At 41.6% G+C, this 111,343-nt stretch overlaps 5 protein-coding genes across 8 annotated transcripts in view; 4 read left to right on the plus strand and 1 right to left on the minus strand.

The window, feature by feature from the left end:
* Positions 1 to 19,587, plus strand: part of myot (myotilin) — a 35,215-nt gene extending 15,628 nt beyond the window's left edge. For 2 of the 3 annotated variants that reach the window (XM_084940073.1, XM_084940058.1), the window contains 13 exons: positions 1,895 to 1,918; positions 2,740 to 2,859; positions 2,944 to 3,145; positions 8,719 to 8,932; positions 9,055 to 10,016; positions 11,262 to 11,412; positions 11,596 to 11,697; positions 12,345 to 12,382; positions 13,524 to 13,662; positions 13,777 to 13,984; positions 14,091 to 14,256; positions 14,377 to 14,510; positions 17,211 to 19,587. In XM_084940073.1, the coding sequence (XP_084796199.1) occupies positions 1,895 to 1,918; positions 2,740 to 2,859; positions 2,944 to 3,145; positions 8,719 to 8,932; positions 9,055 to 10,016; positions 11,262 to 11,412; positions 11,596 to 11,697; positions 12,345 to 12,382; positions 13,524 to 13,662; positions 13,777 to 13,984; positions 14,091 to 14,256; positions 14,377 to 14,510; positions 17,211 to 17,353 (2,603 nt within the window). In that variant the 3' untranslated portion in view covers positions 17,354 to 19,587. Of the gene's footprint in view, positions 1 to 1,894; positions 1,919 to 2,739; positions 3,146 to 8,718; positions 8,933 to 9,054; positions 10,017 to 11,261; positions 11,413 to 11,595; positions 11,698 to 12,344; positions 12,383 to 13,523; positions 13,663 to 13,776; positions 13,985 to 14,090; positions 14,257 to 14,376; positions 14,511 to 17,210 lie in introns of all 3 variants that reach the window. The other variant, XM_084940066.1, reaches the window with a different exon arrangement.
* A 99-nt stretch (positions 19,588 to 19,686) lies between these two features.
* hdac3 (histone deacetylase 3) lies at positions 19,687 to 25,011 on the minus strand. Its single transcript, XM_084940085.1, has 15 exons — positions 24,809 to 25,011; positions 24,000 to 24,082; positions 23,727 to 23,869; positions 23,382 to 23,463; positions 22,696 to 22,752; positions 22,551 to 22,606; positions 22,332 to 22,465; positions 21,859 to 21,939; positions 21,693 to 21,766; positions 21,540 to 21,604; positions 21,355 to 21,444; positions 21,212 to 21,270; positions 20,896 to 20,975; positions 20,641 to 20,798; positions 19,687 to 20,558 (listed from the first exon to the last, which is right to left on the minus strand). The coding sequence occupies exons 1-15, from the start codon at positions 24,861 to 24,863 to the stop codon at positions 20,489 to 20,491; spliced, it is 1,287 nt and encodes a 428-aa protein (XP_084796211.1). The 5' UTR covers positions 24,864 to 25,011; the 3' UTR covers positions 19,687 to 20,488.
* Positions 25,012 to 41,522: 16,511 nt separating this feature from the next.
* Positions 41,523 to 66,518, plus strand: LOC146392000 (matrix-remodeling-associated protein 5). Its single transcript, XM_084940097.1, has 17 exons — positions 41,523 to 42,067; positions 48,655 to 48,780; positions 48,887 to 49,023; positions 52,579 to 52,708; positions 53,368 to 53,606; positions 55,023 to 55,174; positions 55,388 to 58,447; positions 58,571 to 58,809; positions 59,556 to 59,844; positions 59,956 to 60,156; positions 60,275 to 60,793; positions 60,941 to 61,112; positions 61,435 to 61,701; positions 61,829 to 61,955; positions 62,270 to 62,350; positions 63,304 to 64,450; positions 65,193 to 66,518. The coding sequence occupies exons 2-17, from the start codon at positions 48,694 to 48,696 to the stop codon at positions 65,744 to 65,746; spliced, it is 7,401 nt and encodes a 2,466-aa protein (XP_084796223.1). The 5' UTR covers positions 41,523 to 42,067; positions 48,655 to 48,693; the 3' UTR covers positions 65,747 to 66,518.
* Positions 66,519 to 69,081: 2,563 nt separating this feature from the next.
* rab33a (RAB33A, member RAS oncogene family) lies at positions 69,082 to 81,814 on the plus strand. Its single transcript, XM_084940107.1, has 5 exons — positions 69,082 to 69,345; positions 71,770 to 72,309; positions 76,167 to 76,307; positions 78,198 to 78,278; positions 78,364 to 81,814. The coding sequence occupies exons 2-5, from the start codon at positions 71,917 to 71,919 to the stop codon at positions 78,586 to 78,588; spliced, it is 840 nt and encodes a 279-aa protein (XP_084796233.1). The 5' UTR covers positions 69,082 to 69,345; positions 71,770 to 71,916; the 3' UTR covers positions 78,589 to 81,814.
* A 3,754-nt stretch (positions 81,815 to 85,568) lies between these two features.
* Positions 85,569 to 106,987, plus strand: fmr1 (fragile X messenger ribonucleoprotein 1). 2 transcript variants are annotated; one of them, XM_084940119.1, is made up of 15 exons: positions 85,569 to 85,990; positions 88,880 to 88,932; positions 89,022 to 89,115; positions 89,455 to 89,526; positions 90,079 to 90,227; positions 91,632 to 91,725; positions 91,897 to 92,013; positions 92,181 to 92,351; positions 92,504 to 92,582; positions 92,698 to 92,825; positions 92,946 to 93,032; positions 93,374 to 93,602; positions 95,839 to 96,075; positions 96,635 to 96,714; positions 99,386 to 106,987. In XM_084940119.1, the coding sequence occupies exons 1-15, from the start codon at positions 85,940 to 85,942 to the stop codon at positions 99,578 to 99,580; spliced, it is 1,836 nt and encodes a 611-aa protein (XP_084796245.1). In that variant the 5' UTR covers positions 85,569 to 85,939; the 3' UTR covers positions 99,581 to 106,987. The 2 variants fall into 2 exon arrangements, with proteins under 2 accessions (XP_084796245.1, XP_084796254.1); XM_084940128.1 differs by having other exon boundaries at positions 85,570 to 85,990; positions 95,875 to 96,075.
* The last annotated feature ends 4,356 nt before the right edge of the window (positions 106,988 to 111,343 follow it).

Raw genomic sequence — 111,343 nt, forward strand, 5'->3', positions numbered from 1 at the left:
TATGTGTGTCTATATATACATATATTAGACATGTAGGGCAAAAGGTTTGAGTAGCAAAGATAATTTTTTTTTATTATTCTCCACACTCTGCTTTTAGAGCAGGTCACATGACATTTCTCCCACTGAAAACACTACGTCCAGATGAACAGATTTAACCTTTTGGAATATAGAATGCAAATGATGGTTGATAAATAGCTGGGTATGGAATATGACCACTGGCTAATTAAGGCCAATTCATAGCCAGTCGCCTCAAGGAACTTTATATTGCATGGTAAAGACCCTACACTATAAAAGAAAACCCCAACAATCTAACGATCCCCTGTGAGCAAGCACTTGGCGACAGTGGGAAGGAAAAACTCCCTTTTAACAGGAAGAAACCTTCAGAAGAACCAGGCTCAGAAAGGGGCAGTCATCTTCCGCGACTGGTTGGGGCATAGACAGCATAAAACATGGACATAGCTTGTTTGTTGAAAACATGAAGCCAATACAGAAGAACCCTAAATGTACATTTGGTCTGAAGTCTACCAGATGGCAACAGCTAGCCTGATGGAAACCTATAGAAATCTATAGGAAAACAGCTTTCTTTCTTGACCCACCCCACCTTAGCACATCTGGTTTTTGCAATCAAGATGGCAACGGTGATAATGCTCATCTTGATGCTGCAAAATGGGACTTCAGAGACCAATGGATGATGTTACTGTAGCTATATCAATATTTTATACAGTCTATATTCTATACTGTCTATAGGGGTTGAGGGGACAGAGTTGTAGTGGTGTATACAAATGGGAAGTCGAAAGATGTGAGTGGAGAAGAAATGCTCAGTTCCCAAGCAGCCTGAGCCTTACTGTGAACTGCCTTTCAGTAATAGGCATAGTTGTAGTGAGAAAGAGCAAAATGCAAGGCAGCACCTCGGAGCCATGTTATCCATCGCCCCTGATCCTCTTCCTCCACGGCCCTGTCTGTCTGTGAGATGAACTTTTGTGGGGATGTCCGTGACTGTTCATGAAATGCTGAGCTTATCCATCTTCTGGGGCGGGCCTGCGGTGGAGCTCTGAAGATGAGGGAGCTGCTGCTGAAGATCATGAGTCCTCCTTGATCCTTGTAATGAATTTCAGTCCAAAGTCTTGTGACTCATATAAAGTTTAAATGAAGTACGGCCGAGCGATAGGGTCCCACAGTGACCTGGGTTGCTGCCTTTTTTTTTCGGGTGCTTTCCCATTCAAATGAATGGGGAAAAATTCTGAAGTTTTTTGGGAATTTCGCAGAAACCGTGCAACAAATCGGTACCCAAAGTCATAGCTCACCATTCCCAATCGAGCCGCACGAAATGATATAACATGTGGGGGTTGTCTCAAAGCTGCGGGGTGAATTTTGCAGCAAGATTTCACATGATCAGATGTTTCGCAGCAGAAGAAATTTCAGACTGGGGCTGGGAAGAATAAATCCGACGAATAATAAGAAGTGTGCTACTGCATAGGCGACCTTAATAATCATTAAAAAAAAAGAAGACTGAAACTAGTAGAAACTAAATTAAACACAAACAATAAAAACTAAACTGACGTAGGAAAAGCTACTCTGGAAACTAACTGCAACTAAACTGGATACAAAAAAATCAAAATCAAAGCTAATTAGAAAATACTAAACTATAATAGCTGGTTTGGATGAAGGATTAAGCAGAAATACACTCCTCGATCTCACCTCTGAAGAGTGTGTAAAGATCCACACCCTGCACTCAAACACCTTTTTATCCCACGGTTAACAGCTCACACGGGTCAGATTAGAGGCGCTTAGATGTTTTCTATCCAGAAACAGAATTCAATATATACAACTCTGAAAATATTATTACCGTGTAAATTCTCCAGAAATGATCTAATCTCTTTGCTTATTCTTCCAGAGGCCAGTTCTGCATCAGTGCCAGGTGAGTACCTGATGTTAATTACATTCATTAATTACAGTCAAACTCAAAGAGAAGCCGTTTCCCCAAAGTGTCAAACCTACTCGACATTGTAAGATACAAAAAACCAAAAAACAAAGTCTCTGAAATTACTAAAAGTGATGTTTCTGTGTTGTTATTTTAATTTTCTTTGTTTTGTTTTTTTATTCGTGACTGGGAAATGTGGATGAGTAGAAGTTGTTGGCTTGAGTAAGAGTGAGAGCACTCAGCACTTCAGCACACTGGCGGCTCCAAGTGGATAAAAGATGTAAACGCTGGAGAAATGTTCATTTTCACAATCAGCACTCATTACCCAGCTGTGTAGTTACTTATGTGTCGAGAGAATCCAAGTTCCCCTCTGCAGGTGAATAACTTTCCAAAGCCTGTAAGATCAGAGAAGAAACATGTGCCCTGGATGGTTTATGGTATCGAGCTTATAGAGGGATAAAACTGCAAAGAAGAAGGCAAATTGTATTAAGCCTGGTTCTTCCTGGTGCTTGTGTTACAAGTTGCTAAGCATGGATCACATGACCAGAGTCACTGAACTATTAATTTGAGCCTCATGTCTGAATCATCAGTTTTTAAGTCTTCTTAATGGTAAAGTCATTACCCAGGGCCTCCTGTACTGATCGAAGTGAGGTAGTTAAACCAAAGAGGCCTCTTACGATCGCAGTAGCTCTCTGTGATGAGAGGGGAAAGTTCTTTCCACTAAAAGAAAGTGAAACACCAGGAGCAGTGCGTCTTTGATCATGTGTGAAACTGCAGCCCTGGCGTCTTGATTACCGATGCTGTGTTAACCCCTGCAGAGGAGCTGTGTACGCTGGTGATCACTGAGGCCTTTCCCGAAGACTCGGGCCTGTTTAAGTGTGTGGTCCACAACGCCTTCGGCACTGTCTCCTGCTCAGCCATGCTGGAAGTTTATGACGGTGGGAAGTCCAGTTGTACGTACCACAATGTTTTCCAGTTAAAAGTTCACATAGTGACTCTGTTACTTTACACCCCACACGCAGACCTGGACGAGCAGTTGGAGGCCGAGGCCATTCATCAGGAAGCTGTTTCAATCAGGCAAGATAAAGAGGCCATGTCCCAACAAGAGACTTTGTCCTGCAGAGCAAGCAGCGGAGACTTTCCTCCAGGGCTGTCAGACAGTATCAACCTCCCTCCTCCTGAGTGGCCTGACAGCGCTGTAGAAGATGACATCCCTGTTGCAGAGTGAGTGCATGATGGTCTCATGAACATCCAACAGTATCTACAGTGCAGTGCAGGGCTTTTGCATGTTTATCACACTTACATGTTTCAGATCATCAAAGAATTTTAAATATTAGGCAAGGATAACCTGAGTAAATACAAAATGCACTTTTTCTGTGTGAACAAATAATTGCCTCCTGAAGCTAATAACAGCTTGAGCCACCACTGACAGTAAAAACTGCAATCAAGCTTTTGTGATAACTCACAATGAGTCTCACTGAGGATACATTTTGGCCCACTCTTCTATGCAGAGTTGTTTTAATTTGGCTTCATGGGAGGGTGTTTGATGATGAATGGACTATTTAAGCTCTTCTTGAAGTTCAACGTACAAACTGACATCCGGGCATTCTCCTTCAGGATTTTCTGGTAGAGAGCAGAACTCGTGGTTACATCAATTACAGCAAGTCTCAAAAGCAGCACGGCAGCCCCAGACCATCTCACCATGTTTGACTGTTGGATCATCATTTTATGAAATGCTGTGTTAGATTTATTCCAGATGTAACAGAACTCACACTGTTGCAAAAAATGTCATTCTACTGAATCTTAGAAATTGCCTTTTAACCATTTCCAGGCAAATATTCAAAAACCTAAGAAATCAGGAAGTGGGCAAACACTTTCACAGCACAGTACAAATATTACATAACTCTGATGTCACTGTTTATGCACACTGATATGTATTTGTGTTTTTATGGCACTATTCAACGTGTATGACTCTACATCCCTGTTTTGTACAAAAAAAATACCCTTTTTTTATTTACGAAATTTAGTTTGTTTTATACTGTATGGTATTGGATATTTCCTTTACGCATTTGTAGTTCTACTTTTATCCAGATGAGGTCGCTGTTGTATTATTGCATTATCTCTCTCACCTGACACCGTACAGTCGATACTCCATACTTCTAAGAACAAGCCAGAAGTATGTTTGATAATTGATCAGAAAACAATTTCTACTTTCGGGGGGAAAATATTTAAATTCACGCAGTAAAAAGAAATAACGTGTGTGTGTACTACATGTAACGATGCTGAGCTTTCGGAAAAACTAAACCAATCTGCCAGACGTGCGCGGACACGTCACTTCGCGTGCTGCTCGTGAGCGCGCGGTGTCACCTGTTGCAGTCTTGCCTCGCGCTTCTCCTCCTCAGTGGAGTTTCGGGGGTCGCGCTCTTCCCGCTTCAGTGAGTCCTCTCTCAGGTTTAAGGACAGTGGTGTGGAAACGTTTACCGAGGTAAGAAAGCCCCCGCATGTGTCTGCACCGGTTTACTACCTGCAGTTAACTTTGGCTGTTTGGACTCCAGCTCGTTTAACTCCGTACTATCGCCGCTTTTTAATCTTCCAACAGGATAATTTTCCTTCCTTGTTTATATCGTGGAAACCTGATATGCTATGTCCTCCTTAAAAGGTCAAACTATGTTTAGAGCGCTTGGAAAGTGAACTTTGGTCTATTTAGGGGGTCGGTGTCATTTGGTTGGAGCCGTTTGACCCAGGCTGTGGGGTAGACGTCATAACTGAAATTAAGCCAATTAATACATTTACGACACCGTCAGGTGCGAAACGGTCATTCATCGCTTTTCTGGAGTTCCTTTCAGGCTCTCCTTTCTGTGTATACCGTAAATATGTGGCTTTATTTTGCTGTTTAGCTGTGTTTGGTGAGCACAGTCCCCGCTCGGGCCAACTGGCACCTCAGAATGGGCTATGAGCTCATCAGTACAGTGGCAACTCTGCCCTTCAAGCCACCGGCGGTCAAACAAAATGCAGCTGCTGATCATCTGGTTTTGCACTACACCGATATTTGTGGGCATGTACATTTTCTTTGGCATATATATATTTATCTGTGTGTGTGTGTGAATTCCATCCAAAAGAAGACTTCTCCATTCTGATGTGTTACTATGATGGGTTTAAGCAGAACCACAATGGATCATGAACCACAAATAAATTCTCAGTAAAATAAATATAATATATAAGTTTAGTAATAGGCTGCAGATTAAAATAACATCACTTCACTGATGCTGTTCAGTAAGTTGTTTTTTAGTGTGTTGCTTTGATTGTCCTCATTCTCGTTCACATTCAGCTAGAGCGAGTGTTTGACGGTGTGAAGTATGTTTGGCTGTCCAGCCTATATGAGCGTTCAGAGCTATGATCTCATCTGTAATGTGAAGAGCAGACATGGCGTTGGTGTCCTTCAGAAACCCCCCCTCTCCCCGGTCTTCCTCTGTGTTACACACAACAACAGTTGTTCAGAAACTGTTGGCAGCAGTCTGGCAATTAAGGTCAAGTTGAGGTTCTTTGGCCGCCATCAAGTTTATCTGATTATCGATTAAATTATTTGATCAGGAAGAGGAAATTATCTGAGGCTGGCAAGGCATCTGTTGGTTTTTCCTACAGTAAAAATAACAGCCCAGATAAATGATGGTGCAGTGTGCTTATTATGGCCGGTGTTCTGAGAAACCATCCTACTCTGACAAAACGTCGTATTATATAGTGACTTGCGATTAAACCTAACCATAACCCTAACCCTAAACATGACCTTAAGAAGTATTCCAGATGGGTGAGAGAAAAAGAAGTTAATTCGGCGTTGGTATTGTGCGCATGCGCCGCGTCTGCGCAGAAACATTGGGTAGGATTTTTTTTTTTAGGTAGGATTGATTCACCTGTTAAAGAGCACTTTAAAATCTGAAAATGAATGGGTTTGTTTTCTTTGAGACACTTTGTGTGACCCAGCTGGCACATATAGGAGGGACTTTGTTTTCCATTTTCTTCCTTTTTTCTTTTATTAAGTACCCACAACCACTCACCCCCACCCCAAGTTCCATGGCTGTTACCAAGATATAAAGGGAAATGATAGAATCAAAGAATAGATTCATATTATATCGTTACTGTGCTGCAGTCAGTGATGTTCCATGCAAGTCTTTTTGTGTGCGTGTGTGTGTGCGTGTTAAACGGGTTGGGTCACCAGTAAAGTGTCTGCACCTGCCAGCCGATGTCCGAATACCAAGATTAATATAGCTTTGCCCACTTAATCACACAAACACACACTTTCACAGGATTAGATCACAGACACACACGGGCACATATATCATGTATTCAGACAGTAGCATTTAAAACTCACACAAAAAAAATCCCACGCATGGATCAACACATTGAATGCACTGTCATTAATTAACTGAGCCTCTGGCAGGTTAATATCCACTTACACAAAGCAGGAGCGTTTAACCAGTAGGCCTGAGCAGGGTCTGTTTTTTCAGGCCTTCCTCATATTTCACCAGGCTTGTAGGTATATGACACTATTTGTGTGGATATGAGGAATTAACCAATCAGATCTGAGAAAAAATAATCAGAATCAGCTGATTTCTTTGTACAGTGACTTTAGGATATTTAACAAAACCATGCAATGCAGTACATGGGCGTTTGCTGAAAAGCATTAGCTTTTTTAAAAAATTGTGTTGTTTTTTTTTTTCCCCAGAAAATTTCAGCTGTGTACAAAAGTGTACAGGGGGACAGTCGGTGCTGAAAAACACATATAGTCTCTGTTAAAAGCTGCAAAGAAGTCATCTTTATGCCAAAGTCATAATTTAAAGACTGGATCATGACTTTGTTCAACACTTTCTTTTTATGACAGAGTTATGACTATTTCAGTTCTTCTGAGCTCGATGGAATACTCATGAATGTAGTTCACAATGTTCATTATGAAGTTTATTATAGAAGTTGTTTGTTTTTTGCAGCAGTAAGCAAGTGTTGCACATTTAAGGCCTGACAGCTCCTGACACTGCTTTTTTTTTACATGACCGGATTTCATATGCATGTTACATGGACGATAGACACACTAAAGCTTTTATAGCAGTCTATACTTAAAATTCTGTTCAACTGTATGTGTATTAAACTGAGAAAGATTAAACAGAGCGAGGGAAACAAACCGATAAGTGTGCTGAGCAGAGATGTTGGCAAACTGGCAATTTAAAGTGTTACACTCTTCAGACAGAAGTTTTCAGGCAGCCAGTGTGCGCTATTTACTGATCTGCTGGTGTTTGCATTTATAACTACCAATAAATGGAAATGGGAGAAGCGACCTTCAACTGTGTTATGAGTTTGTTCATCAGAAGGCACTTCGTAAGAGTTGGTGATGAGACAAACAACCAGCTGATCTGAGCAGAGTAACTACACATAACAAATGTCTGATTGGTCTGTATCAGATTTTTAAATCCCCAAATATCAGTACTTGTCTTAAAAATCCTGGATCAGTCAGACTCTACTTTCAAGAAGCAGAAAGTCCACACGGATGCATCCATGTCTGTTAAAACATGCCAAATATTCCCAAACTGTAGTTAATTTGGTTCTTACTTATAGATTGAAACTCATGCTGTCAGAATTTTGAAACCCCCTCAGATAACACAGTACTGTCCAAAGCTATAAACCAACCGCTTGGGTAGAAGGAACATCACTGATCTTTAAATCCTCAATCCAATCATGCTAACCTGAAACCGTTAAATGACTGAAATGTGCGTATTCAGAGTTCTCTGCTAATATGTACACATCACAGATATAGTACCAAGAACATTTCTCCTGCTTAGCATGTCTAGCAAAGATCATCGACACATTAAGTTTTCACCTGTAAAAAGTCCTGATCACATATATCTAGGGGCCCATTTCTTTAAAAAAATAAATAAAATGAAAACCACGCATTTTGTTTGTTTGTTTTCATCAGACTCCAAGCGTTACCATTCTCCAAAGACAGTTTATATCCTCATTACAAACTCTTTGTAATGAGGATATAAAAGGAGATATAAAATAGGCCAGAGATTACACACACCTCCACTTACAGAACACTTTACACTTGTCTTTTGTGCTCACACCACTAAGTCTAACATGCTTCAGAATCTCCCAATAAGCATCTATCAGACGGCGTTGATTCAGATCCAAGGTTTTAGACTCTGGGTCAGCTGATGCTGGCTGGTCATCTTGTGCCCCCAGGAGAAGTGCAGAACAAGTGTGTGGATGCAAGGAAGTGTGTGAGAGCGCGTAAAGAGAGGGAGACTGCTATTGTCATTACTGCTCCTGCGTAGCCCAGACTTCGTGGTAGCCATGGGAACAACATTCTTTCCTAGTAGGAAAATAGAGGTCGAGCCAGGCTCGGTATTACAGGAGGAAAACCAGCGAGTGGGCTGAAATGGGAGTAGATATCTGTTACTTTCATTAAACAGCCTCACTGGTACAGTTCCAGTTATTTTGAAACATACTAATCTTTTATTTATTTATTTTTTTTAAAGAATACAAATACACTTTTTATCATATGGATCGCACACATAAGTATTTCAGTCACTACTTCAAAGACATCCCTCCCACCTCAAATGACTGTATAGCTGTGGGAAACTTGTGTATCCCGTAAAATGTGTACAACACCAGACTCCACATTTTGGAGCCAGAAGTTGGTAAACGAAGAACGTGGACACATCGGGGGTTATTGAGAGAAAAATCCTTTAACTTTGAGGGACTTGCAGTAATATATTTTAAATCTACAGCTAACACACTTGTCTTTATGGCAGTTTCCCTGAGCCCCAGCTGGCCAACCAGTACTCTGAAGAAATCTTTGGGCGGAGTGAGGACGAGATCGCCCTGAGCTCAGAGGGCCAGAGATCCCCAGAGGTTCCCGCCCGAACTTGTACGTCTAGCCCAACCCCACCACCCTCACCACCGGCAGAAGTCAAGGAGAAAGCCCAGGCGCCCAAGCTGTTCACCCCAAGCAAGCTCAGTTTCACAGTAAGAGTATTTCTGTTGTCAAATGTAAAAAGCTCAGAATTTTTTATTTAATCATTGCACTGAGATGTTGCATGATCCAGTCTTATTCCGTGGTGCAAACTTGGTTTTCCTCTTCCTTCCAGTCCTCCCAGTCAGGAGGCAACAACATGAACCTGTCCGACCTGCCTACGTTCACTCCCAGCACGTTCCCTCCCAGCGCCTTCAACTATGAGCGACCGAGGCATTTTATTCAGTCTCAGCCGGCCTTCCAGGCACCCAGCTACGACAGCGTGCTGAAGGAAGCCCAGGAAAACCAAAACAACTCCCAGCAGAACCTCAACAGTGCCCAGAAAAGTCCAAATGTCCTGGAGACGCAGATTCAAACTAAAGCCATGTCCACACAAAGTCAGTCATTTTCTCAGTCCGTGTCAAAGTCCTTGTCAGAGACCCAGTCACAGTTTCAGTCACTGAGCCTCAGTCAGAACCAATACCAGTCCGCCGCACCGCCACAGATCCACATCCAGGCCAACGGAACAGCCAAGAGTTCTCCGTCTTCATCCAGCCTCAGCTCCCCTGTCTCCACCCCGGCTTCCTCTGCTGTACCTGCTCTTTCCTCCGCCGGCCCTATGCTCAGTCACTCTCCCACCTCCTTCTCATCTCTCCCATCCTCATCTCTCCCCCGCACCACCATGCGCTCCACCATCACCCTCACCCCTAGCGTCCCCAGTGCTACTGGCCTTGGCAGCGCCACCTTACCTGCTAACCAGGACAGCATGTCGGCCTCTGCTGCTTACCTCTGCTCAGTGTTACCCTCCCAGTCCTCCTCCAAACTGTCTCCTAACACCAACCGTCCCCTCTCCTCCACCTCCCCCTCCCGCTCCCCACTCGCACCCTCGAGCCCTCTCCTCCCTCTGAGAACCTCCTCTTCTTCATCTGCTCTCCCTCAACAACCTCTGCCAGTGTCTCCTTCCCTCCCACGCTCCCCTCTCTCTTCTTCCTCCTCACCCTCCTGTGTCCCACAGCAGCCTTTCACTCCCAGCACCCAGAACAGTGTACAGCCTGCTGTGGTCTCCTTACCTGCCAGCTATAAGGGGACGCCAAGCACGTGAGTTGCTCGATACCTCAGTTTACAATTTGGCAAGCACATTATTACAGTCGGTACAAATTCAGTTTCTGATATTTTGACATTGAAAATAAACCAAAACACAGCAAAACTCCACACAGCCTCCAAACTGATGATAAAATTTAAACATTTCTGTCAGAAAGTTTAAACAAAAACTTCATGAAGGAAGAATTTATCCCAGGCTGTACCGGTCGATCTACGTTCCTGTGGGTAGTGAGAACGAGATCGCGCATACAAGCTATGGGCTTCCTCTGAAGGGTGGCTGGCCTCTCCCTTAGAGATAGTGTGAGAAATTCAGCCATCCAGGAGGGGCTCAGAGTAGAGCCGCTGCCCCTCCACATCGAAAGGCGCCAGTTGAGGTGGTTTGGGCATCTGACATGGATGCCTCCTGGGTGAGGTGCCCGACCGGGAGGAGGCCCCGGGGCAGACCCAGGACACACTGGAGAGATAATATCTTTCAGCTGGCCTGGGAACGCCTGGCTGTTTCCCCGGACAAGCTGGAGGAGGTGGCCGCGGAGAGGGAGGTCTGGGCTTCTCTGCTTAGGCTGCTGCCCCCGCAACCCGGCCCTGGACAAGCGGGAAAAGATGGATGGATAGCTGTACCTAATAGATGGCTGCCTGAGTGTATACACTTTGAAAAACCTGACATCTGTTCAGAGTTTAGAATAACTTTTAACCAGCCATGGAGCTTTGACAGGACTCTGTACAGTCCTGTGAAATCAGTTAAAGGAGATTCTACTTATTTCTCCGTGTTTTTAAGTGTTGAACTCAAAGTAATCTTTATTTTATAATAGGCACTCAGTCCAACCATTGTCTCAAAGCTATTTAGCTCTCTTTCTCCCTGAACTATAATCCAGCTTTCCTGTTATTGGCTGCCTGTACAAAGAAAAGATTTTACTAACAGGAGGCTGGAGCTGCTCACGGCCCGAGCTGTGTGCATAAGACGACCATAAGAAGAATATCCGCCCTTACGCGACGTTGAGATTCAAGAAAAAACAACCCAGCAGTCTGAAGCCTAGGCTTTTAGCTTTAGTCATGTTTAGTATGAGCATCCAGCAGTACTTTATTATTGTAATATTTGTTGTAGTAAGTATGCATATAATCCTTTCAGTGCACACATTTGTGCTTTCTTTTATATATAAGAAAAAAGAAACGTCTAAATAAAGTAGGACACAGGAAGTAAGGAGAAGGGTTCAGTTCTCTCCCTCCTTCCTTTCTACTTCACAGCCTTCCCAAACCCATACTGAAGAAGGCTATAGCTCCTCGACCGTCCTCCGCCCGCTCCACAGATGAAGACATTCAAGGTTCCAAAGACGCTTTGATTCAGGATCTGGAAAAGAAGCTTCGCTCAAAGGAAGCCAGGAGGAGAAACAGCCAGGTGTGCCCCCCTCCTCCACCACACACACACACACACACACACACACACACACACACCCCATGTCTGTTTGAAGAGAATGCAGTGCAGTAGTTTACCAGAAATATCAGTGACCCATTCTCTGTGTGTTGGTTAAAAATGATGTAATCAATTAAAACTTACCAACATGAAGCTTCATTTTTACAGAAGCTGTCTTACGAGGAGCGCATGGCTCGTAGGCTGTTGGGTCCAGACAACACTACCTACATGTTTGACCAAGACAATCTTTCAGACTCACAACTCGACCAGGTACAGCTTTGACTTTCTCCGTTATTATGAAAAAATTTCCAATCTCGAGAGAGCGTTTCAGAGTGCGCTGCAGGGCTGACGTTCATGCTGGCCCTGTTCCAAACCCCATTAGCTTTCATTTAGCCGTTAAGTGAAGACCTCGCATTAATACAGTCATTTGGGTTTGAATAGCAGAGCAGGGAGCCAGTTTCCCTCTCAGGGCCTCCTGATGGGCTCCCAAGCTCGAAGATGAGAAAGCGCAGCAGTATAATCAGCAGCCACAGCGAGCGGCTTCACACTGACATTTTGACCACGTCACTGTGTGTGTGCGCGCGCACGTGGGATTGTTCTGTCAAAAAGCCTGTTGCTCACAGGGCTTTGCACCATCTAATTTCTCTCTCACACACACATCATCATCTCAAGCCAACGAGGTTGTCAGCAGCTTTTTCTAGCTTGTTTCTGGGAATGAACCTCTCAGTCGTGACAACAGCACCATTGTGTCAGCACACACACACACACACACACACACACACACACACACACACACACACACACACACACACACACACACACACTTGCTGTCATTCCTGTTGACCTGTATGAGCTAGTTTTCAAAGCTGAAACCTACAGTGTGATTGTGTCAGTTTATCTCAGTCTTTCTGTTACAGCCAGATTCACCAGAAGGAAGACACACGGGTGGACTATGGTAAATACAACTTCTACATTTGCACAGAATGATTAATCCAGGTTTCATTTCATGTTTATCCAGCATCTGTGCACTTGTGCACTTCATCTGCAGGCTAAAAAATGAAATGGCAATTATTTATAAGTAGATTTGATATTTTTTAATCTGTCTGCTTGCTGCAGGTAGCACTGCTAGAACAGAGAAGGCTGGCAGGTTGTAGTAATTTAATCTAAGCTAGCAGTTTGAGTACAAGGAGCTTGTGTTTGAGCTTGTTTTAAAATGACTGAAGCTGTAACTTTGTAAACATGCCTCTGGTGCTGGGAGCAGCTGAAAATACAGCTTTATTTAGGCTTAATCTTGTTCAACAGCAGGTTTGGTGCAAGATTTTTGCCCCCCTAGGTTTGAAGGCAATGTAGCTAATGCTTGTTGGCAGTTATCTTTCACTTTACCTGAGCTCACTGTCTGCATTTCCACCTCTCTGCAGCTGCTGTAGGTGTGTAACATCCGTGTGTCATTATCACTGTTGTTATTAACCTGCTGGAAAGAAACCCTGGTTGCCCAAGCTAAATTCCTATTACTTCTGTTTAAATCTTATAGTTTTCCACAAAGACGTGCTCCTTTAATAATATCATATGCTTCATTAGAGGTGATGCATTTAGGCTGCACAGTGAAGGATGCTGGGGCATCAAGGGTTCAGTTTAGACAGTTTAGAGTACGTCCTGACTTCCTGGCTCAAACAGTGGCTGACCATTCAACCTGTTCAGCATCCTTTTTTTTGTCTTAGTTTATTTTTTTGAATTGGCTAAAACTGACTTTATATCTGCAGAGTCTGTGCTGCATCAAATGCAAATGTATCCCATTCTAATAGCAGATCACTGAAGCAAGAGAAAAATGAAAACAAAGCTGTGAGATTATACACTTTACCTCAATTAAAGCCTCAATTTAAAACAAAAGCCAAGCAATTAATCGTTGTGTAACCCAAACCCAGCCTGCTGGTAAGGAGGCTCAAGTTCTTCATAGCATATTTGTGATGTCAGTGGACAGAAAAGGAAAAGCAGTCGGTGTTAGTGCATTTGCTTGCGTGCGTCTGTGTGTGGTCACTAGTGGCCTGTAAAGTTCAGTCATTGAAAGTGAGGTTATAAATGAGTAATGTCCTCTGCAGGGGGAGGCAGCACTCGCGCACAGATGAGAGGGGTAACGAAGGATTGGCTATCCAGGAGAAATGTTACGCGCCTCGCTTCCTGCAGGTCCCCCCAGACCTCACGGTGGAGGAGGGGCGCTTCTGTAGGCTTGACTTCAAGGTGGCTCTCTTAAGACTGAAGACTTCATATAAACTTTACCAGAAGCCTAACAAAATTAGGTTCAATAAGCTATTTTTCACTAGTGATGAATCATGAAAAATGTGTTAATTTCAGGTGGGAGGCCTCCCAACACCCGATGTCTCCTGGTATCTGGACGGTAAAGCCATTCGTCCAGATGACTACCATAAGATGCTGGTGTGTGAGAAAGGGATGCACTCATTCATCATAGAGATTGTGACGGTGCATCATGCTGGTGTGTACGAGTGTGTGGCCAGGAACCGAGCCGGGGAGAGCAGATTTACCATGAGGCTCAATGTAATCGGTAAATATTAGCATACTGTGCTCTTCGTCATGGCGACTGATTTAACGATACCGCCTTTCACCGTGGGAGAGGACCTAATCACATGTGTCCTCGTTCATCTCTGCAGCTCAGGAAGCGCTCCGTCCTCCTACCTTTGTGCAGAAGATGGTGAACTCCAGAGCTCTAGAGGGCGACACGATCAGGTTAGAGTGCAAAGTGGATGCTTCCCCTCCACCGCAGCTTTTCTGGAAGAAGGATAAAGACATGCTGCGCATTGACCCCAACAGAATGAGGTGCGTCAGCTAAAGTTCAGACTCCACTGTTCAGGTGATGATACCTGGCATCGACTCTGTGATTGTGACACTTTGGCCCGTATGTGTAACTTTGCAGTCTTTCTCACTGTTTCACTGCAGTCTGTACCAGGACGGGTCAGGCCGCCAGTGCTTGTTGATAGAGAGGGTGATGAAGTCAGATGCTGGCTGGTACACTCTGTCTGCCATCAACGAAGCTGGCATGTCCACATGCAACGCCAGGCTGGATGTAGGAAGTAAGTGTGTTCATTTTATATGCAAATAAGCTCTGAGAGGCCGCCTCAGCTATCTGCTGCATGAGATACGACACGCTGCTCGTTACCATAGAAGCCCAGGCTGTAAAATCAAACACCAGATGGAAAACGCTGTGTGCCCGGTGTCTCCATGAATCCCGCTCTGTCTCTGGGAGCTCATCAAACAAATGGCGCGTTATGTGATCGAGCGGAAACTCGATGAACGCACGAGGCTCCGAGCTGCCGAGGAATACGGTGTAATCGCCGAGCGATAACTGTGAGGCAAATACAACACGGCTATTAGGTTTCTGCTTTCTCACATAACACCATCTGCTCCGTGGAGAGGTCCTCCATACACAGCAAACATGAAAGTGAGTTTAAAGCACTTTGTCTGAACCACAGCTCAGAAACGGGAGCTCATCAGGAGGTTTTTAGAAGTGAAGACTATGATGTTGTTTTTGTGCCACTATTCTGAGCGCACGTAAAAAAACATTGTTGCATTTTGAGGAGAAATTTGTTTTGAGCGAAGAAAAGCTGAATTTGAGTGAACAAAATTGTATTTCATAAAAATGTATTTCAGTGTTTGCTATTATCCACACACACACACACACACACACACACACACACACACACAACAGCAGCCCCTCTCGCTCAGTTTTTACATTTGCGCTTGCACAGCGTTCACCAAGTCAGGTCTGGATATGTCTCCTAACTCTTTCCATGTTTATTCATCTTAATTAAAATGAAAAACATTTGATGGTGCAGAGTTTAAACCAAACGTTTTTAATCTGACACCTTAGTCAGTTGATAACATTTCAGGCTTAGACCAGAAGAGCAGAGGTTATCTGATCTTAACTTTAGGCCTTTATGCTTAATCATTTTTAAATTGTTCCTGTTTCGGGGTTTTTTTACATCACAGCCTCTGAGTGTTGAAAATATTTTTAAAAAGGAGGGAATAGTAATAGATACCATAGTTGTGTCTTCATACAGTGCATTGTTACAAGAACTTTACTAAAACAGTATTCAGTTAGGGCTCAGCAGCAGGGAAGGCTGATGGTGAACTGAAAGGAATGCTAAATGCACTTTAGCTTAACCTCCTAAGACCCGAACTCTTTCGTGGCATGCATTTTTAATTTCTCTTTGCTATTTGGGCTGATTGGGACCTCCATCCAAGCATCCATCTTCTTCCGCTTTAGCCGGGGCCGGGTCGCGGTGGCAGCAGCCTAAGCAGAGAAGCCCAGACCTCCCTCTCCCCGGCCACCTCCTCTAGCTTATCCGGGGGAACACCAAGGCGTTCCCAGGCCAGCCGAGAGATATAATCTCTCCAGCGTGTCCTGGGTCTGCCCCGGGGCCTCCTCCCAGTGGGACACGCCCAGAAAACCTCACCCAGGAGGCGCCCAGGAGGCATCCTTGTCAGATGCCCGAACCACCTCCACTGGCTCCTTTCGATGTGGAGGAGCAGCGGCTCTACTCTGAGCCCCTCCCGGATGGCTGAACGTCTCACCCTATCTCTAAGGGAGAGGCCAGACACCCTTGGGAGGAATCCCATTTCCACCACTTGTATCCGCGATCTCGTTCTTTCTGTGACTACTCACAGCTCGTGGCCATAGGTGAGGGTAGGGACGTAGATGGACCGGTAAATTGAGAGCTTCGCTTTTACACTCAGGTCTCTCTTCACCAAAACGGTCTGTCGATCTCCGGCTCCCTTCTCCCATTACTCGCGAATAAGACCCCGAGATACTTGATCTCCTCCACTTGGGGCAGGAACTCATCCCCGACCCAGAGTGGGCACTCCACCCTTTTCCGGCTGAGAACCATGGCCTCAGATTTGGAGGTGCTGATCCTCATTCCCGCTGCTTCGCACTCTGCTGTGAACCGTTCCAGTGCGAGCTGGAGGCCATCACCCGATGAAGCCAACAGAACCACATCATCCGCGAAAAGCAGAGACGATTGGGACCTGATTAATGTAAAAACAAAGAATTACGTGGGGTTTTTTTTTTGTTTGTTTGTTTGTTTTTACCTGATTTTTTTTTTTCTGAGACAAATTAGATCCACATATGACATTTGCTTTAAATTGGAACAGTGGCAGTAAAACGTCCTCGTAAGTGGATATCAGGCCCTCGTAGAGCAAAATTTAGTATTTTGGTCTAGACAACCCAAAATGTGATGTCCACATATGTGGACGGCAGGTCCTAGAAGGTTCATAACGACATATATCAGTGAAGTTTATCTGAACTAATTCTGTACCAGACAAGAGTCTGCAGCCTCGTCATTGAAGAGTAGAACGTTTGCTTTGAAAATATAAAAAGGTAAATTACATTAAGTGGTGAATTACTATGTTTATAAAGATGTTTTTTTTTTTTAAATTATCAAATTTTAATGGTGACATTAAAATTTGTCACCACAATGCCTTCATTATTGTATGTGGATATGATGAGTTGGTGTTGTGGGTTTGTCTCATTCAGGCTTGTGGAGGTGAACACTGTGCAGCTGCGCTGTGGCATGCAGGGTAGAAGAGTTATTTTCAGACACCTGGCATGAGAGGAATTTTTTCCCTGAGTGTTAGTAAGATTTGATGCTGCTCTCGAGAACAGGAAAGGTGTTGCTCTGCTTTCTTTAAAAACTTGATTTATTTAAACTTTGATTTATTAATCTGAAAACCCAAAACAATATATTAACCCATCGTCTCTCCGCCCCTACCAGCCCGCACAACTCCGGCCATGAAGACTGCTCCTGCTGGCTCCAAGACTCTGAAGCTGCTGTCCTCTCTGAGCCACGTCCCTGCTCTGACGGTGGAGAGCCCCGCCCAGCACACGGCGCCGTTGTACGAGAGCGAAGAGCTGTAGACCCACACGCTCCCACCCTCCACTAACCACCATGTCAGAACTGTAAAGAGAGGAGCCTCTGACTGTCGCGTCAGGGCCGAAACATGAGTGCAGACTAATAATCATCGCAGCGCGCACAACTCACAGTAGTAACACATTCACTAAGCTTCATGCAACAGCAAAGCACATCTGCCATCTTTACAACACTTGGGTAAAATGATTATGATGCAGCATTGGAGACTTTTTACTGTGGGAGAGTTTAGGACTTGTTCTCGTCCATGTGCTGCTGTTTGTCACACTGTTTCTGTCCGTCTGTCTGTCTGCTTTTTCCTCTCCGTCTCTTCATGTGCCCGCCCTGGCTGCTCTCAGCAGAATGCGGCTCCTCGGTCATGGATGTATTAATAGAGCTGGGTATGTTGTGGCACAGGCTGCGCTGCTGTCAGGTTTGGTCCCAGTGGGCAGCCACATTACTGCAACACAATCTCCTCCAGTCCAGAAACCATTTTCAAAACGCACATTTCAAGCAATGATGACAGGATAAAGGTTCTTTAACATTTGCACATTTTAAGTTTTTTCCCATGTCTTATTGTAAAATCTGTGATTGGAGCAGGCCGAGTCAGACAAACTGGAAGCTGCTGCACAGGGGAGGACAAACATCCTCTGCACAGCAGTGCACGTGTTGCAGTGCACCCTTCAGATAAACTCCTCTATGGTAGAGAGTAGAAAACAGAACTTCCCACAATCCCACACTGTCTCTACATATCACACTCACTCCACTTTAATCCTGACAGCTGTCTGCTCATCACTCCTCTGTCCATCCATCCATGTTCTTAACCACTTATCCAACTTGGGGTTGAGGGGGGGCTGGAACCTATCCCACCTGTCACGGGAACAGACAGTAAAAAAAAAAGATGGACGTAGCCACTGTGACGTCACTGATTAGCGAAGTCCCCTCTGAAGCCTCGAGCCGTTTCCGTCTTTGGTGTTTTGAAACAGGATGTGATAGGGGAGGGGCGACTCGGACTGTGAAACTGAGAACACTGCATGCTTGTGATTGACGCGTCGTTAGCCAATGAGAATATCCTGGACATTCCTCCTTTCTGGCTCTAATAATAACCGTAATTCCATTATTCAGTGTAACCCGAAACTAATCACGGAGTCATCAGGAAAGTGTTTACAGAGGTCACACAAGAAGAAAGCCTAGGGCTATTTTCCCCCATAGCTTCTATTCAATCAAGTCTTTTTGCAACCATCGTTGCCCCCTGCTGTCCATTTAACAACAACGCAGCTTCAAAGCAAAGCGTCGGCTCCACTTTTTAGACCTGCTTAAAGTTACGTCCATCTTTTCTGTGCTGTCACAGGGTGAGAGGTGGGGACGCCGTGGACAGGTTGCCAGTGAGGAGAAAGAGTTCTGTACTCGTGAATTACTGCTAAGGATCATTTTGTGTGTCCTTGAATTAATGCTGCCTGTGGTGTGTCTGTAACGCTTTTTAAATGATCAGATTCTCTGCTGTTGTATGAATTTAATCGGGTTGAAATGTCACAGTTTATGTGACTGAAGCTTTTTATCAGTGTTGAGACTTTTCATGTTTTGCAGCCTTTTGCTGCTAAACACAGGCTGCATCCTGATACCTGAACCCAAAACGTGCTCTGAACTTTAAACGTTTACACTTGGTCACATCTGCAGCGCAGATACGTTTGAACTCCAGACAGAAAATGTTTTTTCCTGTTAAGCGTACAGGCGGGTATCAGCATGTCAGCCTCAGTCTGTCTTTTGGTGACTTTATCCAAATGGATTCATCAGATATGCTTCATTTGCGTGCTTACATTGAAACTGCTTGCTATTACCAGCCTGGAGCTCACGTCACAAAAACCAAGATAGAAACGTGTATTCTGTGGCCATGAAAATCTGGCGTTGACCCCTGTGTGGCCACGGCCTCGCTGTGACGGTTGTTTGCCGAGGTCTGGATAAACTACATTTTCTGCCTTAAGTGTAGTCCCAGGTGTTACAATAAGTAGTGGGACTAACTTTACACCAGTGTCCTGTACTGGTCTAATCCACTGGTTTAGCTAGTTGATGTTCAGTTGGTCACTAAGACATGCGGCTCAAATGGGGTTAAACTTTCATAAAGCACAGGACTAAGTCATAATTCAGAGATTTTAAACTGCAGTGTGTACTCTCCTGTACTGTTTGTTGTGACAAGAACTTCTAAATATCACTGGATGAATGAGGAATAAAGTCTACACGACCTTGACCTCCTGCATTTTTCTTTTTTTGATCGGCTTCAGTTCAGTGTCACGATGTCGCCCTCTGGTGGCAGCAGAGGAAACGTACAGATAATGTGACACACACACACGAGTGAGTCAGTTTATTAAAAACAAGTTGAAGACGATATCAAAATTGACAAAAAAGCTGTTTATGACTAAAAGAGGGCAAAGTGTTTCTACTGTGGCTGCCAAGACCACAGACAGAACTGTTCATCTGCAAAAGCATGATCAGACAGCCATCCCCAGTTTTGTACAGAACAGCAACGGGCACCAGAAGAAACTAGAGCACGGGCAGTTCTTGGATCAGCTTCTGCTCGGTGGCCTTGCATACAGAGGCTGCCAGATCAGTGAGAGTTGAAATAGTGCCCTGCTCTGTGCTAGTGCTGGACTTCTCAGAGCTGTAAGGCACATGATTAATGAGTATATTTGAGATTGTGTCTTTGAAAACTTCAGCAACCATCTGAGCAGGCCTGTGTGTGACTAATGCCACCGAGCAGGCACTCCCACGTTTGTTTCTTGTTATGCCTTTTCCTTCCCACCTGGTGCTAACTTGGTGTTGCAGTTTTTTCGCCCAATGCGCTCTGCCCTCCAACCAGCTGCTCACAACTCCTGCGGGCTGACTGGTGAATCTAAATCGTAGGCTGTGTGCAGCAGAAGTCTTTCAGAAGCCAAATATTTCATTAAGATAACATGAAGATCATGAGCAGAAAAAAAATGAAAGAAACAAAACATCTGGAGCACAAACGAGAAAAAGAGCAGCACGTCTGATGTATGTCACGTTTCTGTGTGTATACAAAGACCAGAGCGCACAGGAGTCTGTTCTCAGAGTCTTTCGAGTCCTTCCAGAAATGCTTTCTTTGTTTCACCGCAGGGGATTTGAAAATACCGTCAAATTTCTACGTCGCTCTCTTTGTCGTTGTCGTGGTCACCATCGTAGAACTCGTTTGCTGCCTCCGGCCTGTGGGAGTCACATCATGAACAGTGAGGATCGTGCACACCAATCTTTTATAAATACACGCGTGTTGCTGACTCGTGCTGACCTGGTGTAGTTCTCCTCAGCTCCCCTCTCATCGGGGTCGGGCTCGTCGTTGCGCTCGTAGCTCAGCATGTCGGACGGGACGTCGTGGATCTGAACGCTGGGCGCGTGGTTCAGCATTTTCAAGTTCTCGAACACCGTCTGACGGATTTGCTCCAAATACTGCAAACACATGAACACAGCGAGAGGGTCGGCCGACTGCATGTCAGGATCTCTACTGTGCACTTTACACCAATGAAAAGAGGAATGACGCTTTTACCTGTCGGGAGTTCTGGTTTTCTATCCTGGTGCTGACATCAGGGTGCAACGTGAAGTCTGGAGCAAAGTACTCAAAATACTCTGCAGACGAAGCAAATCAGACAAACAGGATGTTCCAAGTATTTCTGTTCACTTTCCATCTTGTTTCACACGCAGTCCTCTGTAGTGTCACGTGTAGCGACTCTAACTACTAACTGGCTTTTAATTTGTTGTTTATGCATAAATCATTTTTCAGGCTCATTGTGACATCCTGGACAACAAGAACGCACAAAAACAATCCAACAAAGATATTAAAATCTCACTGAAACATAGCTCACCGCTGTAAGGCAGCTCATCACTGATGGATTCATCCAACAACAGAGACGTCTCATAGGTCCTACAACACACCACAGATTATTATTATTATCATCATCATCATCATCTTAAAGCTGTATTCATAGAAAGTGCACATCAGACTGACCAACAGCGAGCCACGTTCCTCACTGTGTATCCTCCTCCTCCCAGAACCAGCAGAGGGATCTTAAAGCTCTTCACAAACTCCACACACTCACTGAAAACCACACACACACACAGATTATGTTGCAGTGCTCGTGTGCTGGCTGTTTCAAAATATTTGAGTTCAGCTGGAAAAAAACTTTGTCTCACCCGTGTCCTCGGATACTGAGGTTGAAGCAGCCCAGCCTGTCACAGCCCAGCGAGTCCGCTCCACACTGCAGACAGACACACACCAGGTGAGGCAATCGCACACACACACAGATTAAATCATACAGAAGCAAATGATAGGAGCTACTGACTGACCTGCAGGACGATGCAGGTCGGCTGGTAATAATCCACCACCTGTTTAATAACAGGCTGGAACAGCTGCCTGTAGCCTGAAAACAAAACATGCAAACACGTTGGTCGAATCTCATGTGATAGTCACAGAACAATAAGAAAGTGTGATCTCATGTGTTGTTGCTCTCACTCTGGTCATCGATGCCGTCTCTGAGAGGAACATTGAGGCAGTAGTACCGGCCGCTCTCTGCCCCGACCTCGTACATGTCACCTACAGGAAGCAGAGCGAAGAACTGATGATGAACTTTTAATTCCATTCAATGTTTCCACAGTCAGAAAAACAAACACTACTTTAGAGTCTTATTTAAAAAGAAAATAAATAGCACTGCGAAACAGCTGACTCAGTGACAAAGGGCAGCACGGACAGAGTCCAAGACAAACTTAATGGGGACCAAACGGCTCATAATAACAGGGTCAGATACACCCTGAGTCTACGGATAGAAACCCGCCTGGAATACACAGCTGACAGAGGACTACTTCAGTATTTCTATGTCTTTAAATTGGCCTTTTGGGGCTGAATATGCACGCAAGTAAAATAATAAATGATATAAACACCACTATGTGGACAGCAAACATTTGCTAGATAATTAAAGCTGCATTTACCTGTCCCTGGGAAAAAGTAGTTTCCATATTTGTGAAAGGACACGGTCATGACTCGGTCTGTGAGGTAAAAGGCTTCCTGGACGCCATCGCCATGGTGAATGTCTATGTCAATGTAAAGAACCCTGGGGTGGTACCTTGAACAAGCACAGAGCAGGAGATTTATGTCACAAACAGACACGGTAAAGATTCGAGGAGAGTTACTCCGGAGCGCCGTCTTACTTGAGGAGCTCCAGTATACTGATGACGATGTCATTGACATAGCAAAACCCAGAGGCCTACACCAACACAAGAACCAAAAGAGACATTTAACTCAAATGAGCTGAACAGAGAAGACACACATCAATACATGTGGCTTTGTTCTAACCTCAAACTTTTTGGCATGATGCAAACCTCCGGCCCAGTTTATAGCAATGTCACAAATCTGGAAAATAAAGCAGAGTCAGCATCAGTTAGAGCTCACACCTTTAACTGACCACGAAGCTGAAGACTATGACAGCTTTAAAGGATGGAAAGCAAAACAAGAAATCAGAAATGTCTTTGATGAGTAACGATTTTAGTTTTTAAACACAAACTAAAATATTCTCACAAAACTCCTCAAAGGCAGTGCTTCTCCTATCCTCCCTTTAAGTTCACTTTTTTCTGATTAGCTGCCCTTTACAAACAGAAAGGGGGTGTCCAAATTCATGGGCTGCATCCTCCTAAGGACCCGGCCTTCACGGGCTACGTGAGGATGCAGCCCATGAATTTGGACACGACCAAAGACTGAACAGCAGGTCTACTGCTGCTGGGAGAGAGAGAGATACGTTCCCTCCAGCAAACATGAAGAGAGGCCTTTCTTCTTCTTTCTTACTTCAGCTAGAGAGCCTTGGTCACATAGAACAATGAATGACTCAACCTACTCCTCAAGGATATCACATAAATGAGTGTCTCTGTCAACAGAGTTGTAATTCAAAATGAAACCAACAGATGCCACCCTAGGCTACCTCAGTCTTGTTTTGTTTTTTCTCTGTAGCACCAAAACCATCAGCTGGGTTTATGTGTGCGTGTTACCTTGTGGTTGAGCTGTGTAGCCCCCTGTAAGGATGCTCCCGTGTATCTTGAGCAGAACTCAAACAGTCCTGGAAACACAGGACTAAAACACACAGACATGAAATATTTAGGTTATGAGTTTGTCAGCAATGATGATCAGAGAGGCTTTTATACTGAAACATTTACAATCCTGACAGATGAGATGTAAGAAAAGTAAGTTCTCTGCTTGAAAACTACAGTCCTTAGTTCCCATGGAAGCAGTAAAGGTGTACTTAGTTTTTCACAGGTCTTGTGAAAACTTCATTAAATCATTCAGATTCTTTTTCTCGATAAAAACGTATTTAATGAGAAAGAGACAACACTCACCAGTCATCTCCCACATTAAACGCGTTGAGACTCTTTGTGAAGCCCTGCATGTTATTGGGGCTGACCTTCTGTAGGAAGTCAATGTAGTCTTCAGAGTGGAAGCGACACATGTCATGCTGAGACGCTTTGTAGGGCTTAAACACCTGGTGGGAATAAGAACATTTGATAGAGTGCAGCATGATCTTGTTGTTTCTAATAAAAACCAAACAAACAAACACAAGAGCATCAACAGGTGTGAACACGTGACAGTATCTGTGACTACGGCTCGCTCACCATCATTTTCTTGTAAAGTCCATAGTGCAACACCAGACTGTGAGTGAGAGACAACCGGTGAGGCTTCATCGGGTGGCCAGCACCTAACAGAAACACACAGTTCATGCATTACAGGGCTTATATCTGCATTTCACAGACATTAATCAGGTCAAAATGTTTTTTTAAAAAAAAGAATTAAGTGTATACATTATGGAAAAACACCTAAAAGAGAAACACGGTTGAAATTGATACAATTTATGACGAAAGAGATTTGGCGCACTGAAACAGAGCCATCCATGCGCTGTTACAAAAGCGAAAATACTTGAGGTATTTCGCAAAAAAAAAAAAAAAAAAAAAAAAAGCACGGTAAGCATATCATGTGAGCATGCGTATTGCAGCACTAAAGTTTGAATTTGTACAGTGTATCATTTCACCGTAAAAGCAGCATAAGCGTAGACCGACATATTACTTTATTTATTTATCGTTACTGTTGCTCAACCGCCACGTTATCCATCCAGGACACCGTAGGAAGCACCGAGACATCCTAATAAAAGCTTTAACAGGCAAATACTGAACACAGGGCTACAATACGCGTCAATAACGTTACATCTTAAGGTTAAAGGAGCAAGCAAAGCCCAACTGTAATATATAAACAAACCAAATTAAATATTAAAGTGTAGCAGTGACGCAAAACTAAATGTTAAAAAGAAAGAAAGAAAAGAACTGAGAAAATAAGAATAAAACACAGTCTCGTACACATTAGCATGTAGCTAGCTTTCCTTAGCATCAGCTCTCTGAGTAGGCCGGTTCACTATGATAATTAAACTTACCGTAGTGGAAATTGCCCACGTCTGGGTCGTAAAAGTAAGATGTTCTATTGGTCATTCTGAAAGCAATGTCTCCCGACTTTCTACGAAAAACTGTTGTCGTCTTTGCAGCTACAAAACCCGCATTTTTCTTTCAATTAGCAGATAGCCGCCATAGTAAACACCGAGGCGTCTGCGTCATCACACGGAGACAGCAGCGACGGGGAGGGGAGGGGCCACGGAGCCGGAAAGAAAAACAACAAAACAGCCGCGACAGATGGAGAGAAAGCTACAGTAGCTTTCTGTATTTTTCATTACATGAAGGTAAAGAAGTGCAATTAAAAAAGAGTGGAAAGATACCTCGAGCAATGTGCTTAAGTTATACAGTACATATAATATACAGTTTACTAATAAACTCATCCACACATAATTAAAACTTATATTTTTTACAAATCAGTGCATAATACAAATCCCCTGGTCAGGTCTTAAAATTAGGAAAATAAAATCTCAGACTGAACAGCATAACACGGCATATGATATACACTGTGTTATTTATTTATTTTTAAATAGAAAATACAGAAGCAGTGTGTGAAAAGCCAATGCACTCTTAATGTTGGTGGAGAGAGTAAGTAGCAGCCAGGTAATCGAACACACTTGATTAGTGTGAGTGTAAAAAGTTTTAGCAGTTGGCTAAAAGGGCATTTAAAAGAATTTGAAGTGCATTATTCTGCAGTGAGAAACATTGTAGAATAATCCGGTCTGTTTTAGATCCCTCAAGCAGACGTGTGTAACTACCACACACAGAAAGCTCCGGGACCGGATAACATCCCAGGTCGCATGCCTTCACGATGTCTTCTCAGAAATCTTCAACCTGTAGTGCCCTCATGCTTTAAGAGGACCACCATCATACCTGTCCCAAAGAATCTGAGCTGCCTCAATGACTATCCCCCAGTAGCATTCACCTCCATCGTTATGAAGTGCTTTGAGCATATAGTTCATATCACATCTTTACTGCCTGCTAAGACCTGCTAAGGATTTGTTTTCCTTTCTGTTTACCTGTATAAATCCTATGTATACCCAATGTTACACAAACCCGAGAAAAAGAAAAGAAAACAAAGCTTATCCTGACCATTTGCAAACCAGTTTTAATCAGTTTTAACCCTCTTTTTGATGTATGTCATATGCAATTATTATTTTCTTTGCTCCCCAATAGCCACAACTTGGGGAAACAGTTCAATAAATCTGATCTGACACTGTTAGAATACTTTTCTGGTTAAAATCTGTTGCATGCTATCAGTTGGCAGTGTCAGGTTTAAATGTAGTTCATGTTTACCTTTGAGCTATTTTTAGAGGATTATTTTGCTATTCAGGTGATTTTGACAGCATCTATTATTCATCCAGCACAGCATGTCTCTGCAAGCTTACTGACAAATTAGATGAGGACGAATTCAGAACAGCACCAAAGCACCAACAGTGGCACCAGTTTCATTCTTGAACACCTGCTCATTTAAAAACGATGAAGCGGAACTTGCTGGAGCTTCTCTGCATCATAAAATGCTTTTTTTTTTTAAAGAAAAAAACGGGCAGACTGTATACACGTGGCAATGAAAGGACGGCTTTAAGGAAGCTTTAAAAGTTTAATGTCTTTCAGAGATGCTCCCACTGAAATTTCCTCTTCATCATTTCCTTCACCTCTTCGTGCCCGTCTGTATTCTTCTTGTCTTGTCCACGTGTGTCCTCCTTTTTTTCTGCAGTAAAAAAATAAAAATCTGTGTGTGTGTGTGTGTGTGTGTGTGTGTGTGTGTGTATTCATATCCTTGTGGGGACTAAAAAATTGGAAGTTTACTATACTTGTGGGGACCAACAGCCCTTATGGCAGGGATGGGGAACTCCAGGCCTCAAAGGCCGATGTCCTGCAGGTTTTAGATGTGTCCTTGATCCATCACAGCTGAATTAAATGGCTAAATGACCAAATTTCTGGTCCCCATGAGTTTGAAGGCATTTTTGAGACTAAAAATGTGGTTTTAGTGTCAGGGTTACAATTGGTTTATGGTTAGGTTTAGGGTTAGGGTTCTGCAGGTTAGGCAATCATTTTTCATGGTTAGGTTTAGGGGTAAGGGGCTATGTCCCAGCAATATGCCACACCACACCACACCACAAACACTGGTATGAACCAAGCAACAACTTCTGGCACTGGAAGCTTAAAAACCTGGCTCCAAATCCCAGTCAGTCATTATAAAAGAGGCAACTTTACAGCATCATTACAACCTGTTCTAAAAACAGTTTGGTCCCTAAGGGTTTTGGAGAAAGGTGTGAAAAAGGGAGGGCAGGAGGGGAAGATGGGAGATATTATTAAAAGACAAGGACTGTTCAATGAGTAAAATTCAATCACTTTAAATGAGAGACTGGATCTATGCCTGTGTTGCTGCATGAAAAGTTATATGAAAATCCCAGGGGAGTTGATACAGTTTAGTGCAGGGTAAATGGGTTATTGTGCAGTATTGTGGTTAAGTTTATAGTAACACACTATGTTGGGCTGGTGTACAGGAGGGGAAGGACACAGCTGGTCATCCATGAATTTTAAGGAGTGTGCTGGAGAGGCTGGCACGACTAAAGCCTTCACTCTGCAGTATGTGTGTTGGCTTGTCAGTCGTTTTGCGCTGGAATTTCTGGAGGTATGTTTGATTTTTCTATCTGCTCCTGTTTGCTTCCTCTCACCCTCTCTCTGTTTCCCTCCCTGCTCCGTGTTTTTCTGCCTGGAGCTAAAAGGCAGTGCTGCTCTGGAATTGAATCGTTTATCTATTATTCATTGCTGAAGTTGCAAGTTACAGAGAGTTCAACACAGGTTAGCACAGGTGTATAATTTATATGTCTGTCTGTCTCCATCATTAAGAATTATAAGAATTTACCTTTAGGCACTATTTAAAGCTCCTTTTATTTCCCCAAAATAATATTGAACACAAATTGTTTTTACTGGGGTTTCATGTCTTGTGGGGGAAACAAATGTTTGCTAGAAGATCACATTTACAGTAAACAAGCTGTCCTTACCAGAGCTCGACTAACACAGAAATCATTAATAAAACTATTTTGAAAACTTAAAATAAGATAAGATAACCTTTATTAGTCCCACACGTGGGAAATTAGTTTTGTTACAGCAGAAAGTGGACAGTGCAAAGTTACATAGAAAAATTAGAAAAACACTGGAATAAGAAAAGAATAAGATACTGAACACAACTGTATAGAATAGAATAAAATAAAATGCTATGTACAATAGAATAAAATAGAATACAAATGCTATATACAATTGAGTATAATACAACGATGCCAGAAAAGTATTGCACTTAGTGTTATTGCACATGTGTGGATGTGTGTGTTTGATCAGTTGGAGTCTTTGTTGTGGAGTCTGACAGCAGTGGGGAGGAAAGACCTGCGAAATCTCTCCGTCCCACATCGTGGGTGCTGCAGCCACTGAAGGAGCTGCTCAGTGCTGTCACAGTCTGCTGCATGGGCTGGGAGATGTTGTCCAACAGGGATGATAGCTTAGCCGCCATTCTCCTGTCACTCACCACCTCCACTGGGTCCAGAGGGCATCCTAGAACAGAGCTGGCCCTTCGGATCAGCCTGTTCAGTCTCTTCCTGTCCCCGGCAGAGATGCTGCTGCCCCAGCAGACCACAATGTATAGATTTAAATGTATTAATGTATAAATTTAACTTTTTATTTGCAATAATAATTTAATGTGTATAAAGGACTGAAGCCAATACCAAGATGCATAGTAATACTAATACTAATAATAATAAGATATTAATGACAGGTGCACAGTCATTACAACTATTCATGTTGGACAACCTTTTGTTCAGTTTGCAGCCAATGACAGAGCCAACTTTAATCAGTTTGTTCCGTCTGTTGCTGTCACAGGTTCTCCCATCAGACAGCACTTCCCACAATAGACTAATGACTAACAGAACATCTGCATCGTTCTGCAACAGGAGCCTGCTCATCTCCTTTCTGTAGTCTCTGTCTTGGTCTCCCAGTTCAGCCGATGCAGACACCCAGGTACGCGTACTCCTCCACCACATCACTATCCTGTCCCAGGATAGACGCTGGTCACACAACCTTCCTCGTCCTTCTGAAGTCGATCCCCATCTTTCAGACAATTCCTCACAGACCTGCTCTGCTTGGTGTCTCTCAAGCACAGCAATGTAAAACACACAATTTATGAGCGACACAATGAACACTATAAATAAACCACAGTATAAACAGTCTAAATCCTTATATAAAAAATACAGGATTACAAAAATTAATACCACAGAATGTACATAAAGTGCAGCTGCAGTCTGGCAGTGTGAAGCAATGTGACAGTTCAACTGTTTAGAAGGGAGATGGTGGGGGGAAAGAAACTGTTCTGCAGGCTCTACCGTCTACCAGAAGGCAGCAGGTCAAAGAGTCTGTGTCCAGGGTGTGAGGGGTCTGTGATGATTTTCCCTGCCCGTTTCCTGGTTCTTGAGAGGTGCAGGTCCTGGATGGAGGGCAGGGGGGCGCCGATGATCCTTTCTGCTGCCCATACAGTCCGCTGCTGTCTGCACTTGTCCTGTTTAGTGGCTGTGATGGAGGACCACAGGACAGACTCAATGACTACAGTGTAGAACTGGATCAGCAGCTCCTGTGGAAACCTGTACTTCCCCAGTTGTCTCAGGAAGTACATCCTCTGCTGGGTCTTTTTGAAGATGGAGGAGCTGTTGGTCTCCTACTTCAGGTCCTGGGAGGTGGTGGTACCCAGGAGCTTGAAGATCTCCACAGTAGACACAGGGCTGTCTGATATGGTTGAGGGCTGGTCTCCTGAAGTCCACTGTCATCTCTACAGGCTTAAGCATGTTCAGCTCCAGATTGTGCTAACTGTACCAGAGTACCTGCCGCTCAACTTCCTGCCGGTACGCAGACTCAGCACCATCCTAAATAAGGCCAATGACGGTGGTGTCATCTGCACAATAGTATTTAAAGGCAAACTAAAGTCCACAAATAGGATCCTGGCATAAGTTCCCGGACAGTTGAGATGTTGCAGGATGTCCCATGTTCACTGCATCATCCACCGACTTGTTTGCCCAATAGGAAAACTGCAGGGGGTCCAGCTGGTGTCCCATAAATCATCTGTTAGTGCTCTTTATCCGTCTCTTGCTGACACATCCAGCCACTGCAGAATTGTCTCTCTGTAGGTGGCATGACCCAAAGTTGTACTGAAAGTTTAAGGTGTACAAATTGAACAGGAATGGAAACAGCAGAGTCACCTGTGGAGCTCCTGTACTGTACATCTGCAAATCAAAACAAGTACTGCTTGTACTGCAGCCTGTCTGTTTGGTAGTCAGTAATCCATGATACACATGGTGGATACTGACAGATCCTCACTGTACAGTTGTCACACTCTAGAAAGGAGAAAGCGCTCTGCAGATTTGATCATCCACTTCCACATTAGGTCTGTATGCAAACTGCAAAGGGTCAACAGATATTTTCATCTGTGGCCTTAAGTGGGAGACCCCAGTCCCTCCAGTAGCTGTGTCACATGTGATGTGAGGGCAGCTGGTCGCTCTGATGGTGGTGACTGCTACAGTACAGGAAGTGGACGGGAGGTTTGCCTTAAGAAATAAATACACAAATGTGACTCACAATCGCAGACAGGCCAAAATCACTGAAGGAAGGCCTGAGTGTGTGGTGGAAGAGGCACACGGGGAATTGAATTAAAATACATTTTACTAATATTACCAACTGGTGACAGCAGCCTTTTCTGGATATATCCAGCGCTGAATATATAAATAACACTCAGTTATAACACAGTTATAACACACTGTTGATCCTGCAGCCTGTAAAACATTCCACCTTGGACCTTTTAAACTTTAAGTTAGAGGCTTGTCAAGGTTTTCATTTGTATAGCAATGAAGTCTGTCGTGTGTGTGTGTGTGTGTGTGTGTGTGTGTGTGTGTGTGTGTGTGTGTGTGTGTGTGTGCTTCCTCCTTAGCTGGCTTGTTTTGGCCCCAGGGTCCAAATCTGTTCTGTCAAGCATCTGTCTCTGCCAGTTTGTTAAAACCCACACAAACACACACTCTCTGATTTACACACATACACACACACCCACACACACACAGGACAAGCGACCTCTCCAACTCATACCTGTGTGTTATCGCCATGACAATATAGACAACACACAGAGGTGTTATCTGTGACATATATAAGTAGTAAGTATCATTTCAAAGTGCATCAAAGTTACAAAGAGACAGAAATCCACAAAAACTGACACTGATATTTCCAGTTAACTACTATCAAAGTATATCTGTGTCAAAGTTGAGGCCAGAAAAAAACATGGCAAGTGAGCTAACAATAAAAAGTTTGCTTGTATTTTATCCAACAATGAAAGGATTATATTGAGGTCAATATGAATAAATCCCAGATGCTTTTTTCGAATCAGGAGGAAAATCTCTCTTCCACGATTTTTCTTTCTCTTCCTTTGGTTTTCCTCTAGTGCACGAAGGATGTCAGGGGAGGTGTTTCAAACTCCAGCATGTTTCAAGGTTGCCAGCAGAACTGACAAGCTGGAATGGAAGAAGCGCTGTGTAATTTTCAGCTGTCAGCACCTTCCTGTTACATGCGCTAATGTTGTGCATATTGCCTGGACAAGTTTAATGCACTACATGCACACACATTTGCTTTTGATTCTTCATAATCCAGAAAGAAACTTTGAGGTTAAATTTGAAGAATGATGCTGTTGCTTAAGTATCTTATTTAGGCCCCAGTCATGCGGGCCGAGGCGGGCTGGCAACTACCTGGCAACCAGTGATCACTAATGAAAAATGAATACCCTGACCAGTTAGGACTTTGAAACTGATTGCAAAGAGTCGAATGATGCTGCACCAAAAGCCTCTTTGCAATTGTTTTGGTGTATTGCTGCAGTTGACTGTAGTTTGAATGGATTTACTTGCTAAATGGTTGTGTGTCAGGGCGCCGGGTCTATGACCCAGCATTTTGAGTTCATTTTGTAAGTCTGATTTTTTTTATGATGTATTAGAGTAATGGTAAGTTCTAGTGTTATTATTAGTGTGTCTTTGTTAGGTTTTGTTTAGTTAAAGTTTCATCCATGCTTCCTTGTTTATGTGTCATATTCTTTCTCCTGTGTGAGTCTCTTGTCCTCTATGTAAGATTTTTAATTATGACTGTGCCTCGTTCCCCTTATCTGTTTTCCTGTTCCTCTCCTTGTGTATTATTCCATCTTCCCAGTCTGTTCTGTGTTTCATGTCTGCATTTTCCATGGCATATTGTCATCTCATTACAACTACTACTGCCCGTCTCCCCTCCGGGCCGCCAAAGATAGATCTCCAGAGATTTCTGTCCTAGGCCATTCTTTCTAGATGGGACCAGGTGTAGCTCATCATTTTTGCTTCTGCCTCAAGTTCTCATCACCGGGTGTTTCTTGGGCGGCCTCTCTTTCGCTTGCGTGGGGGTTCAACCTGAGACCCTGATATTTAAAACCTTTTAGTTTGCACATAATAATGGCATATTTGGTGGTTTGGTGGGCTGTGGATCTTCCAGTTTGCTTGTCTGGTGTATCTTGTCTTGTGCCCAAAATCTTCTTATATCTTTTATATATAACTGCAAGTGCATAGTGAGAGAGGCTTAGAAAGGGTGTATGCCTGCAGGTGTAGCATTATCCTGAACTTGTGCATCAGGTGTTATTGTTCTTTAATTCTCATACAACATTCATCAGTTGCACCAGGACAGTTACCAAATGCCTCCAGGACAGCTTAGTGTGCAACGCTTTGGCTTAAACTTGTCAGCGGTGCTGCTTGACTTTGTTATGGAGGCTGAGTCACTGGACTGCACAGAGCATCCTCATTCTGTTTCTCAGGACAAGAGAAAGAAGAACTCCAACTCCCCCAGTGTCGATTATTAATTATTACACTTCAGTCTCACCAAAGTTTGGCTTTGAAGTTTGAAATGATGGGTGTGTATTCCTGCAAATATGTTAGCATCTTTGAACAGGCCCATCACCAAAGCTACACGGAGAAAGGCAAATAATGCCTTAAGAAGAGTCAACAAGTTTTGGCAGTAAACAGTCCTCAGACAGTCTTAGTCATCAAGGGCTTATTTAAAATGTTGCCCATGAGGAACATTAAACTGGAATTAATTATGAGACATTCATTTAATATCTTTACCAAAGGATTAAGCAGACTGAGTAATGTGACTCTAATATCTCTGATATAACTATTTCTACATATACACAGGATATGTTTATAATACAAAGCAAAGCAAAATGCTGACAAGGTCGGGTTTGATCTTCCTGGAGCCTGGACAGCAGGAAACTTGAGTCTCATCACTTAATCATTGAGTCATCCTAAGGTAAAATTTTTATGATCTCTCCAGATGACAAAAGGCTGTTCGGCCCCCTCCAACTAATGTTGTCTCTCCTCTAGAGCCAGTTTCACTGCGAGTAACTCGCGGTCTCCCACATCATAGTTTTGCTTGGGTGGGGTTTGTCAGTGTGAAAAGAAGGGCCAAGGCTGCAGCTTACCTTGTGGCCCAGAGCGCTGAGCAAGTATTGCCTCCACCCCTGAGTCTGATTCATCTATCCAGCATGTCCTGGGTCTGCCCCGGGGCCTCCTCCCACTGGGGCATGCCCAGAACACCTCACCTGGGAGCCACCCAAGAGGCATCCTTGTCAGATGCCCGAACCACCTCAACTGGCTCTTTTCAATGTGGAGGAGCAGCGGCTCTACTCTGAACCCCTCCTGGATGGCTGAACCGCTCACCCGAGCTCTAAGAGACAGGCCAGCCATGCTTTGAAAGAAGCCCATTTATCCGCTTGTATCCACAGTCTCGTTCTTTCGATCACTGCCCACAGCTCGTGACCATATGTGAGAGTAGGGACATTGACTGAGGAGTATGATCCCCCTATAGTTTTAACACACCCTCAGGTCTCCCTTCTTAAAGATGGGAAGCACCATCCCAGTCTACCAATCCAGAGGTACCGCCCCTGAACCGTCGTGCGGCGCATAAGCACAGATGACAGTCAGGATCTATTCCCTGACCCAGAGGGAACAAACCCTCTTGTCCAGCAGGAAAAACCCCAATGTAATTGCAGCAAACTGAGGGGATACTAGTCCGCCTGTCATGGATATTCCTTGTACTACAGAAATAATATTAGTATGCAACATAAATAAGATTCAATTGTAACAATCAGATTTTCCATTCCAAGAAACATAAACCATTTCCTTATGACACAGCATGAGGAATACCTGGCTATCCCAGTGACAGTAAATCACTCGCTGCATACAGGCAATAAAAACTTTAATCACTGTAACAGTACAACACACAGATATGTGTATTTTTACTGACTGATAAATGAGCTGTGAAATGCTGACAACAGTCACCGTGCAAACAAAAGCCAAAAAATCTATTACAGATGTGCACAGCTGTGTGGCTTTGACAAAAGGGATTTAGACCTTTGTTAATATGCTCTTAAATTAAAGTTTGGCTGTGCAACAATAAAATATTTTAATTAAAATCAGCAGAGACCACAAACGTTAGAAAGAAAAAATAATTGTGTTGTAGCTGTGGAGGCTGCAGGTTTGTCTGGTAAACCAAACAGGAAAAAAAGGGAAGTAAACAGTAAACAGCAGTTCCCAGAACACTGAAAACGTGACCTCTGAGCAGTAAAACCCACTTTTATGTGACCAAAAAATTCTCCTGATCATTAAATTGCTAATAATTTTAGGAATTCCACAAGACTGAGTAACATCAAGCTTCATGAAACGAACAGAAACCTGTTGAAGCAGGCACGGCTGAATTATGGTTCGCAAGTGTTCACAAATGTTGAGAAGCTCCACTTCCCTCAGGAGATTTTTATGAAAATGAATTCTCATCATGACCTTTACTTTTATGTAATTGATACAACTTTAATACTCATAATAATCGGCATTCCTTTGATGCACCTGGAAATTATGTAAATTCAACACAGCTCATAAAACCTAACAGAGGCAGGAGCATGTTTCCTAATAACAATTAGGAAATGATGTGAATGCGTTTTGTAATGTTTACTTAATTTTGTTCTCATGTAATGGAAGCTACGTGATAGCCCGTTCATGTGATTTTGTTTGTTTGAAGATCAATTTCATGCTTTCTGTCGACTTCCAGTGTTTCAGTTCAATTGAGTTTTATTTATACAGCCCCAAAACACAACAACAGTCACCTCAAGGTGCTTTATATTGTAAGGTAGACTCTACAATGCGTTTTCAACTTCTGGATGTGGTTAGATGTGCAGCAGACCATATCCATCTTCAACAAGTTGGTGACTTGTCACTGAGCAGTTCTTTTCTTTTCTTTTTGTCCTTTTTCTAATTTTTCTAAGGTGTAAATACACTTGCTGCCCTGGAATCATGAGCTTTGGAGAGGGGTGGGATTTTTAAAGGGCAACAATCACATATGCTGATGGCTCAGGGTTAGGGGAAGATACTTGTCATCAATAATGAGTTAGCCATCACAAGGTATACAAATATTTGACAATGCAGAATATTTTAACTTACAAAATTCCTCCTAAAAATGATTATTATCATTATTTTTCTCAAAAAGCAGAAACTTGAGCCGCTGAAAATAAAAGACATTTGCAACACACTGTAAATGCTTTATGGCCCGTTGGCTGATGGAATCTTGGCTCCGTGAAGAAGCTGGCGATGAAGAGAAGAGAAAAAGTGCGTGACAAGAGAGAAAAGATGGGAGACATACAGGTGCTTCACTTCCTGCAGATAAATCAACACAGCTGGGCTGGATAATAATGCGCAGAGTTGAAAGAAGAGAGTGGACAGGACTGGTACCAAAAATAAAGAATTAATGATAAAGAGAAATGAAGGAAGGAAACCAAACCCATGAGACACAAACATGTTCACAAACAGATCGACACCTGACACGCATGACGAGGTATTTGCAGCTTTCAAACAAAGTCTGAGAGAATTGTTACTGTTCTTCTTTGTGCCACTGTCCCACCTTTGTACGGTTGACCTTTGTACGGTTGACCTTTGTGGAGCTGTGGCTGATCACGACCCTTTAGCTCTGACTAGTGCAAAAAAAAAAAAAAGCAATGCATGTTAGAAAATGCCAGACATGCCACAAGCAACTTCTTCTGCTTTTAGATTAAATTCAACAAGACTTATTGTTACTGACCTGTCTGAGACCTGTTTGACTCTTAAGTAACATATCGCAGTTCTTTCACTGTAATATCGTCTGTTAAATGGTCAGTGGTGTGGAGGTGTCACAAGCAGGAGACAGCTTAAACTGTTTTCATTTACGGCGTTTATAGCATCAGGTATCACTACTTGTTTGGGGTGTATGCTGGATAATTTTACCTTAACCCTAAAAAAACACGTAAAATAACTTGCTTTTTAAACTGACCATGGTAATGAGGTAACATATTTTACATGGTCTCAGTTCTCTTCAGATTTTTTCTGATAGCCCACAGTTGAGCTTAAATTCTAACATACTAAGTTGCTAATATATCAGTGTGAACAAGGTAAACATAGTTGCTGAACATCAGCATGTTGATCTTGTTACTTTGATTATTCTGGCTGGCTGCCCTCAACATTTTACTTAAAGCACAGCAGCACACAGCCTCACAGAGCTGCTGGCATGGCTACTGAAGATTAATCTTGTCCTTGATTCTGTTCATCGATAAGCATTTTCAGCCCGTTCTCACTCCCGAGGCGTAACATGTCAACGTTTTGTCACGTCCCACGGCGTTCCTGAGGAACGCGAAAGGAGATCTTCGTTCTTATGGTACGCGGCGGGTTATGGCTGGAATCCAGTGCAATGACGCTCCCGCGGTAATAGACGTTCCAGCCCTGTATTCCAGCCCTAAACCTAACCTTATCCCTAGCCCTGACCATAACCTTATTCCTGACCTTAACCAGGACTTTAATGATGTTAAATAGCGTGTTTCTAAGTGATTTGAAGAAAAAGCGCGAACATGTGTAGATTGAGTCCAGACGGTTCTCATATTTCCTCTTTTTTTCCGAGCTCGTCATTTAGGAACGTGGTGGGTAGCCGAAAACGTAATATGTTGACGATTTGTCACCTAGCGTAAAATGTTACGCTTTGGGAGTGAGAACGTGTTGGCATTTTCCTTGGGGGTGGTGGTCAGGGGCGGCTTGTGCCTCTTCAGCGCGGGGGGATGGCTGCCCTCTGCAAGCTGCCTCTGTCCCCTCTTCTGCCATTCTGTCTTTCAGACTGTCATTCATGTGTTTGGATTCCACGATGCTATTCAATTTAATTTAATTCAGTTCAATTTCATTTATAGAATGTCAGTTGGTCATGGTGGAGGGAATAATGTGTCCCAGGAATCCCAGGGGCTATTGTTGGGGGCTTTTTGTCTCCTGCTAGGGTCTCCCGTGGCAAATTAGACCTGGGTGAGGAAGTAGACAAAGAGCGAGTTAACTGATCCTCGGCTACTGAGAATAGCAACTGGGACATGGAATGTCACGTCTCTGGTGGGGAAGGAGCCTAGGTTAATGCGTGAGGCTGAGAGGTACCGACTCGATACAGTCGTGCTCACCTTAACACACGGCTTGGACTCAGAAACCAGTCTCCTGGGAGGGACTGGACTCCGTCTCAGCATGAAGTTGCCCTTGGTCGAGGTGATGGCCTTGCGTGGGTATCTTAGTATCCCCTCGGCTTGCTGCCTTCATATTGGGGTTTTTCCCAGTGGATCAGAGGGTTTGTTCCCTGCGCCTTCAGGTATGGGTCCTGACTGTCCTCTGCACTTGTGCACCGAACAACAGTTCAGAGTACTCTGTCATCCGCAGAGAGACTTCAACGTTCATGTGAGCAATGGCAGTGAGACCTGGAGGGGTGTGATTGGGAGGAATCCGAGCGGGGTTCTGTTACTGGACTTCTGACCACAGTTTGTCCATGACAAACACCGTGTTCGAAAATAAGGGTGTCCATAAGTGCACGTGGCACCAGGACACTCCAGGCCGCAGGTCGATGATTGATTTCGTAATCTTATTATCAGATCTTCAGTCTTATATTCTAGATACTCAGGTGAAGAGTGCTGCTGATATGTCATCTGATCACCACCTGCTGATGAGTGCAGGGGAGGATGCTGGACAGACCTGGGGCACCTAAACGGATTGTGAGGGTGCCCTGGGAAGGCCTGGCAGAGGCCCTGTGCAAGATCTTCAACTCCCACCACCAGCAGAGCCTCAACAGCATTCCAAAGGAGACTGGGGACATCGAGTCTGAATGGACCATGTTCAGCATCTCCAGTGCTGAAGCTGCTGAGCTGTGGCCACAAGGTGGTTGGGGCCTGTGGTGGTGGTAACCCCCAAACCAGATGATGGCTCTACCTGCTGACTTCGACTGAGAACTTCATCAGGCCACCGCCATTGGGATCTCCTTAATCCCACTGGCTCGTCTTCCGTAGAGGAAGCAGAGTCTGGGGACGACTCATCTATCTCCAGCAATGAGGTCACTGAACAACTCGCTGGTGGTAGGGCTCCTGGGTCGCTCTGACTTCCTGAAGGCTCTGGATATTGTAGGGCTGTCTTGGTTGACACACCTCTACAATGTTGCGTGGAGATCAGGGGCGTTACCTCTGAACGGTAACCACCATCCCGATCTGCCAATCTTTAAGAAGGGGGACCGCAGAGTGTGCTCCAACTATACAGCCTTACTAAACTATGTTTATGTTTTATATTTTTGTGTTTAAAAATTGAATATTCTCATTCACCTACTTTATTGTACACCTGATATCACTTTGTCTCACCATATATGCTTATAGAGCCGGATTGCATCTGAGAGCACCTACTGACACTGTCATTGGACAATTCCACCTTCTCTGGAGCTGTAAAATTAAAATAATGATAATTTAAAAAAAACTGGTATGGAGCCCAGCAGCTGAATCACAGCATCAGCTAAACCACAGTCAACAAGTGAATAATCTACCTGATAATATGTAGAACAGAGCCTCCCCTCCACTAAAGCTATTACAAATACACTAGAGACTTCTTTTCAAATGTGTGTAATCACTTTCTTAGTCTACAGGAGTGTATTATAGGGCAAAGAGACAAAGAGAAAGGGAAAATGGCTTATAGAAATAGGGAGGTGTTTAGGTGAAGCACAAAGAAAGAGAACATACAAAAGAGAACTTGGGAGCTTACGGGATTACTGCTCCAGGAACAGAGAGGAAGATCTCCAGAACATTATACAAAAGTTAAGACAGAATAACAAAGCTTTAATCTTAAGTCTTTGGCCGAGAGTCTCAATAAACAAAGAAAACAAGTGAAATCCTACACCGAGGCAGAGAATGCTCCCAGTGATGGGAAAACAGTATTTTGCTGAAGGTCTTTTTCCATAGCGTTTTATGTGTGGGTGTGAGACACATCACATTCAGACATGGTCAGACAAGTGTCTCCTCGGACATTCCCGCAACTGGTAAATAAGAAAAAAAAAAAGATTTTAAATGGCTGAAGATGAGGTGGAAAAAATAAAATCTCACACACATCTAAAAATTATTAAGAAAGAGGGAAAAATAGAACGTCAAAAACGTTTTTTTATGTGTCGATTAAAGAAAGTGACAGAACAATAATGGGGAGACTTGGCTGAATGGAACTGGCACCAGGCACTATTATTAGTATGATAAACTAACGAGTGAAATATGTGTTTGCATGTGTGCGCACATGTGCAGTTGATAGAAAAATGAAGAAATTAAAGAGTGATGCAAAATTATAGCTATTTCTTGATTGAGATACTCGAGGATTGGCAAAGTAGAAATGAATGTACTTACTCTGGGATGCATAGAAAAAACCCAAACAACTAATTTAATAGTAATAATTTAAAAATACTGCAAATAGAGACAAAAAGTTTACTTCATATTTTGGTATGCTCTATAGTTTGTCAAATATGGCTAAAATAATATAATATGGAAACTGGGACTGAGAATAAATATGTGCTAACATTTAGTATTTTCCTGTTAGTTTTTTTTTTTTTTAACATATGTTACAATACCTAAGGTTAAAAAAATTATAGAAGAAGTGGGGAAACATTACAGCTTAACATTTTACATTTTACCCGTAGCTGATAACCATCCACTCGTGTTAACTAATTAAGGTAGGTTGAATCATTCAAGGCCATATTATGTAGCATTTTTTCATTGTGTTCTCTTGATACTGGAAGTCCCTGTACTTTTCTCTCTGAGCAGAGCTACACATATGTAGACCTACAGTTGTATGTCTGCGTGTGCACAGCTAAATGTTAACATTACCTGGCAACAACACACGCTTCAAGGACAACATTAAATTTCTGAGAATAACTTTATTGCCCAAATTATGTACTGGCTCCATCTTGCATTTCTAGCAGTAGAAATAAGCCTGATTAGATGAGACAACAGAGTGCATCTTGCTAACCAAACTTGCTAGCATTAGCATTCAATACCCGCTAATTCACGCTGCAATGCATGCAAAAAAAGAAGCAAATAAATTATAGAATTTTACTCACTGAAACATGTTAGTACAGTCTGTTAGTACAGTTAATTGCACAGAATGCTATAAACATAATAAAAATGCACTAAAACTAGGAGAAAACCAAAGAGGCCTAGCTTAGTAACTAGATTTGGCTTAGGTGTCAATTACCAGCCCGAAGCTGCAAACTTGCCAAAAAGCTTTGTACCCAAACGGGCTGTACCAATACAATAACTTAATACTATGAAACAAACAAGTTGTACATCTGAGATGAAGAACTCTTTGCTATAATAAAACAAATGTCCTCAGAAGCTCATCGTTCCAGCAGCTTTCCTGTTCGTTTGCTTCTTGAAATGTTTTTCAGTTTTTCCAAGAAGAAAAAAACTGATGATAAAACTGCACACAATATAAAGTCAAGACCCCCCCCCCCCCGTAAATGTAATTATTTGTACTGTGTGGGTTCAGCTTCGGATTCTAAGTTCATGGACAGGAGAAATTTTGAGTATAATAAAAATAATATTCTCCAATGGAGGAATGGAGGTGAGGGGGGGGGGGGGGGGGGGGGGGGGGGGGAGAACAGAAAGCAAAATATTTCTCTGAATGTTTTACAAGCTTTAGCTTGCACTTTTAAACCTCACATTATTGGCCTAAGCCAGGTGAAGTAAACTACATAAAAGTGAAATGATAGGAGGGGCTGGAGAACAAAAGAGCTCTGCAACAAAAGGCCTATTCATATTGACGTGTTTAGTTAGTTGCTTAAATCTTTCCAAATAGTAACAATAAGATCAAATCTATTACAGTTTACATAACACATCTAATATTCATGTTTAGCCTAGGTGTACCGCAGTCCAGACTTCATGTTTCTATGAGGTAAAAAGAAAATTCTGTCTTCAGGCCTGTAAAAACGGCTGCGTCAACACCGTACCTGCGCTACAGGTATTTCATACAGCATCAGGGCTTAAGGCACAATTGAACAGCTCAAATGTCCCCATCTTGTTTAATTCATCGTAAATCTTATGTAGGCAGATCAAATGAATAACACTGAATACCTGCCAAGTTCTGCAAAGAGAGAGTCGGCGTGTGTAGCCGCAGGCTCGATATCTGTGGACAGGTTATGATAATTGGCTAATATGCATTCACACACTGTAATATACCTCAGGAGGGGGGGTGGGGGGAGGAAGCTAGAGAGGGAGCGTTGGAAAGGTGAAAGGGTGTAACGAGAAAAACAGGCAGAGACAACAGAGAAAGAATGTTGCGATAGAGAGACGAGTAAAAACTAAGACAGAAAACAGCAAAAAGGAAAAGAAAGTGATCTGTTTCTACCAGGACAGTCTGCATGAAGTGGAAGTCGAGCCTCAAAGAGGGAATGGCGAGGAATAGTTAAAGACAGAGTGGAATAGGAGATGAATAAAGGAGGTGAAGGAGGGAGTGTAGGTGTAGAAGGGGATGGAGAAGCAGCATTCCTGACTGCACAGTTACAGAAAGGCACGGGAAAATGGAAAAGCAGTTAAACTGAAATCCAGATGCCTCAGAGACCAACAGAGGGTCAAACTAATCCACACACACAGAGACAGAGCGCTCCATCCCCTCTTTTACTGCCTCCTTCTCAGACCTCGGGACGTTGGTGGCTTTACAAATCAGCAAACATCATCAGGACTAGAACATCAACTGGATCCTTTTTTTCTTGTCTACACCTGGTTTTCTTGTAAAGCTTTGTATCCTGCAGCCAAAACAAAGGACTTTGTCTATTTTCTACTGAAGCTGTTTATGTTTTCCTTCTTCTAGAGGAATTTTCAGGTGAGTCTCTGGTGGTTTTTCCTAATGAGAACTTGTTAAATGCTCCCAGATGCAGTTGTTTGAGTTGAAGTTTCAGGATGCCGTTTTCTACGTAGAACACTTTACAAGAACTGACTGTAATTTTCTCCAATTAAGAGGTTTGAAATGTGACTGTTGACTCTTAATTTCTATGTTTAACAATTGGACGTTGTCTAATAAGAGTCCAAAGACAGTAAACATGATCGTTTTAGAGCCACGTTTGCCACCAGTGTCACAGTAATTCATCTGTTTGTTGGCTTGTATAGAATTAAATTTGCCATTCTTTTGTCCACAAGTCTTAATGAAGCTGTGAATTAGCTTTCACATAAATAATGTGACATGCATGCCCACAGCCCACCAAAGTGTCCAAAGAGCAAATGTTTATACATGATTTACTATGTGCGAGACAGACTTATGTGAGACCAAATCTTTATTTATTATAACCGGGTCCTTTGGCAACATACATTTTAATCATACTGGTACAAATGAGCACTTCAGGCAAACAAACGGTCAACATGAATACACAGTTTAGTATTTGTTAGAAACGGCTCTGTTTTAATCACTAATGACGACCAGCTTTCAGAAATAAGACTTCTACACCCTACAAAGACGCAACAACAGCATTTAGATTAGCTGTAAAGTCAGCTAAGCTTCCCTTCATCCACATGCTAAGCTAAAACTATAAGAGATTTACACCTGGTACTTGGAGGGAAAATCCAGATGGAATCTCCAACTAAACTACTTTAAGAAACCAAAACAAAAACTTTCTTCTCAACCTTCACAGTAGCAAAACCAACATAGAGCCTTTTTGTGTAATACACACATTCAGTTATCATTTGGCTGTAGCTCAAGAGGCAAAGCATCCATCGTGGTGTGAACTTGTGTGAATGTTAGACAGAAAAAGCATAGCAAACAGTGCCTGTGTGAATGAGGCAAGTTGCATAAAGTTCTTTGAGCGCTCAGGTAGAACAGAAAAGTGCTGCGTACGTTCTAGTCCATTTACCATTTCTTCCCTTATGAGCTGATTAGGCGTTAATAAAGAATCATAACTGCCACATCAATCAGTAAATGTAACCATTATAATTGCTAGATGACCTTATGTAGACAGGGTTAGTATCTAATGGCAACACTCGGCACATAATGTTGAAAGAGATTTCTGAATGAGGATATATGGGCAGCACATGATCGCAGGCCTACAGACGTGCATGGAAAACATGTGGGAATCATATTGTAGTCCTCTCCTGACATGTGTTATCTTGAATAAAGCAGCTGTGACTTGGCTGACTGTCAGCATAATGCTTTTGACATAAAGATGTATTGGCTTTACTCCGGCATTCTTAAAAGAATAATCAAAGTGAGAGGGATCTGACTTTTGATCAGTCTTCAGTGGCGGATCGTTGGCTAACAGTACTTTTATCCTAACAACACAATTAAGGCTGGGAGACATAATATGACAAGCTCTAAAGACTTGCTTGTGGTAGGAAACTGTAAACTACATCCAGTAGCTTACTTGCACTGAAAAGCAATGAGCCTACCCGACTCTGTTACTGTTGTCGCCACATCTGTTCAACTAAAACTCTAGCCTATCACGCCATAAGAAAAGCACCTCAAAGTACTTTTGCAATTGCACATCTTGGATATATAGTAACTACCTTGGAATGTATTGACTTTGAATACTGACTAAAGCTTAGTGTTGATGTCGAGAGTTGCTGATACCTTGATTCGATTCGATCCGATCCATTCCACCAGTACACAGGAGAAGTCGCTAGCAAATATTTTGATGTTGAATGACCGCTGGCTTACCATTCTTTCTGCTCCATAAGGAAATATTTTATTGTCCCCTATCTTAGCTCACCATCTGCTCTTCATGAATATTGTCTGGACGTCTATCTTGTACTTACTGGGAAGATGATGTTTGTACACAAGAATGTGAATTCTGTTCTGTTAATATCTAAAGTCTAACAAAATAGAAACAGTCATTTGTTTTGTTTTAGTATTTACAAAACAAAACAAACTGAGTCAGAGTAACTGTGTTTTTTTAAAGGTTGCATGAAAATACTCTACAGCTTACTGCAGGATAAATAGGTTAGTTTGCTGTGCTGTGATGGGTTTAAAGTGTGTGTGAGAGTGCAGAGTGGCTGTGGTGTTCATGGTCAGAGTTAGGTTACATAAAGGGCAGAGATGAACTTGAAGTTAAGTTGGTTGTATAGTGTAAAATATAAAGACAGCATAAACAGTGGACTGTCAGTGTAGAGGATGGAAATCAGCCAGGACGACTCATAAAACATCTGCTAACATCTGGTTGAATTCAGACGTGTACACCCACAAAGAGCAGCAGGTCAGCTGATCACAGCCTGTACGTGATTCTTTTATTAGAATAAAATTTAGATTGAAATAAAGTTTGTATTCCCATCTACTAATATTATTTATTATTGCATTAATGTAGCACAAGGTTCAGTTAGATTGGCATAAAACATGTGGTAGAATTGTCCTTCAAGGAGCTACTTTGTTACTTTGAGTACTTTTCGGAGCCTGTACTTTTTAACTTTTACTGGAGTAAAGAAGTTGAGTCAGTACTTCAACTTTTACTTTACTTTTCACAGTAGTATCTGTACTTCTACTTAAATAGAGAATGTCTGTACTTTTGCCACCTCTGCTAAGCAGGAGCAGCAATCTGCTACGAACCAAAGCAATCACAAGGAGTGTTTTCCCACATTTCTCCCTCGTGACCAGTGTTTGCTGGGTGGTCTTGAAACAGTCTCTAGGCCTGTGTGACTGGGGCCATACAGCTGTGATCTTACAAGTTAACATCAGGTAGTTAGTGGTCACAAACCTCGTGTTTGAACAAACAAAAAAAACTCTTTATGTGATTCGGGAAAAGTAACATCTCATAAAAGAAGCCAAGTGGCGTATTATATAGAGTTTCTTTGCACACTCCACACAAGGATAATCCATGTGCCGAAGTGTAAAGTGTTAGCAAAACATACCATTGACCTAAATAGAAAACCAACTTTACAGGTTACAGTATAGTTTTCTTTGCTTCATTCACTCAAGGTGTTTAAAAGTGCAGTGGAGATGAAAAGAACTGAATGGCTATGAGACAGCATGACCATATAGAAAGAAATAAAGGAAAGATTGATGTATTTTGGCAGTGACATGAAGAAAAAAAACTTTTGCCAGGAAACACGTGAAATTGATAAGAAACAGCTCAGAGAGTTTTGTGCTTTGCCCCTTTCAGGAGGTATATGCATTTAATCTCTGTCGGGAGGAAGCCTGAAACAGGTGCTTTATGGTTGCACAGTTCAGGGAAACCCTTTTCTCATCTCCTCATGTGTTTTCTCATGCCTCTGTTTTTTTAATCTTCTTCTCTTTTGTATGTTTTTCCTTTCTTCGACCTCTTGCCCTCTCTCACTCTGTTTTTACACTTTAATTTCCAGCTTTTACTCTTTGTTTCCAGCGTTTTCAGGCGGAGAAATGTTAAAGGTGTTAAAGAAAGGGTAAAACACTTCTTTTGGCTACCCTTTCTTCTTTTCCTCTGTGATCAGCATATCCATTCACACTGGAGACTGAGACCAAACGGACACCTTTACTGGACTATAAAATCTATGCAGGAGCTGTCGATGAAACCGGCTCCTAGTTTTTAAGTTTTATGACATGAAGTTGCTGCTCAGGTATGTGTAACACCCAATAAACTGCAACAAAACTGCTTTTAACATGTCATTGAAAGCACAGAATGGACGATTGAAGCTACGTGGACGTTTATTGTGAATACTGTGATATCATCCTTGACCCCAAAGCTCCAGAGATTATTTTCCTTACTTGTACTTTAGCCCCTGACCTCTTCGTGGAGGACACATTTTTCCCTGTATGAACCCAAACTGCTGCTATCATACTCAGACTGAGCAGGATATTTCAGGGCTCATAAGCCTCATGACAAGGTTGTAGACCAGGGGTGTCAAACATAAGGTCTGGGGGCCAGAATTGGCTCAGCAAAGACTCCAATCTGGCCCACTGGACAGATTTGAAAAATGAGAGGGAGGGCATAGAATAATTTGTTATAAAAAAGTAATAAAGTAACTGTTTTTTTAAATAATCTAATATAGAAGTGTCTGTCTGTCACAATGGGTCTTCTGTCTTTTTTCTTTCCTTTAGTTTTGCACATTTATTTCTTACAATTTAAACCAACAGCAGGATTTCTTCATGTAGAAAAACTCTAGAAGTACTGTTGAAAATGGCCTTCATGTTCTTATAGGGACATAGCTTAAGGATTAAATGTGTGGTTAGACGTCTTTATGCTGACAGAACAGGGGGTTTCACGGGTCGGGCAGCTTAAGATCAAAGCGGACCGTATGTGACCCACCATGTAAAACGAGTTTGACATCCTTCCTGTAGACTCTTAAGTCCAATTCACGGTCCCACGGTTGTATCCGCTTTTTTGCAGGTCTTTGGCGACACAGAGGGAATGATTTAGAAAACTTAGCCAATGCAGAGGTCTATGAGATGTACTCGTGTGTGGTCTTTGAAAAAGTCTGTGTAGGTTAAATTGGTCAATAACTCGCTTTGGACGGAAAGCAGAAGTCACCACAAAGAGGAAGACGTGTGGAAAAAAGCAAAAACATGAAAGGCCAAGAAGCATAGATCAGAAGCACACAATGGCTGAAATGGATTGTTTGGTGTTTAACACTCCATTTCACTCCGACTTGTGCATTCTTAGACACGTGGGCTAAACCGAGAGACCAGCAGCTACGCAGACATAAACACGAGTAGCCCCCATGATCAGGCGAGACTGCCCCATCACAGCTACAACATGTAGACGTAGGTCTGTACAGCTTCTTCCCACTACGAGTGATATACTTTGCTGGGTCCTTTAGTCTTGTTATTAGGAAATTTAAACTATTCCTGGAACGTCAAAATCATGCAGAATGTTTTATTTTAACTACAAAAGGGGAAAAAATATTGTTTTTGACACAGAACGGTCCATTTGGCTCTTTTTCCGCTTGTGTGTGAACAGATTCTTTATTTTGATTTAAACTGTCATGACTAAATCCAGGTGATGATGACCTGACCTCTGTAATAGCAAGAAAAATGAGAAGTGCACGATCATAGATTGTGTTGCAATGATAATAACAAATCAAATTTTACGTTGTAGGACCTCCTGTCAAACACACACGCACACACAACCAGCTGTTAGATGAATCAGCCTGCCTTTGAGGGACGAGAGCACAGAGACACACAAGGAAACTAGAAACCCTTAAATGGCCTCAAATGACTTAAAATATGCTCTGGATGTTTGGTTCTATCTGTTCTCTTCCTTTATTTGTATCTTGGCTAACTATGTAGCAATATCACATGCACGTGGGATTCAGTGTGTGTGTGTGTTTTTATTGTGCTTGGTTGTAACTGGCATGTATTGTTCTCAAAGGAGCATGTTTAAACTAGGCTAATGGCTGCCAAACGCCCTGGCACTGCAGCGAGCTACGCCTGACAGGTTGCCAGTGTTAAGTAGTTATTTTCCATTCCACTGTTTATTGTATTGTATTCTGTTCTATTTATTTGAGGTGACTTATTAAAATATTAAAACCAAGTGCAGCCATTGTTTTTACATGACTACGTTGGTTATGAGAGGATTTACAGGCTACTGTAGAGACGGACAGGATTAAACCAAGTGCACTAACCTCTCCAGGATGTTCCGTCCACCTTGAGGCTGAATAGTTTTGGCACGACAAGAACTACTGTCGACTTTTTCTCACGACTCTCATTTCCTTTCTCAGTGCTTCTCATGCTTTGAATGCTACCAGTGCTCTTTCCTCTGTCTCTTCCATCACCTTGGGCTTGTGGAAACGGTTACTGATGCGATTTAATTTGAGAGACATTATGGTCATTTACATTTTACTTTCATCATAGCTCCTTAAATCTAAAATGAAATCTAAATGTAAATCGAGAAAGGGTGAGAAAGGATTCAAAAAGGCACTAAAAACTTCAAACGGCACTGTCATTAACTTTAACATTTAACATGCTAGCAGAGGCCTGCAGAGTCTGAGGTGAAGTTGTTGTAGTTTCTCTGAGCATTTCTCAGACCTTCAGGTGACTTTGCTGGGACATCCTCTCCAGATTTGGGTTTTGCATTAAGACAAACCTGAACGGTCCAAACCAGCAAAATGCCAAAACTTCAGCTTTTATAGGGGATCAGTTAATGAAGTGCGTTTGATTAGAGCAGCTGGCTGCTACTTTCCCTCTGAACTCCTGCGAAATCTGTCTGTTTCACATGACTGTAGTTGGCCAAAGAATCTGCTGTATTGCATCCTTCATTATTGAAGGATTTATGCTCTGCAGCTGAACACACCTACGAAATAAAATAGTTTTTGTCATTACATCATTCCTAATAGTTCGGCAGCTTCTATCAGCAGTCCATTCCAGCATGCGCTAAGCAAGAGTGTGGTAGTCTGATGGTTTCCGCTACATTATCATCTACTCCGCACACGGATCAATATAAAGAAAAGAGTGTGTTATGTGATCATGTTTGTAAGGTACACAAAGATCTTTTTGTTAACACAAATCTGCACCTACAGGTGTGTTCATGACGTGATCAGTCAAACAGCCATCCAGTCATGGCACTGTGGTGGTGCGCCAAGGTCGCCCGCAACCTGGCTACAGCGTGGTTTTCCCTGCTCCTTTCATCGCTGCTGTGGCAAATGGTAAAACTTTATTGGAATAAAAAATGTATAGAGGCCCATTTGTCTTCTGAATTTCTACATTTGCCTGATATCACTCCATGGATTTCTTCCTTTAAACTTCCTCTAGATCATTCCTGTCCACACCGTCCCATCCTGCCCCCGGAGCTGCAGCTGTCCAGGTGTCAGAGAGGTCCACTGTACATTCAGACACCTCACCAGCGTACCAAAAACTCTTCCTAAGGACACAGAGCGGCTGAACCTGGGGTGAGATCCCACACACACTGAGACACAGTTACCAAATGTCAGTCCAAGGGGAAGAAAACTAAACACATGAAGCTGTGGTCTTGTTTTCTTTCTGTAACTAATGATCGAGCTGCCTCGCAAACCAAGTCATGATAAATATTTACAATTGTTTTAATGACATTAATCTTAAAGAGAAATTACAATCAAGAAGAAGGATTATTGCTTGCCATGCATCTTATCAACCTGCCATATCAACTAAACCCCAGGCAGCAAGTGGCCCTGGTGCATTTAATATGACAACATTTGCCTTAAGCCCAGAAGATAAGGGCTTAGCACCAGCATGTGGTACTAGAGTAAATCTCCTAATCACTTCCATGTGGGAATTATGGATAGAGCTTTCACTGCCCTCCAGCACAGTAGGAAAAAAAAAATCACCCAGCCACTGTTTTGTATGTAACACACAGCCTTGTCTAATTATCTTGGCTCCAAACAATACATATCCATCTATCAAACTGCTTGGCAAACAGCACTACTGTCCACAGGAGGGGTTTGGGTGTGAGGCTCTGTTTTGGGAAAAACCTTTCACTGCATTTCATGAGTGTAGTTTACTTACTTTTCATAGATTATTATATTTATGATACTTTAACTCATTATATGCATCCTAATATAAGTACTTCAGGGGGTATGTGGTCCACTAAGCACCATGCAGTGCCAACCTGCAGTTCACAGGAGGCAAACAGTTTCCATATGGGCTCCTGTTCTGTGTGAAAAGCTATCACGCCGCTGCAGCTGAATCAAAGCATAATGCATGTTTTACACTGCAGGGACAGTTACTGAAGGAATTAGAGTAAGACAAATAAAATATTAACATGAAGTTACACCCTTCAGCAAAAACATTTTCACATCTGCAACAATATTGCACATAATATAATGTTGTACAAGGTGCAATCAAAAGTGTCCAGGAAAATCTTACCTGATTCAACTGTAGCACAGCAGAGATGCTGGAACCATCTGTACTTTATCTGCTTTGAAATTAAACAAGCAGAGAGCAAACTTCAGCTCCTGTGAATCACTGCTGGGTGTGAGAGCTGTGTCTTTAGCTATGTACACCAAGGCAGTTTGTAGGTTTCCATGTTTTCTGTTTTGACAGAGAATCGTAGGTAAACACAGGTGTTATAAATCACATTAATTTAGGCTTAGAAATGGACTTAACCTTGTTAATGTGATTGGTAACACCTGTGTTTGCCTATAATTTAAAGCAAAGGTTACGTCATGTACGTAGCCATCAAGCCATTACAAAGAAAAAAACTGCTGGAAAGAATAAAAACAGTTTTCTACAGAGTATCGGACCTCCTGAGGCTCATGTTAGCTTAGTTTTATAAGCTGCTAGTTAACAACTAAAATTAAAAAGGCTTTTTTCATCTGCTGTATGTCCATCTGAAATGAACCCAGCGTTTCTGAAGTTCCCAAAAATCCTGTTTATCTTCTTTAAATGGTGATTATTTTATTAGTCATGCCTCAATTATTCTCCTCTGTGGATTAATTCATTCAGTCATTCCTCTTATACTTCTTTGAAGTCTGCCACCGGGTGGGATATGCATACTTGGTGCATTGTACGAAGGCCTGATTTAAGACTCTTTCACATAGGGAACGGCATGCACTGCGCTAGCTGGAGCGAACGGACCAAAAATTGTTGTGCGTTCTGCCTGAAAGCGTTGGCACTGTCTCTGCTAGTGAAGAGTGTGTTGTTTCTGCAACAGTCCTTTCCTCCCGAGGTCCCTGTGCCCAGGTGGACTTGATCTCAACAGCTCTGGACTGCACTGATGCGGTGTGTACTTACATTTCTACGGCGGTGCACGTCGGATTACATCGCAGGTTTCCAGCTTCTGCATAGATTTCCCACAGAAGCATCTGTAATGTAAATCGTCTGTGGACAAGTCTGTGGGGCCACAAAAAACAACCAGACATGGATGTCCGCAAGGACCGTTGTGTTTACTGTCTGATGATGAAATTAATGTTCCATAGAGTAAAGTGGACCCTAGGGGACTCGTAGTTTAATCAAGGCTTTAACCACTACGTGTTTGATGTTTCACTAGGAAGCTTAGTACGACCAGCAGCCATGCTTACACCTGAACTCTTGACAATAATGTCTACAGTCAATTGTCTGAACTGTTGTCACCATCGTACAAAGATGCAAACTGTCCCATTGGAAAATAAACTCCATTTAGTTTAAGAGACCATTTTAGGAGCTGCCTGGGTAGAGCAATGAGGCCACATGTCTTTCACTTGTTGATTGTAAAAGTTCAGAGGACAAATGACTTGTGCTTTTCTTACATGGGCTCAGTCAGACATTATAAGATGTACTCGGACGCTCGCATGGCAGCGTTTGTTTAACGTTCACTCAGACTAAATCGGACACGCGTGTTCCTACAGCTACAACTCTCCAAAGTGAAGCCAAGAAACACTCAGGGCTACGATGCGAGAGCAAAGGCTTACGATTCCATATTGACTCCTGATGACTTTGTGTGTGGCGGTGGCGGCGTCTATCGTATTAGGAACAAAGGGAATTTCGGCAGGACACTGCACAGAGAAGGGGACCACGAGCCTTTAGGGAGCAAACAGATTTAAAACCTTCCGATGACGGGACCACCCTGAAAATAAGGTGGAGGGATTTTAACTCTAAATGTTCACACCAGACATGTTTGGATGTTTTATTTAGAGTCTTGGGCCTGTTTCCTCTAGTGTAGGTTTAGAGACATGCAGTTTGAATTCAAAAGAAAACTGCGGGTTTCCACTGTCTTTCAAAGGAACTGTTCAGTAAATGACCTGGAGGATGGTATGGACCGCCTACAGCACAGGGGACTGCTGTAGCACATGGGGATTTAAAGCTGTAAGGAGATGGAGGCTGACTTCTAAACAACAAGTAGTCTAACATGCTTGAGACTCGTATAGTCAATGTGGGGCTGAGGATGTAGCTGTTTCTGATGAATGCTGACATGAATGAATGTATGGAAAAAAGTGCATGGCCACATACATGCTACACTTAAAGGAGCTGCTCGGCCATGAAGCACCAGCGCAGTTTTTGTGCTGATGTTGATGCCAGAAGAGGTTTTGAGGAGGTTTGCATGGCAAAGCTATATGAAAAGTTCATAACCAGTTACTGGAAATGCTGACATATCATGATCATTTTGTCTTTATTTATTTTTTTACGCTGGAACTGTTAGAAATAATAGAAATAATATCTTAGAAAACTGCGCCTACTTTCTGAACATGTTAGGCTACTTCCTGTTCCACATTGGTGCTGTTTTAGATGTTTGTAAAGAAGATAAATCACTTGAATCTGCACATGCATTTCTTCTGATTTAAAAATAGGAAAGCTTTAAGGAGGAAAAAACCATTGTGGGTCAACGTCTGTCTGAACACTCTCTGTCACCCTTCATTCTTTCCACTTGTCAGTCCTTCAAGCATTTTCCTTTTATCTGAAAGGTCACATTTACACACATAGATTGCTGAATATTGTTGCCTTCTTCGCCTTATGCCATAACAGTACCTGGTCCTGTTTGTTTTCTCTAACAGATATAACAGCCTGACGGAGGTGGAGGGGTCTGAATTCAGGTCATTGCGGCAGCTAGAAATGCTCATGTTGCATGGCAACGACATTAACACGGTTCATCCTGGAGCTTTTTACAGCCTGAGATCACTACAGGTACAGTTTGTCTCTTTGTATACATCACATTCATATCTTGACTCTGTTTATTACAGTTGGTATAAACAGAAGGAACTTCTGCTTTTATCAAAATAAAAAGTCAAAACTCACTGGACTCAAACTTGATTAGGTCATAAGTGGAAACTTCATTCAACAGCCAAGTTTCCTTCTGCGTCACACTCTGCAGATCAGATGGTTTTTCTCTTTCTACCAGTGACATTAAATGTTTTTAATGGAAACACAGATTACAATGATGAAATGATAAGTGTAAAAGAAACGAACACCAATGGCATACAGTGTATGCACAGAGTTCAATCTTCTCCTGCGTAAACCACATATAAGCCAGTAATTAGCTGTTCTTTGATTGCTTGACTAAAGTTGCAGTGAGTCCTGTTGGGTCCAGATGGATCTGATCAACGCCTAAATTAGCTTTTTAAACACACCAGTGATCCATGCAATTACATCAGAATTAAAAATGAGAGACTCTGGACTTTATTACTGCACATTAGACAGGTGGAATGAGGCTCAACGGCAACTGCCTGATTACTCTTGTGCCGTAGCAACATCACAGGCCAACTAAAGACTGCAGCAATCTTTGAAAATGTCTTTCAGTTTGGTGCTTCTGTCTTTTCATAGTTCTCTCATTCACTATTTTACAGATCTTGAAGCTGAGTTACAACAAGCTAACGTCAATAAATCCTGGTTTGTTCGAGGGTCTTGTCGGTTTGATTCGTCTCCATTTGGACCACAACCTTATAGACTTTATAGAGCCATACTCCTTTTCTGGCCTGACCTCCCTAAAACTCCTGCAGCTGGAGGGGAACCTTCTCAAAGAGGTCCACCCGCATACCTTCATAACAGTGTCAGTACTAGGACACTTTTGGACCTCAGGACTCAAGTAAGACATCGAGAAATTTATCTGAAACTAACTTAAGGTTATTGAGTTTGTACCTAATTATCTATTTACATTATTTTGATTGGAAGTAAATATACGCAAGTAAGCCAAGCCATTCAAAATATGGTTCACAGTGTAGCTCTCTACTAGGAAACCTTGTGCCCTGGCATTCATTTAGAAACTGGAATGGCTCAAAGAACCTAACGAACAAACGTAAACTCTGTGCGGTTCTCCTTTGAGCACTGCATACTTATGCTATAAGGCACCACAGCACAAAAGAAATTATTACAACCATGTGTAATGAATTTGCTATCTTGTTGCCTATTAAATGGTTGCCATGAAGACCGGGTCTGTAACCAGTTTAAGTCAGCTGCTGTCTTCATGATGCCTCAAGATGGCAATAAAATGAAAATTAATGGAGTCGGTCTGCTATCAGTTTGTACTGTAATGGACTTGAGTTGGTAATTCCATGCAGTCTGTTTCTGATAATATAGTGATTAGGTGTAAATATAATTTTGAAATAAATAAATAAAAATAAATGACCATCTGCATTTGCAGAAATATACATTACAATTCAAAGGCTGGAACTGGAACCATATTGATCTAAAACTGAAATTCTTCCAGAAGTAGTGACATAGCTGCTGTCATTTAACTGTAAAAGGATTTAGGTGTTCAGAAATCTTGAGTTAGGTCGCTTCAAACAGATGACCCGTGCAGTCACCTTCCATTAAAAGTGGTCAGTCACACCAGTTGGTCACCACAGCTACTGAAAAATCCAATGAAATCACCAGGCAACAGCAGATTTCACCTAATTGTAAGGAGGCTGCCATCCTATTTTTTATTTCTTTTTTTTGGTTTGCATGGTGCCACCAATAGAAATGCTAATGTCCCATATTAGCCAGCTGATGGTTGTGAGAGCAAACCCAGACTCATGCTTTAACAAGCTGGAGCTGTGTTTTTGTCGTGTGTTTTGGATTGTGTAATACTGAAGTAGGCAGAGAGATGTACTGTTTTTCTTTAAGCAACATAATGTCTGATTACAAGTGAAATTTTCTGTGTTTTTATGTGTTGAATATAAGAAGACACTTTTTAGAGGACCAGTGCAACTGATAAAGGCCCCAAAAATGATTGTTTCAGTAAATGTATGCTTACTCTCAGACCAATCACATATGTGTTGCTCAGAAATTCCTCTTGTAGCAACCTTCAAACAGAAGCTAAACAGGACCCCAAAAACAGTGTTTAAAGAGCTTCGATAGTTCCTAAAATTCTTGCATTGTGGATCTAGGATAGGATGGGATACACAGGTAATGTAATACATGTGTTTCCTTTCAATATGTGCAATGTACTCAACAATCTTTCCAGTCCCCATCACTCTGGAGACCCTTTAACAAAGACACCGTGTAAATGTTTTTGTCTCAGACACTTACATCTATCAGACAATCTGTTGGAGCAGTTACCTGCCGGAGCTCTGCAGACAGCTCCCAGACTTGAGCTCCTCTCGTTACATGGTAATCCTTGGACCTGCGACTGTCAGCTCCACTGGTTGATGGAATGGAGCTCCACACATGAAGGTATGAAAGCATAACCCTAGCCCTATTTCATCACATGAGCACTTTAAAAGCCTGGAAACATAGCTTTCATTATCATTAAATATTTTTTATGGTACACTTTCTCTAATTCATTCTAATTTCACCTTGTTTTCCTATCATCTCTAATATTTTCCCTTATATCTTCTCAATGCCTTACTTTTCCCTCCAAACTTTTTTTCCCTCACATCCTTCCAGGAGTAATAAAGTGTAAGAAGGAACGTGGATCCAAAGACATATGCCCACAGTGTTCCTCACCTCAGCACCTGAATGGGACCCTTTTTCTCGGGTTAACTCTGGACAAGCTTACATGTGAACGACCGGCTCTTCGTTCCCCTCTCAAAAAGTGGGACAATCCAGTGTGGGCTGAATCAGAAGCAGAGCCTGACACTCCATACACTCGGGACTTTGAAAAACCTTTAGGTCATTTGACCATTGTTCTCTCAGATAGCCATGGAAACAGTGCTCATGTGGCATGTGATGTTCGCCATCCTGGAGACAGTTCACCTATGACGTGGGCGGCAAATCCACGTTCACCTAGGGACCTATCTGTCAATGTATCACTGGTGACTGCTATTGAATGCGAGATTGATCGAGAGAAATTGCAAAATCTGTGGCAACTGGTTGCGTATTACTACGAAAGCCCTGCAATTTTGGAGAGAGGTCATCAGAGGGGAAATGCAAGTAGAGTAACCTATCAGTACACACAAGCTGTGAATGAGAACTCTCCATATTTCACAGAACTAAAAGGGCATTTGGTAGCAGAACCCTCATGGCTGCTTCAACCCAGAGTCACTTTGAGGCTTAATAGAAAGCAGACAACAACCAAGAAACTGGTGATGGATTTCACTACTTTAATTACAAAGGACATCAACATCCACAGGGCTGAAGATGACAGTGACTTTGCGTCTTCCTGGGCACTAATTCGCAGAGGGACAGCAGGACGCGTTCAGACTGCTCTTGAAGGATCAAAGGTTAACTTAGAGTGCAGTGTCATTGCATCTGATCCACAAGTGAAAATGGAGTGGATGCTTCCAGATTTGTCCGTTGTGGAGGATGTAACTGATAAAATACACATTTCTGAAAATGGGCAGCTTGTGATTTTGAATGCCACACTGTCTGACTCCGGTGTCTACCACTGTATTGTCAGAACTAAAGCCGGTGTGGACTTGATGCCCTTGAGACTAACCATCAAAGAGCGCTCACTGAGTCCAACAGCTTTCAATGGTGAGAAAATTACAGTTGAGAGAGGGAACACTTTCTCTCTTCCTTGTGAGGTGACCTCGGCTCATCCCAGTCACACTATATGGTATCTACCCAGAAATCAAGTTCTTCTCCCCACACAACAGACAAGAAGAGCAGAAGTGATGGAGAATGGGACGTTGGTTGTAAGAAGACTGACGCTAGAAGATGCAGGAGAATATAGCTGCTTGGCCTCCAATCTGTATGGAGCTGACATGCTGACTCACATAGTGGAAGTCAGGGGAGAAAAGGCTTCTGAAAGGACTAAAGTACAAACTGAGAAAGAGCATCCTATTTTGACAGTTGCTTTGGAAGAAGGAGAAGGCTCAGGGGGAGATTTTCAAGAAATTGTGCGTCCTTTTTCTACACAACTCCCTGAGAAGGTGGGATCGAGGCAAAGGAATCCTAACGGTTTTTCGAAAAGGATACGAATGAAAGATTCAAAGAGAAAACCTAATAAATCCATTAAGGAGTTGGATCCAAATCGTTGGGCAGAGATACTGGCAAAAGCTAATGCGAAACCAGGTGCTGCTCTGCCCACTGAGCAGACACTTGAGGAGCCAAGCACGGTAATCATGCAACCAAGTACAGCCAAGCCTACAACTGCAGTTGCAACTATGGTTAATACTGCTGCTTACAACTTACATCACACCACGACACCTCAGACAGATTTTCCTATCAATGCGAAACTTAATCCTGAGGTACATTCAAACACAGGCCAGAAGGAGGATGAGAAAAAACACTCTGAAACATTAGAAAGTCAGATTCTTCAGACTGCTTCTCCCAGGACTACAGTTCCTTCTGGAGTTCGTCAGCCAGTCGAACAGTCAGAAAATAAGCACTTAGGAGAGGGAGGAAGAAACGTTGACTTTGTTTCTGCTGGTTCAAACAGAAGAAGGCGCCCTTACAGACGGAGAAAACCCCCAGTGAGAAGAATCCACCCACATCTTAACCCCCTCTACCATTCATCAAACAAACCCCAAACAACTCTTCCCCCAACAACAACCACCACTCCAATGACAACAACGCCCATTACAACTACCACTACTACAACTACCACTACTACAACTACAACAACTGTTCCAACCACAGTGGAAAGCTATGAAACCTTATCTGCTGAGTATCAGACAGAGGAAGATGAGTACTATGATGAATATAATTACAAAACTGGTGACAGTTTGGATGCTAAGGAAGATTTAAATAGTGAAATCCTTACAGCTCAGGAGCTTGGCATTAGCATTACCCCCTTTCCATCAGTTAAGGAGACTAATCCCCACGTAGGTCATTTGCCAGGTAGAAACCATTTACCTAATCCAAAGACAATCGTCACTCCTAAAATAAATAATTCAGCTTCACGGCCTGTCGAAGAAAAGACGAAGGATGTTGTACACTTAAAGAAACCCGAGATAAATAAAGTAGAGATGACAAAACAAACTCAAGGAAATGGCATCAACAATAAAAACCTGCTTCTAAAAGCATTGGAGGAGCAAGAGAAATATCACATAGAAACAGAAGGGAGAAAGAAAGACACAGAAAGGTTGGTTACAGAGAGCTACAATACACGAGATATCTTCAGGTCAACAACACAACCGAGATTTTACACTCGACCTTCACCAGAGAAGAAAACACTAACGCATGCAAAGTCTTCATCCTCCAACATCTTTACCTCACATTCAGCAAGAGGTGGAACCAGAGATGAGGGCACACAAAGAGAAGACAAATGGATACACAAACCAACTGTAAAGCCTCAAATGAGCAATTTCCCCGTAATGGAGCCCCTCCACCCCTGGCTTCATCAAACCAACCAGGGAAGAGGACAAACTACCACCCAGAGGGTTACATATGGAAACCAAGACAGAAACACAGGAAGGCACGCTAATGCGAATCCAGGCAGGCATTTCCAGCCTCCCAGAGTCCCTCCAACCTCTAGCTGGTCTTTACACCATCATCGTCATCATCATTATCCCCAGTACCCTTCCTGGCCAGGACAAAGATCTTTACCTCATCAAAGGCAAGGTAAATAAAGTAGCATGCTATAATTTCCTTTCTAAAAAGTGTGGGTTGAACACACAACAATATTAGTTTTCTGTTATTTTCTGTAATTTTAAGCCTTATTGCAATTCATGGTTCTCATCCTAGGGTCACACCCTGCAGCTCTCCCGCACCCATGGGCTCATGGCGCATTTGTCACCAACAGACCAGAAATTACAGCTGAAACAGTCAAACCCACACCCACTGTTTCAGGAGCAGGGAATATCAGACTGACTTACTCAAACACCCACCTATCCCAGCATCATCGTCAGAATCATCATGTGGATGGCATGACCCAAACAAAAGACCAACTGTTTCTAACCAGGCTGAGGAACAGATACAGACAGGTATAATGGGGGGCTTGGGGCTGGTGTAGAGTTCACATGGTTTGTTTTGTCTCATTTTGTATGTAAATACTCATAAGAAAATGTCTGGCAGAGACATGCTCATATTGGACAACCTCACAAAAATAGCATAACTGTCTTAGAAGACCAAAAAATGGTACCATGCTCTTTCTGTTGCAAAGTTGTGAGGTATTGCAGGTCTATTGTCTTTTTTCACATCATTATGTTGTATTACACAAGATAAAATAATCTACCATCAAGAAAAATGTTCGTTCCCTACAGAGATGCCCTTTGTTGACCAGTCTAAAGAGGTTTTTCTTTGATCATCCAAACTCCAAAGCTGAAGAGCTTTTTGCTTCTTTAAGCCCAGGGTAATGGCTGGGAGTATGGTTCATGCTTCCTATTGCTTAATCTAATGTCTTCTGCAGCAAACAGGCCGTTGGAAATAAAATCTGTGTGAATAAATTCACCACAGACACAGACAGTTAGCATTAGCTCTTAAATAAAGCATTAACTACTGAAATCCGAGGTTTGACTTTTTTAAACTGAAAACAAAGCTAAACGGAAACTTCATTTAGAACTTGAATGTGTATTGAGTCCAATAGCACACATGTGGGATGATAAAGTTTCGTGAAAAACGTTTTCAGTATCTGAGCTCAGTTTGGCTTCTTTCTTGTAATAGAAATTATGTTTATTTGAAAAATGTTGACATTAAAACAAAGGATCATGCTTGGTTTGTATTTTTCCAGGCACAGCTTGATCGCATTGCTCAGCTGGGGAGAATGGTTACACCCAAACCCCGCCCTAGTTACTACAATACTCCACCCCCCTTACTGCCTAAACCCAACCTTCCATCCCAACATAGACCTTACACCCCCAAACCAGCAGTGCCTACTGCTTCTTACACAAGCAACCTTCAGCCCGCAAACTCTGCTAAGCCTTCATCATCATCATCATTCTCTGGTTTCATGCCGACTCCTCTTCCCTACCATCACACCACCGCTGGGGCTTTGCATGAAGGTTGGTGGCCTGTTGGAGGTATGGTCATTTGAAAGAGCTATATTATATTATATTATATTATATTATATTATATTAGATGTTGTTTAGAAATTAATTATGATAATACTGATGCTTTGATTAATTTAATAGCAGGACGAATTAGCTCCCGCCATCCTACAGCTGCACCTCCTTTCCGATGGATGTTTGAAGGTGGTGGTGGTGGGGCTAAACCTCGCATTACCACAGTTACCACAGCAAGCGTGTCAGTGCTGGCAGAGAGTGATGTCCTCCTGCCGTGCAAAGCAACCGGGAATCCTGAACCCAATGTTGCTTGGACGAAAGTCTCAACAGGTAAGGCACAATTTACCGTGTGCTCGACTTTCAGCTCTGGTCTGGTATTAAATAGGTCTGCCATATTTTTCTACTAGCAGAAATTCTTAGAAGTCTTTATGGTTTGGTCGCTCCTCAGGTGCCACTATCCCAGCTAACACCAAGCACGGTACCCGCTTTGAAGTCTTCAAAAATGGAACTTTTGTTATTAAAAACATCCAGCTTCAGGATCGAGGACAGTACCTTTGCACAGCCCAGAACAGGTTTGGATCAGATCGGATGGTCATCACCTTAGCTGTCCAAACTGAAGCACCCAAGATTCAACTACCCAAGTCCACAGAGATATCAGTCTACTTAGGAAAAAATGTGTTTCTGGACTGCCTGGCCTCTGGCAAACCACCAGCCCAGATTTCCTGGATTCTCCCAGACAAAACATTTGTTCGTGATGCCGGGACTCTTTCCACTATCCTCTCTCCAATGTCTCTGCTTCAGAATGGGACCCTTCACATTCATTCTGCTAATTTCTCCAGCAAAGGGAACTATAAATGTATTGCAAGCAATGCAGCAGGTGCAGATACAATTACTTATCATCTGCACGTAGCAGCTCTGCCTCCAAGCATAAGCGAAGAAGCACTGGATAGTGTGATCATTGCTCCAGGTATGATACAGAAGCAGAGATTTTCCAGTAATTTGAATTCACACAACAAAAAATATTGTCATCTACATTGAAAGTGTTTTTAAAGACATGGCTGAAACGTTCATAGAATCACAACCCTTCTAAACCAATAAATCTCTATCCAACCAGGCAGAAGTGTCTATCTTCACTGCTCTGTGAAGGGCGAACCACCACCTGCTCTCAAGTGGACGCTCCCAGCAGGTGTCCAAGTCAAACCCTCACAGTTTCTGGGACGCAGGCTGTTTGTCTTCCCAAATGGGACACTGTTCATCAAGAATGTTCTGCCATCTGATGGTGGGAGGTAAGAGATGGCCATTTCTTTTAGACGGTTTCAAAATAATTAAATAATTGTATGTATGAATGCAGCTATCTTGGCTCTATCTATTTTCATAAGTCATATAAATTGTATTAAATTCCCGTGACATAGGGATTGGCATGCAGTTTTCTTATTTATGTTCCATACAGGATTGTTTAAAATAACATTATTGATCAACCATTAGCAGGTTTTAAAAATCGTGCGTTCCAAGCACTACAGATTTATGAATAAAGTCCAGTTCTTATGTTCTTCTGTGACAGCTGAGTTGTTTAAAAGATGTCACTAAGCTGTGATCAGTCTCTCACAGGTATGAGTGTTTGGCCAGTAACACTGTGGGAGTTGCCAAAATAACGATCCAGCTGGATGTGAGAGCAGATTCCTCTTCCTTCTCTCGCCAACCTCCTCCTCCTCTTCCCATTCCTCCAACACACCGGCATGCTACCCCATCCCGTCAACACACCGTCTCAGCTATGTATGGTTCTGCTGTTTACCTCCATTGTCCGGAGTCTACTGACTCCACGAGAGGGACCATCTGGCAACTACCATCCAAAACGATCCTGGATCATCGATACAGGTAACTGAAATGTCCCATTTTGTGAACCAGTACAACACTAACAAAGAGATTACTCAAAATGTTTAGGTTGCCTTTAAACCAGACTGCTTTAACCTCAGTGCCTTTTCTCTCCCCCATCTGCCTCCAGTCCAGAGAGACCAATTAAAGTTTTCCATAATGGGACCCTAAGGATTCTTCAGTTAACTGAGCTGGATGGTGGAAGTTATCTGTGTGTCTTCCAGCGACCCAATGGAGAGGACATGGAGCTTTTCCAGGTAATAACAAGTCAGAGCAATATGGGGCCAGTTCATTTTGTTGCCAACTCTTTGGAAGCTCATTAGTATCTCTTCCTTGTTGATAACTATTAATGTTCGAAAACACTGTGCCTTCCATTAAAGGTGAGGTCTGTCCTCACTGTTTTGCTTTTTTTTAATGTGGGCTGAGTAAAGCTAAAGCAGCTGATGTGTCAGTGATGAATAATAAAAGTGGATTTTCATAACTTTCACCAATATGTAGCTGACTGATGAGAAATATGAACCAAGGTTTGCTGTTATTTACAATAACATACTTTATGCATTTGTTTTATTAGGTTGAGGTGTTAATGACCCCTCCGAAAATCGAACATGTGAGGATGGCACAGACCAGGGTCACTTTTGGGGAAAACTTCCAGGTATGTATCTGTGTGTGATAACGCTAGTCTGAGTCTATGCCAGATCATTGAGTCCATTGTTTCAAGAAAAACAGTAATTTCAGGACGTTTGCCCCGGAAAGAACCCTGAACACTTGATTCCTAAAGTTAAGGCATCTGGTGCTCTGTTATGCTTCTCCCATAAGTGCGAAGAGTCGCTGCAAATCTACATCTAAATCATTGTTAGCAACATATAGATGAATATCAGCTAATGTTACATTAATTCTATGGTGGAAAAGTCTAAGGAGACATCCACACAGGATGCATTGCAAATTGCTTTGTAGCTAATTGTTGGTCACTAGCAAACACCTAGATAATACCTAAAATATTTTCCACATTGTAATATGCCAATCACCAGTATCCTCACCTTAAGGTTTAACTCAGGACTGACAACTTCAAGTTGCTAGTGAACTTTGTGAACATCATTGACTTTCTATGGGCTCACCATATCATTGCTAGTTGCTTCCTGTGTGGGCACCCCTATTTTATATTTAATTATTAATAATTATTCATGATTATATTCATAATCACGAATAATTATTAATATGTATTATTTCTCTCATAGCAGAATCTATACTAATAAGTATATTAAGACCAACTTTCATGTTGGTCTTAAAACATCTTTGCATAGCAGAGCAACCAATCAATCGATGTCATGAGGTGTTTTTGGTTTTTTGAGGCACAATGTGACCTAACAGTTCACTTTACTATGTGCTAGTTTTTCCTTTATATGATTTAGTTCTACTTATAAAACCAATGGAAAGATTATCAAGCTGTTATTGAGCAGGGTCAGGATGGGTTGATGATTCAAACAGCAGACTTCATGTTTCTGTTAACCATGATTCTCCCATAATACATAATTCTTCATACCCAGTTGTATAGATCAGCTGTTTGGATTCATCGGTATACTTGCCTCTCCCCTACCTTCATTCTAGGTGGACTGTGTGGCAACTGGCCTACCCGATCCAGAAGTTTTCTGGAGTCTTCCAGATGGAACAATAATCAACAACGCCCTTCAGTCAGATGATAGCGGCCTTCGTAACCGCCGACATGTTATGTTTGGCAATGGAACTTTACTTCTCCAGCAGATGGGCAAAAACGATGAGGGTGACTACACTTGTTATGCCAAGAACAAACTGGGAAAAGATGAAAGAAAAGTGAGCGTCAAAGTGGGACCAAATGCTCCGAAAATTAGATTCAAGTCACAGTCACTAGTGACGATAAAACTGGGAGAATCAGCCAAACTGAGTTGTGAGGCAACTGGTGAACCTACACCTAGAATCACATGGATCTCACCACAAAAGGATGTCATACCAGCATCATCCGACAAATTTCAGATTATGGATGGTGGAATGTTACTCGTAAAGAAAGTGACACTGTCTAGTGAAGGAATATACACATGTTTGGCACGAAATTCAGCTGGTGATGATGTAAAGAACATAAAAGTTGAAGCTGAGCCCCAGGAACCCTTTATCAATGGTGTGAAAGGGAGGAGTACCACCAAGGTTTTGGGTGTATCGTACCAAACAGCACATCTGCATTGTAGAGTGGAAGGAAAACCCGAACCAAGAGTCTGGTGGGTTACTCCTTATGGCCTCTCACTCCCAGCACCCTACCTCGGAGGTCGCTTTCAAGTCCATCAAAATGGTACCTTGGAGCTGAGGGGGTTAAGGAAAACAGATGAAGGGAGGTATATGTGTCTAGCAAAAAACAACATGGGTGAAGCCTCACTTTTGGTTGAATTTGATGTAGCATCATTAGCAGAGAAACCTACTTTTTCTGTTCCCAATATTGAGATCTTACCAATAAAGCCAGATGGAGGGGAACTGATTCTTGAGTGCTCTGCCCGTGGCAAGCCAAACCCAGAGTTTTCATGGATACTACCCAATGGCACATTGTTGATGCCTGGTGCTAGACTCCAGCGGTTCACCCATTATTTAGGCAATGGAACTCTGCGGATCTCTCGACCAGTTCCAGCTGATAAAGGAGTGTATCGGTGCCTAGCAAAAAATGTTGCAGGACAAGCAGAGAAACGGTACGCCCTGGAAGCTGGGAGAAAGCCAGTGATCAGAGGATCTACAGGTATGTTTGTGTTTTTTTATCCAAAATTAATGAAACAGAAATGTCTTTTGTTATGTGTCGTTCATATGTGAAAAAGAAAGAAATATATTTGTGTAATGCCCGCTGTCTTTGGACCAAGACCAGTTTTAATTATTTTCCCACTTTTTAATAGTGTCTGTTTGACCAAGAGCACTTCCTCTTAAGCAGCGGTCCCCAACCCCCGGGCCATGGACCGGTACCGGGCCGTGAGTCGTTTGGTACTGGGCCACGAGAGTTGAGTCTCGGGTGTGCAATTTATGGTTTTCAGGGTTTTTATCGTTAACTCGGTTTCCCTGGGTCTTTTCCCGTGTTGTAGTTGTGTCTTATTTTGAAAGAAATATTTACGTGTTACCATAGCAACCAGAGAGCATTAAGGGGCAGAGAGGAGGATGTTGCTCTCAATTATTATATTTACAAAATCGCACAGTTTTTGTCTTGGTTGTATCATTTATTTTGTTTTATTTATCCGCGACATCTTAAAGTCCGGTCCATGAAAATATTGTCTGACATTAAACCGGTCCGTGGCGCAAAAAAGGTTGGGGACCGCTGGTCTTAAAGGTTTTAGTTGTTTTGGTCTGCACCCAAGTATATTCTTTGTGTTCAGAGGTTCTGCCAAAGAGTCAACGCATGTTTGTGTTATCTCAGTTCTATCGTATCATTGTATTTATTGTGTCTATCCTTTGAGCAAGAGATTATCTTACTGTTACAATTTGACTTTTTCCAGGTGGGATGAAGATCACTTATGGCTTCAGTCTGAACTTGCCTTGCACTGTGGATGGCTGGCCGCAGGCATCAATCACATGGATCCTGCCCAATGGTGTTGTTTTGGACAAACCTCAAACTATTGGCCGAATATCTTTCTTTCCCAATGGTACGCTCCAGCTCAGGCAGATGGCTACCTTTGACAAAGGAACATACACTTGTAAAGCTTCCAACTCTTTCGGGTCGTCAGCACTATCCTACCCAGTCACTGTGATGGTGTTCCCTCCACGCATCACAAGTACAATGACTTCCATCACCAGAGCGAACAGGGGATCGCCCGTCATGTTAAAGTGTGTCGCAACTGGTATTCCCAAGCCAGACATTTCATGGACGTTACCTGGGCGCACCACACTGGTTCCCCACAGCCGGTACACAGTACAGGGAGGAATTCATATGACGGAGGAGGGCAGTCTGGTCATACAGAACCCTGTGCTCATGAACTCTGGTATTTACAAATGCAACGCAAAAAATGCCCTCGGAACAGATTTCAAATCGACGTACTTACAAGTTGTTTGAATTACTTTAACAATCATTTGTATTCAGAATATCTCACAGCAGTGGTCTGGATAGGATTTTTTTCCATTAGGATTTGAATATATCGTCAGTGACGAGGCAGATTTAAAGCTGGTTGACTAATGGCTTCGCTTGAGATTTCACGCACTGCAGTTTGAAAAGGAACATTTATTATTTGTGAAGCGTAAATCACGTTTTTTTGATTGTTTGTTTGTTTTTTGCAGACGTTTTGTTCAGTATACCTACTGACCCTACAGGTCTTTTGTCCTGTTGCAAGCACGTCTTCTCGGCATTACTCCCATAGATGTGATCTCACGTTACCCTTATAACATTATAGTTTATTAAATTTTACTTCCCTAAAAAATTGTTGCCACTTAACAGCAAGTTCTGTCAGCTAACATACCTTCATGCTTTACTTTCTGTACCCACCATCTGCATACAGTATTGCAGTTTTTTGTTTTTGGCAGATTAAAGTGTTTGTATAAAGATTCAACAGTTCATGGTACAAAAGAGTAGAGCAGACATCTGTAAGTCGTAGCTGTGGAGCGATCACAAACTGCTTGTTTGCTAAGTACCATACATGATAAACTTTCAATGTCTCTTTTCTATGAGGATTCAATTACCTCTTATTACTACAGTGTGTTTGAGCAAATAATTTAGTGTATGTATCAATATCATTTATTCATGTTCATAATGGTGGGAAGGAATAGTTCATAGCTGGTTGTGAACTATTAAAAAAATATGTAAGTACGTAATTTATAAGTTAGTAATAAAATATCCAGGTTTTTATTGTTTTTTGTTGTTTTTATTGTTCTTTTCTTCTCTGTTTGTTTTTTGTGGGTTTGCATTGTGCATTGAACTTGCTGCAGATGGTGATTTAAATGCAGAATGACAGAGCCCTTTTTCTATATAACAATATAGCCAGTTTGCAAGCAATTGACTCCTCTATCAAAGACATGCGTTGTGGGAGTCGCCAATCTGTGTGAGATTGATTATAGTCAGTTCAAGTGGGACTTAGTTGTTTGGAGACAGGTTTCATCCCACCAGAAAACCTGTGCAATTACCTTGCAGTCAAAAGTGGTCACACAGAGGTTGCGGGTGTTGCACGCTGATCCTCTTTATGACCATCTGACCACCATTACTACTTGCAGTTAGTGGGCAACCTCCACACATGCCATAGTCCAGCACTGATTGGTTGTTATTTTTGGAGTCTGTGAAACTCTCTGAGTCCAGGATGAGCAGAGTAGATGTTTATGTCATCCTTGGGTTTGAGCCCAGACCTTCCCCGCCTCATTCTGACCATCAGTCATATTCATCCCTTGCACTTCATACAGCACATTCAATTTAAATTCAATTCAATTCAATTTTATTTATGAAGCACCAAATCACAACAACAGCTGCTGAAAGATGCTTTATATTGTAAAGTAAAGACACAACAATAATACAAAGAACACAGAGAAAACCCCAACAATCGGAACAATCAGAACAATCAGCAAGTGTGGGCGACGGTGGTAAGAAAGGAAACTCCAGCAGAACCAGGCTCAGGGAGGGACGGTCATCTGTCATGACCGGTTTGGGGGTGAGAGGAGGAAACCAGCACAAAGAGAGCCAGAGACTAATAATAACCATTGATTAAATGCAGAGAGGTGTATAAACATATAATGAGTGAAAGAAGGTGACTGAAGAAGAAACAATCAGTGCATCACAGGAAGCACCCAGCAGCCTGCACCTGCTGCAGTGTAACTAAGGGAGGATTCAGGATCACCTGATCCAGCTCTGTGTGCTTTATCAAAAAGGAAAGCCTAATCTTAAAAGCAGGGTGCAACACATGCATCCAACATATGACCTCTTACTCTTACAATGACAATGGGCTGGTGTGGCTTCTCACCAAGTATGTTTCATGACAAACACACACTCACTTTCACCTTGTTAAAGATGCAGCGCTTGATGACCCGTCATGATGAATGTTTGCTTTAACTTTTATTCTTATTTTTTCTCCCTTTTTCCCTCTTTTTTATAATGTCTTCTCTTTTCTTTTGTCTGTCAGCTCTGGCATTGTTGAACAGCACATGTAGAAAATTTACAGTAAAATGTTTTTTTTTTTTAATTAAAATTAAAATAAACTGTCCCAGAAGAGGAGCCTACACAGAGTTTATAGAGCTCCTTGTGGCAAAGCAAATGTATTTGGCATAATAGTGTATTCAGACCAGGAGAGGATGCCATGATAACAACCTCCACCTCATCAGCTTTTACTTAAAGACAAGCTCAAGCACCCAGTCTCCTCCGGGTTGTCTGCCTCCTCAGGTTCCTTTATGTTAGTCCTATGAAAGTTATCACTCTCTCTGTTAACGTCTGTGTCTCCCATTTACCAGTTTGTCTGAAGGCCGGTTCTGGGACACTCCCCTCACTTACTGACCTGCTGGGTCACTCTCCAATGATCTCTTTACCTGTGGAAGAACAAACCAGTGGCCTCCGCTTCTGAAAATAAAGCTTGATTTAGACTTCTGTGGAAAAATCTATGTCCTAACTGACATTGTAACCAGAAACTCCTTTAATTTCTACACTGCAACCTTCCACAACATTCAAGCCATTGTGGTATCCGTCGACCCGACGTGTAGTTACATTTCTCGAGGTGCATCAGGTTAAGTCAAAGGATGCAGCGTAGGGTTAAAATGGGTTTAGGGTTATGGTGTCATTGATCTGACAGAGAATTATAAAATCACATGTAACTGTCACAGCTCAGAGTAAGCACTGCATTCACCCTCACCCTCACTAACTGCACTGCTCATGAGTGACACGACAAAACTTGAGGACATGGAGGACTGGAGTCCAGCTAAAGGCTGGTTGTGCCACCTAAAGACACATATAGGACAATAATGGTATGTGTAACAAAGCTTCAAGTTTGAACTCAATTTGATGCCATAGATGTGGAAATTGAGGCTGAAATTTCAAAGCTGCAGAGGACAGTTTCACATGTATTAACTGTTATTTTCCTTCTTTTTTTTCCTCCTGAAGTTTTAGTGAGAGAGGAAAACAACTTAGACTGAGTAATAATAAAAAGTCATCTATGGATAACTACATGTTATTTTTGTAACACTGGGGTATTATTTTGTTTGTATGCATGTATCCAAATGTGTGCTATATTTCACTGGGCTCACTAGAATGTGAATGTCCCACTGAGCATCGCTTTCAGACAAACAGGCCTTTTTCTGAGGATGAAGGGGAGCTTTGTCAGACAGAAACGTTGGGATTGTTTGACACTGGGAGTGATTTTTTTTGCGCGTGTGCGTGCGTGTAAGAAAAGGATTATGTTTGTCTCTTTGAGAGAGAGAAAATGTGCACGTCTGTGAGGAAGAGACTGCGTCTGTGTCTTAACGGATTTGTTCAAACAGAGAGTGGCACGCCTGTTTGTCTGTGCAAGAAAAACAAGTGTTTGGTGATTCTGTCTGCATTTCAGTCTGATATCAGCAGACAGTGAGTGTGCATACACGTGAACAAGGCTGCGTGTTTCTCAGCTTTCACTTCTGCTGCGTTGAGTCAAGATGGAAGCACAGCAGCTCAAACGTGCAGCAGCTTCTTCTTGTACAGCATCGTTTCAGACGGTGAGTGAAACAGACTCTGTCTCTTCCTTCTGTTTCTTTGTTTCAAAGCATCAGCTGTTATGCATCAGACTTTTTTTTTTATCTCAACTGCAACAAAAATAATTAAACTTTAAAATAATAATAATAATAATCCAGGAGACTGGGAGCTGAGGAAAACTTGTGCTGTGTACTGTGGCATGACTGGTTGGTCTACAACTTTGGTCCAGAATAGTGGGTCTAAAAAACCGTGAAAAAGGTTTTTAGTTTTCTTTTGCAGTTTGGTTTCAAATAAAAACCTTTCAAATATTCTGTAATAATTGCAGTTAAAGTTACGTGTTTCAATCAGAAATGTAGAATATGAAATTATTAGAATATTTACAACACTTGGTTGTGGCTTTGTACCACAAATTACTGCACCAGCACCCATTTTCTTCTTGACACTGTTCTATAGATTCTCCATGAGGTTCAAGTCAGGTGAGTTCGCCGCACATTTGGTAATAGTTTTGGGGCAGGTGCTGAATCCTGCTGCAACAGAAAATGGTCCTGTCCATAAAGCTTGTTGGCTGACCGAAGCATGAAATGCTGTAAAATCTCCAGGATGATCGTTGCATTGACTTTGGACTTGATAAAACACAGTGGATGACAGCGGCTGGTGTGGCACCTCAAATCATCACAGACTGCAGACACGTGACGACAGGTTTCAAACACCTTGGACTCTGCGCTTCTCCACTCCAGACTCTTAGATCTTTGATTTCTAAATGAAATGCAAAGTTACTTTTCATGTGAAAAGAGGACCCTGGACCACTGAACAACAGTTCAGCTTATTCCCTGTAAGATGTTACTGATGTCGCTGTTTCAAGAGGGCTTTGTTTTAGGAATTTGCTGAAGAAATCTGTGCACGGTGGCTCTTGATGCACTGACACCAGCCTCTGTCCTCTCCCTGTGAAGCTCTCCAAAGTTCTTGAAACACCTTTACTCGACAATCCTGCCAGTGCTGCGGTCATCTCTGTTTCTTTTGCATCTTTTCCAACCCTGATTTTCCCTCCCTGCCAACTTTCAGTTCATATTCTTCAATTTAGCACTCTGTGAACAGCCAGTCCTCTCGGCAGTTACCTTCTGTGGCTAACTCCTCATGGAGTGTACTGACTGGGACCATCTGTGGCTGTGTTAACATGAATTGGAGTGCCTTAAAGAATTGCCTCATGACAATCTCATGTTGTGACAGCCTTCATTGGCATTAAGCTGTTTCCCTCGCAGACAGAAAACTTTACGTTATCTTAAAATGGTTGTTCTCTGTATTGCTCTTTCTTTTTGTTCACTTAAATCGAGCGAGGAATCTGGGAACACTGCAATCCTTTGCATTATGAACTTCTTGGTTTATGGAATGTGACAGTGTGACAAGCCGATCAGCTCATGTGACGACAGACAGTGTGAGAAAATCTTTCACTTTCTTTCTCTGTTACACTCTGAAAGGAAATGCTTGAATTATAGAAAAACCTTCTGTTTACTTCAGTACTTTAACTGCATCACATTTTAAACTGTAATCTTTATATTATCTTGAATCTAGAAGGTAATTATGATAATTATTATCTAGAAGTAATCTAGAAGTAATTATGACTAATGACAGTGGATGAAAAACAAGCTAATAGAGAGTTCTGCTCATGAACTGTAAACACAAGGGGGACGTAAAGAGATGAACTGCTGACCATAACAAAGCCCTGTGGCCCTGGTGTCATTTATATTAACTTCCAATCCTAGTATTACAATATGATTACATTAGAAATAAATAATATCACAATAATTAGGTTTGACTATGACTAAATAGTGTTTCTAGTGACATGTAGGTGCCCTGCTGGGCGTGACCCTTTTTTCACATGTCTTTATAACAGTTTGGGTATTTTTAGGTACTTGACAGATTTCAGAAAGAAGAGATAAAATTAGAAGTCTGGAGGTGAGATTGCTCTTTGGGTCTGGTAACATGAGCTCGCTGAATTTAGCCTATCAGCTGATTATATTTAATGGCCTTCGTGGCATCAATGTTACAATGTTTTGTGGTTATAATGATGCAGTTCAGTACATTTAAATTATATATATTTTTAAATATCCTATGTTTCTATATATGGTACATTAGTCATTACCACTCAGGGCTGCCGCTCCCCAAGCCTGGTTCTGAGGTTTCTTCCTTTTAAAGGAGAGTTTTTCCCTCCCACTGTCACCAAAGTGCTTGTTCACAGGGGCTCATCTGATTGTTGGGGTTTTCTCTGTATTACTGTAGGGTCTTACATTGCAATATAAAGCACCATGAGGCAAGTGCTCATTTACAACTTTTTAAACTGCATTTCATTGAATTGTCAATGAGTTTATGATTATTTTATTATTCATAAATTATTATTATTATTATTAGTCAATTGATTTTTTTTTTTATTGTATTCTTCTCCCTTTAAGGCCACAGTCAGCTGCTGAAAGGAGCATCGTCGGTATTGTTGCATCCCTGGTCTCCTCCTTCTTTTCTCCTTTCCCCTCCCTTCTCCCGTCTATCAATCCTCTTCTCAACACACGCACCCCGATTTCCGCATCGCCTCCTCCGGTATAATGACCAACGATAGCCCGGAGGAGGAGACCCGAGCTCCGGGCGGCGGAGGAGGTGGTTGTGGAAGAGCAATCGGTAGAAAACACCGAGCGGATGACAATGTGACGATCCTAACATCATCCATGGATTTACACAGAGCCGGCCGGAGCCGAGCCAGCAGCAGCAGCAACGATGCCGCCCCGAGCATCACGTCCTCCGTGGATCTGAGCACCTCCTCCCTGGAGCTAAGCATCCAGACGCGGATCTTTAAGATCATCGTCATCGGGGACTCCAACGTGGGGAAGACCTGCCTCACCTTCCGCTTCACGGGGGGCAGCTTCCCCGATAAGACCGAGGCCACCATCGGCGTGGATTTCAGGGAGAAGGTGGTGGAGATCGAAGGGGAGACTATCAAGGTAACAGGCAGCAGAGGAGCTGGATGCTGATCAGTGGTGTTCCCTCACTCCTACACCCCTCCTCCTCCTCTCGGCTGAGCTGATCAGCTGCCAGTGGACACACAGGGGGGCCGTTTCTTTCATTTTATCCTCACACTCTCAAAGGATGGGCAACATTTTAGAATGTCTCTGGAGAAATGTAACATTTCAAAACATATTTTTAGTACATTCTAAAGAACTACAACTCCCTTTTTCTTTGCCGCACATGCTCTGTAGTCAGTAATAGGCCACAGGAAGATAAAGGTAGCCTCTAATGGATTCTATTGTATGGCTCAGTAGGCTTTTTGTGGATTTCGAGTTTGAAACATAAACAGAAATTAATATATTTTTACAAATCTGACTATGAATGCAACATTTCTTAAGAGAATTTTAAAACTCTAAATGAAAAACAAAAGATCAAAATCTGACTGTGGTGCTGCAGAATCTATAAATATGCGCTTGTCCACCTTCAGCACGTGCAAGCCATTCATTTACATGTATAATATAAAGCAGGTCTACAAGGTGATTGCAACAATTAAGCTGTTCAATCAACAAAAATAACCACATTCCAGTGTTTGCACAACGTGTGAGGCAGCATCGTAAATGTAGGCCACACTGTCATGTGCCCTGATTGTGAAATTAAAATGTAATGACTTTGAAGATCATTTCTGGAGCAATGCGTACTGGCAGATGTAACAAAACCAACATCAGACCACAGTGTAAAAACAGGTTCATGTATCATGGCAACTAACTGGTCAAAGATTTTAGCATGAATATGAAAGGTTAATAATTTGCTTACTCATCTGGTTGGTCTGTAAGTTTGGGTTTCTTTAACTGTGATTCCTGACTCACACCTTGGCTGGTCACTCAGACCAGATGCTGTGATGTCAGTGAAGCTTACCTTTGTGTGCTCCCCTCCCTGCTTTCTCTCAGTGGATTATTCTGTGTGCATACTCCAGGTTCCCCCAGTGCTGACTCACAAACACAGTTGCACAGTCGCATTACGTAGTATTAGGTCATTGTATCTGAATCATCCAAATGCTCCCCAGACACACCTGCCACAGTGTACAGTCATTGTTGTGAGACTGTGAAAATATCTGCTTTCTTGTTGCTGCTCTCTGAGCTGGTTACTGCTGGTGGAGTACATGGAAATGGGACATTAAATTAAGATTAATCATCATTGGTAATTAACTCCATTTGCATGAGCAGCTGTAAGAGGAGACAGCTGTGACTCCCCCTATCTGTATGTCTTTAAAATACTTAAAGAGTGATCAAAACAGGCCCAGCTATTGTTTTGTTTTTACATTCATTTTTCTGTTCAACTGGTAATCCCACTGATATTGACAAGCTCTATTTCAACAGAGACCTTGTCAAGATGGCAGCAGTTTCTGACTGGATAATTCAAAGACAGGACGCTGCCAACATTTATCTTAAAGAAGATGCTGCAAAGAGAATTTGCCCGTCAGTGAGCCCCCCACAAGTTTGCCTTCAGCACCAGAGCCAAGATGTCAATGTAAAATCCTGCCTTTTTATGTAAAAGTGAACTCTTCCATTGCTGAAGTAAAAACTAGGCCATTCTGTAGCAGTGGGGAAAAAATGTTGTCATACAAGTCAAAATTTAATTTGTACCTTTGATATAAGAGACTAATATATCATTAAAATTCAGAGGATTAAGTACAGAGGGATTAAACTGTGCAGCTCTTATGCTTTCTATTCCTCTGGCTGGTAAATATAAGTAAAACACAAATTTACAACTTCAAACGGCATAAACCTGCGTAGGACTATAAAAAGAAAAGCAGACTGATGTGTCAAAATAATGTCATTGATTCTCACGAGGGCATGAGATAACCTGAAAAAATATGTTTCGTAGCTTTTGACACATCAAATTGATGAAAACAATGCTATTTACGTATTCAGCGTTTCTTTTTAAACTGACGTTCCCTCTGAGTGCATACATAATGCCGTATCTCTTATATTCACTTTCATAACGTCCATTTGTAATCAGTTTAAATAGGATGCAATTTTCTCAACTTATCAAATCATGAGGGCCACGCGTTCGAAACGCTGAGCTTTGATGTTATGGTTGGCTCTGATGCAGCCTTCTGCCTCTAATGATAAATAGCTGCGCTAGTCCTTTCAAATGGTAATAGCAGATAATTCTCTGGCCCTTTTTACACTGCAGGCCTGTGCTAAGTGTTGTGAGAACTCCCTGCTGATATACAAAGTGCTACTGATCAGACAGAAAAAAACAAAACCGTTTTTGTGCATTAGTGAAAATAAATTCTGACCTCCGATTCATCCTAATGGCCTTATATACACCACTGTAGAGGCACTCCAGGTGCATTTGTGGCATAGTAAGGCTAAATCTGAAATCAGTAATTATTAAAAATTACTTCATTAAGCAGTGGTATGGTACAGTGCTGGGGCTAAATACTTCTCTTTTGCTCCCCTGATGACTGGGGTAGTGAACAACACTCCAAACATTTGATGAACTTGGCTAACTAGCTTGAATACCCTAATTTAGTTTGAAAACATAATATGTTAAAGAACCCTTAATGATTTGATCAGTTCTCTTTTGAAGCCTCAAATTTGGTATATTGGCAGCAGATATTTTGTATTTTTGAAATCTGTCATAATCATGTTTTTTATGATATTCTAGTTCCAGCTGGAACCAGAATAGTTTTCAGCTAATGCTAGCACTAACATAGCATTCCAGCTAGTCTAGCTAGCTCACATGGTTAGAAAGGTAAAGGATGCTAATTTTGGTCAAGGTTTAAAATGAATTGAAGAAATAAAGAAATAAACAAACTGGAAAAATAAAGAGCTGACTCATTGGAGTGTCTTTAAGTACAAACGTAGTACAAAAGTTAGACATAGCTACTGTGACTTCATGTTGTTGTTTGCAGTCTCATTGTTTGCAGTCTCATTTTAAAGCCTTGAGCATTTTCAAACAAAACCAAGGTGGGTCTTACTACGAAAATGCGTGCTCATTTACTCCTGCATACCTCAGGTAATACTGCACTTTGAAGGATGGTATGAACAGGATTTACAAAACAGACTTCATTTTTTATTCAATATGACTCAAACAAGTCACTGAGCCCATAAAGTCTTCAAGAAAGTGTTTACAGAAAGCTGTTTTCTGTAGACGTCTATAGGTCTAGGTAATAGTGGGTGAAGTCTTGCATTTTAACATATATACACTTATTATGGAAAAGTAATTGCGCTAATGAGAATAAAACCATATTTTGTACTTAATTATGTAATTATGCTTATGTCTGCTGTAAAGCTGGACATTTAAATCTAGTCTTGACACACCTGTGGAGCCAGCAGGAAGTGTTTGTTTTGATGAAATGCGGATTCTGGGCTTTTCGAGTTTTGTTTTTCAAGACCAGAGATTGACACTTGCTTCTAACCCACATTACATTATTTTAGGATACATACTGTAGATATTGGCTGAACCTGCTGTTAATGATCAAGCAGAAAAACGCACTGTACTGTAGAACCATGCTCTCCTGAGACCCTGTAGCTAGGAATATATTTGCACTGTTTCCTGCTCACGTGGCAATGTTCTGATTTGCAAAGTTGCAAGCTTAGACAACTCATTGCAGCCTAATTCATATTCATTGTTATTTCATTTGTAGAATTCTCAAGTAATTGTATGCAACAAAAAAAGCTGTTGCTGTTACTTCTGATATTAAAATTGTCTTATATTTCATGATCTGCTGGATATTCTAAGATAATACCATTTATCCTTTCCACTTTTGTCAGTGCTGTCTCTATGTGTAATGATCGGTTGTCTCTGTAATTTGTATATAAACCTAAGTCGTCTGTCTCTACAGGTGCAGGTATGGGACACAGCAGGCCAGGAGCGCTTTCGTAAATCCATGGTGGAGCACTACTACCGTAATGTCCATGCTGTGGTCTTTGTATATGATGTTACCAAGATGGCTTCCTTCCGCAACCTACAGACTTGGATAGAGGTTGGCATTACATTGTAAAAATCACTTGTCAGTGAACAACAGAGGAGGCTGACTTACAGCCGCTATGTAATGATCCCCCTTTGGTACCATAAGGACTCTGAGCATTGTTCAGTGTTCCCTCCTTCCCCAAGACTGTTTATTAGTCACCTTTTGACACTGTGCTGTTTCCATCACCAGATGTGGTTTGGTGCTGTCAGAGTCTGGTGCTGTTTGGACTCTGGAGTTTGACGACACAGGAGGCAGATGAATCCAAAAATACGTACTTTTACCAGCCATTCACCAAATCTGAAAAGGGAAGAAGGAAAAAAACAAATGGGAAAGTCAAATCATGTGCAGTCAGATTTTCTACACAGCAGTTCTCTTTCTCTGAGTCTAAGTCTCAACTATTAATAACAATCAAGACTTGAACCAAGACACAAGTTGTAAAACTGAAATGCAACTACAGTCATCTGAAAATAAACACAAGAATCAGTGATAACGTCACTAGAGATGGGCATCCAACCAATATCGCATTTTTAAGACCAATATTTGATGATTTCAAAAGCCAGTATTCCAACATGTCGGTCAATATTTTTCCCTCTTGACAACAAGTTGCAGAGCGCCCTCTAGTGGACAAACTATATACAATGTCAACACTCATAACATGGTGGAAGGGTGTTTCTCCCTTCTCTTCTTTTTTCAGGTTTCCCTTAATTACCCATTATAAACAGTGCTTACTCAATGTGCACTACCACTGATTACACTGCACCTTAAATTGCACCTTACAGCTTATATATCTGTGTATCTTTTCTCTTTATTATTAGTAATTTTAATGTAAAAATCTACATACTGCTAATGGGGAGATGTGAAACAGTAGTAACAGTGACAATAAAGATCTATCAATCTGTACTTCCGAAGCTAACACTGTGACAAGTGTTACAACTGCTGTTGTTATACACACTGGCCAAAATCATTTCAATGTGTAACAGCAAACTGACACTGCTATAATAATGTTCATTATTTACACTACTGACAATGTGGCCCCTACTACCCCCGAACAAGGACAGTAAAATTAACCTAAACTCCTGTTTAAGCTCATTTTGACTAGCATTTGCAGCCCTTTAAAGACTAATGTGGCAGTGGCATGGCGGCACTGCAAGTGTAAAATTCACACAAGTAGAGTAATTTTGTGGGATGTTGTAAAGACAAAGACATTTCTAAGTGTTAATACAAGCTCTATTTAGCTCTGTTTAGCTCTGTGTCTCACTGGCACAGCTTCCAGGGTCTCCTCTCAGTGAAAGTGAGTCATGGTTAATGTGCAGTAACCTGTTTTCCTGCCACAGCAATTTGTTGGAATGTCTAAAATGGAAATAATTTATAGCCAACACTCCCTTTTTAATTTAGTGTAGTTCTGTCAGCTTTTGCTAGAAAAAAATTGTCTTATTTTTTTATACACGATATTTATATCAGTGGTTTTGCATGACAGATGCTTTCCAGCTTGTTGTTATCCCTTCAGTACAGCTCACTGTGAAGTCCTGATATTCTAAGTATTATCAGTAGATATACTGTGGGTAATTTTTAGCAGCAGTAAAATAATTTGTAAATTATATATAATGTAATATCTTATTCAATATATGTACATATAATATATTTAATGTAATATATAAGGTTTTTTAATTACACGTGATTATTTATATATTATTCTATAGTGTCATTTATTTACACTGAATGGTGGGAATGGTGACTTCTCGCACATCCTGGCATCAGTGTGATGACATCGATGTATTTTAAATGTGAAAAAGTCCTTCTTTTGTTTTCACAGCCAAGAGACCAAATGTTTATGTTGTACTCTACATGGTTTTACAGACACACAGCCAAAGTTTATAAAGCGATGTGCTTTTCACTTTCCAGGAGTGCAATGGTCATCGGGTGTCGGCATCAGTACCTCGAGTCCTGGTGGGGAACAAGTGCGACCTTGTGGACCAAATACAGGTTTGTGTGCACCGCCGAGGATCGCAGCGTGACTTCAGGGTTTATTCATCATCCACTTAACAACCGATCACTCGTGCTTTCCCAGGTGCCCTCCAACATGGCGCTGAAGTTCGCCGACGCCCACAACATGCTGCTATTCGAGACGTCGGCAAAGGACCCGAGAGAAAGTCAGAACGTCAACTCGATCTTTATGTCCTTGGCCTGCCGTCTGAAGGCCCAGAAGTCTCTGCTCTACAGAGACGTGGAGAGAGAGGACGGGAGAGTGCGACTCACACAAGAGACTGAGACAAAGAGTACTTGTCCTTGTTGAGGAAAAGGAGGAGCGGGAGGCATAACGGAAGGGAGGAGAGAAGAGTTTCTCTACATTTGAAGAAGGAAGAGGAAAAGGAATGATAGGGCGAAAGACAAGAGTCATTTAAATTTGTAGTTTAGGAGAAGGATGGGGGTGTGGGGGTGTTAAAGCTGACACTACGAGGTGGACGGTAGAGGGGCTAAAAGCTTGTGCAAAGGACTGAAAAATCACCAACATCCTGGGAGTGATGCATCTGTTAACAATTCAGAAATAAGATGAAGCTGCCTTTTCAACTACAGTATAGTTTAGAAATTCTTCCACTTATTTGCACATATATACACAATCTGAGTAAAATCTAGTTTCTTATGACGTCAGCGACACAGAGTCTCCACGCAAAGCTTACCCTGAAACCAGCCGTAGCTCGGTGTTTTCCAAGGTCATTATTAACCGCAGCAGCTTATTTTACTGGCTGTTGTTTGCTGTCAGAGCTTAATATTTGTCACATTTCACCCTTGTTGTGATTGCACCATTTCTACCGCCTTAAAAGCTAAACAGCTGGCTCTAAATTAGTTTTAATGACCCGAGGCAAAAACAGCAAAGATGTTTCAAGGATTTGAAAAAGCATTCATCAGATTCTTCTTTTGTTGAGAAATATTAGACTTTTATTGTCTTCCCCCCTCCTTACATTTATGTTGCCTGATATCAAAAGCCCTCAAGTGAAGGACTTAAAATCATTGTGAGATTTAAATGAATGGAGAAGATGACAGATTGCAGGCTCTACAGAGGAAGACCTTGACGAGAAGGTTTCCTGCAAACGGGCCATTTATAGGTTGCCAGAGAGCATGTCAGCTATTGATTTAGAAGCTGTGAGATCCTTTTACCCTTATGCAGGTGAAAGGCACTCTCCTACAAAGGGGAGGCAAGGCTCTTGTAAGACTCATGTAAATGTATCTTCTCCATGTTGTCCCAGTGGCCTAAGCCATCTTTGCCACTGGATGTAAATTCAAAAACATCAAGTCTTTAAAATAGCTGCCCGGCTCTCTCCTGTTATGCAGCATCAATGCTCTAATAGGTATTTTTCAAGCTAGAGGCCTTCTAGCTGCCTTAGATGAAGCTTCACTGCCTCCAGTCTCTGAAAATGCAGGAGAGAAAACTGTGAACCCTGTGTAGGTGATGGAGAAGCCTTTGTGCTGCTGAACCCTTAAGCCTGGATTATTCGAGTCACTGGTGAAACTGGCAGCATGAGACACTGTAGAAAGCCATATTTAATATTTCCTGCACACAGAGAGGCAGCTTGCTTTGCACTGAGGAAGCTCCCATGTAGGCTGTGGGTGAAGGAACACACTGTACATAAATCAGTGTTTAAGCAATGAAGCCTCTGTGTCACAAGAAACCATCCAACATCCCAACTGTGATGTATGTCAGTTTGATATAGTAGCACACTTAGCATATTTTACCACTGTAGCCTACTCTTGTGTGATTCTATTAATGTATCTGGATGCCATATGTAGAAAAATCAGATCAGTGAGCATTTAAGAGCGGCGTTCCCTCCAAGCTGACAGTCTGATGTCCTGATTAAATTATTCACAGACTGAATCTGAACACTGTGCAAATCCAGAGAGCTTCTGCATGAGGTGTGCCATGTTTTGGCGATCTTTCATACAGGTTTACGAACGGTGCAAAAGTCTTCAGCCACAAATAGTTATAAAATAGTCCTAGTCATTTCATAGCAATAAAATAAAGTGCTATTTCAGGATGGTGTGCACTCTGCCCTTAAAAAATACGAGGCAAATGGATGAATGGAGGACAGGAGAAGTGGCAGGCCTTAAAAGCTCTACAGCAGATATCTGAAAGTCATTTGCTTAAGAAAAAGGCAAAATCGACCAAAGACCCGACAGGATTTTCAGTTGATCCACCGACTGTTTGCCAAAGCCTCATCAGAAATGGTTTCAGTGGAAAGGCAGCTGTCAAGAAGCTTCCTAAAGAAAGGAAACAGGGACTAAAATGTGCCAAATTACACAAAAGCTGTAATAAAAATCAGTAGAGACAGGTCTTATTGACCAATGAATCCAAATGTAACATTTCTGGTGTAACTCACTGTCAGCAGGCACAGCGGAGGCCAGAAGAAATGGGTCCACCGCGTTAGACCATCTGGAAAACGCTGCTTGGCAATTTCATGTTTGAGCATGACAATGATCCAAACACACTGTCAATGCCATAAAATTTGAATTGATTAGAAAAACACACAGTCGTGGATTGGCCTCCCAAGAGCCCAGACTTCAACATTCCTGAAGCAGTGTGGGATCATCTTAGTTAATGTATTTCCGTGTATGTGTGCACCTTTCAAGAAATTGCTACACCCATTTTCCTACCAAAATATAAAGAAATGAGGGCCGGCTCGAGACTTTTGCACAGTTCTAACAGCAGGATCGAACAGCTGTCACAAGTGAATCAAATGACATTACTGTAAAATATCAGGAAGAGCTCTGTTCATTCTCCTTATATGGGCTAATCTGTGACTTCTTTTGTTTGTTTGTTTATTTGTTTTTAATCTCCATAAATGGCATCCACAGGTGCGCCTCAGCCACAGCTGGGGAAACCACTACGTTCAGGATTGATGGAGCGGTATCCCAGGACATAAAATGTAAAAGGAATTGTTCACCCTTTAAATTTTAATACATTAACATCGACAGCTTTGTCCATCAGTGGGTTATTGTAAGAATGCTAATTTAGTCAGTGTCATACAATTGGGATGACTGAACTAGACTAATGAGCAGAAAAACACATTGTGGAAAAAAGAAAAATGTGTCTACATTTCTGTTAGCAGATTTACTAACATGGTTTCAAATGAATAGAAAAGAAAATGAAGCTATAGTTAGGTTGTTTTCACTGTCATCAACCAAACATATATATCACTGTTTATGAAATTATTCAGCAGTTTATGTCATTTACTAGAAAATGTAACATCGCTTAACAAACGTTCAGATTTAACCATTTAAAACTGCAAATTGTGCATTTTTCCAGGTCGAAGAGTTGCAAATATATGCTTGCCTTCCCTTTTCTCTATATCTCCAGTGTGTTTTCTAATATATTTGTACTTTTTTGCAGTTGATTTGTGTCATTTTTAATAACCCATGTTTGCTCTTGAAGGGTTGCCTTTGCATTTTGATATTTAGTCTGGTATTATTGTTTATCTGCAAAACGTCTGTATGTGGAAAATAATAAATATCGAATTCACTTTGAAGCATATATCATTCATATATATCCATAAGAACACACAAACATCGATGGACAGCTTGAACAAGCCAAAATTAAACAAGTTAGTTTATCATCACAGTTCATTATTTGATTTACTGTTTTAAGTGAATTAGGTTCTTTTTTTTTTTTTTTAGAAAACATGTTTTTGTTATCTTTTAAATCCTTAAGAAGCTGTATTAGCTTTAGCGTCATGTTCAGATGAATGTGGTCTTTCTTCGCTTAAGAACTAAAGTAAAGTTAGCTGCAGTCCTACAGAGTATCAGGATATTGGTTTTATACATTACCTACTTGCAGTGCTAACACAACTTAGCCCATGGTAGCTTAAATCAAAGCGCTAGCTTATTTGCTAGCTTATTTGCTAGCTAGCCAGCTCATTATTAGCTAAAGTCTCACTAATTTAAAGAATATTTTAACGATTTTTTAATATTTAGGATTTCTCTGGTTTTATACAATAATACAAATTGTTATTTCGCTTTATTATCTAAAACAGCATTTGTCTTTGGTACTATCTACAGCAGCGGTCCCCAACCTTTTTTGGGCCACGGACGGTTTGTGTCCGACAATATTTTCACGGACTGGTCTTTAAGGTGTCACGGATAAATACAACAAAATAAAACCAGTGCCGGTGTTGTGCCAAAAAGTGATTGCCTGCCAAAAACTGATTTCCAATGTTTCCGTGTGTTTTTTATGTGTAATATCGTTACGTATGTTGCTAAATAGACTTTGGTGAACAGGTATTACAAATGGGTTATATATAAAATTTAAAAATTACCTGTTTCTCAAGTATCTTTGTAACTGTGTTATTGTTCTTACATTATAATCAATCAGCTCCCTTTTGTCCACTTAAAATATCTTTACAGAACTATTTTTGCCTTTGTTGCAATTTCAGCTGTCCTCTTGGCCAGATTACGCTCAAAAGAGAAATTTTTAAAGTCAACAATAATTTTTTTAACTGCATAAATAAAGGATACATAAAAGTCACTGCCAAAAACTGATTGCGGCTTCTACCTTGTTACAGGAATGTTGTTTGTTGCTCAAGATGATGTGATATCATTTATGAGGGATACATTTGACATATGTTTTACATATTATAGACCAACAAGCTATTTATAGCAGTTTAAATACAAGCAATCAGTTTTTGGCAAATACCAGAAATCAGTTTTTGGCAGACAATCACTTTTTGGCACAACACCGGTACCAAAAAAATATGATTTATTCATAACACACGCAAAAAGGCCCAGGGAAACTGAGTTAACAATAATAAACGATAAAAACCCTGAAAACCATAAATTTCACACCTGAGCCTCAACGCCCGTGGCCGGGTAACAAACAACTCCGGTCCGTGGCCCAGGGGATGGGAACTGCTGATCTACAGCATCTTTGACTGACACAAGGTCGAATCAGACCTGGGGACTCAAATCCGTGTTTCTTCCATCTGTTCTTCTGTCATTCTACATAGTGTGGAGGCTAAAGCCTATCCCAGTTGCAACAGGGCAAGAGGAGAGGTACACCCTGGACAGGGCTAATTCAATTTCTTTACACCCACTGGAGCTCAGTGTAAGTTAATAGAAGTCAGCGTTCCTTGTTTGATGACTCTTCAGATTGATGGACGTTGCTGACAGGGATTTCGAATGCAATGCACCCCATTTAATCAATACTACAAAAACGTCAGACTAAAACCGAGAATACTGAATCGCTCTTTTTGAAAAAGCCTGAAGAGTCATGTTGGCTGATTTTATGGTATTGTAATTTGGTTAGATCCTGTAAATCTGTGGTGACTTTTGTTTTTGCCTGTCAGTTAACTCTGCTTTTGGACTGTGTGTGATTTCCTCGTCTGTTCATATGTTTCATATGTAACACTGTTATTGTTACAATCTCACCAAGAAACTTACGATAAAACTGCTGAAGAAGCATCACTTGACTCTGAACCTTTTTCGTATCACTGCCCTTGAATTGGTTGCTTTAAAAACAGTGATCAGATATGCAAACACTTGCAGTCAGCTGCAACCTTTGGTGACTTTGATGCATCAAGACCATGATGAAAAGGCAATAAGATACAGTCAGTCTCTTATCAGTCTATTTTCGCTAATATGTTGATGAACTCTCAGCAAAAATTCACATTAGGCATTAATTCACATTAATTACTTACATTCAGAGTCCAGTCAGACCTTCATTTTTGAGACCTAAGTTCAAAAATTAATCTGCAAAAAGTGACGTAGTTGCTGCAAGACAGATATTTAAATGCAAAATGACAGGAGTGCTTGGCAACCATGCTTTTGCACACAGATATAACCAGAATACAACTACGTTACCTGAGCTGCATCGCAGACAGTTTACACTCATCAGTCCAAACTGACTCCGACTGATTGCAAAGTGCTGCCAGTCTGTTTCCTTTGCAAGGAAGCTGTCATCCTATTACTTTGTAGAGTTTAGCTTATGTGCCCGTGCCAACAGCATGGTGTCTTCAGTTTTCAGTGTTTCCCTCACACGCAGAACTCAGGATTTCACATCTGTTTATCCGTTCTCTTGCTCTCTGTCCTGTATCCTATTTCACCCTTCATGTGTGACCCTGTTTCTGCTGCACTCTCATTCTATTTCTGTCTTAATCTCGCTATAGATTATCCCTGTAAGTTACTCTATGGTCCTCTCATATGTCACTGTCAGCACTTCTTCATTTACCTCTGTCTGTAGTCTGTCTGCATCTTCCCCTTCTTTTTCTCTCCCTCTCTTAACATGTGGCCTGTTGTAGTTCCTTGTTTTTGCCTACAAAGTATAATTCTCAAGAAGGTCACATGTCCATAAATAGATGTAGCAGATGAGTGCTGCTGAGTGTTGAGAGAATGAGAGGTTTATAGAGGAAAAACATGAGGTTTTAACTGATCCTTAATACTGAATCTGCAGGCCTCTGTTTGAAGGAGCATTAAAATATTTAAGTGGCTAAATCTCTACATTTATCCATGCCATGCCTTGCAGTTAAATGTAACAAACGTCTTTAAGCATAAAAAGGCATGTGCCCTGACTTTAAAACATAGTTATTATAGTTATGTTTTCGGTTTCCAGGCAAAACTATTTTGGAGTGGATGATGTGGTTTGGCATGTCAGCTTTCAAGAGACAGTCCTCAGAAACAACCAGCAGTAATGAGTAAGTCTGAGTCTAAATATATATTGTATATTACATTAGATTAGATTCATTGGATATTAATGGAACATTTAATGAGAACGCCTTGGTTGCTGTCCTAGGTTCTGAAATCTCTCATTTTAATTTCTTATTATATTAGATAGATATATAGATACTTTATTGACCTCACGGGGGAAATTATTGTTACAACAGTGTGATAAAGAATAAAAATAGTACCGTGTACAATAAACATCAAATAAACAACACATGAGGAGCCAAAGTTCTTTGCAACAGATTCCAGTAGTTAGTTAAAGATAGTCAGTATTATGTTTGTGAATGCACATTATAAAAACAAGTGAGGAAAAAGAGCAAGGTGGAATAGTTGAAATGTGGCTTGATAAATATGGAGAGGGATAAATTTGCTGTTTTCCCGGAGGGACTGGTTGGCCGTGCTGTTGGGATAATATATTTTTTCATTTGTTCTTAGAGCTCAAATATGGTACACCACAGGATAAACACAGTGGTCGTTTTTATTTTTGATATATTTCCTGCTATATCAAATTGCATTCCTATTTATTACCCGTGGAGAGCAGCAACAGGCTCGGATGACAGTAAGCAGCCTCAGTTTTCAGTAGAGGAAGAAAGCGGAGACGTCACATGGAGAGATACAACAGCAGTAGCTGCTACACCACTAATCACACAACATTAACATAACTAGCTACTAAAAGCTAACCTGGCTAGCTAATTGTTTCGTCTTCTTCATGCAGTCGGATTTGCAAATTTGCAAGAAACAAAATTCATAGACGGTGCAAAACGGAAAACAATATTACGGTCACACACAGCTACCGTGGCCTCTTCTTGCATCCAGTAGGCAGGGTATTTAGGCTAGCTAGCGACTCTGTCTTGGCTAGCGTCAGGCTAGCCAGCTAGCTAGCTAGCTACTAACATCGCTATCGGTAGTTAGCTAGCTAGCGAGCTGTAGTAACTTACGTCATGGAGGAACTAGTCGTGGAAGTAAGAGGGACAAGTGGGGCTTTTTATAAGGTAAGTTGTTGAGTTTTGTCGAGTTTAGTGACCACCGTTCACACACTATGTACCAAGTAAGCCTAACTAACATGAATTTGTGTCACGGGGCTAGCTCAGTGTTATATGTGGGCCTCGGTGCTTCTGCTCAATGTCTACCGGGACCTGAAACCTGTAAACAAAGCTAACGCCGCGGTGGGGCTCTAACATCAGCGGTAGTGGATAAATTGGTGAACTATTGGTGATAATGACGCTTAACCAGGGTAGCTGTTTTAGCGGTATCGGTAACGCTGATGTGACTGCTATACGATGGTACCCCTAAAGTGATGTGCAAGGGTTGGTTGCAGACTCACAAACATCAGAATCAATCATGGGTTGGCTGTTTTTTGTTTTTTGCTTTGGTCAAAGTAAGTTAATTCAGAGCAGCACACAGGGGCGATGGTTTGGCTAACCTTTATTGTGCCCGTAGCTGCCAGGTGTTTTCTTGTTTTGTCAAGACTGCAGAGATTTTGGGGTCAGTCAGGCAACAAGTAGATCATAAATCCGATCTCGTGACCTGCGTGTATCACTGGGGTGGGGTGGGGGAGATAACATAAGCAGTACAATGGGATAACACGCTAATTAGCAATAATTACTTACATTTGAAAATTGTTCAATTCAAGGACACAAGAATAAAATGAATGGTGAAGGATCTAAATAAAATGATACATTTATTATTTATTTATTTTAGCTGTCAGGTTTGTTTTGGGATAAATATAGGATGACATATATCTCAAGTAAAGTTCTGACAGATGTCTTTTTAAAACGAATACTTTTGTTGTGGCCACATTAATGCGAGGTACATGAATGCTGTGAGTATGCTGTATAATCAGGGTAAATAGTAATTGAAATTGATCTTGATTCAGACCACAGACTCTCATTAAGCTCAGCAGTTGCCATGTAAACCATAGACTTTCATGCTGTGCTCAATACTTGTATGCTTTCCCAAATCAAGAGACTTTTCCTTTGAATGTAGGAAAGTTGAAGTTGGCACTGTCAGTTGTACTTTGGCTTTTAGCTAGGTGTGGCACTAAACAGAAACCATTCTTTTAATAGTTGTAATCATATTGTTAGCAAGTACAGAACCATATGAATGGGTGGGTGTGTCCGAACATTTGACTGGTGCCATAGCTTGAATGATAAGTTTTACTGTCAAACAGCAATGAGAAAAGTTAGGCTCATTTTTGTTAGATAGTAGTCTGGTTTGAAAAAATCCAGTCCCACCAGGTAACTCTTAAGAGTACTTTCATTAGCCATACATCTATCATAACCTACATGTATACCACCGTTATATTTAATATATTTTACCTTATGTAGATTGATCTAATAAGATGATGTAGGTGTGACTGCTTACAAGTATAAGCAGGTACACGACAAGAGGGCGACTTTGGCAGATGTCTTTCTGTTCATCAGAAAATGCCCTGTATATTCACAGAGGCTTATTCGGAGTGCTTAAAACTTAGGCAGTTTGTTCTTCTCTTGGCCCAGTATGATGTCACTGAGAGCAAATATCCCTAATATTGTCATCTTAGGTACACAGTTCTGACTGAAACCCCACCCACCTGCTGTTCACACCTTCTGTTTGCCAGGGGTTGGCTGGCAAACAGTTGGCCTAATAGGAGGGGAGCTAAAACGGTTTTAAGATGAATTGAGCTGCACCAGCAAGAGATAAATGTGGATTATTTTCAATTGTGAATCATGCAAAGCTAGTGTAGTAGACTGTAATCAAGTAAAAGGAATAGTGTAATATGTCCACTTTAAAGGAGACTTATTTACGGAGCAGTTACCTTTGCTAGATGGCAGCATACCTCCAACACAGGGAGTTGCATCTTACTGCAGATCACTTGCATGATTTCAATGTTAATAAGCATTCAAATTTTGGTTAATGAATCAAGAGTTTTGAACGTAATCATTTTAGTTAGTTGTTGTGAGGATGTTGATTGACTAAATGTGTAGTTGGCAAATCATTTTTATAGTGTTTTTGGTGATAGTTGAACTGGAAAATGACACCCTTGTCTCTGGCATTATAGCAAAACTTAAAATATGCTCTTGGCTGAAATGAACAGCCAAGAGAAATAATGAGAAATAATGAGGGCATTCATCTGCCAAGTGAGAATAATACTAAAGAAATAATTGTAGAAAATGGTTCTGCCATAAATCACTTGAGTGAGAAACTTAATTTTGCTGTTTTTAAATTGCACCTTATGCAGCATAGAAGTCATTCCTCTTTTTTATTTTAATCTCAACAGCAGTACAACAATTGCAGTTTACTGCCAGTAGACTAAACTACATTATCTCCTAATGCACCCTCTGCCTTACCCTCATATTTTGTGTTTTGGTATTTTTCCAGTTTTAACAAGATTAATGTTCTTGCTAAAGTCTGAACTTCGTTTCTGAGCGAGACAGTTCAGTCAGTCACAATCCTAAACATGCTCACAGGTCAGTGAGGTCCTGTCAGAATTGGTTTATTTGTTTTTTTTAACCTTGGGAGTTTTGAGAATCTCTCCTTCTTGCTTCATTTCATCCACCACTGACTGCTAGCTTGCCAGGTTAATGCAACCCATTGGCAAGGCTCTCTTTTCCTTCTAGGCATCGCATGGCCTACTTGCAGTGTTTGACACACATGACACACACATCAGCTGTGTGTAGAAGCAGCGAGAGAGAGAGACTGAGCCAAACCTGACTCGAGCCCAAAGCTCAAACTCCAGAAAAGGAAATTATTTAGGTTGTTTCATTGCTAGGAGCATTAGGATAAGGTCCGGCTTAAGCAGTAGAACTGGTTCCTGTTTACATGGTCGATCCCAGTTTGACTTGCACACTGACTATTTCAAAGATATTTCAAAACTGAATTTATTTCTGTGACTCTTGCAGGGCTTTGTAAAGGATGTTCACGAAGGATCTGTCATGGTAGCATTTGAAAACAAGTGAGTAAAGTAAAATATAACATTGTGTAATATGTCATTTCTTTGCCAAACAATAAAATGAACTTTTTGTGTTTGTTCCTCTTTCCCAGCTGGCAGCCGGAGCGGCAGATCCCATTCCAGGATGTGCGCTTTCCTCCTCCAACAGGGTTCTGCAAGGAGATCAGTGAGAGCGATGAGGTCGAGGTGAGGAAGTGATTGTTGCTGTCAGACATGGTGGGTTTGGAAAGCAAACTTGGTATAGCTGGGGAGCAGTTTGGAATAGCATGGAGCGGAGTGAGTAGAGTTGAATTTTTAGTGTAAAATAAGATTTTAAAAAAGAGGGTGATGCTCCTCAGATAGTCTGAGATTTTCTGTTCTATCATTGGTAAATTAGTCTGACTTATTATTTTTATTAATAATATTATTCACAGTGATTTCCTGTATCAGTGTGTCCAGTTGTTTCTGTGCCAGTTTACTCTTATCAGCTTTGTTTAAAGGTGGGAATGATTTCTGAAATGAACTGTGTGTGTGTGTGTCTGCCAGGTGTATTCTAGGGCGAATGACAAAGAGCCATGTGGATGGTGGCTAGCCAAGGTTCGCATGGTCAAAGGGGAGGTAAGACATGCTCCAGTTCATCTGTAAGGCTCACCAAGCAGCACTGAAACAACATGGCTCTGATAAATTTGCCTAAAACGCAGCCCAGACACTTGCTCCATCCTAAATTCTTTAATATCACAACTTCCTTTATTAATACTAAATACAGCCATGTTTACCAACAACATTTTACACTCATAAAATGTTATGTACTCATAAAAATCCTTTTTATCAAGCTCACTGCAGATATTTAACTTCAGTGTAACATCATTTCTCTGGTGACAGATGTCAGTGTGTGATTGAGTTTTACAATCCTGAACAACACATTAACTCAATGACTAATTGAATTCAGACTATATGCCCCAGATGTTCTTTATATCCTTGTATTTCCATTTTCCTCTGGATTTTTTGTGCGCGTAAGCTCTTCCTCTGTTTGTCCTCCTGTTGTCTCACCACCATCAGATGTACTTTCTTCAAAATAAATTTTTAATAATAGTATGACTTATTTAAACTTTCGAAAAAAGTGAGGTTTTTCTATTGGATCGCTCATACTTGATCTGTCTTTGTTTCCAGTTTTATGTAATAGAGTACGCCGCATGTGAAGCCACATTAAATGAGATAGTGACGCTGGAGAGGTTACGGCCGGTCAACCCGAATAAACCAGCCACCAAAAACACCTTCATTAAGATCCGACTGGATGTACCTGAAGATCTACGGCAAATGTGAGTTTGACTTGCATGAATAAAGACTCATGATATCACTACTAACTGATGCTAGTCAGGGTTTGTGGGTAACCTCAGCAAATACAGTTGTGGTAAAAGGTTTATATATATTCATCATTGGGGCTTTGATGGTTTTATTGAAGTGTTCTCTGTCAGGAGTGGACTGTCTGTGCAGCAAACATTATTAATGAGTTTAAAAAAAACAAAGGTCTGGTGCACAAGTTTGAAATTATTTGGATTTTCTCTAATCCACATGGGGCCAAAAGCATGCATACACTACCCACTAACTTGTGGTTAAATGTCCCTTAGCAAGGTGCGCCTCAACCAGAAGCTTTTGGTAGCCATCATCAAGCTCCTAGCATAATTATAGCTGGACTGCTCTTCTTGGCAGAATTGGTCAAGTTCATTTAAATTGGTTGATTTGTTGGTAAAGTAAAGTCCATTCCAGAGCCATTTCTAAATAACTAAAAATTCCAGAAGCATCAAATTAATGTTACCACTTTGACGAGGTCTAGGAGAAGACCCCAACCGTCACCCTCAGATGAGAGGAATTTGGTTACAATGTTCAGAAACAGCCAAGGCTCAGCTGTGCCTGAGATTGAGACTGCTGAAACATCAGCAGAGAAACTAGTTTTACATCACCAAGAAAGAAGCCCCTACTCTATAATGGACGCCTTCAAGCATGATGGAAATTTGCACCTGTGCAGGTAGACAAGTCAGATGCCTTCTTTAAACTTCTGTTTTAAAGTTTTATGGTCAGAAGAGACAAAGACTGAGCTATTTGGTCATAATGACAAGGTATATTTGGAGAAGTAAAGATCAGGCTTTCAGGGCTAAGACCTGTACCAGCTGTCAGACATGGTGGTGTCATCATGCTGTGGGGCGGTTTTACAGAGCTGGAATACCTGAAATTCTTCAACTTCAAAAGACATAGTTGGGTGTTCCTACAGGATAATGATCCCAAATACATCAAAACTGGTTCTGGGATGGATAAGACAAACGAACATTTAGTTGCAACTTGAATTGAGGCAATTAACCGACTATTCGTCTGGGTGCATCTATATATTTAATCCTATATACATATTTTTGACCCTGTGTGCTTGAGATAAAATCCAAAATAATTTTACATTTGCCATTAAAGTTGTATGCTGCACAATATTTTCATCCTAGAATATTAATCGTTCAAAGAAATAATTAAAAGCTTAAGATTACTGTGACATTCTTGACCACAACTGTACGGTCAAAACTTGACTTACTCCAGCTTGTATATGAGCCTGTACTCCCAGAAGATTTTGTATGTGTACATGTATCCATAAGCTGTTATCACTGAGGACAAATTCATTTATTAAGCAACTTGTTTGCTGGTTTCACTATGATAAAGTCTACGTGTTCTTGTGTTCCCAGGTGCTCCAAGGAATCAGCACACAAAGACTTCAAAAAGGCTGTGGGAGGGTTCAGTGTCACCTACGACTCAGAGAAAAAGCAGCTGGTCATTTTGGTTGGTCAAACTGTTGTTTTTCTTCTTAATGTGCTACATTTTCACACAATCATATCCTCTATTGACCCTTGCATAGCATCACCTTGAAGCGAAGTGCATCCATAGGTGACTTAAAACATCAGAACCTCACTCGTGTATGATATTAATGAGCGTAATGTTTGATTGTTACAGTCGGTGAATGAGGTCACAGCAAAGCGGGCCAATATGATGAGCGACATGCACTTCAGGAGCCTCCGCACCAAGCTGTCTCTAATGCTGAGGAACGAAGAGGCCAGCCGACAGCTGGAGGTAGGTTGCGCACAGCTCCAGCCTGTATGCGACTGTTTGGATCATTTTGCAGCCTGGGATGGAGAGTTTTTAAAGGGTTTCTTTTCTTTTCTTACACACCCTCTTTGCTCTTTTGTGGAATTTATTAAATGTTAATTAATGAATTTTTTTGATGTGCATTTCTTCAGAGCTCCAGACAGCTGGCGTCTCGGTTTCATGAACAGTTTGCTGTTCGGGACGATTTAATGGGTCTCGCCATCGGGACTCACGGGGCCAACATTCAGCAGGCACGTAAAGTTCCTGGAGTCACTAACATAGACCTGGACGAAGAGACCTGCACCTTCCACATATACGGAGAGGTAGGAGGGCTTTACTTGTACACAAATGAGCTGAGACATAGATATGTAGAGCTTGCCCTCATTAATGTTAAGTGGGTACAAATTTAACAGACCAGCATGGGGTAAAAAAACACAAACAAAAGTAAGTATGCCTGTTTTGTATTTCATGGAAGGACCAGGATGCCGTCCGTATAGCCAGAAGTTTCCTGGAGTTTTCCGAAGATATCATCAAAGTTCCCCGGAACTTAGTAGGTGAGAAAGTCGCTCAACCGAGACAAAGAAGTGAATCATTGGGTACCTTTATTTTACTTGATTTAATCCAGTTTCAAGTTCAGCCAGAGTGAGACTGATGTTTTTTCTCATGCAGGGAAGGTGATTGGCAAGAACGGCAAGCTGATTCAGGAGGTGGTTGACAAGTCCGGTGTGGTTCGGGTTCGTATTGAGCCTGAGAACGACAAAAAACCATCAGCGGCAGCGGCAGCAGCAGCTGATGAGGTCAGTAGGGAGAGAAAGTTGCGTCGTGTTGCTGCATTAAAAATCATCACAGTAAATACAGCAGTGTTAGAGCTCATTCACTGAGAGGATTCAAACTCTCCTGGTCCTCCTCTGTCACAGGGAATGGTGCCATTTGTGTTTGTGGGAACCAAGGAAAGCATCTCCAATGCAACAGTACTACTAGACTATCACCTCAACTACCTTAAGGTTTGTGTCCTCAGTGATGTCATCTTCTACCAACCAAACATCAAAACGGAGCTAAAGGATGTGGTCAGGCAGGGATAGAGTGGTGGCCCCAGTAAGTAGAGTGGTGGCCCCATGATCGGAAGGTCGGTGGTTCGAATCCACTGAACGGCTACCCTGAGGTACCCCTGAGCAAGGTACCGTCCCTACACGCTGCTCCCCGGGCGCCCAATGGCTGCCCACTGCTTCACTGAGTGAATGGGTTAAATGCAGAGAGGAATTTCCCCACAGGGATCAATAAAAGTACACTTTCTTTCTTTCTTTTCATTGTTGACATTCTGTGACGTTTTCGTTCATGTCCACAGGAGGTGGACCAGTTGCGACTGGAACGTCTGCAGATCGATGAGCAGCTGAGACAGATAGGCGGTGGAGGCGGAGGGGGGGGGACAGGGCCCCGAAACCCTAAAGACAAAACCTACGTGTTCGATAATGGAATGGGGCTCGGGATGGGCCGAGGAGGGGGAGGAAAGCCCTATGGAGGAGGGGGAAGAGGTGGACGAGGGCGGAGAGGAGGAGGAGCTGCTTTTGCCTCAGGTTTGATAGTTACTGCATCTATATTACTGCGGGTAAACTACAAGAGCTGATGTACTCGGCTCAAGTCAGTCAGCTGCAGATGTTTCATGTAAAATTTGTTACGTTGTTACTGCACTTAGTATTTTCAGGTATCTGTACTTGGGTATTTATTTTTATCACAACTTTTTACTCCCTACATGTTAGCATAAATATCTGTGCTTTCTGCTCCTTGAATTTGGAAAACTGGCTCATTACTTTAGGTCTAACACATTTGAGGGAAGTAATTACTTTATGTCGCTGAGCACCTTTAAGCATTCAACCAATCTGAACCTAAATGGAGGGAACAATAAAACATAGTCTGGATTAAAAGGAGTAATGTTTTTTTAAGTGGCAGCTGATTTCAGATGCAACGTTTCAATCAGCTAATGCATAAAGTGTTTATATGCAGTTTGTCACACAGTGTGTTGCTAGCTACAGGTCCAGCTGCTGTATTTCACAGGTAGATAAAAGAATTACAGTTAACTTCACTCAGAGAAAGATGAGAAAGACAGGAGAGGAAGAAGAACAGAGGTTATATTTAAAGGTGAGGACTTCTCACTGCCATTTGATAGACAGGACATTTAAATCAAGCATCAGCTTATATCTTGATGAATTCAGTTGTTTAAATCGACTCTGAGCAGCACGTCAGCTGATCGCAGCCTGCACACAAAGAAAATGTACTGGAGCTCTGAACAAAGACTTGTTACTTATTTCTAAGTGATTCTTCTCCCTACGCTGCACCACTACAACCAACCTTAGGTTTCCTCACCAGACAAATCCCACTTGAGCCGCTGACTACACTAATTCTTCTGTTTAGGTATGGAGGTAAAGTCACCCATCAGCTGGTAACTAGGGCTGCCACAAACGATTATTTTGATAGTCGACTAGTCACCGATTATTTTTGCGATTAGTCGACTAATCAGATCATCATCCATTGGACGTAAAACGTACAGCTTATTGCACCAGCAGCATCTGCTCTTATATAACTATCATTAGCTTACAGCTTTAAGTGTTTAAGGTCTGTGCTAACTAAAAATAAAGACAAGATGACAGTTTGTTAAATTTTAATGAAATTTGCAGATTGTTTTGGTGAAGTTTAATAAATTCCTTGCTATCTAAAATATAACAGGACACCGGAGTATATTCTTGAGCATCTCACACTTCTGATGATCAGCTGTCTGCTTGACGTTTATTCAGCTGTGTAAAAACTATAACTTTAATCTCAGCCAAACCGATTTACTCAGGAACAAATAAAATACTAAAAAAAAGCCAAACAATAACATTTTGAAGTTATCTAAGTGACTTATATATCATGTTTAACCTGAGTAGCGAAAGACGGCGGTGGGTTTGAAAACGATTTGCCGGGAGTCCGGTGTTCTCACGGCTCTAGCGAGCCTTGCCCCCGGCTCGCTATCGAGCTAGTGGGTAACAGACGTCTCTGAAAACGTCGGAGCGCTTTTGAAAATATGTGGTGTCTTGATAAACTGAGCAGATATTTGAGGTTTACACAGCTACATTCTCGCCTGAAAATATGTTAAACGTTTATTTTGTGACCCAGAAAGAATAATAAGAGTAATATTAAAACTAACTAGCTGCCGCCATTGTTGGAAACTGAGCTGGGCTGCGCTATGAATTCTGGGACAGAGCTACTTCTTCTTCGGGGTTTAACGGCAGCTGGCATCCTTGTACATGCAGTGCTGCCATCTTCTGTTTCAGTCCGTTATTACACTCTTAAATCCTACTACTTATTCCTGCATCTTTTGGGATCTTACAAAGCTTCAAACGACGCGTCGACTGTTAAATTAGTCGTCGACGATTTTGATAGTCGACGTAATCGTGACTAGTCGACTAATCGTGGCAGCCCTACTGGTAACAGTATCCTCCAAAGAGCTACTTACTTTTATAAAAGTGTCAGAGCTTCTCCTTTTTTAAATAAAACATTTTAATCAGTTTTTCACCTTTTACCAGATTTTGTTTTTAACAGAAGTACGTATAGGAGAAAGTCTCCTGTGACTGTTTGGTTTAGATGTAAAAGGCACAATGACAAAGCAAACGAGCAGATTCTCGGCCATAGATTTATGTTCTTGTGATTTCATTTCATATTGAAGTAAAGCGTTTGGACATCTGATATTTGAGTAAAAACGTTTCCCCAGGCAATGATCTGATTATGAAACGACAATTAATCAAAGGTTGAGTCTGTGTTGTCTTCCCGAGGCAGCCGAAATGAGGTTGGACTTTGTCCTCGGTCCCCCAGGCACCAACTCTGAGGCATCCAACGCTTCAGAGACAGAGTCAGACCACAGAGACGAGCTCAGCGATTGGTCGCTGGCCCCCACCGAGGAGCTAATGACAGGAGGTGGGACCCTGCCCAGACGGACAGATGGGAGGAAGAGAGGAGGCGGCGGCGGGCTGAGAGGACGAGGAGGGAGAGGAAGAGGAGGGGGAGGATATAAAGGTGAGTGTTAATTATCATTGGCGGTCTTTGATCTTTTCACAGGACTCTTATCTCGTTCCATGATTTTTCTCAGCCTATTTTTGGAGCATTTACACTTTGTCTAGCATCAAAAATGATCAATGCAAAAGCTTGCTAAATGTTTCTATTAATCAGATGGTAATGAATGGAATTTATTTTCATTTGAAAAAATAAAAATATGAAAACGATTAAAGAGGAAAAAAAGTTGGTGTGTAATGACTCAAAAGAAATAACATTTTGAGATGCTTTTCATCAAATTATGGCCTAAAGAATGGAAATAAATCACATCATGAGATCTCTGCAGACCTCCTGTGCAAATAAATTCTCATTATGAGTTTTCTTTTCAAAACAATCCATATTTATATTGAAAGAAACTATTTCTCCCGACTTTAATCTAATTAGGATGTACACGAATTTCACCCTATTTTTACCTGGCAAAAGGTAGGTCACCTAAGACTGAGTCTACTGAGCCATGCGAAGATTGTTTACATGACTGTGGCTAACTTTGATTGCTAACTTGTTATTTTTAATGTTGGTTTAGGTGAAGACATGCAGTGGAACGAGCCGAGAACTCGTCACATCAGAGACTCAAAGACAAGAGGCCAAGAAGACACTCTGCAGGTAACAGTCACACACAGCTGCTGCTAAGTTATTTTCATGTCATTGTTTAAAGTCTAATATCTTTGAAACGCTCCTCAAAATTCTGTAAACATGCTTTTCAGTGAGCATGCCCCGATTGATCCTTTGTTCTGGCACTAAAAAATGTCCAAAATGCAGAAAAAATTCAAGAATTCTAAATTCAGTATGACCTGAAATGAGTGACTAAATCCATTAAAGCATCAGGAAAGTGTTCAAGGATATTTTTCAGTCATCTGTAGGACCAGGGCTTTTTGTAGGCACATCTGTCACCCCTGGTGGTCATTAAAAGGAAAAAAAACTACATCTGTCTTTATAGTTTTACACCTATAGTTTGTTTACTCCGGTTCAAATCACATGTTTGGTTTGTTTTCACACAGAAAAAAGTGAAATAAAATGCGTCACTACAAACCATGTGACCATTCAGTCGGCTCATTGGTCAGATGTGTCTGGAGCGGGTGCATAAAAAAAAATGTAAATACAGGAAGAAGGTGCTTTGCTCTGGACTGCTGGAGAACGCAGAGAGTTTACGTTTATTTCACAGCTAGCTGCTGAACAGACCTTTGCGCTTGTATAGTGCCTCCCCGAGATCAGCGTACATAGTTATGGGATGTTTTGTAGCTCAAACTTGTAACGTACTCCTGTTAGCTGATTCATGATGTGTTCACACCTGCACAAACAAACCACACAAAATGTGGGGAAACGAACAGAGTTAGAACTGACAACACACGCAGGTGTGCAAACACCCTTCTACTCTTCATGGCTCACTTTTAGAGCAAGCCTCAAGTGGCCATTACAGGAACTGCAGTTTTTGACCATTAATTTTATTTTGCAGCTACAAAGTTTGAAAATTCTGTTTCAAGCAAGACATTTAAAGGAGGTGATGATTGTTTACAGTGAGATGATGTAGATCACTTACGATGATAAGATAATACAGCTGAATAATATTTTAAGCCATGCTTATTTAATGAATTACCAGTGCTTTGCAAAAACAATCCAGCTACTTCAGCATACTGGCAAATATTATGAGACTGCTACTAATTTTTGAATCATTTCTTCTGCAAATATTGTTTACCTTTACACCACTGTCACAGTCAACAGTGCTATTTTCTGCATATCAAATTTTCCCTCTGTTTGACACTCCAAACCTCAGCTGTCAACAAGACACTCTCTGTGTTGTCACACACTCAAAGTCCTGCCTGTTCTCACTGAACATCACTGTAGGACACTTTCTAAGATGGGGCTATATTTAGTCCTAACTTAACTTTCTGCTTGATTCGTGATTGCAGCAGGTTTGACATATGTAAAGGTGCACAGCACGGTGGGGTGATGGTTAGCACCACTGCCTTACAGCAAGAAGCTCCTGGATTTGATCCACCTGGGGCCTTTCTGTGTGGAGTTTGCATGTCTTGCTCATGTCTGTGTGGGTTCTCTCCGGATACACCAGCTTCTTCCCAAAGTCCAAATACATGTGGGTTAGCTTAACTGGGGATTATAAGGTGGCCATTGGTGGTCCCTTTTGCCCCACAGGACCTCAGAGGTGATCTAAGGAACGTTGGCAGTGGACACTTTTGGTCTTTTTTTGGAGGAAACTTGTTCTATAATGAATTGTGATATGAAACACTTGAAGGCTGTGTTGTCTACATCAAGTGTTTTTGCACTGTGGTGGACATCACCACACTGTGCTGTTTGGGACACGACAGCCCTTTCAGGTGCTACTGCTATATAAGGGTTTGCCCGTTCTGCAGCAGTTTTTAGGTGGGTGGTGCATGTTAAATAACAGCTGCATGAACACAAGGACCAAAGCTATTTTAGCAGATTTGTGCATCATAACAAGGTGATCATTGTTTTTCACGTCAGCTGAAAGAGGTACTGAAATTGTGGCGTATAGCATTGTTCCTGCTAAAGTCAGATTTTCAGTACAGCTGTGAATGGACTGTACCAAATGCTTCAGATAAGCACGGACATCTGTGTGAATGATCAGTGTATGCAGAGACAGGTGGAAGTCCGCCCTCTATCTATCACACAGTTTGTGTTGACAGCTGGTCAGCTAGCATTGACTCATACACAGTAACAGAGTATAAACCACTGTTCGTTTCTCAGCTTTGTCTCAGACAGAGAAGAACTCGTTTTCTTTAGTCTGACCCTCCTAAACGCTCCTCCTCTGCTTTTGGTAGTGGCTTTACTCAGATGCAAAATATTTTACAGGACAGGCAAAATATCATTTCTATTGCTTTTATTTTATAATAACCTTTTTGTGAACGATGCATTTCTACAGTTTATTAACCAAATAAAGCAAAAAACATAATTGCCATACAAAAACCTAAAATAACCAGGCTGAAACCAAACGGATAAATAACCTGGTGCAGGGAAGACTGAGACAGGTGCAGGTGCTGCCCCTCCCTGAGCCTGGGCCTGCTGATGGGTTTTTCCTGTTAAAAGGGAGTTTTTCTTTCCCCACTGTTTCTACTGCTTGCTCATAGGATTGTTGGGGTTCTCTCTCATAATACTGTTATAAAGCACCTTGAGGTGACTGCTGTTGTTATTTGGTGCCATATGAAAAGCATGCAGCAGGCTGCACCCGAGGGTAAAGGAAAAGTTAGCTGTGCAGTGTGGGGCCAGACTCTTACAGTTTTCTTTATTTTTCCACCCGCAGATTCGTGTGGACGGGAACAACGAGCGTAGTGTGCAGCACTCCTCAGGTGGCCGAGGTGGTCCGTCCTCGTCCCAGGGCAGTCTCAGTGGCAGCGGCGAGGGACAGCCCCGCCATCATCATCAGAGACCTACTAGAGACAGAGGGATGAAGAAGGAGAAACAGGACGTTCCCGCGCTGGTGAACGGAGTGTCGTAGATACCCCACTGGAGGACCTTCTCACTTAGACACACACACACAGGCAACTCATCACAGAACATCGTAGAGTCTCAGTCTCTGCTTTTTCTTTTCTGTCTCTGTCTAACACAACAATACACATATTTCCATCAGCATGGAAGTGTTTACAGTAGTGAAGTCTTAGGCTGGAGGTGATCTTGTATCTGCTGGTCTGGTCTGTTCTTGACTGGTGTTGTATCTCCTGCGCATTCTCTGGATGAAAGAAGAGGAGGAATTAGACTAAAGCTCATCTCACACACAACCATTAACCCCAAACATACTCCTGCCCCACTAAACCAACATAGAGTTTGTTTACTGATGCCCCATTTGGACTTGCTAATGTGAGAGAGAAAAATGAGGCAAAAGAAATCATTGGCCGTCGGGAATCAAAGATTTGCAGCCACTGGAGAAAGCAGGATGGAATATGTGCCCCGTCTCCCTGAAAAGCACAGTTTTAGGAGGTGGCTTCAGTTTTTTCGGCAGGTCTAAATTTGATTTTTGGTTGTGTGAAATCTCCAACAAATCCTTTATAATGGAACTGTTTTGTCCAGAGAAGCGAGTCTCTGTGGGAAATCAGCTCTATTTTTCCACAGAGACTTTTGAGGTTAACTATCAATTTAAACACATCTTTTCAATAAGGGGCAGAAACGTTTCGGTGTCACCCAAATGACATGCAATCCTATGGGGATTCAGACTGGAAGATGATGTTTGTAGAGGGCACTTTATGGACTTTCTTTCTTTCTCCTTCTTTCTAACGTAGTTATTGTTTCTTTCTTCTTTTTCTTTTTTTTTTTGGAACATTTTAAAGCATCCATGTTTCAGAATGAAATGCAAACAGGGATGCATGAGCTCTGAAGTCACCTGTGTTTTGTTTCCCGTTGCCTTGATATTCAGATTCAGTAAAACTTATCGAAACGTACAAATGGAGAGACATAAATCTGAGGCACACTGATGCACATAAACTGCTTAAACACAGCGACTCCCATGAGTTTGTGTCAGGGTACATATTGTTATGAACTGTTCTCCTTTCCAAAAGAAGGTTACACTCCTGTACAATGACCAGAAATGCATTATTCCTGCGTGTTTACAATTAGTCTACCATAAACACTCCACATGTGTGCAGTGGTGTTAGTCCACAGTGAGGGACTAAGCTCCCTGAACTCATTCATCTCATCTGTAAAGAGCTGTCAGCAGGAATCACCATCCTATACCAGACTCTTCATCCTCTTCAGTGAAGGGTGCAAGCTGAAGCTAGGCGTATTTTGGTTAGGTCCACGTAAACCTGGCTTGATGCCCGTTAAAGTCATTTCTTTTGCTTTCAGACAAGCAGGATGCATTTAGAGCAGCTAACTCCTGTCGCACCACTTTGTTTTTCTTAATTTATGAAACTCTTTGTATTTAACTTTGCCATGACAAACTTATTTGAAGTGTAACTGTAGAGGACATGACAGACTGTTGAGTTTTTCCTTGACAAAATAAAAATTTGGCCTAAGTTTTATTCTTTTTGGTGATCTTATTCCTGACCCGTTCAGTTCACATATGTTTTCTTTTAGTTTTTTTTTTCTTCTTGTTTTTGGACAGTAGAGCAGTGTGATAGCAGTCATGCTCCATCCATCGATTTTCCATCCATCGATTTTTCGATCCATCGATTTTCTGATTCAGGGTCTTGGGGACTAGGGCTGATCCCAGCTGACTTTGAGAGGCAGAGGTCCATCACAGAGCCTTTTCCATCCACACCCACTGAAGTGTGTGAAAAGTCTTTATCTCTGTGCCTTTGATTTATGCTCCTCCATTTCTCTGAATTTGGCCTGAACAGATTAGAACTTTTCATCCTGCCTGTTCAAACCCAGCGCTACACCCCTCCTTTAAAACATACTGCAGATGGATGTTTTGTAGAGTGGGTGGTTGTGTGACCCTGTTTACATTGGTTTCCATTGTTTTGAGGAGGCACAGCGGTGTATCCTGCTGAGGTATTTTGTTCTAGGGTGAGACCAGTTTTCTGACCTTGCTCGATACCTTTCTGCCTCGAGTCAGAGCTCTTCGAGGCGCTGACGTAAACAACCGGAGCAGCAGACGGTTCGTCTTCAAACAGCTCAGTAACTTTGTGTTACCAGTGCAGGCTTTCAGACAACAAAGGAGCAAGACTAAGCAGGACATCGCTTCAAGCTCTTGAGGTGTGCCAACCTGCTGTTCGGTTGACACCCCAGTTGATCACTGACTTCGTAAATATGTTGAATAGAAGGATCCTTAGGTTCACCGTAAACATCTAAATAGCGAGAGTCAAATGTAGGCTGCAGCGAGGCTGTTGGTCATTGACATTGTCAGGTTGTCCTAAAGTCAAAGCGACTGCTGTGCTGTATACAGGCTAGTATAGAGAGTACCTGTGGACCTGTGGGTGATTATGATGAAAAGAATACTCATTAGTTCGAATAAAGTGACGGTCAGTGTAAAAGACAAGCAACAAAAAGCTGTTCTTAAGGTTTCTCTGTGCATTTGTAGGCACATTTCACAGGAACATCTCGCCACTAGTTTCTAGTACTGAATCTGGAGTAGCAGGTTGGCTGTGGGTTATCCAGGTTACATTTATTCCACTGGTTGTTACAGTAGCATAGGACTTTCCCAGGAAGAATCCACTGGATATAAAGTTAGATCACACAGCGTTAAAAGAAACCACGTCATCATGGGTGATCACGATACCCTAATCTTTTTTTGTTCCTTTAAAAAATTGTTCCACGAGTATTGGCAATCAGATTGTCCAAGGTCTGAGAAAATTTCAGTAAGAAAATTGGTGCCAGTCTCTACTAAACAATGACGATTGAGCCATTGCGTATTAGCAGGGGCTCTAAACAGTTACCCAAAGCTAACCAAACCTGGTGACCAGCACCTCCGAATGCCGGTCGGAGGGCCAGCAAACCAGTCACATTCATTTAGGCTTTCTTTTTCTGATGTTGTTAAACTCATTTTTGCCTTGTTTCGATTGAAACTTTACTGTGAATTAAGGTGTACTGACCTGGATTTATTGGTGAGAAAAGCAGTAATGGTATTGCCCAACAGACTGCTTTTATTAAGAGCACCATCAATAAGCACTGCAGAAAATAAATTAACAGTATGTTCAATTAAATTCCAGACTGTCAGAAACGAGCTCTCTCCTCTTGGCATTCACCAGCTCACTGGTAACCCGTCCTCGGTTACGTTTTGAATCCTGTTCCTAACCCTAGATTTGTCACCAATAACCTGGGGGATGACCAGAGGTTAAAAGTCGTGGCGAGCAAATCCATGTGAATGCTGTGAATGCTCAGGGAAACCTTAACTATATTTTGTGTAACATGTGCCTTTAATTGTGGCTAGCATCACAGCGTAGACTTGTAAATCAGGGATGATGAGATGTTACTAACGGACCAGATGAATAAAGACGGCAGCTCCTGTAGCGCAAATCCTCTTTGGTCGTCACTGACAATGCTGAGCATCTCGAGCTTCCTCTAAAAGTCTAAGGGCCGTTTATGAGACGGGTGATTTTTGGCACTTCGGGAAACTGCCTTGTTTAACCACCTGGTCTGGACACACTGAAGGTGTTGTAACCTTGTGCAGTTGACAAACGTAAGCCTGTAGCTCGGGACCTGGTTCGACTTGTTTCTGAAATGGATTCGGTTACTTCTGTGGGAACATGCAGAGATCGACTCTGAGCGGCTACTTTCATGCCAAAGAGAGGCATGTTCTCTGTACTCACACCTTTTAAAGGGTTTTCAGTAAAGACGACCCGGTGCGATCCGGTGCAGCGTCACTGCTGCTCTCACCGAACCAAGAAAGCAGCTGAAGAGATTTCAGAGGTTGAGCCAGGTCTTCTCTTTAACAGACATCGGTGTACTTTTTCAGTCTTGCGGTGCATGCATTTATTTATTTTGGATCTTAAAGACATTCAGTAGATTTGGACACATTCAAAAGATAAGTTTAAGTTCGTTTTCTTTGTTTTGGATCAGTGTTGCTTCGTCTCAGTTCTTCTTGACCTGAGTTCGGCTAGCAAAGCCAGCGATGAATAACATCGTATGTGAAGAGACAGTGATACCACTTTCACCTTTTTTAGGAAATGTCACAGGAAGTAACCAATCGTGAAACAGGCTTTCTTTGAATTTCATTTTTTCCTTTTACAAAAAAGTGTTATGGCTGTCAGCTTTACTTATCATTAATCTGTTAGGACCTTTGCTTTTACTGCAGCCATGTTGCATTTTTTTCCCTCTGTAAGCGTTCTCAGCAGTGCATCGACAGATTGCTCGAGTGAAAGTAACCCATTTATTGTCAGTAGAGCTTCAATATTATGGAGTTTCTGTATTTAAAGAAAACGGTTAGAAAAAGAAGGGAGGATGGCATACTGTATATAATGATGTCATTATTTGTCTAAGAAAAGATGTTTCAAATGTGCACTTATCCTGATATATTCTTTTTTTTCTTTTTTCTGTTTAGTTTGCTAGAACTCTTGATAATAAACTTAACGTGTGGAAAAAATAGTGTTCTCCAAGCAGGATTGAGTCACATTCAGCTTTCATTAATAATGAGATGTCCATAATTTTGCACAACTTCACTGAAAGAGAGATTTTTGGTTTTGTTTTTGCCAGACGGGGAAAATCCACAATGAATGATTGAAATCACATACAGAAGGTTTGCTAAGACTGATTTTGACTAGTTTGTACAGTGTTTAGTTGATTCAGTGGCACTGTGTTACTTTTATAATGCGTCCACTAATTTTCTGAAACAGCAATTAAGTCCATCCAAATAATGCACCAAAGTTCATAGTGATACTCCATCCAAAATATATTATTTAGTATACCTGTCTGGTTGGGCATAATTTAATTTAAAAAGTGTCCAGTGACATTTTTCAACTCAGGTCCTTGGTAATGATTGGCCATGTTTACCACTAGCTACCACTATCCACTAGTCCACCGACGGACCATGTAAGGTTAGGGCTGAGTTTTGTCTTAGCCATTCGTACATTTTCAGCGTTAATCCATTGATTTCTTTTATTTGGGTGTTCCAAAGAGCCACCAGTTTTTTAAAGGGTTGAGGTTAAACTAGCTAGAACCTGACCAATATCAACAGATAGTCCTCAAATATGATGAGACCATCAACATTAGGCTCATGTCTACGTGCTAACAGATGCAGCTAAGAGGTGGTTAGCATAGCTAAGCACAGGTTCTATCCAAAGTTTAAAGGCGCCTTTAGGGTTGCTGAAGATGCACTGAAATGTAAAAATGTGGTGATTTAAGCTTGTAATTGGTAATTAAAAAGCATTCATTTAACTTATTAGGTACAGCTTGTTATTGAGTGACCATAAGTCTGCTTAGCTGTTTACCCCATAGCATAATGCCATGCTAAGCTAATCACCTCTTTGTTTATTTTTCTCCCATAAAGGATGCATTGGTCTACCTACAAGCATGTACCAGCTTTGGTAAAAGCTTGCCTCCTTCTGTAACTGAAGTAACTCATGTTTAATGTGGATTTTCCCTTTAATTTAAAGCCAGTAAATGTGTCTTATACCCTGGACTTGTCATCTTTTTATGTACAGAGACCCAAATGACTAATGAGAGTTTTGTTAGGATTCCCTTAACCTCTTTTTCTTTTAAAATATTGTAATGTTTTCATAAATTTACAGGTAAGACTTTTCTTGCAAGAGCTGATTCTCTTTGAAATGACAAAAAAAAAAACTTGTATTGAGTCTACAAATGTCCTACTTTCACACCGTCGCACCAGTGACAATGAAATTCTTTGCATTTTTGTGTGAGCTACAACCTGCTTGTTGGTGTATTTTATTGTGCCTCCTAACACAAAGTTCAGAGTAGAAGTTTTTAATTTCCAGACCGAAAACTACATTTGGGAGAGCTGAAGTTTGTTTTTTCATGCTTTGGTTGCCTTTTTAGGGGCATTACTAACAAACTATAGTTTGAAACCAAGGCTTATATACTGTGGAAAATGTACATTTAAAAAAAAAAAAAAAAAAAAGCAGTAAAGGACTGTTGCATGCTGACCAGTTTGGGTCATTGGAAAAATGGTACTAAGGAAGCCTTTACGTTCAAGTTTCCACAACTTACTGGTTGTGGCCTTGTTATTCAGTTCTGTGGTTTTTGAGTGACTTGCATTGGAAACAACTCACTGTGAGTATCCTGATACGTGGTATCTAGCCATGGGAAACACTGCACATGTGGTCACAAGGGATGAGGCATCAGAAATGTTTCCCTAGAAATAGATTTGCGTGATATTTGAAGTCCCTAAAGAACGTTTAAGACTAGAAACGCTTCACTGTGTCCACCTCAGTGGCACTGATTTCTAGAGATTAATCAAAAGAACCGTCTAGGTTGTAAAGATGCGCTGTACATTGTTTGACACCCCAGTTTAAATTTCAGTGGTGGGGTTTAAAATGCCTCCCTAAAAAGCTGTTAACCCACATGAAGTTTCAAAATGTGAGTTAGTGGGTTTAGGATGGAGGTTTGTCTGCTTGTGACATTTTCAATCTTTTTAGCATTGTCATTGCAAATAGACTGTTAATAACTGAGTGCAGAAATAACTTTCACTGGAGGTTTCTGCTTTACAGGACAACAAAGAAACAAAATGGCATGATTGAAAGTTTACTGTCAGTTGACATAAATACAACAATACAAGTAATGGACAGTTTTTCTTATGAAACGTTGCTGTGTTGAGGATGTTTTCTGGCAGATTGTCTGGTGGTACCTTGTTTTTTCTTGATAGAGAGGGGATCTGGATGATTTGATGTGCATTTGGTGTGGATTCTTACTCTTACAGCAACAGTTTAACGTACAAAGTGACAGTGACGTGACCAAAGTATGGACCCAAGCTTGTACACAAACCTTGATCTTTGACTGGACATGCCAAAAGAGAAGCTCTCTGTACTGGCTTTTTGTATGTATCAAACATACAAGGATAAAATTCAGCTCCTCTTGACTGTAATACAAGCCCATGTGACCTTTTGCGTCCCTCACTAAGCTGTTAGTCACGTCGGGGTTGCAGCATGGTTTACGGGGAACCATCTAAAGAGATGAGACCTAAAATTGTCATTGTTGTTGGTTGCTATTCCACAGCAAATGTCAGCAGACATTTATTTGCAGAATGTATATACATAAGCAAATACTATCTAGGCACATTGTTGGCTGTTCAACTATATTATGCCAGGAAGTGAAGACACGCAGAGAATCTGTAGATACTTCAACCAGGGTAGAGAAAAAAAACCCGCTGTAAAACCTTGTGTGCACTTTTTGGGCATTTTTCTTTTCTTTTGTACATACTACTACTAGCATTTAAGATGTTTGGGTTGACATGTCTGGTTATAGTGCAATATATTTTGTATGCAAGCAGTTTCAATAAATAAAGGTCGATCTTCCTCAATTAGTGCTGGCTGTTTTTTTATTTTACCTTAGCATGCGGCCAGTTTGATAACAGAACTATCCTCCAAGATCATTTGATTGTTGGTCCCTTGTTTTGCAGAGGAGTTCGTCTTTACTCCATTATTGCAAGGTGTCCTCCAAAACAAGCCCAAATCATCATCCTTCCACCACCGTGCAAACCTAAGCCTTACTACCATTTCTCTAGTGTAGGGGGTAGGTGGGAAAAAAATTGTGGATGCAATGTAAAAGAGTCTCTGAGGACACACAATCCCATTCAACTGTAGCATTAAAAAAAAATAAATTAAAAAGCAACAACAGCAGTCAGAAATACCCTCCTGTTTTCACCGCTCCATACACACATTAATTTCAAAACAACACAGAAGTTGGGCCATGAACCTGTGTGTGTGCACCGGTTGTATGTGGAGATCCAACGTGAAACTATAGCACAGCAGATTCAATTTATTCTGAATCCCATAACGATGATAATTTAGCTTTATCAATGGGAAAATTAAATTTTTAACAGAACTTCCTGAACTGGAGATCCATTGCTGCTCACCTTGACCATCGGCAGGCTCTTGACAAACACAGGTCTTTGGACTTTTGTGGTCTGATCTTTGGACAGATTTGCTGGGACATTCACTCCTGGAAGATTGTGGTGTTAAAACATACCTGAATGCTTCAAAGCATTCTCTGTCCCCTACTCAGCCTACTTCTCCAACAGGCTTCTTCCTGTTAGAAGTGCGTTCTTCCTTCCCGCTGTGGTCAAGTGCTGCCCAAAGGGATCATCTGATTATTGGGGTTTTCTCTCTAATAGTGTGGGGTCGTTACCTTACAACGTAATGCACCTTTAGCTGTTGGTGACTGTTGTTGTGAATTGGTACTATATTAAAAATAAATTGCATTAGGTTGAGTATAGACATCATCAGCATTTTGAGGCCTTTGGTGAAATGACCACTTAAATGCAGCCTGAATGAAAAGAGGTTGTTAAGAAAGTGAAGCTATTGAGCTGAGGGACAATCAAGAGTCAAGGCCAAACCGCTCTACTCTGCTGCTGCCTCTAAAATTGGACGACAAACTCTCGAAAATCATTTAGACACAATTCAAGTGGAAATTAGAATAAGTGTCCTAAACGACTAAATACTTACAATCAGCACTCACCATAGTCCTCTGAAGCTTTCTCATGAAAATCCACTGAAAGCAAATAAAAGAAAATCAGATTAAGCATTTATAACTGCTTATTAACAAGGTGATTATGTTTTACTTATCCCGAGAGCGTCGACTGTGTGAGAGTTACTGCTTGTTTCTTCTCAGACTTTAGAACTTTTCTAATATTCCTGTTTATAAAAGAACTGAACTGCACTGAAGAGCAGCCAAACATTAGAAAAGACTCCTTATTGGAGGTGTCCTTAGATTTGAAAAGATTATAAAAAGATTATATTTACATGTAAATTAGTGATGAGATTGCTTTTAGTTTCAGTGAATGTTAACTTCACTCGCACTGTAAAAGTAATAATCACAGCAGTATTTATTAAAAAGCATCTGGACACGATGTTACCTTTTGTTCTGAAACTTTGAATCGAGTCTGTGTTTGTTAACTTTGTTGAATCAGTTCATTGAGCTTCAGGTAAATACCGACATACTGAACTACTAGACGTTAAAAGGAATTTGCGTTATTATTTCACTAACTTTGCCAAATTGAATTATAAGTATTTAAATACATACATATTTGTTTGATTTTTGGAAATTAAGATAAACGTATTTATTATTTAATAAAATAAACAATGAAACAAATCCATACATGTATTACGTCCACAAAAATAAATTAAAATAATTGTACTCAAACTGATCTAAAGTAGATTGATATGGGTTTCAGTGGGGCAAATAACAAAAACACTTTTCACACACAGAATGAATATATACAAAATATAATATTATTGTCTTAAAAGTAGGTCACTGGTGCCTGAATTATGACCCGTCCACCACCATGCTTTGGTTTGTAGACATGAGGCGTTTGGGTGTGGTTCGGTGCTGTCCATTATGGTCAGACATTTACACTTTGGAAATTCCAGCAGTCCTGTGGTTTGTTGCGATGCAGCTTTCCAAGTAAGTTTTGCTGCTGTTTTCTTTTCAGAGAGAAAGTGTTTTTTGCACAACCTGACATTGGGGTGAATTTCCTGGAACATCCACTCCTGTGAAGATTGGTGGTTGTGAATATTTTCCACTTCTGAATAATCTTTCTCACAAAAGATTGATGGACTTCAGACTGTCTGGAAACGACTTTATAACCTTTCCCAGATTGTTGGGCAGTGAGAATTGTTTCTTTAAGATCACTGCTGATGGTTTTCCTCCTCCGCTGTTCTGAAGATGTACTTATCTCATTTAAATGGGCCAGACGACTTGTTTTATTATGTCCTGACACCTTAAAATGTGCACTTTCTTGTGCAAATCAATCATCTCAGCAACCTGCAGGTTACTCGTCAGCTGCTCAAACCTCCAGTTGTTTTCTCATCTAATTTGTCCACCTGTGCACAGCAGGCTAGATCCAGCTGGTTCCTTGATTGAGAAAAGCTACCTCTTGATTGTGATATTGATTTGTATCGTCTCTAAAAATTTGTTTTTTTCCAAAGTTAGCCGCCATTCTAAATCTTTTAAAGCTTGTGTGTGAGCTGTGAGAGAATGAACAGTGTTTTATCGGCTTCCTCCTTCTGCAATTCTTACTTTGAGCCACATGGGGGAGCTGTAGCACTGTGTTGCCTCCCTGCTACCAGAGAGCAAGAGAGAGAGGCGCATGGGAAAAGGACAAAAAAAAAAAAAAGAGCCTGGGCTCATATTGAAAATTCATGACATGCACTTCTCAACTTCTGCAAGATACACAGCAAGTATAATGAGCTCAAAGCACAGAACTTGGTCCTTCCTGACTATTTTATCAGTGTGTATTTCTTTTCCAGCTCAGTGTGTGTGTGTGTGCGTGTGTGTGTGTGTGTGTAAGACTAACTCCCGTGCCATCATTTAAATATAAATTACTGGCACTGACTGTGGCTTCAAACAATATCACAAACGATGCGAACAAAAACAATTAAAAATCTCTAAACAAACAGACACTCCTCTGCAAAGGCTGCGTAGCGTGGCATGAGCAGGAAAGGAAAGACAGATTTGGCCTTAATTACATTTCCCCTTCACGTTCATCCATCTCTCTTTATCATCTGATTCTTCATTAGCTCACCCCACAATTGCTTCTTTTTTTCTTAAACTGTCCTCTGTCTTTTTTATCCTTCTCCTCTCCGTCGCCCCTGTCGTTCCCTGTCGTTCCCTGTCTCTCTGTCTGACCTAGTTTTGGATGGCGTTTCTCTCACATGGTCCTTCAGGTGCTTTAAATCCTTGAGAAATGTTTGAATTTTGATGTGATGTTTTTAAGGTCTGGAGACGTGCAGAGTTTTTTGAGGTTGAAATGTCTGGATTTGATCAAGGTCATGAAACTGTTTTCATTTGCACTGTTGCTAGAGGACAGCAATCTCGTCTTCCCATCATCCTCCATGGTTTCCATCTTTTCTCTTCTCTGCTATTGTTTTTCCAGTGTGATGCAGACTAGTGTTGGCATGTTGCCCCAGACCACACCGAAATATTCACACACATACACAAAGTGACACGCCAACGCACAGCCCGCAGAATCTCTTCAAATCTTATTCCCGATCCACTTGGACTTCCCCCTCTTCAAGCTTCTTTTTATTTATTTATTTCTTTTAAAGGAGAGGACAGTGACGTCACAATGGAGCCACAGTTACAGCTACGGCACATGCTGAGTGAGAAGTTTAAACCATCTGGTCAATCGTTATTCATAGCGAGGCGTAAACAGTAAAACGTGCCGCCGGGCATGTGTTGCAGGAAAAGAGCGCGAGGATGCTAAGCTGCTAGCTCGGCTCATCCGAAACAAAGGTGTGGTGGTTAAAAGAAGGCACACGGCTGCTTTGTCCCTCGTTCAAAGACCACCTGAACTTCATGGACAGAGGATTTCCTTCTTCTATGACATCCAATCCTCCGTTCAGGTAAAGTACAGAAACAGAATAACCACAGCTGCCTGAGCAGCCAATGTGCTGATCATCATCAAGCAAATGGTGATTTCCATCCACCCGGCGGTAAACTTGTTTGCACCGCCAGTGAAAGTTTTGCCTTTTGAAGTTCAGGTTTTCAGCGGCTTTATCGTTCGTCACAAAGTAACAAGGTTTCAGCGAGAAAGCCTCCAAATCAGACACTTTAATCATGCAGCACACAAAAATCCAAAAAACACTTAAAATGACTCTTTTAAATAATCCCAGTTTGCTCAAAAATCAAAGAGGTTTTTATAGAAATCACAAACTCA

The sequence above is a fragment of the Perissodus microlepis genome, chromosome 2 (assembly GCF_051167445.1).
Source record: "Perissodus microlepis isolate ML-2025 ecotype Zambia chromosome 2, ASM5116744v1, whole genome shotgun sequence".
In the NCBI taxonomy this organism is placed as follows: domain Eukaryota; kingdom Metazoa; phylum Chordata; class Actinopteri; order Cichliformes; family Cichlidae; genus Perissodus; species Perissodus microlepis.

Bases quoted from the DNA above. Each gene is read 5' to 3' on its own strand.
- hdac3 (XM_084940085.1), bottom strand. From the start codon at position 24,863: ATGACCAATAGAACATCTTACTTTTACGACCCAGACGTGGGCAATTTC. The intron at 23,870-23,999 runs GTGAGCGAGCCG...TATTCCCACCAG, and splicing joins GACTTTACAAGAAAATGATG to GTGTTTAAGCCCTACAAAGC. The intron at 20,559-20,640 runs GTCAGCACGAGT...TGACTCCCACAG, and splicing joins GCTGAGGAGAACTACACCAG to GCCGGAGGCAGCAAACGAGT.
- LOC146392000 (XM_084940097.1), top strand. From the start codon at position 48,694: ATGGCACTGTGGTGGTGCGCCAAGGTCGCCCGCAACCTGGCTACAGCG. The intron at 58,448-58,570 runs GTAAATAAAGTA...TTCTCATCCTAG, and splicing joins TTTACCTCATCAAAGGCAAG to GGTCACACCCTGCAGCTCTC. The intron at 60,794-60,940 runs GTATGATACAGA...CTATCCAACCAG, and splicing joins TAGTGTGATCATTGCTCCAG to GCAGAAGTGTCTATCTTCAC.
- rab33a (XM_084940107.1), top strand. From the start codon at position 71,917: ATGACCAACGATAGCCCGGAGGAGGAGACCCGAGCTCCGGGCGGCGGA. The intron at 76,308-78,197 runs GTTGGCATTACA...TTCACTTTCCAG, and splicing joins ACCTACAGACTTGGATAGAG to GAGTGCAATGGTCATCGGGT. The intron at 78,279-78,363 runs GTTTGTGTGCAC...GTGCTTTCCCAG, and splicing joins ACCTTGTGGACCAAATACAG to GTGCCCTCCAACATGGCGCT.
- fmr1 (XM_084940119.1), top strand. From the start codon at position 85,940: ATGGAGGAACTAGTCGTGGAAGTAAGAGGGACAAGTGGGGCTTTTTAT. The intron at 91,726-91,896 runs GTTGGTCAAACT...TGATTGTTACAG, and splicing joins AAAAGCAGCTGGTCATTTTG to TCGGTGAATGAGGTCACAGC. The intron at 92,352-92,503 runs GTAGGAGGGCTT...ATTTCATGGAAG, and splicing joins CCTTCCACATATACGGAGAG to GACCAGGATGCCGTCCGTAT.